This window comes from Cucumis sativus, chromosome 3 (genome assembly GCF_000004075.3).
Source record: "Cucumis sativus cultivar 9930 chromosome 3, Cucumber_9930_V3, whole genome shotgun sequence".
Taxonomy (NCBI): Eukaryota; Viridiplantae; Streptophyta; class Magnoliopsida; order Cucurbitales; family Cucurbitaceae; genus Cucumis; species Cucumis sativus.
Genome location: NC_026657.2, coordinates 17,449,488 through 17,574,303, shown reverse-complemented (window position 1 = coordinate 17,574,303; position 124,816 = coordinate 17,449,488). Strand labels below are relative to the sequence as shown.

At 30.6% G+C, this 124,816-nt stretch overlaps 4 protein-coding genes and 1 long non-coding RNA gene across 6 annotated transcripts; 3 read left to right on the top strand and 2 right to left on the bottom strand.

Annotated features, from left to right (window-relative positions):
- Positions 1 to 3,304: 3,304 nt before the first annotated feature.
- LOC116402917 lies at positions 3,305 to 25,902 on the top strand. The gene is given in 6 exon segments (XM_031883400.1): positions 3,305 to 3,566; positions 18,873 to 21,257; positions 21,260 to 22,200; positions 22,393 to 23,713; positions 23,716 to 25,559; positions 25,561 to 25,902. Coding segments are annotated over 6 exon segments (7,095 nt in total).
- Positions 25,903 to 43,461: 17,559 nt separating this feature from the next.
- Positions 43,462 to 46,211, bottom strand: GS1 (glutamine synthetase cytosolic isozyme-like). Its single transcript, NM_001280715.1, has 12 exons — positions 46,138 to 46,211; positions 45,604 to 45,643; positions 45,390 to 45,493; positions 45,238 to 45,286; positions 45,016 to 45,122; positions 44,698 to 44,785; positions 44,453 to 44,581; positions 44,284 to 44,358; positions 44,145 to 44,198; positions 43,959 to 43,996; positions 43,718 to 43,877; positions 43,462 to 43,614 (listed from the first exon to the last, which is right to left on the bottom strand). The coding sequence occupies exons 1-12, from the start codon at positions 46,209 to 46,211 to the stop codon at positions 43,462 to 43,464; spliced, it is 1,071 nt and encodes a 356-aa protein (NP_001267644.1).
- A 22,828-nt stretch (positions 46,212 to 69,039) lies between these two features.
- LOC105434884 lies at positions 69,040 to 71,470 on the top strand. Of its 2 annotated transcripts, XR_004215474.1 has the most exons (3): positions 69,049 to 69,447; positions 70,308 to 70,353; positions 70,959 to 71,470. It is a non-coding gene; the product is annotated as an uncharacterized LOC105434884 (long non-coding RNA). The 2 variants fall into 2 exon arrangements; XR_004215473.1 differs by having other exon boundaries at positions 69,040 to 70,353.
- A 9,292-nt stretch (positions 71,471 to 80,762) lies between these two features.
- Positions 80,763 to 83,257, top strand: LOC101221942 (probable inactive receptor kinase RLK902). Its single transcript, XM_004145799.3, has 2 exons — positions 80,763 to 82,226; positions 82,337 to 83,257. The coding sequence occupies exons 1-2, from the start codon at positions 80,957 to 80,959 to the stop codon at positions 82,996 to 82,998; spliced, it is 1,932 nt and encodes a 643-aa protein (XP_004145847.1). The 5' UTR covers positions 80,763 to 80,956; the 3' UTR covers positions 82,999 to 83,257.
- A 19,144-nt stretch (positions 83,258 to 102,401) lies between these two features.
- On the bottom strand, positions 102,402 to 104,921 carry LOC101222180 (transcription factor MYB20). The gene is made up of 2 exons (XM_004145800.3): positions 104,579 to 104,921; positions 102,402 to 103,165 (listed from the first exon to the last, which is right to left on the bottom strand). Exons 1-2 carry the CDS (start codon positions 104,842 to 104,844, stop codon positions 102,628 to 102,630), a joined length of 804 nt encoding a protein of 267 aa, XP_004145848.1. The 5' UTR covers positions 104,845 to 104,921; the 3' UTR covers positions 102,402 to 102,627.
- Between the last annotated feature and the right edge of the window lie 19,895 nt (positions 104,922 to 124,816).

The window sequence follows — 124,816 nt, the reverse complement described above, 5'->3', positions numbered from 1 at the left end:
AGTCATTCTGTCCTCACCTGTATCCACACCAGTCACCATAACCGACATGATATTTGGATGAGGAATCTCCTCATTCGAGCGTTCACGGGAGGACATTCGTTCGTCAATCCCAGAATTTTCTTTGATTATAATTCCTCCTTTTGGTGGCTTGGATAGTTGTTCCCATATGTTCTTTGTAACCTCAAAGGATGACATTTCCTCAGATGATTGAGTCTCCCTTGAGTGGCTACGAGTATTTGGCTGCTTGTCGATGTCACTTGGAGCTTTGGAAGTATTGCCTTTGGATGCCATGATTTCTTTAGATGTCCTTTAAAAGAGAGAGAGATGAAAGGAAGAGATTATCACAATGGGCGTGCCAAACTGTTCACACGAGATTTCAAAGAAACGTATTTCGTGAAATTGAACTTTGTTATATTGATGAATATTGTAAACACAATCTCTAGTATTTTATTCCTTTGATGCTTTCTCTTGAATAGAAGTTAAAAACTTAAAACTTCTTGATATTCGATCTTCAGAATGTTGTTGCAAGTCGATTTGAACTTCGATCTTCTGGAATCCAAGGAAAGTTTAATCTTCCAAGTCTTCAATCTTTCAGAAGATGTTGATCTCGAGGTTGATACGAACTTGCACGTCTAGAAAGCTTGTAGAAGATTGAATCTTCAATTCTTTAGAGCTTCAGTACTTTCAGAGCTTCACTTCTTCCTTCAACCAAAGACCCCTCAAATGAATGGCAAAGGTCTCTATTTATAGAGAAAATTTGTGGGTTTTAGGTGGACTTGGGCCCATTTGCTTATTGGGCTGTTGGACTTGGGCTTGGGCCCATCTACTTGTGTGAGCTTGGACTTGAATTGAGTAAATTTAAGTATCAAATTCAAATAAAAATATAATTATCAAATATTTGTTGTGATGATGTGGCATGATTTAATTAGCCGAAATTTCTTGCTCAACATTTAGTTTGATGAGATAGTGGCCACACCTTCGTCTACCTTCTACTCCTACAAGGATGCACGAAGGGGCATGTTGTAGCCAACTAATTTTATCATACATTATTATTATTATTTTCTTTTTAAAAAATATTGTTTTCTTATAATAAATTTTTTATTCTCTTAAGCATATCTAATCATTTTAAGCAAAAGAAAAAAAAACAATTTCATTTTAGAAAAAAATTTATAACATCAAATTCTTTTAGAAAAAAAAGAAATTACTTTATCAATACCCCCATGTAACTTTTTCTATTCATTTTGGAAAAAAAAGAAATTAATAAAATATTTTTTAACTCATTTTGGAAAAAAAAAGAAATTAATAAAATCTTTTTTAACTCATTATAGATTAAAAAAGAAATTAATAAAATCTTTTTAACCCATTTTAGGAAAAAAAGAAATTAGTAAATATTTTTAAACTCATTTTAGAAAAAAAAATTAACCCATTAGAAAGAAGGGAAAGTAGAAATCATACAGAAATGCTAGACTCGAAGGCCCTGAAAATGCAATGAGGTGGTCGAAAATGGTTGAAGTTAGTTGAATAGGAGGATCACTATGACTATAGCCGTTGGTAAATTTACCAAAGACGAAAATGATTTATTCGATATTATGAATGACTGGTTACGGAGGGACCGTTTCGTTAGGAAAAAAAAAAGAAATTAATTTGTTTTTAATAAAATCTTTTAACCTATTTATATTTATTTTAGAAAAAAAGAAATCATTTTATTTTTTTAAAATCTCATTTCTATTATTTACGGAAAAAATAAAATTTAATTTATTCATAATATCCAATTTTAATTTTTATTCTAATTTATGGTACACCCCGTCTATAAATAGGGACTTTTGTCATTTGGTAGAGTGGAAGAAAGTTTCTAAGAAAAAAATCTTTTAAAGAAAATTGGTCGAGAAAATTTTTGAGAGAAAATCTCTGCGAATTTGAAGAAAAGTTCTACAAAATGTGAGATTTTCTTATTCATTTCATTATGTTAGTGTTTTTATTTTATTTATTTCTACTTAGATAATTAAACCTCATGTTGAAATAAACTTAATTGTAGGTTGCATTTGGTAGGAATTTACTCCCAAAGTTTGCATTTTATCAACGAGTAATTTTCTTTGGGATTTAAATCCTTATTTTCTTCTTTAAAAGATAGAGAGATATAAAAGAATATGTCGTAAAGAAAAATTTTATTATCTCCTGGCTACTGTTTTTTTTATTGTTATTCTTTATTTTTTTTAAAAAAAAGACATTTAGTCTTTCTCTTCTCTCTAAAAAAATAGGAAACAAGAAAAAGACAGATTTTTTTTTTGTTTTTATTTATCGTTATTTTATTACTTTCTTTTTAAGTCTTAGATCTTTATTTTCTTCTTTCTAAAATATAGAGAAAAAATACGAACAATAAAAAAAATTCTGTTATAATTATTATTTAAAATAAATATTATTATTATTGTACTCAACATAATTTTGTTCCATTGTTTTGTTAAAACTTATTTTTTTTACTATACTTATGGTTGTTAATATTTTTTTATTACTTTTTCTTTGAACTATTATTATTATTTTATATATTTTTTGGAAACTCATTCTTGTTAATTTCTTTTGATTATTACTTCTTTTTATTTAAATCTTTTTTAAAAAATTACTTCCTTTTTGTTTTTTACTTCTCTTTCTTTCTTTCCTTTCTTTCTTTCTTTCCTTTTTTTTGTCAACTATTTTTATATTCTTTATCTTTCTTTTCCGTATTTTAACTTATTTTCGTTGCAAACTTAATAATTATTATCATCTAATTCCTTATTTTAACTTATTTTCTTCACAAACATAATAATTATTATCATCTATTCTGAAATTCATGATTTTTTTTTCATTTTGCATTGAATTTATCTCAACAATATTACCATGTTATTTTATATTAGTTAATTAATTTATTTTTCTTTTTTCTTACATCATATTTATCTTTACGCTTTATCCTTGGAAAACTTCGACGGTGGAATTAGAAATATCTAAGAGTTAATTATTTCTAAATTTTTGAGGTGAGGGATTAATATCTTTAGGAGTATTAACAATAAAGTAGTTAATTGTTAGACTGTTAATAAAGTAGTTAGACTGTTATTTGCTGTTGTATTAGTTAATCTGTTAGACAGTTATTAGTTACTACCAAACATCTATAAATACCAAGTTTGGTTGATGTAAATATTTTCTTATACAAAAAAATAAAGAAATTTACTGCAATCAGTAGGTTTTCTCCAGAATTATGCTTCCTCTATTATGGTATCAAAGCAATTTCCGCAAATAAGAGTTGCAGAATAAAACCCGAACTTCCTTTACCCTCATGGAGTCTATAGTAACGACGACACCTGAGAGTTCGATGTCCAGAAGCTCCAACCACTCAGTTTCGATTACCTCTTCTGATCTTGACGCCCAGCTAAATCCCTTCATACTTCATCATTCGATCAGTACAACCACCAACCTTGTTTCTACACCATTGGCAGGATCAAAGAACTACTCATCATGGAGTAGAGTAATGATGCTGGCCTTATCTGGAAAGAACAAAGTTGGGTTCATCACCGGCCTGATCAAGAAACCTTCAGAAGGTAATCTATTTTTTCGCTTGAAATGCAACATTGATGTGATAGCTTCTTGGATTATCAACTTCATTTCGAAAGAGATAGGAGCAAGCCTGTTATAATGGAAACATAAATGAGATGTGGGATGAATTGAAAGAATGATATAAACAGTCCAATGGACCTCACATATACCAGTTACGAAAGGACCTAGTAAGTACTGCACAAGGGAGTTTAGCAGTTGAAATATACTATGCAAAAATCACCACTATATGGCAGGAACTTGTGGAATATCGTCCTATGGATGAATGCACTTGTGAAGGATCAAAGAAAATGATTGATTTCTTGAATGCAGAATTTGTAATGACCTTTCTCATGGGATTAAATGAATCCTATTCGTAGATTAGAGCCCAAATTTTGTCGATTGATCATTTACCTCCCATAAATAGAGTCTTTTCTCTAATCATCCAAGAAGAAAGACAAAGATCCATTGGATCTTCACCCTCCATTGAGAGCATCACATTGATGGCTAACTCTGAAAGAAGATTTTCTTCTGATAAATCCAAGAAGAAAGACCTATATGCTCAAACTGTGGCTATAAAGGACACACTGCTGACAAATGCTACAAGTTACATGGCTACCCACCTGGACATAGACTTGCCAACAACAATAATTCTGTCCATCAAAGGCATAACAATACAATCCAAGATAGAAATGACAAATGACAGAAGCTTCTAGGAGCAATCAATCTGTCTTTTTTGCTAGTCTCAATAGTGATCAATATACATAACTTCTGGGCATGCTTCAAACTCATCTCAACACACCTCAAAATGGTGAGAATATAAAAAATGAGACTACACACATAACAGGTACTTGCCTCTCTAACTCACTCATGATCCCTCAACATGGATCATTGACTCTGGTGCATCCTCACATATTTGCCATGACAAGTTTATGTTTACAATCACTATAGCGCCCAAAATATGTTTGTTATCTTGTCCACTAAGACTCGTCTAAAGGTTGAGCATATAGGATATATTTCATATCAAATGATCTAGTATTGAAAGATGTACTTTATATTCCTGACTTCAAGTATAACCTACTGTCAATAAGTACTCTCCTCAAGTATGACAAATTTGACATATCATTTGCTGATTCTAATTGTCTTATTCAGGACAAGTGGTTTTCGAAAACGATTTGGGAAGGTTGAATTAACTAATGAGCTCTACCTACTGAGAATGAAGAATGAAAGAGTTAATTGCATTAAGCACACTACACAAATGTGTAAAGTCTCAGCCTCTATGTGGCGTAAATGGATGGGACATCCCTCTATCAGCAGAATAAAGGAGCTAGCTAAGATGATAGAAATTTCTGACTTTCCAAATATTACCATGACAACTTTCCAAAAAAATTAATATAATCATCTTTTAACTCAATTAAAAAAATGAAAGTAATAAAATCGTCTCTGGCCATGTTTGTCCTTAGCTAAACAAAAACGTCTCTCTTTCCCTACATTGAATAATATTGCTGAAAATGTATTTGATCTTATACATTGTGATATATGGGGTTCTTTTAAAACTCCAACACATGCTGGTCATTCATATTTTGCCACCACTTTAGACGATAAATCTAGATACACTTGGGTATATCTTTTGAAACATAAGAATGATATTCTACAAGTTATTCCTAGATTTTTCAAGTTAATTGAAACCTAATTTTCAAAATTCATCAAGGTCTTTCGATCTGACAATGCTCCGGAGTTGAATTTCAAGGATCTTTTTGCCAAAACTGGAACAACTCATCAATTCTCGTGTGCTTACACTCCTCAGCAAAATTCAGTAGTGGAAAATAAATCAACACCTTTTTAACGTGGCAAGAGCCTTGATGTTCGAATCAAAGGTTTCTCTTATCTTTTAGGGAGAATGTGTTCTAAATGCTGCATACTTGATCAGAACAACCTATAGTATTACTATCAAATAACACTCCATTTGCTGCTCTGTTCAAGAAAGAAGCAGATTACAACATCATTAAGACCTTTGGGTGTCTTGCCTATGCCTCTACCCCCTTAGTAAACAGATCTAAGTTTGATTCTAGAGCACAACCTTGTGCTTTTTATGGGGTTCCCATCAGGCATAAAGGATACAAATTACATGACATAGCCAAAAGAAAGTTCTTTATATCTAGGGATGTCCTATTCTTTGAAGAATTATTTCCCTTTCATTCTATCAAAGAAATGGACATTCTCATCTCCTATGACTTCCTTGAGCAATTCATCATACCATACCCCCTATTTGATTGCCTAGAAAAGGAAGATATTACTATTACAACTACTGATGCAAGACCTACGATAGAGGATACCCCTGAAGACAACTACATTGTTGATGATCAAAATCCACATGTCAGTAACTTAGAAGAAACCAGTAACACTAACCAAGCACCAATTCCCATCATGACCAGAAAATCTTTCTGACCACACCACCCACCATCTTACCTAAAAGACTTCCATTGCAACCTCACCTCCCAAAAACTCAACCTTTTCCCCTTAACCAATACCTCTCCTACAATGCCTATTCCCAACACCATAAGAACTATATGTTCAGTGTTACCTCCATCTATGAACCCACATATTATAAAGCTGTGAAACATCAACTTGGAGAAAAGTATGGCTGAGGAAATAGAAGCTATGGAAAGAACCAACACATGGACAATTGTATCCCTTCCAAAGGATCATCACATCGTTGGTAACAAATGGTGTACAAAGTAAATGCAAACCGGATGGTACCACTGATAGATACAAGGCAAGACTTGTAGCAAAGGGCTATAACTAACAAGAGGAATCGATTTTTTGGATACTTTTCACCAGTGGCGAAAATAAGCACTGTGAAGATATTCTTAGCTCTTGCCACATCCTATAATTGGTCATTAGCCAAATGGACATAAATAATGCTTCCTCAATGGAGACTTATTTGAAGAAGTGCACATGACCCTACCATTGGGTTATCAAACCTCTCAAGTACCAGACAAAGGAGAGAAATTGGCTTGTAAACTAAATAAGTCCATTTACGGTCTTAAACAAGCATCAAGGCAATGGTTCCTAAAATTTGCAGCAACAATATCCTCACATGGTTTCATCAATCCAAGGCTGATTACTCCTTATTTACTAAGGGGAATGGAAGCACCTTTGTAGCATTATTAGTATATTGTCAATGACACATTACTAATAGGACCATCTCCTTCAAGTATCAATTCAGTCAAAGATTCTCTGAAGGCACAATTCAAATTAAAGGACCTAGGGCAAGCAATATTACTTGGGTCTAGCATTATCAAGATCTCAACGAGGACTTATGTCTCTCCCAAAGCAAAATATTGTCTTCAATTCTAGAAGATACTAGTTTTCTTGATTCTATATACCAGTTGTAGCACTTATGGTCGTAGTCTGAAGCTATGTAAATCTGAAGGAGAACAACTAACTGAGGAAGACGCCACTTGCTATAGAAGATTAATTGGCAGTATGATATACTTACAAATATCCAGACCTGATATTTGCTTCTCTGTCCACTGCTTAAGCCAATTTTTGCACAAGCCTACTAAACATCACCTAGATGCTGCTCATCACCTATTGAAGTACCTCAAAGGTTCCCTAGGACAAGGTGTTCTAATAAAACCTATTGATTCGTTTAACTTAAAAGCCTTCGTTGATGCTGGTTGGGGATCGTGCCTTGACACTAGAAGATTAGTCACAGGGTTCTGTATCTTCCTAGAGAATTCCATCATCTTCTGAAAATCTAAGAAACAAGCAATCGTCTCAAGATCCTCTACAAAAAGATGAATATAGAGCCTTAGCATCAATCACCATTGAGCTAGTATGGATCACACAACTCCTTACTGATTTTAAAGTAAAAACCTTGATGTCAGCCACTGTTTTCTGTCACAATCAAGCAACCATTGCTATTGCTTCGAATCTGACATTTCTTGAACGAACAAAACACATAGAAATTGATTGCCATTTTGTTCGAGAAAAAATAGTTGAAGGGTTTCTAAAGGTTTTACCTATCAACACTAGCCTACAACTAGCTGATATGTTCACTAAGCGCTACCTTCATCTACCTTAAACAAACATATATCCAAGTTGGGAATGAAGGACATTCATCGTCCAACTTGAGGGGAAATATTAACAATAAAGTAGTTAGACTATTATTTTCTGTTGTATTAGTTAATCTGATAGACGTTATTAGTTACTACCAAGCATCTATAAATACCAAGCTTGGTTGATGTAAATATTTTCATATAGAAAAAATAAAGAAATTTACTGCAGTCAGTAAGTTTTCTCCCAAATCCTCATAAATAGGGATGTCGAGATTTTATCCCAAGAAAAAATAAATTTAATCAATGTTTTAAAAAAAAATATTTATTCGAAGACTACCCTATGATAGATTTTAAGAAATTGTAATAATTTCTCATTTTCTTAAAGGTGATGAATTTTTCTCAATATAGTCTAATTAATGGAAAGCTCATGTTGGCTTATTCCACTTATTTTATGAGATCATTGCTTCAAATATTGGAGTGATGAGCAAGGAAATAAAATTATAAAAAATTTGTAAATAAATTTTATTCAAGACTTTAAGTTTGACCATCATTTTCTAAACGGGTGAAGTGTGCTAATACCTTCCTCGTACACAAATGACTCCCGAACTCAATTCTATTTTTCACATACCATTTTTTTTAAAAATAATTATTTACTTTATTTTGGTGGACAATCACACCTTAAAAAATATTGGTGGCGACTTCTATTTTCTTTTAAAACTAACTATTTTGAGAATGTCGACTGCTCCACATCGTCTCGAGCACGTGGCGACAGTAACTAAATAACCATAAGCAAATTTTCTAGAATCAACATCATTAGTCATGTTTGCATATGTATATCCACTAAACACTACATCTCCATTCCCGAAGCACAAACATACTCTGGAAGTATATTTGAGATATTTGAAAATCCATTTCCCTACATTCCAATGTTCTCTTTCAAATTGGAGAGAAATCAAGTAACAATACCAACAACCTGAGCCATATTTTGGTCTAGTACATACCATCATATATACATCAAGCTACCAACAATTGAGGAGTATGGAACTCCCTCCATGTCTTCCTTCTCTTTCTCATTTGAAGGAATCTATTTAGAACTAAGCTTGAAGTAATTGTCAAGTGAAACACTTACTAGCTTAGCTTTGTCCATATGTAATCGTTCAAGCACATTTCACAATATATTTTTCCTATGACAACCACAAACTTTTAGTATTTCTATCACACGTAATTTTAATGCTAAGAATTTGTTTCATGGCCCCAAATCCTTCATAACAAAAGATTTATTTACTTCCTTCTTTAGTTCATGAATGTTTTTGCTATCAACACCAACAATCAAAATATCATATACATATAGTAAGAGAATAATGAAATTTTCGTCAACGACATTTTTAACGAAAACACAGTGATTAGAAAATTGTTTTCTTATAACTATGCTCCCCATGAACGAATCAAACTTCTTATAGCTAATGTATATTATGAGGAGAACTCATTCCTTGAAAGTAAACATGAATTGCCTCACTATTATCAACTATACAATTAGTGTCCTGATATGTGAAATTAACAACATATAAATCATTTGTGTGGCAGCTGCAAGCCTGCAACATATTTTCCCTCGTTCCTTTTTCAATATTTCCATGTTCTGTTCTTGTTTCTGAATCTCCTTATGATCCATTTTCTTAAATCGGAAATATTATGTTCAAACAGGATTTTCATAAAAATTTAATTCGTGAAATTTAAACTTTGTATTGGTATCAATATACTATAATTAATACAATTTCTAATATTTACTTTTTTATATACCTTCTCTTTATTGTAAAGCAAAAACTTATAACATCTAAACTCATCCGTCTTTAAGAAGTTGTGGATATAAGTCAATTTGAGCTTCAATATTTTGGAATTCATGGAAGGTTACGTTTAATCTTTGAGGTCTTCAATTTTTGTAGATGGTGGTAATCTCGAGGTCGATAAGAATTTTAATATCTTGAGAGCTTCAGAGATTGAATCTTTAATTCTTCAGACATTCAACTCTTTGTCACGAATCCCTCTTAAATGAATGACAAGACCTCTTTATAGATAATTTTCATGGGCTTGAGCCCATTTGCTTGTTGGACTTGGGTTTGGGCTTGGGCCCATTTGCTTATTGAGCTTAGGCTTTTGCTTTGACCTATTTGCTTATTGAGCTTAGGCTTTTGCTTTGACCCATCTACTTGTTTAGTTTAGCTTGAGCTCCTCATTATCTTCTTTGGTTAAATTTCTATCACGGGGCTTGAATTGTTTTAGGTATGAGTAATTTTAAGAAAGATTTAGACAAAAGACCTAAATGTCTTAGGAAATTTTTAGGGTTTTGTGACTTTTCTTACGGCGTATATATACCAATATAATATATACACAGATTATTATATTCATTAAATATTTTTTTTTATATTTCTCTACATATATGCTACTGAATAATTCATTTATGTTTTGTGATTTGTTACATATATACCACTACATATATTCAATAATACATACACATTTTTTTTATGTTCTGTGTTTTTTTCTTACTGCATTTAACATGGATTATATATCCGATCAATATTTTTTTTTAATTCTTACATATATACTACTGCATAATACATATATCTTATGTGATTTGTCACATATATACTACTTAATATATTCAGTAATACATAAATGATGTTATCTTCGATATACTCAATATACCATAGTGTATTTCGAATAAAAAATATAAATTTTTATTAACCTTAAATGAACAATATATACTATAATATACTCATAATCACTATTGTTTCAAAGATAACTTATTATTTATTACATATAAAGTGAATATTTGAAGTAAAATACACAAACCAGTTTAACAAATTGATAGCATAACATTTCATTCAGAAATATACAATGTATTGTTTCATATATACTATTCATAAAGCAATTTAACATTCAACCATTTTCTTTTCAAACAATTCCCTAGATCTTCAATTCTTTCATCAAAGTCCCTATATTGCAAACATATTCAGTTTTTCTCAACAATACATAAACCAGAGAACAACTAATATTTTAATGGCATATATTACATATACTCATCATAAATTTTTCTCATTCATGTTCTTGTAAACATAGACAACTTTCATACATAATCAATATTATTTCAAATATAACGTATTATTTACTACGTAAGATATGAATATTTAAATAAAATACATAAACAAATTAATATAAGAACTTTTTATTAATAAAATATATACCGTATTATTCAATATATACTATAATTACGTAAAATATATGAAAAAGAATGCAAACTCAAAACTCAAAGAAACAGTGGATGGAGAGAGAGATTGGAGAGGGAGAGAAATCACAAGGGGAGAAACTTTTGAAAAAAATCATACAAAAAGAACTAATTAAAGGACAATTTTTATTATTAATATTACTATAATGTAATTTAATCACTTGTCATATTTACATGGAATATCTAATAAATGAAAATATTAAACATAGTCCACTTTCTTAATAATAAATAAAGGTAAATTGGTCATTTGGACCCTATATAAAATATTAGTTAATTTAAAACATTTTTGAAAATTTTGAGAAATTTAGATCAATCTTGTAATATGGTATACAATTTTAGGTCATATTAGTTAAAGACCCTAATTTTAATTATCCAAGATAATATCAAAATATAATTTTCACAACATGCTCGGTTTTCGTTATGATGATGTATTTAATTGGCCAAAATTTCTCACTCAACACATTGTTTGTTTTTGTTTAATTTACTCCCAAAACTTCCTTTATTTTGATTTTTGTTACTACTGTGGCTGCTCCCCTCCATTTCTGTGACAAGAGCCTGAACCAAGCTAAAACTAAGCTCAATAAGCAATTTTGATTTTCCCTTCCATAATTCTCAATTTGTTCTTGACCATTCGGCTTGTCTACACACTAAAACTAACCAACCAACTAAGTGAACAAAATCAACACAAACTTTGTTGGCTTCCCAATTTGTAGCTTGAACCAAGCTGGATATCACTTTGTTGGATTTTTAATATGCAGCTGAACCATTCAAACAGAATAAGCTTGAAAAATAATGACTCCAAAATTTATTAGGAAGGAATTTAAACTCACTCCATGTTTGGCTGAAAGGGTTATTATAACCCTAAAATTAGGATTATAACTATTCTACCGATTCTCCTATTTCTCGTATGTCAGTATTCTTCACTCCCCATTTCTCTTTTGTTACTATTTTTCACTTCCCAAGGGTCATCATATATTTTACAAATTTTAATTATGCCACAAGAAAAAACATGAAAAGAATTTTGTTCGATATATAACTTCAAACATTTAGTTTAATTAAAAAATTAGATAAAAATTTTGTGTAACATTAAAAAATTAAAAATGTAACATCATTTATGAAAGTTAACATGACAATAAATATTTAACACCATCTTGACCACCAAATCAATTTCCATCCAAAATTAATCATCCTAATTTATTAAATAAACATCCTAATTAACCAGATTTGATAAAATCAATTGAAAAAAATGTACACTACTTTATGTACAATATATATGTATGACAAAAAAGAATAGCAAAAAACTCATATTATAAGAATCTCTACCTCAAACACATATTATAATAATCTACACCTCAAACACAACTATATTAACACAGACGATAATAATATGTACCTCAAACACATACTATAAAAACTCAGACTATAATAGTTTGCACCTCAAACATAGAATATAATAATTAGTTTAGAGTATAATAGTCTGTACCCCAAATACAAACTATTATAATACTCATACTATTATAAGTCATTCTTTGTCATAAACGTCTCTTTAGTGTAAGGGGAAAAAACCACGGAACGACTACCACTAGAAGAAAAACCCTCTACTATGACATTTATTTATATCACAAAATAGAGGAGGAAAAAAAAAAATGTCACGAAAGGGAAAAAAACGCGTTTTTGGCGGAAAAAGACGGAAATTTTCGGAAAATATTTTTCGCGACAGTTATTTTGATGTCATAAAATAGAATTAAAATAATAATAAAATAATATATTTAATATATTTAATATTAAAAAAAATAACTTTTTTAGGGATTTTTAACTTACTCCCTTCTCCCTTCTCCCCTTTCTTTCGTCTTTCTCCCTTTTGCCTCCCCTTTCTGCTTTCTCCCCTTTCGCCTCCCCTTTCAGATTTCTTCCCTTTCGCCTCCCAATCTCCGAACTCCTTGAACTCCCTTCTCCAGACGACGACGAGGTCCATCATTGGCACTGCCCCCTCGTGGCCATCTCCCCACTCCAACGCCGCATGTACCTCTTCTACTACACGACGAACGGGCTACGACCACTCTTTGGAGTCTACCATTGAAGCCTCCAAATCTCGCCTTTCTCAGATTCGTTCCACCTCTTATCCTCATTTCCAAAAGGCAATTGTAATTTCTTCATCCCTTATTATTACTTGAATAAAGCTTTAGGCTATTTGCTAGATTGCATTTGAATAAAGCTTTAGGCTATTTGCTAGATTACAAAGTGGTTTCTAGATACAAAATCTCATAGTCGAAATTTAAGAAGAATCGAGTTCTTGCTCCTGCCGATTATTTCAATTAAACTTGAAACTCAATTCTCAACATTGCATCTAAGATATGTTCTTCACAAATTTTTGTATTTATTCATTAATTTTTCTAGATTTCTGGCTGCCACTAAGTAAATGAATATTCTTTCTTTTGTGTTGCCCACCAATTGTTTAATGAAATGCCCATGGGAGGAAATCTTGATTATTGAATGTACATAGGAGGAAATCATTTTAGAATGTTATTATAGTGGAATCCTGGTGAACTAGATTTTATTTTAATGGTTCTAATTTTATTAGTTAACTTTCTTTTGAGGTAGGGGATAAGACCCTTTGAATAAAATTTTGATTAGTTAAAACATAATCATAATTCTTTATGATTAGTTATCATGTTTTTGCTTGGAGAATATTGACTTTTTGTTGATACTTAAATCATGTTCTTAGTGATTGTGCTAGTTCCTTCCCATTTCCCTACTCCCTCTCTCTAGTGTGTGTGTTTGCTTTGATCAATTAATGTGGTACATATCTGGTGGTATTTTATTTAGGTTTGTGATTTTGGACTTTCACGCTTGAAGTCCTTTATCAAACTCCTTTTAAAGGTAAAGTTTGTTGTAAACTCTTTTGAAAAGATCAATTTGTAAAAGGTTAGATTCACATATTTGACATAATTCTTTTCAATTGAGATCCTCTTTATGGTTCTCCCCCAACATGGATCACTTAGCGGTGTCAAGCATTGTTCCTGGTGGTTCATAACCTAATATATTTTTCCCAAAGATGCATGCCAAGTGCCAGATTTTCTGTTAGTATTATTTTATGATCCCAATAGTCTCTCTCTTGAGAAATGAGAATATTGATTTGGAAGTATAAATTCTAATTGCCCATAGTATAGATCCCAATGTATATCACTTTTATCGAGACTAGATGTTGTCTTCCTATTACCACTATTTATGAAACTGATATGACAATGAAAGTTCTAATGGACCAGTTGAGACATAGGATATAAATAATGCATCTTTATAGATCACAGAGAAAAATTATTTCATCTTATAAGTTATATTAAGTTGAAGGTAGTGGCTCTCTTATCTTAACCTTTTTTAGCAAAGGAAAAAAAGGAAAGAAAAACCCAAATCAATATCATCAACCATGAACCCTATAAAGTCATTTTACGTACACTGAAAAAGTTGCATTCAAAATGGCTTGGGTCTAAGTTGAAGATATTACAAAGAGCAATTTCTAAATTGGCAATATGGTTGTAATGCAGCCACAAGCGAGTTGGAATATGCATTTGCTGAGGTACTTTTTTTAGATTATTTTTTATTCTTGTTTTTTTATTCTTTCTAGTACTTCGGCAAAATGCTCTTTATTGTTTTTGCAATGCAAAAACTTAATTGCTAACGTTGGGGATATGATGAGCGTCCAAGTGATTGTTGAAGGATCAATGAATAGTTCGAACCCCTACTTCTCAAGCTCTTGTGACGGGACTTCGCTGTAAGTGTTCTTCTAGTAAACAACCACAACACAATTTTTAAATATTATCTATGCTGTTTTCATTTTTCCCATCAAATCATGATTCATGATTGCCACTTTTACACTTTTTCATGGAAGAATATGATGTTCTTATTATAGATGGAACTATTGTATAATGGAATGCCCAATAACAAGACCTCTACATTTATATATATGTTATCTCTCTCTCTCTTTTTGTTTTTTTTATCCCGATGATGTATTCTTAAATTTTATCTTTCATTGATAACATATGTCTTGTGTCAGAGGGGTTTCATTCTGGATATGGGCGTACACTTCATTGCTGGATTACGGATGGTAACTGCCTTTGAAACTTTTTTCCTGTGAGAAAAATATTTGAGTTCTATCCTAATGGCTATCACTTGCCCACTGATTAACCATTACTGTTTCTGCTCTTCTTTAAGTCCAAAATGTTTATAATCTCAAAATTGACAAAACCTATAAAACCAGTACAAGTCTCAAGTACATAAGATGAGGTGGTGATGAATTACAAGCGTGACTGTCGCAAAGGCTCTGATTTGTGGAAGAAAAAAAAACCACCTTTAGTCATGCATGGCATTTATGTTCCCTCCCCGATGGCACCATCCTTGATATGATATTCTTAATTTGGAAATGCTAGTTTCTTGTATTTGTAAACAACTTGTTGGATGTGAGGTGGTATCAGTTTCACCGACTACCTCCTATGTGGATAAGTCTTTACCTCCGCCAGATAACATATCCCCGCTCTGTTGTAAGTTTCAATTGCTTACTGCTAATTAATGAGTCACCAACAAGTTTGAAAACCTAGAAATTAAGAATGAGACATTTTCCCCTCCTTTAGCCAACTGGAGAATGGATGTGTAGATACCGTATTTTGTCCTATATTTATTTATTATAAAAAAAAAAGAAAAAGAAAAAGAAATTAAAAAAGAAATTAAATTTGAATTTGAATTTGAATTTGAATCTTAAATTATATATATTTAAAAAACAATAATAATAATAATAAATTCATTTAAAAATAAATAATAAAAATAAAAATAAAAGGTTTGATTTTCTTCCTATTTTTTCTCAACCATCCCTTTTTCTTCGTCATCACTCTCCCACTTTCTCCCACTCTATCACTTTCTCCCACTCTCCCACTTTCTTCCTATTTCTCTGTAATCTGCACTCCATCTCGTGATCTAAAAAAAACAATGGAGCTTGCCCTATAAAAAGGAAAGAGGAAAAAGAAAGGAGGAGGATCTTTTCTTTATTATTTGAGGATTTAGAAAGAGGTGAAGAGTGAAAGAAGATCAAAAGGAATAACGTTTGGCATTTAAGGGCAGACCTGCTGGTAAGTTTTTTTCTTTTTCCTCTTTTTATTCTTATTCTTGTTTAATGATTTTTTTTTTCTTGTTTGATATACTGCTTTTAATTATGAACTATCGTGTTCATCATTTTACCATCATTTATCATGTTAATTTTATTATTTGTATCTTTCTTAATACTGAGCATTCTACTTTTCATTCTATATTAAATTTTTTATTTTTTATTTTTAAATATTGAGCATTCTGTTGTGTGTTAATTTCATTTTAAATATTGGGTATCCATTTTGTTCTGTGTTAATTTCTTTTTAATTGTTGGGTATCCATTCTGTGTTAATTTCTTTTTAATTGTTGTGTATCCATTCTGTGTTAATTTTCTTTTATTATTGGGCATCCATTCTGTGTTAATTTTCTTTTATTACTAGGCATCCATTCTGTGTTAATTTCTTTTTAATTAATTAGCATCATATATTTGTATTTGGATACTTATTCTTCATTGACACCCATTTTACAGTTAATTACTTATATCCATATGGCATGCCTTAATAATTATGCATAATTAATCAATTAGCCTTTTGTATTTGGTAATACTCATTCTTCATTGGCATCAATTTTACAGTTTTGTTAATTACTTTATCCATGTATCATATGGCATACTCCGTTAATAATTACTGTTATCCATATATTATCCATGTTAATAATTATGCATGATATAATTAATATTTGGCAACAACCATTTTTCATTTGGCCTATTAATTAATTAGCAACTTGTATGTGACATTTTCACTCTCTCATTCTAATTATTTGCATGATGTATTAATTAATCAGTATGCATATGTGGCTATAATTATTTGATATTCATTTGGTTTTGTGATTATTTATTTGCAATATTATTTATTTGCATATTGGGCCAAACCTACTTTGGCATTCAACTGTTAATTATTATTTGATATCCATTTGGCCTCGTTTAATTATGCATTAATCAATTATTTTGCATCCTGCATTAATCAATTATTTTGCATCATTTTGATTAATTAATTATGTTGCATGTGTTGTATTAATTAATTATCTTGCATCCTACATTAATATCTTTTACATTTTGCATATATTATCAATGCATTTATTTTATCTCAGCATATTACACCTAAGTATTTTTCAAATTTCATAATGTTTTGTCATTGTTATTATTTTTTTTTTATTTAATATAATAATGTAAATTGGAGAAAAAGTATTGTTTTTTATGGATTTTATAATTTAAAATTCATAAATACATGAAATTTTTCCGTTTGAAATTTAATTAATAGATTTTTTTTTAAATTAACACATTTCATATTTTAAATGAGACTGAGTAGTATTTTCTATGAATTTATTAATTCTAGATATATGAAATTTTTCATTAAACACCTATGATAGAGATTAAAATATCAAGTGTTGGTATCTTAATATTCTTAAGGTGAATAAAAATTTTTAAAACAAAAATAAACTTAATTTTTCTAATGGCTCCTATGCCACCATAATCATCAATTCATGCTTAGGTTTTACTTTCTTCGATATGAATTGATAAACATGGGACATTTAAACAAAACCTAAATAAAAACTTTTTTTTGTGAACCTTTATAATTTAATTTAAAAGATAAAATTGGGTAACCATTTTTTTGGGTGTTGTAGGGTGCTAACACCTTCCCTACACCTACAACATCTGACTCCCGAACTTAAATCTCTGAATGTACGCAGACCATTTTTTTTTTCTTTTTTTGGGTGACCAATCACACCCTTAATATGAGTTGGTGGCGACTCCAAAATATTTATTAAAATAAAATAAACGGGGAGGTCGGCCGTCCTCGCGTAGCGATCACGTCGCGACAGCTTGGCGACTCCACTGGGGACATTGCAATGTGTAAGAGAGTCAAGCCAGCACATTTTTATCTTTTATTCTTATTATATTATAATATGTTGGTTCACTTAATTATTTGTTTTTTTTTATTGATTCATATGTAATATTCTGTACTATGTTATTGATACATTTTTTTTTTGCACACACTCACAAGCCCTCTACCCGGGCCACAACCTTATAGGACTAGAATTGAGGATGGAGTAGTGTTGACTTCGAAGGGTTTCGACTCTCGTGTAGGCACATGAAAAATCCTCGCTCAGATTAATTCTTTTGTTATTTCTTAAATAACATTAGAAAAGTTTGAGGGCCTTTTAATTTCTAAGAGTTTAGATGATACCAACACCATGTCATTTTCTTTTTGACATATTTTATCCAAAAGTCAACTATTCAAATTATTTTTATTTATTTATTTTAACAAAGTTTCACATTTTCCTAAAATTTTAAATAATACATATTTCATTTTTTAAAAAAAAAATTCAATAATAGTATTTTCTATATTATTATTATTTTGAGTTTGATATTTAAATTTTATTTATCTTAGTTCCCCTAGAAATTGGGTCATTTGGCTTCATGCATACTTTAAAGAAAGTAATGTTTACATTGTAGGTACATGAAAACCTTTATATTTTCTAAAATTAACTAAATATTAAAAAACAATTAAGCTAAAGTACATAAAATTCTTTTTCTTTTCTTTTCATGTTTTTTCTTTTTTTGATTTTTGATTTTTGATTTTTGATTTTTGAATTTTGATTTTAATTTTAATTTTTAATTTTTAATTTTTCTTTCTCTTTCTTCCCTTTCTCTTTAGTCTTCAAAGTTTTCAAAATAATCAAAGTAAAACATAGCTCACCCTACTCCAATTCATCATCCTTACAATACGATGCATAAAAGTCGAATCATGGAAGAACAAGATAAAGACATGGATAAAATGAGACAAGATATTAATAGTCTTGGGAACAAGTTTCAAAAATACTGGAATTGCTTTCAGCAAGAGGAAAAGGAAAAGTCGTCGTAGAAACAGCACAATCAAGTAATCCGGTTCAAGACACCGATGATCCCATTTATCCCCCAGGATTTACGCCACGCCACATGAACGCTACACAGTCTCAAACTGCTCAACACTATGTTGCTATGAATCCACTTTTTGATGTTCCACCTCCTGTCCCAGATATAGAACAATTGGAAGCTCAGGCTAAAATTCAAGACATGGGGCAAAATGAAAACACTCCGGCTAAGCAAAAACTAGATGTTTTGGAAGAAAGATTGCGAGCAATTGAAGGGACTGATGTTTATGGAAATATAGATGCAACACAGTTGTGTTTAGTACCGGGTTTGATCATTCCAACAAAGTTTAAAGTTCCCGAATTTGACAAATATGATGGATCATCGTGTCCAAGGAGTCATCTTATAATGTATTGTAGAAAGATGGCAGCGCATATTGGTAATGATAAATTGTTGATCCATTGCTTTCAGGACAGTTTGACTGGTCCAGCTACTCGATGGTATATTCAATTAGATAATGCACACATTCATGTTTGGAAGGATTTAGCTGATGCATTTCTAAAGCAATACAAACATAATATTGATATGGCTCCAGATCGTTTAGACTTACAACGGATGGAGAAGAAAAGTTCAGAAAGCTTTAAAGAATATGCTCAACGATGGAGAGATATAGCCGCAGAGGTTCAACCACCATTAACAGACAAAGAAATGACATTTATGTTTATGAATACTTTGCGGGCGCCGTTCTATGATCGAATGATTGGTAATGCTACAACCAATTTTTCTGACATTATTGTTATTGGTGAAAGAATTGAATATGGGATAAAACATGGGAGGTTAATAGAGACTTCAGCTGAGTATGGTGGATTAAAGAAAGGAGCAACACCTAAGAAGAAAGAAGGTGAGGTTCATGCAATTGGTTTTCCTAATTTAGGGAACCACAAATCAACTTTTGGCCAAAGAAAACATGACCAAAGTTTTCCTTCATATATAAGCAATGTTACTCATATCCCTTATAACAACTATGTACCAACCCACTCTCCCTCTGGAGCCCCAAAACTTGTTAATTCAAACTTTTCTCGACCGTTTGTACAAGGTCAGGGTAGCAAGACCAACTCAGAAACATTTCGATTTGACCCAATTCCTATGACATATACAGAGCTTTTACCTCAGCTAGTTCATAATCGACAGTTAGCTCCTATCCCAATAAATCCTATACAACCTCCTTATCCAAAATGGTATGATCCAAATGCTCGATGTGATTATCATGCCGGAGGAGTGGGACACTCAACTGAAAATTGTTTAGCTTTGAAAAGGAAGGTGCAATCTTTAATTAATGCTGGATGGTTGAGCTTCAAAAAAGCTGGTGAGAAGCCGGATGTCAACAACAATCCACTTCCTAATCATGAAAATTCAAAAGTGAATGCGATAGATTGTTTTGTTGGAAAGTGTAAAAATGAAGTTCATGAGATAAGGATGCCTATGGAAACACTTTTTGAAGGTCTTTTTGAAGCAGGATATGTTAGTTTGGAATATTTAGACCCCAATATAAGATACGAAGGATACGATGAAGGCAAACGTTGTATATTCCATCAAGGAGTTGCAGGCCACCCTATCCAACGATGTTGTACATTTAGATCTAAAGTACAACAATTTATGGATTCGAAGATACTCACAGTATACGAAGGACAAGGAAAAGATGAGATGAAAGACAATAAAATATGTACATTAATGGGTGAAGTTGCAAAAAAGGAAAATCCCTTTTTACCAAGGCCTTTGACAGTCTTTTATCAAGAAAATCGTAATAAATCAAGTTCCTGCAATCCTAAACAACTCATTGTCGAAGTACCGAGTCCTTTCAAATTTAAGGATTTGAAAGCGGTGCCATGGCGGTATGATTGCCAAGTCATTACAGGTCCTTCAGTTGATAATATTACAGGAATCAGCGGGATAACTCGAAGTGGAAGATGTTATAAACCAGATAATTTAACAGCTCCTTCAAGTAGTTTAACATTGGGGCAAGGGAGGAAAAGTGAGAAAAGAAATGTGAATGAACATGACAAAGAGCAGGATGTAGAGATGTCTGTCATAGCAAAAGATATAGAATGCAAAAAACCTGTTACAGATGAGGCAGCAAACGAATTCTTGAAAATAGTAAAACAAAGTGAGTATAAGATCATAGAGCAAATGCATAATACTCCAGCTCGAATTTCTTTATTATCTTTGTTTTTAAATTCAGAGCCTCATCGCAAAGTGCTATTAGATATTTTGAATAAGGCACATGTTGGACATGACATTTCAGTGGAAAAGTTCAGCGGAATTATTGGAAGCATTACGTCTTCAAATTCTATAGTCTTCACGGATGATGAAATTCCCCTGAAGGTTTAGGCCATATAAAAGCACTGCATATTCAAGTGAAGTACAAGGATTATGTTATAGCAAGAGTTTTAGTGGATAACGGTTCAGCTCTTAATATAATGCCTAAATCTACACTATTAAAGCTCCCAGTGGACATGTCATACATCAAATCAAGTACTATGGTAGTGAGAGCTTTTGATGGATCACGAAGAGAAGTAATTGGTGACATTGAATTACCAATCAAAATTGGCCCATGTACTTTCAATATAGTCTTTCAAGTAATGGAGATAACACCTACTTACAGCTTTTTGTTAGGTCGTCCTTGGATTCACTCTGCAGGAGTGGTGCCATCTACATTGCATCAAAAATTGAAATTTATTGTTGGGAGTAAGATGATTTGTTTAATGGGAGAGGAAGATTTTCTGATAACAAAACCGATATCAACCCCATATGTGGAGGCAACAGAAGAAGCTTTAGAGTGTTCTTTTCGCTCTTTTGAAATTGCTCATGCAACTATGATGGAAGCAACTGCAGGTGAAGTAATAAAGTCACACATGCCTAAAGTTACGACAAAAAGGATGATGAGAAGTGGAGGATATGGTTTGAATCAAAGCTTGGAAACACTTCTAAATACACCAAGCAATGAAGGGAGATTTGGTTTGGGTTATATGCCAAACGTATATGATAAAATTAGGCTTCAAAAAGAAAAGAAGAAAAGGTGTTTGGAAAAGCAAGGGATGATGGTGTTTGATCCAAGTCTAAAATTTATACCAGCATTATATGATACTTTCAAGAGTGCTGGTATAAGTTACTCATCACGTGACTCTGATTCAAAACATTGTTTGTTAACAAAGATGGAGAGTTTATCAATTGCAGCAGTGGCACAAGAAGCATCATTTGAAGATGAAACAGTTTATGCATGTCCACCTAATTTTGAGCTTAACAATTGGGATGTTGTAGACCTACCTACATTTTCTGGAGATTTTCAAGAGTAATGATTAAACTTTTATTTGTTTTAATTTTCTAGTTGGTTCTACTTAAGGCCACAGTATTTTGTTTGCTTTACAAAATGGAATGTACTTTTTTTTTTCCTCTTTCTTGTTATTTAATGAAATTTTCGCATTTTCCTTTCATTCTTTCTAATTTCTTCTTCTCTCTGCTTTCTTTCTTGCATCTTGCAAATTAAACACAAAAGTCCAAACTTTTTCATAGACAACATTCATAAGAACGAAGATGTTAGTAATTCCAGTTCTACCCTTGATACCTTAATATACACTATGGAATCTGACAAAGAGAGTGACGATGAAAATGCTGGGAGAATATCCTCAGAACTGTTAAGATTAGTAGAAGAAGAAGATAAGGTCTTAGGTCCTCACCAAGAGCTAGTTGAAGTAATCAATTTGGGTTCTCAGGAGGAATCAAAAGAGGTAAAAATTGGCACATCAATGACCAGTGAAACTCGAAAAAAAATAATCAATTTGTTACGTGAGTACTCAGATATTTTTGCTTGGAGTTATCAGGATATGCCGGGGTTAAATACGGATATTGTAGTACATCGTGTTCCTTTGAAGCCAGAATGCAATCCAGTAAGACAAAAGCTACGTAAAATGAAGCCTGATATATTGATTAAAATAAAAGAGGAAGTACAAAAACAAATTGAAGCAGGATTCCTCACAGTCTCCAAATATCCTGAATGGGTGGCAAATATTGTTCCAGTACCTAAAAAAGACGGAAAAGTGAGAATGTGTGTGGACTATAGAGATTTAAATCGAGCTAGTCCAAAAGATAACTTCCCTTTACCTCACATCGACATGTTGGTGGATAACACTGCAGGATATTCAACTTTCTCCTTCATGGATGGTTTCTCAGGATATAATCAAATCAAAATGGCTGAAGAAGATAGAGAAAAAACAACATTCATTACCCTTTGGGGAACATTTTGCTACAAAGTAATGCCTTTTGGTTTGAAAAATGCCGGGGCAACATATCAGCGAGCAATGGTTACACTTTTTCATGATATGATGCATAAGGAAATAGAGGTGTATGTTGATGATATGATTGCAAAATCCAAGGCAAATGAAGATCATACAACTATACTTCAAAAATTATTCGATCGGTTGAGAAAGTATCAATTGAAATTAAATCCATCCAAATGTACATTTGGGGCAACCTCGGGAAAACTGTTGGGATTCATTGTCAGTGAAGAAGGGATCAAAGTAGACCCAGATAAAGTGAAGGCTATCATGGACATGCCATCCCCTGAAACGGAAAAAGAAGTTCGAGCCTTTCTTGGAAGACTGAATTACATATCCAGATTTATCTCACATTTGACCCCAACTTGCGAACCAATCTTCAAGCTTTTACGTAAAAATAATCCAGGAAAATGGAATGAGGATTGTGAAGAAGCTTTCAACAAAATTAAGCAATATCTACAAAGCCCACCTGTATTGATACCTCCAGCTCCAGGACGGCGTTAATCCTATACTTGACGGTTTTAGAAGGTTCTATGGGTGGTGTTCTAGGACAACATGACTTATCAGGAAAGAAAGAGCATGCTATTTATTATTTAAGCAAAAAATTCACCGATTATGAGTCGAAATACTCAATGTTAGAGCGAACTTGTTGTGCTTTGGTATGGACCGCTCACCGTTTGAGGCAATATATGTTATATCATACGACATGGCTTATTTCAAAAATGGATCCAATAAAATACATTTTTGAGAAACCGTCATTATCTGGTAGAATTGCAAAGTGGCAAGTTTTGTTGTCAGAGTATGATATTGTTTATGTTACTAAAAAAGCAATAAAGGGAAGTGCGCTTGCTGATCATTTAGCTGCCCAACCAGTAGCAGATTACGAGCCAATGAGCGTTGATTTTCCTGATGAAAACATATTTTTAGTTGAAAATGATGCTACGGATCATGAGACTTGGATTATGCTTTTTGATGGTGCCTCAAATGAGTTGGGACATGGGATTGGAGTTGTACTAATTTCCCCAAAAGGAAAGGTATTTCCCCTAACAGCTAAGTTATGTTTTGAATGCACTCACAATATCGCTGAATATGAAGCTTGTATTATGGGACTTCAAGCAGCAATCGACATGAGTGTTAAAAAGTTGAAAGTTTTGGGTGACTCAATGCTAGTAATACATCAAGTCAAGGAAGAATGGGAAACAAGAGATGCTAAATTGGTGCCTTATAGCCAATACATTGCAAAATTATCTCAAAATTTTGAGAAAATTTCATTTGACCATGTTCATAGGGAAGACAATCGAATGGCAGATGCATTAGCCACCCTGGCAGTCATGTTTAATCTTAATCTTGAGTATGAGCTTTATCCAATCCAAATTACGAAAAGAGATGCGCCGGCATATTGCATGAATATTGAAAATGACAACAAGCCATGGTATTTTGATATCAAGCAATACATAAAGTGTAGAGAATATCCATATGGAGCTTCAAAGAATGACAAACGCACAATAAGAAGGTTGGCCATGAACTTTTTCTTAAGTGGTGAAGTTCTTTATAAAAGAAACCATGATATGGTACTCCTTCGGTGTGTTGATGTGGAAGAAGCAAAACAAATTATGATAGAAATTCATGAAGGAATATGTGGAACACATGCTAACGGACATACTATGGCCAGACAAATACCTAGATCTGGTTATTATTGGACAACGATGGAATCAGACTGCATAAAATATGCAAGAGAATGTAAAAAGTGTCAAATTTATATGGATAGGATTCATGCAGCAGCATCTCCATTGCATGTCTTGTCAGCACCATGGCCATTTTCTTTGTGGGGAATTGATGTTATTGGACCCATTGATCCTAAAGCCTCAAATGGTCATCGTTTTATTCTTGTAGCCATTGATTACTTCACTAAATGGATAGAGGCGGCATCTTACTGCAATGTTACAAGAGGAGTGGTACTCAAGTTTATCAAAAAAGAGTTGATCTGTCGTTATGGTCTACCAGAGGGTATTATTACAGATAATGCCAAGAACCTTAATAACAAAATGATGGACGAACTTTGTGAGAAATTCAAGATCAATCACAGAAATTCGACTCCATATCACCCCAAGATGAATGGGGCAGTTGAAGCAGCCAACAAAAATATTAAAAGAATTATTGAGAAGATGACAACAACATACAAAGATTGGCATGAAATACTACCGTTTGCATTGCATGGATATCGCACATCAGTTCGTACTTCAACAGGGGCAACACCATTTTCTTTGGTTTATGGTATGGAAGCTGTCCTACCTTTAGAAGTTGAGATACCTTCATTGAGAGTTCTCATGGAAGCTAAGTTAGAAGTTAGATGAAGCTGAATGGATAAGAGGTCGTTATGAGCAGTTGAATTTCATTGAAGAAAAACGTTTGACAGCATTAAGTCATGGACAACTTTACCAAAAAAGACTAATGCGAGCATACAATAAAAAGGTACACCCTCGAAGTTTTCGAGAAGGAGATTTAGTGTTAAAAAGGATACTTCCATTTCTAAAGGACCATCGAGGAAAATGGACTCCTAATTATGAAGGTCCGTTCGTGGTAAAAAAGGCATTTTCAGGAGGAGCTTTACTTTTAACCAATATGGATGGTGTTGAGTTAAAAAATCCGGTGAATTCATATTATGTTCGAAGATACTATGCGTGAGGCCTTTTCATAGAAAACTTCGTAGTGTTGAAAGAAGTCGGGGGTATTTCTAGGAAACTTACATTTAGTTCCTAGAATGTTATTTCCCTTTGTATAAACTTCCCCTTATCTCCTCTCTTTGTACTCCTATTCCAAGAATCGTTGTTATCTTTTCATTTCTTATCATATATATCAAACACTTCTTTATTTGTCAATCATTTCCTTTCTTTCATCCTTTTTAAATGCCATCAAAGTAGAGTAAACATCCATTATTCATTAGCCCATTTGTTCTATCTATTTGTTAATTAATAAAGATTCAGTACGACTTATTGTATTTGCAAACCAAGTAAAAGCCATGATTTTCTCTTGTTAAGACTTAAGGAAATGTAGGCGTTTACAAGTCCAGACACATTTCTCTATGATTGTGAGTTGTTGCAATTGGAAGTCTACATCCTAAAGGATTCATGTTTTGTGAAGTCCAAAACTAAAACAATATTATGTTTTTACAACATAGTACAATCTATCGCAGTTGGATTCATTTGTTTTGATACGAAGAGAGGCGAGTTCCACAGCTTAAAAAATTCTCGTGATATATGTCTTATTCTATCTTATGACGACAATGCTCATAAATTGTTGATGGTATTGGTAAAATGGAGTAGTGAGCTATTTATTCCTTTGAAAAGCACAATATTTAAATTAAATTTCAAATAAGTTTTAAAAGAAGGATTAGTCCACTTTATCAAATTTAGCCTTATATCTAAGATTGATGTTTTTTTTTTTTTTTTTTACAAAATTGGTTAAATCGAGCCCAGATATGAAGCTGAGGCCGAAGCCTGTCTATCAGGTCCTTTCTCATTTATCAAACCTAGTCCTAGAGCTAAGGTTGATGTTTTTTTATTATTATTATCTTATTAAAAAAAATTGGTTAAATCGAGCCCAGATATGAAGCTGAGGCCGAAGCCTGTCTATCAGGTCCTTTCTCATTTATCAAACCTAGTCCTAGAGCTACGGTTGATGTTTTTTTTTTTTTTTTTTCTTTTTCTTTTTCTCTCTCTAAAAATAAAAAAGATCGACCAAATACTTTATCTATTTCCTTTGTCCACCTTTAAATATTTACAGGATGGACAAAGGGGGGCAAACTGTAGATACCGTATTTTGTCCTATATTTATTTATTATAAAAGAAAAAAGAAAAGAAAAAGAAATTAAAAAAGAAATTAAATTTGAATTTGAATTTGAATTTGAATCTTAAATTTATATTTTAAAAAACAATAATAATAATAATAAATTCATTTAAAAATAAATAATAAAAATAAAAATAAAAGGTTTGATTTCCTTCCTATTTTTTCTCAACCATCCCTTTTTCTTCGTCATCACTCTCCCACTTTCTCCCACTCTATCACTTTCTCCCACTCTCCCACTTTCTTCCTATTTCTCTGTAATCTGCACTCCATCTCGTGATCTAAAAAAACAATGGAGCTTGCCCTATAAAAAGGAAAGAGGAAAAAGAAAGGAGGAGGATCTTTTCTTTATTATTTGAGGATTTAGAAAGAGGTGAAGAGTGAAAGAAGATCAAAAGGAATAACGTTTGACATTTAAGGGCAGACCTGCTGGTAAGTTTTTTTCTTTTTCCTCTTTTTATTCTTATTCTTGTTTAATGATTTTTTTTTCTTGTTTGATATACTGCTTTTAATTATGAACTATCGTGTTCATCATTTTACCATCATTTATCATGTTAATTTTATTATTTGTATCTTTCTTAATACTGAGCATTCTACTTTTCATTCTATATTAAATTTTTTATTTTTTATTTTTAAATATTGAGCATTCTGTTGTGTGTTAATTTCATTTTAAATATTGGGTATCCATTTTGTTCTGTGTTAATTTCTTTTTAATTGTTGGGTATCCATTCTGTGTTAATTTCTTTTTAATTGTTGTGTATCCATTCTGTGTTAATTTTCTTTTATTTTGGGCATCCATTCTGTGTTAATTTTCTTTTATTACTAGGCATCCATTCTGTGTTAATTTCTTTTTAATTAATTAGCATCATATATTTGTATTTGGATACTTATTCTTCATTGACACCCATTTTACAGTTAATTACTTATATCCATATGGCATGCCTTAATAATTATGCATAATTAATCAATTAGCCTTTTGTATTTGGTAATACTCATTCTTCATTGGCATCAATTTTACAGTCTTTGTTAATTACTTTATCCATGTATTCATATGGCATACTCCGTTAATAATTACTGTTATCCATATATTATCCATGTTAATAATTATGCATGATATAATTAATATTTGGCAACAACCATTTTTCATTTGGCCTATTAATTAATTAGCAACTTGTATGTGACATTTTCACTCCCTCATTCTAATTATTTGCATGATGTATTAATTAATCAGTATGCATATGTGGCTATAATTATTTGATATTCATTTGGTGTGATTATTTATTTGCAATATTATTTATTTGCATATTGGGCCAAACCTACTTTGGCATTCAACTGTTAATTATTATTTGATATCCATTTGGCCCTCGTTTAATTATGCATTAATCAATTATTTTGCATCCTGCATTAATCAATTATTTTGCATCATTTTGATTTAATTAATTATGTTGCATGTGTTGTATTAATTAATTATCTTGCATCCTACATTAATATCTTTTACATTTTGCATATATTATCAATGCATTTATTTTATCTCAGCATATTACTTCTAAGTATTTTTCAAATTTCATAATGTTTTGCCATTGTTATTATTCTTTTTTTTATTTAAATATAATAATGTAAATTGGAGAAAAAGTATTGTTTTTTTATGGATTTTATAATTTAAAATTCATAAATACATGAAATTTTTCCGTTTGAAATTTAATTAATAGATTGTTTTTTTAAATTAACACATTTCATATTTTAAATGAGACTGAGTAGTATTTTCTATGAATTTATTAATTCTAGATATATGAAATTTTTCATTAAACACCTATGATAGAGATTAAAATATCAAGTTTTGGTATCTTAATATTCTTAAGGTGAATAAAAATCTTTTAAAACAAAAATAAACTTAATTTTTTCTAATGGCTCCTATGCCACCCATAATCATCAATTCATGCTTAGGTTTTACTTTCTTCGATATGAATTGATAAACATGGGACATTTAAACAAAACCTAAATAAAAACTTTGTTTTGTGAACCTCTATAATTTAATTTAAAAGATAAAATTGGGTAACCATTTTTTGGGTGTTGTAGGGTGCTAACACCTTCCCTACACACAACTGACTCCCGAACTTAAATCTCTGAATGTACGCAGACCATTTTTTTTTTCTTTTTTTGGGTGACCAATCACACCCTAATATGGTTGGTGGCGACTCCAAAACTATTTATTAAAATAAAATAAACGGGGAGGTCGGCCGCTCCGCGTAGCGATCACGTCGCGACAGGATGTTCTGGTGTTTTCGTAATGGAGTTTCTACTTGATTTACATCGTAAGCAGTTTTCTTTTTTCCAGGTTAATCTTGTAAGAACTAAAGAAAACTTACCAATATTTGTTCTGCTTGCAAAGATGAAAATGTGAAGCTATCTCCACCTCGACTTGTATGTTATTTCTACATTGAGTTCCAATTGTATATATTTTAGTGCTATTGTGAATTCGGTATCCAAGATGTAGAATTCAGCTCTAGAACGTCAGGACACGAGTAGGTTGAAAAACTTTATTAGCTTTTCCTAAGTATGATTACTCACAATAACATCTTGGATACCGAATTCAGAGATGAGTCTTGAAGAAGTGATAAGATATGTTGCATCTGATGAACTTATTAAGGTAGTTTATGCTTTATTCAATCAAATTGTCTTTTCCATCTTCATTTTCTTTGGAAATTCTTGCCAATGTACTCAACTCGTAATATTCTGATGCAAAAACTACACACTTAATTATTGCATTGTGCCAAGACCATATTGGAAAAAAAATGCAGCAAAATAGAAAGGAAAAGAAATTTCAAGAGGTAACTTATGGAAGCTCATTTGGGACTTCCATGTCCATGAAATTACAACATTAGGTAGATGTCATTTATCTTGTTTGTTAATTTCCAATTTCTTTTCTTGGGGTTTGTAGGCTACTTTGGTTGATTCCTTTCTAGCAGACCTTGATGAACTCTCTGATGAACTTCTCCATGTAAATGAAGTAATAATTTTGTTGGTTGTGTGTGAGTGAAGTCTTTAATTTGTTTGATTTAGTTTAGTGGCTTTAATTTGTTTTGTTAATTTGATGGCTTTAATGGTTGTAATGTTTTGCTTATTTCTTTTAGCCTCTCACTTTTAAAAAATTGTTTGTTTCATTTCCACCACTCAAGTCAGGTAAATGGATTGAGTTAAGTTACAAGACTCTGCACGAATTTCTCATAATACTTAGTTATCCATATACAAAATTTAGGATACCTATATTATAGTGTACTTCAGGAAGCTAATGAAGCATTTAATTATTTATGTCTCTTTAGGAGTCTCACATGTAACTTAAGAATTGAGTAATTAGTCAGTTGACTTCCTTACTTGTTGATGATGCAAAAACTATACAACTTTTTCTTCTATTCCTTTCAATTTGTATTGAACAAATGGAGAATCTTACAAGGGTATTCTTTGTCACGTGCCACATAGGATAATGTTGGGCACTTCATTCTAGTAACAAGCTCTAGCCCTAAATTGTTGCAAGCCAGCAATGAATGGTACATTGATATATGTATGTTTTGACACGAACCCCTTCAGTTGCCCAATCATCTGCATTCCACAAACTGGTATATATTCTTATTCATTGCTTGTTAGGAAAAGCTATTCCTTGATTATCGTAGTTGCGCAAAACTCTGATTGAAGTGCAATTTGGCTAACTGCATTTCAGGCCTTTTTTTTGTCATGAACCTGAGTACTTGCTATAATCTTACTCTCTGTTTTAATAATCTGAGAGAATTGGTGCATAATTATTCATAGTTCATCTTTATTTGTGATGATTGTCTAATACAAACTCTTGAACTTTAAGGACTAGGAATTGTCTTAGCTTTTTTGTTGTAAGGACTAGGAATAAGGATATATTTGTGATATTGGCTTTCCATTTTTCACTCTTTGATGATTTGTTATTAATCAATTTTAGTGGTTATATATACTAAAACAAACTATTGAATTGCAATGATAGGTAATGCTCAATGTTGAAATTTTCTATAAGAGTTGTACTCTCTTGTCCTATCATGGATGCTTATATTCATGTTGTCTTTGTAGGTTCAACTGGAGTCGACAACTTCATGAGTTTTCTTTCAAAGAACATTTCCAGAGACGAACATTCTCGGTTGGTCGTTTATGCTTCTGCATAAAATCTTGTTAGATGTATTCTAATGCTATTTAAAATATTTTTTGATTAAGGGCTAGGATTCCGTACATGTGGATTGTTGAAACTTGTATGGAGATGTACAAATATTATAAATTGTATTATAGTGTATATATATTAAAGTGTTGGCTATTTTTTTCTACATGGGTGTCAATATTATAAATTCAAAATTGTCATTCTCAGCTACATTATTGTCATTCAAATGGTTCGTGTAATGGTGGAGCGGCAAGGACAACAGGAAAAAACGGTAGTAAATTGAGAAATGTGCAACATGAAATAAATGACGTAATAAATGAATTTGTGACAGTTATTACTTGTTGTAAATTGGAGAACGATGATATTTAACAAAATAAATTGTCACGATTGCCCTATATGTGACAGGAATAAAATGTCGTCAATAGATAAACAATGACAATTTTTTTTTTAAAAGAACTGTCACGATTGCAATATCTTTGACTGCAAAAAAATGTCGTCAATAGCAAAACAATGACATTTAAAAAAAAAAAAAAACTGTTGCGAATAACATATTCATGACAATTAAAAAATGTCAGAATAAATGAATTCGTGACATTTATTTAACCGTCGTTAATACACAAATGATGATAGTTATTTGTGGTCATAAAATAAAATATGACAGTTATTTGAAGTCGTTGAATGTTGATTAACGACATTTATTTCATGTCATAAAATAACCTATTGCGACAGTTTTTAAAAACTGTCGTCGAAGGACTTTCCATGACTCCCGCTTCTATGACTAAAAATAACTGTCGTGAAATTTGTTTACGACAGTAAATAACTGTCGTCGTAGACCACTTTTCTACTAGTGTACGAATAACTTCCACTAAATATGTAATGGGTACGACAATTTATTCTCTAATCGTAACTAGAGAATGCTATTGAGTTTTATGTCCTAAAATCCGTAGATAGTAAATGTAATTCGTTGATCATTATTAATAAAGTGTTATTATTATAATTCCAATAACTATTATTGATTATATTATTAGTTTTGTTTTAATAACCTTCCAATAAACTAACATCCTAAGTTGTTTAATGAGTCTTAAACAATATGTAGAGACATATAGAGATCAATGTTCAAGATCAATTTAAAGAGTCTATAGTATATATATGACGCCAATTATTTTCTGTCGCAAAAAAATATGTGACAGTTATTTATAGTCATAGTATCGCATGTCGTGGAAAATGCGTTTTATCATGACAACAAATAACTGTCATTTTTTTTTTATGACAACAAATAATTGTCACTATTTACACATTTACAACAATTACAAAAATGTCACGAATTCTTATATTATGACATTTTATTACTGTCAAGAATATGCCAATCGTGAAAGTTTTTTGTAAAATTTAATTGTTATTGATTCGATATTGACGATAGTTATGAAAATGTCACGAATTAATATATTACGACATTTTTTTCCTGTCACAGATAGACCAATCGTGACAGTTTTTATAAAATTTAATTGTCATTGTTTCGGTATTGACAACTGAAAAGAAATGTTACGAATTTGTATATTATGATATTTTTTCCTTGTTGTGTATTGCTCAATTCCTGTTTTTCTTGCCGCTGAACCATTACACTGACAACTTCAATAACAATAACAAGAATACATCACACCCATAGTCAACACTTTAATATATATAGACATAATGATACACGTTGTAGTATTCTGTACACTCATTGACTAATAACCATTTGTTTAGTTCAAATGTAGTTTCCATAGAAAAAAAATATACATTGACATTGGAAGCAAGAAGCCTAAAATCAATACATTGGAAGAAAGAGTTTGCTACCAACCATACAAAAGATGTTATATATATATCAATCAATTGTTCCAAATTGGCATCAATGCTCCAAATGGATTCTTCTAAACCTAGTAAGAAAACAAAATCTCATTTATAATATGATTAAAGAACATTACCTATGAGGAGGTTCTACTTAAAGCTATTTAAAGGTAATAAAGGAACATTACCATTGATGTAATATTGAAAAAATAATAATATTGAGATTATAGAAGAATAACTAGAGTGCCCAAACTTCTGTGATAACATTTTCAGCCCCCCTCCTCCCAACCCTACATTCTAGCCCCCTCCCAACACAATAAAAAAGCAATGAAAATGGCACACACAGAACATATATCTTCAGTTAATACCATAACACAATGTACCAAATACACAAACACAATCCAAATACATTATACCAATTAAGAATATGAACAAAACAGAGAAAGAAAGAAAGAAAATGTACAAATACACAAACACAATCCACAATTGTTAGGAGAGTTAAATAAAAGATAAAAGATAGAACAAAAGAAGAATAAACAAAGAAAATTAATGAAAAATGTACTCTAAAAAGGCAACAACGAAATAAAGAATCTATTGACTAAGAAATGAAATAAACAGTGGTGCCATAAAAATTTGAAGAGAAGAAAGTTTGAAATAGTACCATAAAAATCCTGGCATTAGTCTTCAACCCCCCTCCCCCCAACCCTTCATTCCAGCTCCCTCCTAACACAAACAAAAAGCAGTGACAATTGGGCACACAATAGTTACCTAAAGTTTGCTATAAAAGAGGCAGATTTGGTCGAAATGGTACCATAAAAAACCAGTCATTAGTCTTCAACCCCCCCTCTCCCCCAACCCTTCGTTCCAGCCCCCTCCCAACACAAACAAAAAACAGTGACAATGGAGCACACAATAGTTACCTAAAGTCTGCTAAAGCAATTATGTCAATGTTCATTATAAGAAGTTTATCCATCAAGTGTTCAAATCATCTATAAAAAGTAACAATTTCATAGTGAAATTTATATGACCATCCCACTAATTCATACTTAGCCTAAAAATATAAGGCTTCACATGGGAAACTAAATCCCCAAAATAGCAAATGCAGCATCATGGTAATCTTGCTAACCCACTACGACTCATCATCTAACAGGGCAAGTGATGATTTGAATAAAAACTTACAGGATCTCAGGAAAAATCCATGCTACCTGAAACATGGGAACAATAAGGATTGCATCAAACAGGAAAAGTCCACGATCAATAGAGAACCAAACCAAATTGTAATACTCAAATTGGGAAATGGGCTAAAGTAATTTCTACCGACTCGAGCAACATATACAAAGAAAATAAAGTTAAGGCAATTTCTAATAATGAAAAATGTAATACCTATAAATAAAAGCCTATAAGTTAAGTTTTAACTAAGGCCTTAGGTACCAAATATAGTATTCTTTCTGAAAAAGTATATCACATAAATGCCTACAAGAAATTGAACACCACAAAATAACTTACCAACTCTCCAAGTCTGGAACTATATAATGGGCTTCGCTGGAGTCTTTCAAATAGAGCCAGTGTTTTCTAACATGGAATGCTTCTCTCTCTGTACTAGTAAATTCTTTAAGAATTATATATAGCACATATAATATGCTTCTCTCTGTACGAGTAAATTCTTTAAGAATTATATATAGCACATATAACAATGACAGTTTCAAAAACATTAATTTGGCCTAATTTTAAAAACATTGATAAAAAGTAGAGATAAAAAAAGTGTATAGGCTTCAATTTCAAAACTTAAAGCAAAAAATCAAATAGATAACAAGCACGACCAAATTAATTCAAAACTCCTCCCTGATTTAACTTGAATACACATAAGCACTAAAGACTGATATAAATGGAAAAGATAAATAATAAATCAAACATTGCAAAAAGATTTTCTTCTCCACAGCCATTGAATCACAAAGGTGAAAAAGAGGATTAATAAACAAAAAAAAAAGGTAAAGACACGTAACTGAAACTACAGTTATAAGCAAGTACATAAACACCTCATTCTGTCTTGCAAGTTTAAAGTAACTCCAAATGGGAGATACCCAAAAACCAGTTTACCATTGAATATATCTCTTTTTTTCTACAAGAAAAGATTCACTTTCACTTCCTAATTAATCCATAAAATTTCATTACAGAGGACTAACATCTCTTTCCAATGTATATAACATACACTGCAGTTTATGTTTCAAGCAATGGTGTATTTCGAAAATTTCAAATTTATTCCTCTGGGAAAGATAACATGGTAAGTGGCAAAAAAAAATCTACCATACAAAATAAATCTTTGTCCAGGAATGCCCAATATCAACAATGAACCTACAACACATCTATCCAAAAATGCAAAATTACAAACAAGGTTTGGGGAGCATTGTTAAAAAGGGTATGTCATATGAAAAGTTCAAGTAGCTTTATAAAGGATGTCTATACTAAATGCATTATAAATGATGACTTAATATTATATACAATATGAAGAATATACCATAAAGTAAAAAAAATAAAAAATATAACCTCCATTGTAGCAAAATGACTATACTTTAGGAATGCATAAATCATAATCATACTTTCACTGTATGTCTTAGGGTCCCACTTTAATGATATGATTTTTGCGAGCCATTTTAATTCACCACCATTTTTTTGTCTTTCCTTTCAATATAGAAGAACATGTAGTAATTTTTGTTGCTACTATCTGTATTATAAGAAAGGAAGAGAGAACATACCTATAATTATCAATAATCACTTCCCTCTATCCTTCAATTAAAGCAAGACATAATTTCAATTCAAATCAAATCAAATAATTTTATGTTACAAAAGTTCACGCGTGAGTTTTTAGTGGAGTGTACACAGTTAACGAATATTGATTAATGTGGTTAATGAATTTAACCAATTAATCTCATATCATTGTAGCTTTTGATCTGTAGGTTCATTAGGTTTTCTTCCTAGCTAGTAAAGGGTAATGAAATTTATTTATATTTGTTGTAATTTGAAATGTTAAAATTCACTTTGAGAATTAGAATAATGTATGGTCATACATTATAATATAAAGTTTATATTTTAATCAAACTTTATTATATAAATTTAATTTTGGATATGTTTCATAATTAATTTATGAAAAATAAAATATTTAAATGAGTTCAAACATTAATTTAATGTGAATTGAATTCATATTAAAATTATTGGTTAGAAGAGAAATTGTGAAGACCAAACAGATTCATCGGTGAAAAAAGGACGTACATGGTTTGGTATATGCTATATAATCTACATTTTCCCTATTTATATTTTACTTCTAATTGAGATCACAATATGTAGATGTAATTAATTTTCAGCTACGAAAAAATAAAAGAAACTAAACATATTCTTCTTAAGAACTGATTTTATACAAAGAATGAAAGAGAGATAATTTATAAAAAAAAAGAATGAAAATTTGTACTTTAAAAGATAGTATTGTAACTAAGATAAATAACAAGATTGATAAAAAAAGTATACAATAGAGAATGCAATCAATCTCAAACATCAAGAATGTGCAACTAAAATTAAATGCAAAAACAATTAGAAGAGAGTTAAAGAAGAAAACACTATAATTTTAGAGTAGTTCAGTCAAACTCAACTTACATCCACTTTCTCTAGCACTTTTGGGTATTTTGATTGAAAATCTTCTTTTGACTTTTTTCACAGATCAAAGTCGAACTGATACTTGCTCCTTTGTTGAATTCAAGAACAAACCCGATCTTTTCCACGAGTTAGAATCCAACCGTCACAATATGTTAAAGTTTTAAATCAGGTAAAAGAAAACTCTATAAAAGAGTGTGTATACAATTTTAAGCTCACAATAATTAATTCTTACAATACAATAAGAATTATCTCAAGGACAAGATGAAAGGAATAAAAATTGAAAACTTTAAAGAGACTAACAATGGTGGCTTTTGCATTTTTTTAGGATTGTAAATTGAATAAAGTTCTTAAAAATTTGGGGACAATGAAGTATTTAAAAAATTAAACGGGAAAATATTGAAATACAAAATCATTTTGGATAATTGGATGTAAGTAAAAAGAAAATTGAATGATTGAGATTTAAATTCAACTAGTTGTTAGACACAAACACACAAAATAATGTAATAATATGTCATTTTTAAAATAATTTATTTAAAGCCCAATAAAAAAAGTTAATCGTCTTTTAAAAAGAGCTAGTCGTTAGACACAAAGATAAATAATAATATTAATTTTTTTAAAAAATTCAATTTCTTTTTAAAAGCCAATAAAAAAAGCAAAAACAAAAGTCATACGTGTTACTCCATCATTGCTCTAAGTGACTTTTTTTAATTGGTTCAAACCGATTACTTGGTTGCCACATCACCATCTGCTTGGACATTTTTTCATTGTTCCAAGCTCGGACTATTCAAAATAATAAAATTGTTAAAAAAATACAAATTTGTTATCATCAAAACATTAATTAATTAATTAATTTTAGATTAAGAGCCAAAAAGTAAAAAGTGTGTCTTAACATCTCATGACTACAAGAATGCTTTGCTATGGAGACTATCGAAGAGAAATGCTTGGGAATTGACATCGTTTTCTTCTCATGACTTCAAGACTGATTTGCGAGACTTTAATTTCAATTTGACGATAAATCTTTCAAAGCAAGGGATGATATGAACTGACAAACATCAAATTATTAGTTAGATTTTATTTAATAATTTTGATGTAATTTTAGCATTTTCAATTTTATTCATTTCAATGTCATTCATGTAGGGGTAATTTAGTCTTTCTACAATGAATCGTAGTTTTATTGGGAAGCTTCTTAAGCCTTGCTTTTAGGTTGCTTTATGCGGTTTATGGCGATTAATCAAATTTAGCCTTTATGTTTGTTTCAAGTTTAGCCAAAGAGATTCTGGAATTTGCAATTCATGTTTGAGTTGCACGTCATATCATACTATTCAAGTAAATTTGATCATCTTTATCTTGTGGAGTGTTTGAATCTTGGGAGAGAAATTTATTTTTGTCTAAGATATTTGATCTTAAGGCAGTTGTGTCTAACCCAATTTTTAGGGTTGAAATCATATTGATTCAGGGTTTTAGTGATTAAGAATTAGGGATTCTCATCCCAAAAGGATTTCTAATTCAAATTCGCTAGGGTTTTTATATCACATCCTCCATTTGTAACTCTAAATCTTCTAGACTCTCCATTCCTCATGTTAAATGAGACAGCTTCAAATGTAGTGAAATGAATCAAAATATTTATAAAACATAACAAAATTCAGATTCTATCAATGGTATAAGCTGGACAATGATAGAGTTCTATGTCAATGTAGTGATAGTTTATCAGTATTTGTCTTTGACATTTTGTTATATTTTATAAATATTTTAAGCAATAATTTCGTCATTTACAATAATTTCTCTATTCAAAATTGTAATTATTGTTTTTAAATTTTGTATTGTTCAGCTTAAAACAGTTAAGTCCTTCTTAGTAACCATTTTGTTTTTGGTTTTTTGTTTTCGAAAATTAAGCTTATTTCTTCTCAATTTCTTACAATAATTTACCTCCTCCTAAAGTAAAATGGTTGAGTTCTTAGCCAAGTTTCATTAAAAAAAACAAATTCTAAAAAACAAAAATGTGACTTGATTTTTTAAACAATTAATAAAAAGTAGATAACAAATTTTTTTAAAAAATAACGATGAAAGTAATATCTATAAATTTTATTTTTTAAATAAACCAAAAAATTATCAAACCCAAACAAGATTTTTAGATTTTTTTCAAACATAAATTAAATCTCAACAATGTCATCCAAATCTTGCAATCATTTTAGGGCCAATTTTCTAACCATTTGATTTTTAAAAATCAACCCATGGTTTGTCAACTTGTTTAGTTTTTAGCTTTTAGTTCTTAAATGTTATGTCTATTTTCACTAAATTTTTTACAATAGGTTGCATATGAAAAGGGTTGAGTTCTTGGACAAAATTTCAATTTCTAACAAAAAAAAAATAATAAATAAATTTAAATATCACTTTCTTATATTTCAAAAGGTAGACTCTTTTTTTCTTTAATAATATTTGTAAAAAAAGAGGCTAAACACTTAAATTTTTTAAATTTAAAACTAAATAGTTATCAAATAAGATGTAAGTTTGAAGGTCGAACTTTTTAAAAAAATAATGTAAATTTTGAAACATATGTCAAAAATAGGTTGAGTGCAAAACTATTGACAAAAAAATAGGTGAGTTGAGGTAAAGTCGTGTACCCGACTTTTACATCTTCTATTTTTCCTTATTTTTATATATATACTATACTGGGCCCTACATTTTTTTATTTTTTCATTATTTATATACGTGGATCCCACATATTTTACTTTTTCTAATTATTTATATATACATAACCACATATAATATAATATATATATTAAACATTCAAATTCTAAAAATATATTTCTTTATTAAATTAATTTATTTTTTCTTTTTTTCTTTATATATATATTTAAATATCACAATTTTCAATTTTCAATCTTCAATTTTTCTTATTAAATTTATTTTTCTAATTTAATTTAACTCTTTCTTAATCAAAATTATACATATTTTTTTTTCCAATTTTCAATTTTTTTAAAAAAACTCATATATTAACAAAATATGTTATTAAAAATGTATTAAACAAATAAAAGTAATAATAATAATAATTTAGAGAAGTTGAAGTTACTAAAAAAAATAACACTTGAAGTCACCAACACACATTGGTAATGGAATAAAAAAACTTCATGTTTATGGTCAAAGGAAAAAAATAAGAATTAGATCGACTACAAATTAAATTTAAAAAACTTAATGGATAATTTTCAATTGCAAATTTGTTATTATTATTATTTTGAGAGTAAACTTCAACTTCTTTCAATTATTATTATTATTTTGTTTTGTTTAATATATTTTTTAATAACATATTTTGTTAATATATGTATTTTTTAAAATAGAAAAATAAAAAAAGATGTGTATAATTTTGGTTAAGAAATAATTAAATTAAATTAGAAAAGATGAATTAACATGAAAGATTGAAGATTGAGATATTTAATATATATATACATTAATTTTTTTTATTCAATTAGTAATGTTCTTTGATTTATTATTATTATTTTGAGTAATTTCAACTTTTTTATATTATTATTACTATTTTATTTGTTTAATATATTTTTTTAATAACATATTTTGTTAATATATGAGTTTTTTAAGATTAATATACTGAAAATTGGAAAAATAAAATACGTATAATTTTGATTAAGTAATAATTAAATTAAATTAGAAAAAATGAATTTAATAAAAAAATTGAAAATATAAGATTTAGAAATTTAAATATATATTAAAGGAAAAAAGAAAAAGAAAAAATTAATTTAATAAAGAAAGATATTTTTAGAATTTGAATGTTAAATATATATATTATATTATATGTGGGTACGTATGTATATATAAATAATGAGGAAATAAAAAAACGTGGACCGAGTGTAGTATGTATATAAAAATAAGAAAAAATAGATAATGTGAGATCCACTGCATGAAAGTGGTGACACGACTTTACCCCAACTCACCTATTTTTGTCAATAGTTTTAACTTATTTTTGACATATGTTTCAAATTTTACATTATTTTAAAAAAATTCTGGAAGGTGTTGTCCATCAACTTTTAACATTTGTTTTAAAAAATATTAATTCCAATTTTGAAAATTATAAAGGCAGTACTTGATAACTTTTTTTTTTTTAAGGAAGGCTTATAAATACTTCTTATACCATAGTTTATTGGTTGTGTTATTAGCAAAGAATGTTTTGAGTCTCGAGTGGGTGTTGTCAACGACATAGATGGTATCCCAACAAAGGAGATATTCCCTAAACAAAAAATGCTGAAATTTTACCAAAATCCACTAAAGCTAAGAAAAGAGTTTTGAAGCTCTCATACCACTAACAAATTGAACATATTCCTCCATCATTAGCACAATCTAGACACATGTCAGCATCCTTGTATGGAAAGAAATAACAAACAAAAACTAATACACTGAAATAGACCAAAACAAACTTACGACATATAACATTTCTTTCACGAAAAAGTCTAATGGTAACCTACGAGTGTTTAAGACAAAGAGTTGAATAGTGAGAATTAAAGAGATATTAAGTCTGAGGTGCTGCGAACTCCTAGAGCATCCATAGGAAAGAGTTAATAACATATCAAATTTATTGATTTTATCCACCGACTCTGTGGACCAAACAAAAAGTGAAGTTCATACTTTACTACTCCTACTTCTAAAATCCTTGGACCAAACACACAATTGGAGAATTCATAGGGAGCATAGAGATACTTAGAGTACTCATTTGCACACCTAGTGGTAACTTAGATGATCAATAAGGGAGTCTTGAAGATATTTAAAGGGCCAATGTTACTTAGTAATACTCATGAAGGACCTGAGAGTCACATGGAGGACTCATGGAAGACCTTTACAAGACTCATCGAGGATCTTGGAGTGTCGATGAAAGACCTATGGTGATAGTTAATTGTCCATTATGTATTAACTCAACGGTTTTGAAAATTGAAGAGAAGTCATGAGCTCAAACATCATATACAAATTACTACTCTATATAAATAACAATAGTCATTGATCAAATATATGCCTAAAATTATGACATATTTTCTCCTGTCAAGTTATTCACAACATGACCAACTCGAGTATCGAAATATGTGGAACTTGACACTATTGACATGCTTAGTTTTTTTTAGAACAATTAAAAATTCAAACTATTTTTTTTTTAAGATAGAAATAGACGATTGATCCATTTTTTATAAGATAAAAAACGGCTAATTAAATCATGGTCTACGTTTTTAAAATCAACATTTTTGATATATGGTTTTAATGCAGAAAATAAATAATTGATTTGAAAATCCACCAAGTTTGTACGTTTTCAAATATAAGTATTACTTAGTATTAATTACATGTACATCAACGATAGAAATGGTTTATAATTTATTTTTAATGTATGCTGTTTATAACCTTAAAAGATGAATTTCTAAAAGCATTTAAATTTATTAATTTGAGAAGAGAATGGTGACCAAACATCATATTGCATCAAATCTAAGATTAAGAAAATGGTCCTTTCCTTTGCACAAATAAATAATAATTAGAACTTGATATTATGGTGGGTTAAATATTCCATCTAAAAGGTTGTAATAACAAAAGTAAGAGATAATAAATGAAGGTATTCAATTCACACTTTGGGTAAAGAGTTTGTAGTCAGATTCAACTTGTTTAAACACCTATTTATACAATAATCTCAATAAAACTAAAAAATAAATAAAAGTCAGATATTGTATTTTGACGTCATGTCCCATTATATTGACGTAGGAATGTAAATGTATGCACATGACTTGCCTTGAATTGCTTGCCATCATTCTTGTGTTCTTTTTTTCTTTTTTCTTTTGTTTTTTTTAATCATGGTTTATTATTCAAAAATGATAACTTAAATAGTAAAACTTATTCAAAAATCACATTCGAAATATACTGTATCATGAGAGAAACCTAAAATATTTTCTTTTTTGAGTCAACACTTTTCTTATAAGGGGGAAATTGAACTACACTATTTCAATTGTAATTTGTTTCTGGTAAAAAGAATCTTTTTATTTTTGTTTTTCATAAATATTCCATTAATGTCATAATGGAATTGGTGCAGCTAACACACACAGACAAAATTGAATCCATCGTCAAGTCAATGAGTTTCTTTCTATTTTTATAGGATTGTTGAATTTAATTTGGTTCAGTTTACTACTGAATTAATTTGGTCAATTTTGGCGACTTTGGTACGTTTTCCCTCAATTTCAAATGGACCAAAACTTTTTTGTTTTCATATTATCATATTCATTCTTCTCACTTTGTATTATTAATTTCATTCTCAAAGTTGGAAATTCCAATCGCTATTTTCGACTTTAACAATTGTATAGGAACTAGACTAATCAAAAAGACTTTTAGTATCTTATTATATTTCATTTGTTTTCTTTTGTACTTTGTGTCACACCTACACCAAGAAGATAGAAATTAAAATAGTCAAACGTGAGAAGAAAAGAAATAGCAATAAAATCAAAGGCTAATAGAAACCCATCTATTATTTATTCTTTTCATACAGAAATGGAGGAATGGGGGAGTGGCAAACATCTTGCTCTTGAGAAACACCTCAAATGGTAGGCTAAAAATCACAATAATACAAAAGGATGAGAATCAACTGTGAACATCATAATAAAAACAAAGAAGGATTCTATCTAATCAAACACCCACTTCCCCCCTTTAAACTTCAGTATCCCATTTGAAATTCAAAGTAATAATTTGGAAGATTATTCATTCTCTTCTCTTCCCTTCCCTTCCTCTCCTCATGGCTTCCACAAGATGGTGGTTTCAGCAACCATGGAAGTTACAACATATGGGTCCATGTTTGACGCAGGTCTCCGGTCCTCAAAGTATCCCTTTCCTTCTTTTTCAGTGTCTCGTCCTACTCTAACAGATGCACCGCGATTTGCAACACCCTGTCATGTTTATTTATACAAACATATAGATATTTAAACCTCCACATGATGATCAGAATAAGCATATATATATCAAAGATGTAGAAGAGGGAATTGGTTATACCCAAGAGAAGGTGTGGATGTCAGCTGTTTCATGTCGCCCTGTGAGACGACGCTCATTGCCTTCTCCATATGCAGCAATGTGTTCTTTGTGCCTAAGCTTCAACTTCTCAATTGCTTTCTTGATCACCTCGTAACCTCCTTCTTCCCTCATCGACTTCGTACTGAGAAATTATTACCAAAATTTTAGTTTAATGGCTCATCAAAGTATATGATTCATAAAGGATATAAAGAATGTTTTTTACCTGTAGTTTGTGTGAGCGCCTGCTCCATTCCAATCTCCCTGGTGAAGTTGAAAAAGAAAAAGAAAATCAAATTAAACACACAAATAAATGATAAACAAGAAAGAAAGGTCTGAATGATTTTTACACAAAAAGTACACTCCCTCCAAAAGAAAAGATGAAGAAAAGAGATTTTTTAGTTTTTTTTACCTGGATTGGTTTTGGATCAAAAGAAAGAACTACTCCAGCAATCTCTGTTATCCTCTGTTAATACAAAATTGAAACCATAAAAACCAACTAATGTCTTAAAAATTAGGTATTTGAAGCAATATTTTAGAACCTAGGTTACCTCTAAGATGTAACGAGCAACCCATATTTCATCCCCAGCAGAAATACCAACTGAAGGACCAACTTGAAATTCCCACTACATTGGTTCAAGACAAAGCACGCAAGTTAACACAATAACATAATCTAATCAAACACACTGCAAAGTCGGAAAAAACAAAAAAGAGCTATACCTGCCCTGGCATCACTTCTCCGTTAATACCACTGATGTTAACACCAGCATATAAACAGGCTTTGTAATGGGCATCAACGATGTCACGACCAAAGGCTTTGTCAACACCGACACCACAATAGTACGGTCCCTATTGACAATCGAAATTCATAATCATATACAAATTATAGGTTTGATTAGGGAACTAACTCCACTTTTCAACTAATAAACTAAGAACTTTGAGAAGAAAGAGTAAGTTTCTATTACCTGTGGCCCAGGGAAACCACCAATTGGCCACCCAATTGGCCATTTTACATCCTTCTGCAACAAGGTGTACTCTTGCTCAATACCATACCTGTGTTTTCAAAACAAACGAGCCAAGTCAGAATGGAGATTCCAAGTAGAGTAAAATTATAAGTATCTGCCATTATATAATATCAACATGTATTTTGATGTTCCCATTAATATTTTTCTTTAGGTGAAGGGTCACTTTCAATGTGTGTTATTAGTGGACATCAACATTTTTCATCATTTAATAGATTTTCATCTCATAATCAGAAATATGAAGTGAAATTCAATAATCACCATGGTACTTCAGCAACAACATCAGGATGGCTGAAGATCTTGGCAGCAGCATGTCTCTTGTTTGTGGGGATAGGCTCACCAGCTGGTGTGTAAGTATCACATACAACCTAACCAATCAAAATTATCAGTGTGAAGCTCAATTCATTTCAAGACAAGTGTATAACAACAGCTGACAGAAACTTGCAATCCAAACGAATTCAATTGACAACTTAAAGAACTTACAAGAATATTGTTGCCTCTCCTAAATGGGTCCCTAAAAATTGCTTGTGGGCTGTGTTTCGTCATCATTCAACAACAAGAAAAGATGTTAAGATCCAATCAGTGGTTCAACTCTATGCAGAATATTGGGAAAACAGAAGATATAAAGAACTCACTAAAGGATCACTTCACTGTCTTCTCCTGGGGCTTGGCCTGTACTAGATCCATCATAATTCCATTTGGGAAGCTTAGAAGGATCGCTTACAGGGCCAGAAAGGGTCTTCATATGCAAAAGAAACACCAACGTATATGATTAAAAGAGAAAACAAAAACCAATAAAGCTAATCGTGATCTTAAAATAGCTTCTGCTTCACAACAAAGAGAAATTACCCTTGCTTTGCTTCTGAGATCCATGCCTGATCCACCAATCCTGTTCAAATGGAACAATAAACAGACCAATGATCAAAGGCAGAACAACAATAAAAACAGAAGAAATCCCAGTAAATACGATAACTCTTCTTCAACTTCCAACGATTTGCATCATTAAAAAAGAAGAAGAAGAAGAAGAAGAAGAAACACCGCCAGAACACTTGAGCAGATGCAGAAATTTACAGAATCATCGAAGAATGGGTAAAGTTCAATAAGGAAGAACAAGAAACGCACTTAATGTACTAAAGAAGAGGGAAACCCCCCCCCCAAATGATAATCACTTAACTTCAACCCATTTCCCAAAATCTTTCATAGGAAACAAACAGCAAACAAAAAAAAAAGCAAGAAAACAGATTAAAAAGAAAAAGAAAGTCAAGCAGTGGTAAGAGCAAAGGGGGGAACTTGCAGCCTCATAGAGAGCAACCCAGAAAGAAAATCGGGGAATAGAGTGGAAAAAGAAGAAGTGGGAGGATGAAAATTTGAAAAGGAACAAACCATATGTACTCTGCAATGATCTTCTCGGTGGAGTCAGAGAGGTTGAGGTTGACGAGATCGGAGAGCAGAGACATAGTTTCTCGTAAGGAAATCGAAAGAGCAGAGCACACAAATCAATGAGTTTTCAGAGAGGGAATGATTTGATTCCCGCTCTTCTTGCCGACGTTGAAGTATTGCAGAGAAATTATGAGCAAAGGCGTGGCTTTTATAGAAACAGTTTGTAGGAAAAAAGGCATTGCCATTCCTTTGGAACTATTTTTCAAAAGTCTACTTTTCAAAAATAAATTATAATAATTTGCTTAATAAACGTTAATTTTTGTAAATGTAACAAAATACTCAAATATTGATGGTTGGTATAACATAAATGAAAATCTCACGAACCCACTAAAATATTTTCATAAATTTCAGATTTGTGTTGATATTGCAAACAATTTATTAATTCTCTCTTCTCGACTTATTCAGATTTCCTTCTAGATTTTCTCTTCTATTTTTATTTTCTTTTTCTTCCTTTCCTCTTATTTGTTTCCGCCCCTTTTTCATAATATCAAGATCATTTTTAAATATCACTTTGATATGATCTAAACAATCGCTTACCTAGTCAGCATAATCGTCTAGCATGATAAACACGATCGTTTAAATTTGAAATCATTTTCTTATCGTTTTAAAAAGAACCACATGTTTGTGTGGATATGATCTAAATATCATACTCGTATAGGTGTAGTTGAGCTAAGTTATTATTGGCCAATGATGGAATTGTTATGTATCAAAGTATAAAGTAAATTGATACAAAATTGAGAATACTAGAAACCAAAGTTTAGAAATTAAATTGTTATTATTTTAAAGGTTGGCGACGAAAAGTATTCTTTAACCTAAATCTTAATTTTTTAAAAATAAAATTAACAATAAATTTTGAATATTTTATTTTATTTCTTTGAACAATATTATTATTGTTATTTAGCAAATTCTAATGAAAATTTTAGTATGAGATACTAAGTTTAAAATTAAAATTTATTGGAACAAAAAAAACGAAATTTCGATAAACATCATAAGACTACTGTATATATATATATACACACACGTTGAGTTAAACCTTAATTTCAACGAGTTGACACATTATTTAGTTTCAAACAAGTTTAACTACTTAAACACACTATAAAATCTTGATTCGTTCTCACCTGCCCTCATACAACACACACATACATATCGTTAGGATTTGAATCCACGGTAAACTTCTTGATTATGTTATATTTTAATCTAGAAAAATACTCTTTGAGTACTTAAACTACGTAAAGGTGGGAATTTGAGACTTTTCACGCTTTGAAAAAATGAGAAGACAATTACAACCCTATTCGACAAGGGTTTGATTAATAGTTTTTAAGTTTTGAAAAACAAATTTTTGTATAAATTTATTTAATTTGAGTGGTTGTCCGTTTTGAAAAACTAATTGAATTTAGGAAGGCTACAAAAATTAGTTATTAAAAACTTTTTTTAAAGAATAATTTAGTTAAAATTCGTTTTTTTAAAAGAAAAAAATCATTGTAAGAATATATTGTTGAAGGATGTATTATTAAATTATTGACTTAGCATATTTGCATAAATTAGACCTTTGCAGTGGAATGATGGTTTTATCGTAATGGTCCCCCTACTATTCTATATTTCCACTACATATTTTCTTTATTACTCATTCAAACTTTCTTAAATACTTATTACCAATTTACAAAGCCATAAAATCATATAGTTTTCAATAAACTAATAGAAAGACTATCATCCCAAATAAAATTTAAAATTTTGTTTTATTTTGATTCATTTTCTTATATTTAAAAACAAAGCAAAACAAATAGAATAATGAATAATATATTGTTTAAGAAAGAAGATGAATTGATTGGTAATATGGAAAGTTGACAAATGAAAACATTTTGCGGATGTACACAGACGATTAATACTTAATTAGTCAATCATTAATAAAACTATTTGATCATTAATAGCTTATTTTATACTTATTTTCTTTTTATACAAAAATATGTCCTTCCTCAATTTCTTCCAAAATCTTTTCAAATTTAAAATAAAAATTTTAATTTATTTAAGCCTTTTTCTTTTTAATTATTTCGTTTTTTGTTTTCTATTTCTTTCCTCATTTTATTATCACGGTTAGTTGACACTTAAACTAAATTAGAAAAAAACAAATAAAAAAAAGGAAATAATCATATATATATATATATATAAACTTAAATGGACAATAGAGAATTAGAACAATTTTGCTATATTTTATAAATAGTTGCTATTTTTCAAAAAAAATTATTTGTTATAAAATGTAGCAAATTAAGTAAAAATATTTATAAATATAGAAAATTTTCATTTTAGATTAGTGTTAAAACGTTTTTGCAAATTGAATAGTTTTGTCATTTAAAACAATTATCCAATAATCTATCAGCGGAACTTTAATTTAATCTTAAAGATTTTATGTTAAAAGCAAAAGGAAATAGATTTATGAATAAAAATAATATTTAATAAAATGACGTTTTAAAAAAGAATAAAATAAATTAAAATATTTATATGTTATAACAAATTTTTTTAATTTTATCAATGATCATTAGTTAATTAATTTTATCAACACCGATAGAAAAATATTATTAACTATCAAATATATATTTGTTATTAATAAAAGTCAATTTTTATAAAATGAAATATTTGATTAGAAATAGAATTTGAATCCAATAAGCGTGACCTTAATTACTTAAAACTGAAACGAATTATGATCCGAAAATAAAATAAAAAAAGAAATGGAAAACGGAAAATTTAAAATGAAAAGAATCTTTGGAGTTTTTTTGGTATATTTAAAACATTTAAAAACTTTTAAATTATTTGTTTATTTTGGTCGCTCGAATAATAAAAAGAAATAAAAAATGGAAGAGAATCTGTTTTTCTGCATAAATATCTGTGTCCATGGTTAACTGCCACGTGTCCTAACTTACGATCCACGTCATCCGTCACATGGTTGGGATCCTCTTTTTTTCTTTTAGTTATATTTTCGTCATAAATTTTAGCTCATTTTCTTTATTTCTATATTTTGAAATATTACCTATTCAATTTTTGAGTTTTTGTTTGCTTAAATGTTTCGAATTAAGGCAATTTTATATTTACTGCCGATATTTGTATGTGGTTGACTAATTTTATTGATGCAAAAATGGAGATTGTTACTTTTTGGTTTACTAAGTTTATTAGAGGCTAAACTGGCATTTACAACATATCTTCAACTAGATATTCTTTCTATATATATCAAAGATTATTTTGTAGTTTTCGTGAATCTTATTTGTTCGACGTTCATTTACTCTCTTGCAATTAATATTTATTATTCCTAAAATATATTTTCAATGCAAGTCATATTTATATGGTGCTCTTATTCATTTTTTTGGTTAGTTGCCTCAATAGATCTAAGAGTGTGCGCTTAACATTGTTTAAGCTCCAATCTTCATGTGTTGATAGTAAAAAGTTATTATAGTTGTCGTTGAGACTATTGATTCGTCAAACATTTTAGAACTCAAGAGGAGTTCATTATTGATATTGTATTCAGAAAGAGCCTAAATGTAGTGAATGTGAGGGGATATCACCCTTAGAGGGGGTCTAAACATATTGGTGATCTCATACAAAACTTGAAGAAGTATATTGGGTAAATGAGGGGACCCCAAGCTTAGGGGGAGCCTAAGTTGAAACATTGAAGAGAAAGTTATACGAGAGTCATTGAAGAGGGAGTTTGTCAGATAAATACACACTACAAGAAAAATATGCATTTTTTGACACACAACACGAATGCCGAGATAAGTGATGTCGGGAGAAAAAGCTTCTCCTGATGTTGTAGAAGCTTCGTTGGAAAAGGTTGACAATTCTGATGCTACATATGGCAACGTCGGTATAAGGTAATGTAATAAAAAAATTACAAACTTTTTCCAATGCTGTTATGCATGGCACCAGGAGAAATTTGTAATTTTTTTAATATATTAAACTTCTCCTGACGCCGTTATGCATGACATCAAGAGAAGTTTATAAATTTTTTAATATATTTAACTTCTTCTGATGTCATATGCCTAATGGCGTCAGACTTGGTGTGGAAATTCTTGATGCAACCTGATTGACATTAGAAGAGATTTCAGAATTTCATTGTCGTCCACCATCTGGTCTTCGCCATTCGGTCTTTACCTACGTATATCATTTGGTCTTCACTTTCATCACTACAAGAAATCGAGAGTTTTCCCACACAGAAAAACTCGCCGATAAACATGACGTATTAGTTCGACAAATATCATAAAACATATATTTGATATACTCCAATTCGGTTCCTTTAAGTTTTGAAGTGTTTGTTAGTACTTCAAATTGACATTCAATTTTTATTGGAGCTTGGAAATTTATTTAATAGTGAAGTTCTAATCAAGGATGTTTAAACATACATTTTAAATTAGGGTAGGATGTTTGAAATTGAAAAACGAAACTTTGGAGGTTTCTAAAAAACAATAGAAAATAACTATTTACATTCCATATAAAAAAATCACTAAAAGTATTACTTTTCATTATGAAAGGTAAATATTTGTCAAAAATTTTCTATTTTAAATAACTGAACTTGTATAGGGTTGGATAAAAAAAATACACCACTACTGTAGCATCTAATAAATAAAAAAAATTTATAATTAACCAATCTCAATCAATTTAGTCTGTTTGAATCATAAATCGCTCCATAATTTTTTTCCTTATTTTGAAAAACCAAAGAAAGTGCTGTTGTATTGTTATCCCATTTTTATGATATTAAATTAGGTTGAAATACCAATTTGGTATTTGTATATTTGTTTTGAAATTTGTTCCATGTTGGCCTACTTTCCAAATATATTAAATTTACATTTATTGCTATAGTTTTATTGTTTGCAGGTAAAAACACAAAATAACATCCGTCAATATAACCTCGTCTCATCCACATGAATGAGAGAGAGAATAGAATTTAGAAAAATATATCTTTCAAAATGAAGAACAACCTTGAGAAGAGATCAAACTTGTCAAAGCATCAACGTCATTTTTCTGAATATGAATATGACAAAAATGAGATGAACAATATTAGTAGACTCCCTAACAAAAGTAATGTTTCTCAATTAAGAACCCCAACGCTAAAAAAGAAGGTTAAACCGTATTTGTCATTCAATAACAAATAATTTGAAATCACCATGTTTAGAATTGATTTAAATGAAAAGAATTAAATTAGGATTAAAATGGAAGAGTATGTATAAAGTATATGTAGCATGGTTGAACAATTTGTATATTAATTAAATTAAACAATTAGAAATATTACAATTGAATACAAAGTGATAAAGTAGTAATAGGTAATATGAAGTGAGGAGTAAAGATGGGGTTAGGTGGAGAAAAGAAAAGAATATGTAAGGGTAAAAAGAAAGAGGGAGATTGGGAGATTGGGAGATTGGGAGATTGTGGTGTTGGTGGGGAATCACTTCTTATCACGTGGTGGTTGTACGGTGGAGGACAAAATAAGTGGATGTGTATATCTATGGTTCCTCTTTTCAATTCTTAAAACAAGAACATCTAAGAAATTTTTATATTTTTGTAAGAGAATGATGTGAGATTAATTTTATGATGGTGGGTAAATAGTTGGTGAATTGTTATAATTCTTTATAAATTTTCTTTATTATTATTTCTTGATTCTCTCCCCCTCATTTGTTTTCTTGTGAATTTTGTGGCCTTACCATACCAAAGCCTTTTGGGTTTACAATATCCAATGCATCATCCTCTATCTCTTTTTAATATTAATATATTTGGTTCACCAACAACAATAAATATCAATTAAAAAAAATAAAATAACAGTGATCAACGCTGGCCTTAATTCATTCATTACTTCAATACTTGAGTGAGTCATTATACTAATTACAAATCCCTCACTAATTTCATACCCTCCTTCAAATTTAGCTCATCTATATTACCTTCCTCAATTTCATAATTTATCATACACAATATACAAATCTAACATGTATCAAATCTAAATAAAACAATCGTGTATCAATATCTAAATTATCTTGTTGTACAATATCTTATATCAAATTTAAATGATCTTGTATTAAATATAAACAAAACGATTATGTACAAAATCTGAACTATTTTGGTAAACGATTGTTTAGATTTGTAGTGAAAAAAAAGGAGAAAGAAGAAAATGATTACTCAATACTTGATAATGAAAAAAGAATAATGAGATTGTTTTTTATATATTTTTTTAAATATTTGGTACATAATAATTTTCGTGTACCAAATCTAAACAGCAGTCTATCAATATCCCAAACGATTTTTGTTCAAGATCGTGTACTAATATCTTGTAGCAAGATCTTTTATATTTGGTACATTACCTTGAACCAAATAACACTCTAAAAAAATAATACAAGATTGATGATTGATTAAAAACAAAGATGATGACTTTAAAAAAATAAAAAAATAAAAATTGCACAAGATGAAAATGAAAAAGGACATTCAAGAGCGACGAGAACAAATCTGAAATATAATTTAAAAAATCACTGACTACATGTGCTTCTTTTTTATTTTGTTACACAATCATAAATATTTTTATTTATGATATTTTATTATATTATATTTTGATATTTATAAATATTTTGATATTGTATTATATTATATTTTTGATATTTTATTATATTTATGAAAATGAGTCTAAATATAAATATATATATATAAAGAACTAAACTCATTTAAATAACAAATAATCGAAGTCGGTTTATGTGGTACTTACAAAATATTAAACTATTTTTATACTGAAAGGAATTTATTAATTATTTCAGAAAAATAAAATAAATAATTGACTATTTTTATATTAAAACTAATTAATGGTTATATATTACAAAAGAAAAAAAAAAGGGTGAATGATGTTAATTAAAAGTAGTACTTTTATTCTGAATATGATTGAGAACCAAATGTTAGAATCTGTGTGATATGAGCCATATCAATTAGGCAAAATCAAAGTGATTCTAACAGGGAGGTTCTCAAGTTGTGCATAATTAATCAATTAATTAATTAACTAAATGAATGATTAGGTAAATACAGCTTCTAATGACGCTATTGATTGACTAATTATATTTTTGAGTGATTGAATCAAAGTGTTTGATTTGTACAAGTTTCCATATTTTTCCAATTTAAAAAAAAAAAGAAAGAAAAGAAAAAAGCATGTTTGAAGATTCTCATTTTCATCTTTTGCGACATTATTTTTCTTTTTTAATTTGTAAAATGACCAAAACAACCCCCTCCTTCTCTTCGTTCTAAATAGGTGGCTATGCCATCACTTTAATTAGAGTTTTGACAAAATGTAACCCTCTTTGTTTTAAATAAGGTCCAATTACAATTTTAATTCTCCCTTCAACAACTTCAACTCTATCATTTTCAACCTTCAAATCTTCAAAAAGAAACCTAAAATACAATTAAAGTTGAGCTTAAATCGTAAGTAACAACATTCATTTTTCCTTTTTTTTTCTTCTTTCGATTGCATAGACGAATAAAATCAAGAGAAAATTATATAATACCATAAATTGTAGGATTAGGTGAGTTTGGTTCGTTTTAATTGTATCTTTTTGTACTTACAAACATAAAAACAAAAATGACTCATGAACTAACGGGATCTTCATTTTTTTTAAACTACTCAATTTTGTTTCACTTTGCTTTCTATATTTTTAATGATAATTTATATACTTTAATACATTTTAAATTTAGTTTTCCAAAATTATTTTTTATAGCATTTGGCTATACAATAGTAATGATAATTTTCATCCAACAACCATATTTTCACAATCATAGAATTTATTTTTTGGGAAATTCAACAGTAGTAAAGAATAATTTTAATATTTATTAAAAATATATAAAGGCATAATTGGAGAATTGTAAGTATAAAATTCAAAATAAAACAAATATTCAAAAGTTAGTAAGATATCAAAATGGTACTTTAACCCCCACATAACTCATAATTAAAATAAGTAAATCAAAGTTAAATATGGAGTATAATTAAAAAAACTATTATTATAAATAGGAAAAGATTGAAACTATTTATAAAAGAAGTTGTGGTCGGACACAAATGAATAAAAAGAAAAAGAGAAAAGAAATGGTTACTAATACAAAAATAGTAATAAAAAGAAATAGCTTATTAATTGAATAAGCATATAGAGGTATGAAAGTTGAAAAAAATTGCATTTATGTCTCACCCACTGTTTCCCAATGAAACTCATTAAAATTTGCAACTACCAACATTATTATATATAATATGTAATATCAAATATGGTAACCTTTTGTGGGTTTAGGAAATATTTGATTATTATTAAGCATTCATATTGATTTATATATAATTATGTTTTTGTTAATAATGTGTTGAAGTACGTGATAATTTATATTAAGAAAAAAGAAGATTATATTAATCTTGTTGACTTGTTTGTCCTCTACCAAACAAAGAGACATAAGAGTACAATGTCCTCATTATTCAAACTTAGTTTTTGCATCCATTTTACTATTATATCATTTTTATTTTCCTCAAGTTTCTTAAATCATTACCACATCTATTATGCTTCTCTTTAAACCCTTTTTCTTCTTGCATCCATTTTAGTATTTTCTTTTACAACAGTATACGTTAATTGGCTAAACTCATTAATGTGACCACATTAATCAAATATTCGTTAGCTGTGTGTACACTCTATTAAATATTTCTACTAAATACTTGAGAATAATTTTAACTGTCGTTCAATGGTTTAACCATGGGGTGAACCGATACCTACTGAATATTTCCACTACATAACAAGTATTCGGCCTAGTGTGGTGCATAACATACATTAGGCTGCCCACATTTTGTCAATATAGGATGCTTGAGAAAATGCCATTGTTATGATTTGGATTTTAAGAACATATTGTGCTTCTCCCAAATCTTTCATTTGGAATTGAACTGCTAGCCAAATTTTAATACTAGTTAGGTATCCTACATCATTTTCAATGAAAATGATATCGTCCACATAAAGTACTAAGAAAACTACTTATCATTTGTTGATTTTCTTGTACACAAGGTTCGTAAACATTTTGGTCAATGTAAGGTGAATCATATACGGCAAACCCTTTAAACTATATCTCGAACATTGATCCATGTATGTCTCTACATGTAGTTCAAGATTCATCAAACAACTTAGAATATAAAACCCAACATACACATCAAGTTATAGTCTTCAAAACTTGACTTAATTTTTAAAAATATTGGTAGGAAGTAGATTAAAACAAAAAAAATTAGTGGTAAAATTAGCGCTCATAAGCTTAATTTTCAAAAACTAAAAACATAAAATTAGTGCTCATAAGTTTATGGACTAAATTTGGCCCTTCATCATGATCGTTAATCATTGTATAAAAATAGACATTTAAAATCGGAATTTTGTTCATCAACTCATCTATATTTAGTTAATATGTACATTTTAGGTGTCCCTTATAGCCATATATCACATTAAATCATTACTTATTATTAATGATTCCAAATAACAAACAATGATGCTAATTTGAAAACTTGAGAAGAAACTAAAAATAGACTTTTAAGTAATGGAAATTGGTGGAGTGATTATTAGCAACATTTTATTATGTTTGATATTTGTAATTTTGTGCATTGTTCCTTTGGATCCATAAAGGTCACTCCAACTTGACATTATTCTTGGTTGAAAGGACAAACTTAAATCATAAAATAAAAAAGACATGTTATATAATTTGACTAAGCCCATTATTATTCTTGTGGTCCATTACTATTAATTTTGTTTTTTTTAAAGCTTAAACTATGATTAGAGCTTATTAATTACAAATAATTTATCATAATTATCAACTCAACTAAAGAAAAAAAAAAGATCCCTTTCAAAACTTGCTGTTTCTGATCCTCGCTTCACATGCGTTTGTCTTATTGAATATAACACACAATGAACTTACACACTTTTCTATTTCTTTTTAGAGTTTCTTCTCATCATTTTCAACTCCATAAGTCTTTAAAAATACCTTACCAAAACTTGCTGTTTCATGTCCTAACTTCACATACCTTGAATATAACCTCAAAACTTTCAACTATTTTATTACACAATCATTTCTTCCATTAATATATCATACTTTATTTTAAGTTTTCCACGGATCTATATTCAAAAAATAATGCATTGACAACGTTTCAACTTTAAAAAAAAGATACAAATGAACGGATATCACACCTTAACGAGAGATCTTTACGTTAAGAACAATCTTAGACACTTGAAAGTTACTCCCTATACTCACAATATACATCTTTGACAAAACATGTTGATAAAACTTGAATGTCGAATCCAAAATTCAAATTATGGTTCGAATCTTAAGGCCTAGGGCGTTACAATATTTTTAATTTCTTGTTGAGATTAAACCAACTCCGTAATATACATACGACGATTGAGGACAAATGTTTGAATGTACGACCTACGAAAAGTAGCATATGTGCCATAACTATAAAATCATAACTCATGTTGGTGGTTATAGTATTTTGTATGGTTTTCAAGCCTCATTTAAAAACATTTCATCGAAGTAGTTGAACTTGAACTTAAAAAAAAAAAAGTAGAATAGAAATGTATGGATCTCTATACATCAGTTGAAAACTTTTTGTATAATTTAGTATGCAATTATTTAATGGTTTTGGAGGGAGGGTGCTAAATTTATACAACTAACTTTCCTTTTGACAAACAAAAAATGGAGGGATGTATACTTCAACTTTCAAACTTCAACAAAAGTAGTTGCTATTAACTTGTCAACATTTGACTTACATAAAAACTTATTAATATCTTAACCAAATTAACTATATTATATTCAAATTTAACATAATTTTTTATTAAACAATATAGATAATACCGTCATCCTCATCACCAATAGTCATAACAAAACTCTCAAAATATAGTTTAACAATAAAATATAATCAATCGATGACGACGACGATGGTGATGGAAGAGATATTAAAGTTGATTTAAATTGATGTGGACCAATAAGTTGAGTATACGTCGATATTAATAATGACCCATTGATGTCCAACTTGTCATTATTCATTACATTGTTGTTGTCCATACGATATAGTTAAAGGTGCATGTCCAAATTTTGTTGAAAAGCAAGAATTCTTTTCTAATTGGGTCAACTTCTCCTTTAACAAAGCAATGTATAGGTAGGTGTTTACAAGGCTGTATTATAAATTCTATTATTTCTCATTCTATCTTTTTTTTTTTTTTTTGAAAAAAATATATTGTCCTTTTTGTTTATTTATTTCATTTGTAATCTATTAAGATTGGTTAGAAAAAAATGAATTTCAAAGAACTAATTTTTATTTATAAAAAAACTTTAAAAATGGGAGAAAAATTATCTAACACTTGAATGACTCAATTTCAAATTAAACAATTAAAAAGTTAAACCAAATATATTTTCAATTTAAAGAAACAAAACAAAGTCAATTATCTAATTTTTAGTAATAAATGTGATATAGATAGGAAAACTAAATATAACAGATGTTGCGGTCTAGAGATGGGTTTAGTGAAGCTTCATGTGTAATCAAACTAATATAGAATATTCTTACATTAATTAATACATGTGACACTAAATTATTAGAATTGAACCTAAACAAAGTCTTACTTTTTTCGATTTTTAAAATAATATATGAGATGATGAATCCAAATTTTGACAATGAAAAATATTATTGTAATTTTTGATTCCCTATAATTTTGTTGAAACAAATTATTGTTCGAAATGTCGTGTGCATTGATACATCATACTACCACTTTTTGTTTAATTTGACAAGAGTTACATAATTTCATATACACAGTTTTTTTTCTTCAAAAAAGCAACTCGTAAGAATAACTAAGATGAATATATCTTAACTTATATAAAATTTATACTACCAACTTTGAAGTCACTTAATTGTTTTTTTAAGTTCTATCGATTAGTAATGCGCTAATTTAAAGTTAATTTTTATCCAGCTTTACAAAGTAACAACAATAACAATTATCCATTACAAAATGTGTACTATATTAACGTGTTTATAAAAGTTATAGTGATCATATTTGAAAAGTAAATTAACCGAAACTAACAATAAGGAATGCGATTTAAAGGTTTATTGAAGTTGTATATCAAAGATACATAAAGACTAAATTTGAAGAGTACTGCTTAGAGTGCATATCTTAAGATGTACTCATCTTTATGTTTTTCAAATTAATCATAGAAGAAAAAAAGAGGATAGACTTAAACTATTTCAAAAAAAGAAGTAGAATTTTTTTTTCATATTAATTATAAGTTACGATTGGAGGATTTGATAGTATTGGATAAGGGGTAGAAGTTAAAGTTAAATAGTTGATAAGGTTGAAACTAAAATATAAAACAAAATAGAGGTTGGTGGGACAGTGAAGGAAGGTTATGAATAATTATGAAATGACATAGAAATTAGAATACAAACAACATAATAATGCCAGCTTTGTACGTCTTTAGTTGGTGATGAAACTAAGGCATAGCTTTCATTTCGGACTTTCTTCAAACACTTTGGATGCTGTCCTCTTCTTCTATGTTGCATATTTTATACTTAAACTACTTTATTCATTTATTATTACTATTTATTTTTAATTGAGTAATCCACTATGCACATATACGAACGGTTTGATTCAAAAAGTTATCGATTTTGGATTGGGGAGTGAAATAGTAAATTCATAAATTCTTGACTATAATGATCTTCGATATAAAGTTGATGATCTTTTAATAGCATTCTTTGTACCAAACAAAAATTGGAGTTTACAACTACGAAGTCAAACTAACTTGTAAGAAGTTATTTCAAACAAAATATGTTTGGAGTTGTTTATAGTTTGTTTTATTCTATTTAAAGTTATTATCATATTGTATACTATTGGCGTGAAGTTCAACCATTTATTTTCTTTTTATCCAAAGTGATAATAACTTTTTTCATGATTGCGACTTTACTTTAAATTGTGGATGCCAACTGGGAGTTGCATAGGGTGAAACAACTTGACCTTCTTAATTGGTTCTTGAATGATTTCCTATGATACATATTCTTTTTAACACAGACATTCTTTTTTATTTAAAAGAACAATTATAGAACATTCTAATAAATACAAATATTTATACGACCGATTAAGTACCACACACGATATAATCATTTTGTAGTACAACAATTATGAAAATAGGAGACTGAATGGACCGTGATGAGATTAGTGCACACCAAAGTGAGGTGGTCCAATCAAATTATGTTAATTAAGCTACTTATACGTTAGGTAATGTTAGCTGGTGCAATCAAATTATGCCTCATGACAATTTAATCCGAATCAAAGTTTCCCTAAGACGTATGAAATGAAACTTATTAAAATGCATTAGATTAAGCCCAAACCCAAAAATTGGACCTAAAGTTTTAACCAAAGCCTAACCCACACTGGGCCTAGCTCTCAAGGCTCCATAATTAGAGGAGGTGGCTGTTCATTTACCTAGAGATTCATTCCATTAATAAGTCTGTGTCATTCTTTAAGGATTAAAAGCCAATGCCTTCGATTAGAATCTACAATTAGAAAACTTCAACAGATTGATATTCTGTTTGCAGCCTTCAAGTTGAAGGTTCAATCCCACAAACTCAAGAAATTAAAGCTCACAAGCTGATCCAAGCCATTCTAACAGCCATTCAATCGATGAACAAGGCAAAGGTGGATGCATGCAGATGAACAAGTCAGAGGAATCAACAATCAACGACCCAAATGTTAATCCAAACCGAGATCAACAAATTAGAAATCAATCCAAACTAGTTAATAAGTGTCTTAGGTCAAATCCAATTGGAGATAATTAAGTCCAAAGATCTATCATCCAAGTGATGGTTTTGATGGAGACCAAAGTTGATCATCATATCTCAAAACCTGATCAACCAAGAAGATGAACAAGTCTAAAATTAAAGCAGCGACGCAATTGCCTCATGACGTCGGCACCAACATCGACAACCTTCTCTGATACCTCTCCACTCTAAAATGTCGTTACACAACCTTCTTATCCACCATCACGAGATCTGAATCCAGTTGCACGAGTTTTTAGAAATCTTGTTGCTGCACGCCCAAGTTGTTGTGTCCAAGCAGTCGCTGGCCTCTACGACAAGTTTCGGCCACTAGTCTTGACAGTTAATGTAATTTTTACCAAATTGGGTTTTCGTTCTCATTTAATCGTGATTTTGGGATTCAACTTTTAGAGAAGTTTGTGCCGCTGCCAGCCATTCGAAAGCTTGAAATTAGGCATTTTGGCACCACTTAGGCCAAACTGAAGTGAAGAAGGCCAAACTGAAAGTGAAGAAAGCCTATAATCCTAGGAGATCGAGTTTTTGAGAGTGAGTGGTTTATTTTCAAGTATTTTTTTTTTTTGTTATAAATCTATATATGTTATTATAGTATGTCATGAATGTGAAAGCTTGAAACATGATTACTTATATGAACTATGCATTAGAAATGTTTTTTATATGAATTTTAGTTTACATAAACTCTTATATTCCAAAAATGTGGTTGAACCTAAACTTATTAGTCATGATTTGGATGATAGATGATTTTTAAAATACTCATCGATTATTTATTATAGTTAAATGGGTTTGAAAAGTATGTGTTGATGGCCGAAGATTGAAAATGGTTTTGAAAATGTGTTTCTAACTATGTTTGGTTTTAAACTCTAAACGCGTGATGATTATGATATAATGATTGGTGATTTTCCTAAAGGCTACGTGAATGTATTTTCGTAGTGCCACCTATGGTTGTCAGGGGATTCCAAAGGGGATTCCAAGGCTGAAAGAGGCCGTGTTCAAAGATTCGAGAACCTGAGCCTAGGTAAGGACATGGATGAATGATTGTGATATGGCTTTGGGCTTAGCTTAACCCATGGTAGGTGGCTCTATTTGCACATAGGAGCGAATATGAAGATTATTTCCGTGGTAGGTGCTAAGTATGTGTGAGCTCAGTATGGCGGTGTGTTTCTTTGTGGATGTGATCACATGTGAGTTATTCTCGACCGTATCTTTAGTATGCTATCATGGTGGGATTGGATGGAGGATTGTTACTGTGGTGGCGCATACTAAGTATGCGTGAGCTCAATGTAGCCGCTTGTTTCCTTGTGCATATGGGTCATGTGTGAGTTATTCTCGACCGTGTATTTCTACCATTGTCGGATTAGATGGAGGTTGCTATCATGACAGGTGCTAAATATGTGTGAACTAGTTTTGGCTGCATGATTCATTTGATGTAAAACGAGAACATGTGCAGTGAAATAAGAAACATATTTTACTCTAATTGCAACTAAACACTTTAGTAATTAATATGCATTACAACCCTAATTGAAACAAAGATAAGATTAAAAGAAAAACTCACATTTGATGCATTTCTATCATTGTAATCTCTTCACGAACTATTCACAATCTTCTCATGAACTTGAAGCCAGAACTACCTCTAGTGTTGACCCGCAATTCTCTGGACTTAGAATCGAGTTGTGGGACTCTAATGGTGGAGGAAATAAAGGGAGATTGAACTTTTAGAAGGAACCTACCTTTTTTATTTTTGTTGAGAGTAAAATTAGTTTTTTTTTTTTGTTTATTTTGTAATTCCTAATTACAAGATAAAATCTTAACCCTTTTTAAAACTAGAGACCTTTCACATTTGCAATAAACCTCTTTACAAGTAAACTATATGCAAGATTGCATGATGTCACGCCCCAAAAATGACCCAACAAATTTTTCGCAAATTAAGGCTCCTTAGCATTGCCCAAGAGGAGCCAACCAAGTCCCAAGCAGTCCAAAGACCCAAGGAAGAGGAACAAGTTCACGCCAAGCCTATGACACGCCAATGTGCAGGAGATTGGCGCGCACGGCCCTGTCATGACATGGGCGCGCGCGGGCGCAAGGGCGGCAGGCAGACAAGCGGACGCGCACGGCAGATGGGCGCGCGCGGTGTCACTGACATATTTTTTCAAAGTGTGTTTACCTTTGGTTATATGCTCCGATTACCCCCAGTTTATCCCATCTTTACTTTGCATAACTAGTTTAGGTGTTTGCTTTCCATTCTAGGTCATAAAGCTTGGGTGTGACGTTTCGGCATTTTCCATATGCAAGCCTGCCAGAGAAGAAAATGTTCAAAATGTACTATAGGGGAGGCATACCAGTTGAATCCCCGCCCAAGCATTAGTTGTACTCTTTGCAAGCAACCCTTTTTCCTTGCAACTGACAGTCTTTAATGCTTATTGTAACGTCTATTTCAATGTATTTCTTTATTTCCCGCGTTTTATAAATAAAATTTCCCTAAAACGCGAAGGAAGGTTACGACATACATCGACGTTACCCACAACTCTTGGATTTTGATCATTGTCGGATTAGATGGAGGTTGCTATCATGACAGGTGCTAAATATGTGTGAACTAGTTTTGGCTGCATGATTCATTTGATGTAAAACGAGAACATGTGCAGTGAAATAAGAAACATATTTTACTCTAATTGCAACTAAACACTTTAGTAATTAATATGCATTACAACCCTAATTGAAACAAAGATAGGATTAAAAGAAAAACTCACATTTGATGCATTTCTATCATTGTAATCTCTTCACGAACCATTCATAATCTTCTCACGAACTTGAAGCCGGGACTACCTCTAGTGTTGACCTGCAATTCTTTGGACTTAGAATCGAGTTGTGAGACTCTAATGGTGGAGGAAATAAAAAGAGATAGAACTTTTAGAAGGAACCTACCTTTTTTTATTTTTGTTGAGAGTAAAATTAGTTTTTTTTTTTATTTTTATTTTGTAATTCCTAATTACAAAATAAAATCTTAACCCTTTTTAAAACTAGAGACCTTTCACATTTGCAATAAACCTCTTTACAAGTAAACTATGTGCAAGATTGCATGAGCTTCCCTATCTCAATACTTGACATTCGACTAACTATTAGTGGGGTAGGTGTCTCACATACTTGAAGCCACTTTCAAATCACATGTAACACTTGCATGTGATGAGCTTGTCAAATCTCAACAAGTTAGTCTAAAGGCAATATGGTAATTTGACATTTAAATCAAATTCAAAGTTTGATTTTTTAGTCAAAAGTCAACATTTTTACTTTTTACCATCTTGTCCGTCTTAACTAATTTCAACCTTCTAAGCATGAATCCACATTTATTTTTCTAAAACTCAAATCATATTTGAATATAAACCGATTAAAGTTTGACTTCTGAAAGTTAAAAGTCAACATTTTGACCTTTCACATCTTTGACCACTTTCATCAATTTCGAGATTCGTAATATGAATTTGTATAATTCATATTTTTAATATTTAAATCATATTTAAACATAAAATTCTATCTTTAACTTATGACTGACGTCTACATATATTCATTGGTTTCTCTCTATTTACCTAATTCGAACAATTTGAATTATTCCTTTTAATATTCTAAGTTGATTCCTTTTGAGCGAGTGGGGGATGAATTATTCCTTCTAATATTCTAAGTTGATTCCTTTTGGGCGAGTTGGGGAATCTAATGGACCTATAGATCATGGGATCCAAAGATCCGAAATTAACTGGCTAAACTCTTTTAGACCAAGTTAATCAACATTCGTTAACTAGTGGGTCATTCCACTAAAGTTTGGTAGTTGCACTCCCCTCACTATTGATATATTTGTGTCCATGTGATAGAACCATGATAAGTAAGTTAATCCTTCACAGGTTGTTCATAACCTCGGCTTGGTCAAAGTACCATTTTACCCCCGAGTCTATATCTTGCTTCTTAAGTCCCACTGATCCACTATTAAATAATTGGTTTAAGGTTCAACCTCTAAACCGAATCCCTCTCAGAAAAATGAGAGAGTGGGACCCCTTGTTCAAGACTTAGATTCAGTTATTAAGGGAATAATCTATCAACTAACCCTAAAGTGGGTAGGAGTGAATTTTGTCTTGTGCCTTATGTCCCCAACTTATTGGGCCAACGCTAATGAGCTGTCCTCACTTATGCAGATCTAAGGATAATCTCGTGTGAACAGGAGTCCATAGTTAGCTTAGAATTAAGATTAAGTTATAAAGGATATCTATATATGAAATAGTCAGTTTACAAAGTTAACGGTGTTATAACTGAAAAGTGACTATTTCATGGTTTTAGTCTTATGTAAACTCTTTACATAGGAAGCCCCCGCTTTCATGTCTTTACATGAATGATTTAGGATCACATCGTTTGTACAACTACAAAGTGGACTGCATCCATATTGTTTCCAAAATAAGGTACCCAATCGTTTTCATATACTGTAGACTATTTAGGCTATATATTCAAACTTGATCCACGTTTATGCATATAAAGTTCAAGTTTACTCAATAATAGCCACAAGTCCTTAGTTTATTGGCTTTAAGATTATACTATCAATAACGACTTTATTGGATAAAATATGATTACAAACTACGAGTTTTATGACATAAATTCCAGCATCCTTTGTCATGTGCAAGTTATTCTTGGCCATATATTTAGGTTACTTGCCATGGTTGGATTGAGTACATATTTTTTAGTTTGATTTGTGGTTATATGATGATAACATTTTAACTAATATTTACACATATTTTTTAGCATGTTTTACGAGTTTTTCCTTCTATGAACTTGCCACTCATTGAGTTTTAGCTAATGTTTTCAATGTCCCCCCAAGGTAGCGGTCAAGATCCAAACTTTCATTGAGCATCTCGCCATTGATTGTTGATTTGTTTTTGCCTTGTATGTCTACATATTTATGTTTTAATTTCATCATGAGGTTAGTTAGGAACAGTGACAGTTGTGTTAAGGAACCCACGTTTGAGGAAATTGTTGTTAGATGTAATCCTTGTAACTATCCTTAAGTTTGTATTTAAACTTTGTTTAGGACTCTAGATTATTTTGGATGAGTGAGTGGTGAGACACACTCGATGACGTTTGAGGTTGAAAAGCATAAAAGTGTGATTTTCTTCATTTTCCAGGTGTGGTTAGTTCATTTTTTAGGGGAGACTGCCAAAATTTGTATAGAATCTCTTGAAATGTGTTTTACTAATCTTACATTGGAAAATGAATGTTTTTAAAGAGTAGACTCACACCACGATCTAAGTTAGAGGGGAAAACCTAGAACTAGGTGTGACACAAGTTGTTGCTATACGACCATGAATATGTCATGAGAACCCCTCAAGGGGCCAAAAAGAATGATGATGGTGTGACAACATGGTGCCCTAGGCGGCATGTGTGAATTATGTAAGCTATGTGGTTTTTCAAGAACCTCTATGTGTCAAAATGAAAACCTATGCGGCTAAAGGATTGTCTATGCATTTAAGGCACCTAAAAGAACCTCCATACGACATTAAAGGGTCAATCTATGTGTTGAAGGGATGCAAAGTAGCAAGGTAGCAAGGTAGTTAAATAAAAAGGTTTTCGACATTACTTTATTAAGTGAGGGTCATGTGAGCTAAGTCGAGGGTCATTTATCCAATGATATGTTGCTAAGCTATAAGGTGTTGAAGAAAGGTCTATTAAGTGGAATTGCATATGACTAGGCATGCATGAAATTGATTTTTGTTAAGTAGAAGCAGTTAGTTTAAGAACGTGCAAAAGTTTGTCTTTAAGCCTAACTTTATACTTCAAGTGCTTCCTTTTGGCAAGTGAAAAATCAGCGAAATTAATCTTGAAAGAACCATAAATGAATGTAGTTTTTCGGTAAAAGCTTCCAAAGAGGAAAAACTTTGGGAAGGAACTCAATTGCTGAAGGAAATCATGAAAATTCAGTTTTAAAGGAATTAATTCTAAAGCTATCTTCAAAGATTTGAGATTAAGGAATCCAATACTTGGAATTTTAAGCTGATATTTTTAGGTAAGATATATTTTTAGGTAAGATAGTTAAAAATATCTTAAGCAACTTTGTAGAAGGAAGTTTCATTTTGATAAGTGGATTTTCAATTATGATTTTTTCAGATGTTGAAAGTAACATCTTGTATGACGCAAATTCGAAAAGGGAGTTCTGTTGAAGAAGAGAGGCATCGAGGAGTGGGATCTTCCTCCTAAAATAAAAAGATTGATCATTCTAAAGATAAAATTCAAAGGAAAGTCACGTTGAGAGAAGGTGATGGAGGGAGAGTTATCGCTGTGAAGGAGTTCTTCGACAAGAAGAGTTAGGCGGTCTGGTGAAGTAACATGAAGCGAAGTTAGAAAAGAAGTAAGCAGTTGTGGTTTGTCGCGAGAAAGAGAAGGCATGGAAGAAGAAGGCGAGAAAAAGAGTTTAGTTTCCCAAAAAGGAAGAAGGTGAAGAAGATTTTAACTTTCTGAGTAGAGAAGGTTTGTGTCTCGAGGGAATGTCTAATCTTGAGTTTACAGTTGGCTTATGTGTCGAGCTTGGACTTGGTTGCATGGTGCGGTAAGACGATAAGGCAATACATGTAAAGTTGTAATTCGAAACTGACGGGTAAAGAAAGTAACTAGTTTAAAGGATTAGTATAAATAGGAGTGAAGGCCTTAAGAGAAGTGTTATTATTTGGAGGTTTTGTCGAGAGAGTGCAAGGAGTTGAGTTGCTACTGAGAGAGAACTATGTGAGGAAAGGCATTCGGGGAAGAAGAGGATTAGGCATCTGCATGAGTGACCTTCTTAAACTAAATAGTCCTGCGTGAGTGACCGTCACACCCCGCCCCGAACGTGTCCTTACTCACTTTGAGTATATCTGACACATTAAATGCCTAAAGCACCCAACTTGAGGTCCTTAAGCTTGCTTAATCACTTGTTTTTTTTTTAAACATAACTTGGAGAATATGCTTTAGGGGTTATAAATACTTGACACATAAGAAGTGATAGAACTTAAAACTTTTTTTTACTTATATCAAGTGTTTTACAATTAGCTTTACAACACTTAAAAGTAAAATATATAAAAAAAAAATTTAAACTTCAAAAGCAAGATGCCTTACAGTCTCTTCTCGCCTAACAACTCCTCTCTTTTCTTATTTGGCCTTAATGCTTGAAACTTGGAAAGTAAGATTTAAAAACATAAGTCAAAAGATTTAGTGAGGTTGTAAGAAAACTCTGTTTCATAATATTCACCAAATCTCTTAAACATACATTTTACACAAACACACATTATTCAATAAATATTCCTTTCGCCAAGAAGTTGAATCATCGTCTATTCAAAGATTCATCATCCCACGTTTGGACTATTGTGATGTCCTTCTCATCAACAACATATGATAATATTTTGATTCATTCTTTGTTACTCAGGTCGAAGCGCAATACACATTGTTTATGTATTGTCTCGCCTCATTCCACTATGCACGTCTTTTATACATGGCTACCTTTAGTGTTTATGTGCATATAATAGTTAGCTCATTGATAGGAAAAAGACTAGTGGTTTGAAAACCATTTCTCAATCATTTGAATCATATAAAACATATTTGAAACATAGCATAAGTTTTTCATATAAACCTCTTTGAAAACACTTATCATCATATCCAATCAGTAAGACTTTAACAAAAACCTTTCATACTTATGAAATTCTTTGAAAGAAAAACACTCACGCAACTTAGAAACTTAGACTCTAAATGCTTTTCTTATTCTTCTTGTCGCGTAGTCACTTCAATAGCACTTTAATACTTTAACTCTTCTCTTCAATCTTTTAGAGTAACCACTTGATCATCAGACTCCATCCCCCTATTTATACTAGTCCTAAAAAGGATTAGTCATGCTCAAACTCTCAATAATTCGCTAGCTCTTACTCTTAGTGGTACACGAGTAAATTTAAGGTTTAACTTAAACATGCTTAGCTTAAACTTCTACACGTGACCCGTTAAGTAAACTTAGAAAATTTCTCAGAAGTGACTCTTCAACGCCTAGTTCCAACTCGCAAAGACTCTTAATCGCCTAATTGTACTATAATGCCGAACGTCCTATCGTGTAACCCTTCCTTGCAAACTACTCAAATACCAACTCTTATCGCTAGTTCTAGTCAAAACGTCTTCTTTTTAACATTGTCAATCTTTTATCGTTCTTAGGTCAGGTCTCACAGTGACCTTCTAAAACTAAACACTCATGCGTTAGTGACTTTCTTAAACTAAACACTCCTATGTGGATGATTTGTAAACTAAATGTTTTCTTAATAGATTCATTTTTAATATGAATTATGCATAATGAGTTTTGTATCTCCTTATGTTATTATTATTGTGGTTGTTTGAAAAGAGAAAACTATTGATTTCTATGTGTGATTATGATGAATGTGTGCAAACCATTAGCCTTATTTCTATCAAGTGAGCATTGATTATATGGTGTACATATAATGTGAAAGATTATAGATGCTAGGAGCCATGACTTTCGAACCAACTGGGGATTCAGTTGACATAGAGAAGTGCTTTGGAGTAATGGGTTGTTCTCAAGAAAGAAGAGTTAACTTGGCCACGTTCTTGCTGAAAGGAAGCACTGGTGGTTATGTGTGGAAGGGGTGCACAAAGGGTAAGTAAAGCATGCTTTCTAGCGTTGGCCAAGCTTAGTGCAAAGGCATGCTTCGACAAGTGCCACGTGACAAGGCTTACGCCTGTGAGGGATGACTTGCGACCAAGCTTGGAGTAGCCATGGTGGGTGTGTAACTGAGAAAGCGAGGTTAGCAAGCGGTCTAACACCTCTACAAGGCCATTGTGTGCCCGTGCATCCCTCTACCACCCATGCCATGCGCAGATCCATGCTTTGGTGTTAAATGGACTATTTTTTGAGTTTTTGTAATTTTTTTAGCAAAGTTTAGAAATTTTATGGATCAAGTTGATTAATTAGGGATTTATTTCTCTAATTATAGGTAAAAAAAAAAAGAGGAAAGAGCAAATCCACCAGGCTTAACGGATATAGCTTAAAACTGTGAGTGAAAAAATGAGCATGAATTATGTTTACAACCTGAATTTCTAGTTACTTTCTTCTCTGTCCATACCCACAATACCCTTTCTTCTCCTTCCCCGACTTCTTCTCCTTCTTCTCCTTCCTAAATTGCTCCACATCATTTGTCGCGCACACCGATCACTTCTTCTCTTCTTCAGACTCTTGATGGAGGCCCCACTCGTTGGTCTTTCACCTCGTCAAGGGATAGTTCTTCCTCAACTTTTGTGACAGATTCCCTTTCATGAGCTACCTTCTTCTGCTCCATGGGCTGACTCTAGCCACACGCACGACAGTCGAAGCTCGATCACACTACCTTCTTTCCCATTCAAGCTCGTGGTTATTCACACTGCTTCGTCCTCTGTCAATCTCATCGGACCTGGTAATTGATTTCGTTTTCTACTTGTTTTGAATAAACTGATTTACGTTTATCCTCTTGATTTGATTAATAAGATGATTTGAATAAAAACCTAATTGCTACTTTGCATCTCAAGAATTAAAAAGCCCTAAATATCCATTTGGTTATGGTAAAATTAGGTCACTCTTTCCACTGCTTGGTTAACCTCAACTAGAAAGAATTAGGCTCATAATCTCAAAATACTCTATGCATGCAAACACATTCTACTATGTAAGTAACTGGCCTTATTAAACCTCACAATCTCTTCCTACATTGATTGACAATATACTTTATCATCATTCTTCAATTGACCACACAAGCCGAAAAGCTTATCATGACCAAGTTTTTTTTGTGAAGCTAACACTGACTTCATTCATTGAATGAATAGCAATAACCAATATGGTAGAAAGCAAATAATCACATTAGAAGCCAAATCAAACTAAAAAAGGGAAGAGAAATTTAACTTACAGTTTGCACAATTAAAATATAAGTCTAGATTTGACAATATTATTTTTATCATTTTCCTGTAAAATATTATTAAAGATCAATAAATTTTAGAACTTCAAAATAAACCTGAAACTCAACAGTTGAGTTATCAAGTTGTGGAAATTTAGAATGAATGAGGGCACAACTATTACTTTAGACACGCAACGCATTCTGATATGCCTTCAAAGATTGCAAAAGCTTACTATAATCCCACGCTTGGATAACAAAAAAAGTTGTAAGGCATGCATTTCCTAGATTATTTGAAAAACAAAATAGTGTAGATGTGTTATATTATTATTTGCGTTTATGTTATGTACAAATCATTTGTGTGTTCAATTGTTGTTGGAGAAAAATTGAAGATTCAGAGCCTCCTACTTCGAATTCTATTATGAAGATGGGCTCCAGGTAAAATTAGAGTTGAATGTTTATTTATTTCATTTTTTTTTAACAAGTTCATGTTATGTTTGGAAGATGTGTATTATGACTTTTAAGGATAATCCTTGTGGTTTTATTTACTGGTTGTCCTTGTATGTATAGTTTTAGTCCCTTTTTGCAATTTCATGGCATTTCTAAACGACTCACTTTTGTGTTGACGTCACTTGCATATGCATATTTTATTTTATTTATACACTGATTATAGCCGTTCTTCTTTTGTTTCCATGGAAAATGTTGTTTTTTCTAACTTTGTTTTGAGAATCTCCCTTTGATTACTAGAAAAATCATGGTGATTTCTAGGTTTTGACTGAACATATTTAGAAACAAGGAAATAGAACAAGTATTGAGTAAAAATCTCTTTCATTCAGGTTTTGCACGGATGTTGTTTAGGGCTAGATTGGTATTGATTTCATTCTAGTTTTCTACTCAGAATTTACTTGGTACTTTTCTTAAACTCATGGGTTGTAGGGATTTTTATTTATACGCTTTGATGGGTTTTCTTTATATTGTTGATTGGGAGCGAGGTTTTCTTTCTCTACTGATATAATGAAGTGTAGATTTAATTTTATTTGTAGGAAACTTATGTTTAGGACATCAAAGAAAAAGTTGTTTTGTCCCATGCTCATGCTCTTTCCTTGATAACATCCGGAGAAGATTAGAGTAGTATAAAGCTACTTTTAGCATTTGGTCTATTGAAATGTACTAATTTTATGGGTCTGTTATTTGCTGGATTCATGAATCCTTAAATTGTGTCATTTAGATTATTACAATGCCCCTTTGATCATAGAAGGTTGTCAAGAAGATGGTGAAGAAGATGGTGAAGAAGATGACAATAGAGGAATTTAGATGAAGAGAGAAAGATGCAATCCTAAACTAGATGAAGGACAGTAAGGTTTTTAGATGAAGAACGAATTTGTTTATTTTATGTTTGAAATCTTTTTATGTGAATGAGATGACTTGATCTCCTAATCTCCTAATACTAGCAGCAAAATTGTAAGATTAATAGTTAGCAGGTTTTTATTTTGCTATGTTTATATTAACTGCCTTCGTTAATCAATCAACATTCTGTATTTTGCTATGTTTTATATCCCCTTATAGTTGCTCTTTTTTGTGTGTTTGATTTGCTGATCATTAGTTTCATGGCTGTTGAGTAATCAACCAGGGAATGAAATTGTTGATTTTTCATATAATTGCTTATATGTTACAACTGTTTTACCTCTAAGAACACATACACGCACACATTCAAATTCAAGATGCTAAACATCAAGGATCAGGGGATGCCAAAAGCACTGAAAAGTACTACTCAAACTCTTGATCAATGGTTGGTTAGATAGTCTTGGATTCTGCCTCTACATAACAACATTTTGAAATTGTAATTTTGATGTCGTAGATTGTCAGTCTCATACGTTGTAATTCAATGTTTCATCATTAGCGAGAATTTTCAAAAGATTTATACATTTGTTGAAAAAGTTATTTTATGAAAACCTTCGAAAAAAATCATTTGATAATAAACATTTTTTGATGAATAATTTAAATGTTATCGAAGGTACGCGTGACCTTTGAAAAAGTTAGTAAAGCCTTCGACAATTACTAATTTACTTAATATGTCCTAAATGTCAAGTATATGAAGATCAATTGACTAGTTTTACATTTCAAGTATCTAAATTCTTAAAATTTATGATCAATCAAGATTATTTCAACCTCGACAATTTTTACCTATTACATACAATTCAATACTTGATACGTTTTACTTGTCAAGTTTGTACATGCTTCTTTTAAAATAAAATTCTACGGTTAGATATTACCTATATATATTGTTATAAAGTTGAAGCAAATTACCTGATGAGTTTTCAAGCTCTAAGCTCTCTCTGATGAACAGCAGCAAGCAAAACAGAAAGCAGTTGATAGTCATAACTAACAGATAGTTGACAGAAAGAAAAGCATGGAAAAGAAGCTTAGCTAAATCATCTTCCTTTGAGAGAGTCCATTCTTGAATGGTTGTTCCTCTTAAATCTTGTTGAATAAATTCCTCTTATTGTCTTTAAAAGTGGATGTTGGCTTGGAAAGCCAAACCTCTATAATTCCATGGTATTTCTTCTTCCTCTCTTCTTCACTTGTTGAATCAAATCTGCAGAGATACCTTAGTCAAAGAGAAGAAAATGCTTTAATTCTTGCACTCCAGTTCTCACTTCTTTTCTTTATCAAAATGGATGCTCAATTGAAATGAAAATGGTAAAGTGTTAAATGCTGGACATGCCCTTCATTTTGCCAGTTGTATTACAAAACATATTTTATAAACATATACAATTGTTCCTGCGTTGAGGTCCAATAATCAAATTGAAGTATATAAGACGACAAACCACACATTATTGTCAATCATATGAACAAATAATATATACTCACAATTATTTATGTATACACTAACAACATTATATTACAACACTAACAAAAAGTTCTAACTCTATTAAAATACAAATGGTTTAACATAAAACAATCAATCGACTCATCAACGAACACAAATGTCTAATTACTAAAAAAAAAAAGGATTGTATTTAATTTGTGTAGAATTAGGCACCCTAAGTGTGTCTTAATTATAGCAATTAAATGGATAATTTAAGGTAAACAAAAACAAGTGAAGAAGAAGAGTGGAGAGGGGGGAGAGGATGGGATTAAAGATGGAAAGAGAAGTAGGGCCCAGCGGTAGCTGAACCAATAAAAATGAAGGATTTCTATGTTGACATTTTAGCCAACTGCATGATGTCTATTTCGTACAACCGATTACCCAAATCAAATTCAAGTAATTCCGTACTGTATAGGAGACGCTTCTCCGTTGTGAGGCCCAATCAGTAGCCTTTCTAATATGTTGTCTTTTTTATTACGTTTCTACACGCCACCTCTTTCCTTACTACAAACCCCTCTTTTCACTTTTTATCCCAATAATTTATTATCAAAATACCCTACTTTTTAAATCAATTTTAAGTGTTTAACTTAACCATATAAGCTATATAGAAGTATAAAATTATAAGTAAGTATGTTTATTCGACCGCAAATAATCAAGTGTAGTAGATTTCATCGTTTCCTAGAAATATTGTTAATTTGTTTCTAAGCTTTCTCCTTTTTTTTACTAACAATTTGTATATATTGTTCCTTCTTTTTCTTTTTCTTTTCCTTTTATTTTTTAAGAGAAAAGAATGTGATTGTTTTTTTATTATGATGTATTTGATCAATTTAATCAATCAAATAAAATAAAATTACAATATTGAAATTAATAAAGCATAAATGTAAAATAAATTTATTTTACAAATTTTTTTGGAGATTCAACCTTCTATTTATATTTCTAAAACAAGAAGAATGTGTGAATCAATAATAACTCATACATATATTAATTACTAACAATTTTATTATATGTTTTTTGGAATCTTATTCACCTAGCGTTTGTTTCAGGAAGATTATTTTGTTAGTTTTTTTTTTATTATTTTTTTGTAAGTTGAAAACTATAACTACAATACCTTTAGTGAAACATAATTTAATTATATGAAAAATTTAGGAAAAAAGAAAAAAAATCATATGAAAAAAAAAAGAAAAAAGAATATATATAAAGAAGAAATAATGGAGATAAAAGTGTGTATAGAAATTGAAAAAAAAAAAAAAGAAGCCATCAAATTTACGTGAAAAACTAAAAAAGAAAAAGAAAATAAAACATTGGAAGACTCGCCCAAGAAGAGGAGAAAAAGATGAAAAATATTGCTATATAGATCAACTTTTTTCTTTTTAATCGAGCCTCGCCTCATTTTATTATTTATTTATTTTTAAATAGGGCAAGACTCGCGTTGGTGTCGTGCACGATCGTTCCACACGCGCTGTCAGCCACGATCGTGACGACGACGTCTCCACAGGCGTAACAAAGGCCTGGGCGTAGGCCGCCGTCTCAATCCGCATCGGTCCATGTCCCAAGTCGATTGGTAGACTGGCTCGTCACTGTTCCACCCCCCCCCCCCCCCCCCCCCCGATAATACTCGCTTCTTTATTTTAAAAGAAAAACGTCAAAATCAACAATGTTTAGATAAAAAATTTCAAAACGACCATATTTTGGTAATAAATTTTCAAAATAGCATTATTTTGGTATTTAATCCTCCTATCTTCCTATATTTTACGTACTAGTTATGGTTTATATACAGAGAGAGATTTATGCTTAAAATATTATTCTTCTATTTTCAATGCTTGTTGAGGTTTAATCTATAATTGTACGTATATTTGATGAATCTTAAATAATAACATTCTCTTATGGGTTTTAGAGGTTTGATGACTTATTTCTATAGCTATTGTATTAAAAACAACACGATTATCTTAACTTTACTTCAAAAATAATCTTTTTTAATACAAGGTGAGGTAGTCAGATTGCAAATCTTCTAGTTATGAATAGTTAGACATGATTCTTAAGATATGTTCCTTAATTTATGAGTTTATAAAAACTAAAAGTCATATTGAATTAAGTATGCTAATAGTTTAATAGATTTTGAAGGTTGACGAGAGAATGATAAATTTTAAATATTCTTTTATTGTAAATATGACAAAAGAGTTTTGAAGTTGGAAAAATAGCAAAAAAAAAAAAAAGAAAAGAAAATTAATAATCCACAAATATAAAATAATATCCACAAATCTTATAAACTACATGTAAACATTTTCAAATATAGAAATATATATATGTATATATATAGCAACATCTAATATTTTATTAATACATAGAATTCTATAAGTATCTAGTATCTATCGGTAACATTTATAGGCAATTATAAAAGTTTATAAGTATTTTATTTTCTATAAATTTTGAAATTTTATTATATTTTATAAATATCTCTAAATTACTTGCATACTTGGTGAAAAAAAACTAACCTTTTGAATTAAAACAAACTAGATTTAAAAAAAATTGAAAACAAAGTTGGAACTAGAAAGTTCAAAATAAAATAGATATAATTAAGATGGAAAATAAACCATAATAAATATGGTTAAAATTCTATTTTTGTTACTAAATTTTGGTTCATAGACTTAAAAAAATGTTTGTTGTGGTCTTTCAACTTTTCAAAAAAATTTAGTTTGATCCCTCCATTGTAATTCCATTAACTCTTTTGCGAAAATGATGGTTTTACTTTCTATATTTGGATAATCACGTTCTAGATTTATCATGAATATATAACTAAGAAATCTTACAAAAATGTAACTAAATTAACTTAAATTAAAAATAATTTGTTTCTTTTTTTTCAAAATTTAAATCTCTCACTTCTCCCCCGACTCCTCGCTCTTTATTTATTTTTCAAATTGAAATCTTCAATCAAATTAGAAGAACATATAAATAATAATAATAATAATTAAAATTGACATATTTGTGTTTATAACACTCATGACAATCTAAACAAAGTAGAAAAATAAAATAAGTACATCACAGGTTTAAAATAAACTCTACAAAATTGTAAACAAATATTCTTCCAATGAATCACAAAATCAAAAAAGGAAGAAAGGGAAAAAAAACATCTAGATGAATTGCATCAAGCATATGAGTTGAGAAAATGAAGTACAATATGGTAAAATAGTGACGATTAAAATTTAGATGAGAGTGACTTTTTGAGTTATTCAATAAAAAAATCAATTTATTATTTAGCCTTTAACTAAAAATTAAAATCCTAAGTTACTAAAAGTGATTATCTTATTTGACATTCTAGTTATCCAAATATATATATAGAATTCCTCTCACCATTATTAGTAAGTGAACAAAATCTTCGTGACATTAACTAAAATGTGTTCTTTTTAAAAGTCGAAAGACTAAAACGAACACATTTAAAAGTTCAATAATCAAAATAGAACAAATGATAAAGTTTAGGAATCTAATAAATACCTAAATAATAACCTAGTGATTGATGGTATGAGTAGGGTATAATTAGTATCCCAAGAGTAAAGTGAGTAAATACATACAAATAGATTATATTTGAAGAAATGAAACAACCAATATTTTAACATATAGCCAACCACTTTAAAGTTAAAAACAAATGCACTACACATTTAAAATACGAAAGAAAAAAAAAAAGGGAAATTCTTGTGAATAGAAAAAAGGAAAAAAAAGGATGAAAAAATAAAAAAGAAATTGAAATTAAGAAGATTAGATCCAAATAAAGTTGCATGCATGTGGGTTTTAAATTGGAAAGCAGATTGGAAAGTATAATTTAGGATTCAAATAAAAGGTCGAGTAGAACAAAATTCAGATATCCAATATTGGAAAAGTTGTACTTAAAAAAGAGAGGAACAATAATAGAAGTTGAGAGAGAGAGAAAAAAAAAGAAGTAAAAATATAGAACTCTTTTTAGGAATTGTTTGATAATATTTTTGCAACCTTCCACTTTTGCATAAACTTTAATATTTCAAATATTCTTTAAATATTGAATGAGAAATGGGGATATGTTGATGTTAATTTTTGTTTTGCACATAATCCTTGAAGGAGAAAAATTATTGTATTTACCTTAATCCTTGAAGGAGAAAAATTATTGTATTTACCATGTGAAACGTATTATATATTATATGTGTTTATTATTTTTCATATCAACATAATTCCAAAACTAAAAAGTTTCTTTTAAAGCAAGCGTCTTAGTCATTGTCATATCTTTCTACATTATTGTCCCACTAATTACATATATTATTTATTGAGATTTTTTAAAAAGTATATCAAATCGATAAAGTATTTACATTGTGCACAACAATTTTGAAAACAGAAAAAGTCCACAGGCCCCACAATATAATGTTAAATACCAAAATTACTCCGGCCAACACGCGATAAATCGATCACACGAGTGCGATACATAATCATATAGAAACAATCGTGTACATTTTGATACACGATCTCGAGCATACTGTAAACCTCAAACCCTAAAGAAGCTTAAGTCTTTGAAAGAGTTTGGAAGGATTGATTGGAGTTTAAATTTATAAGAGATTTAAAAGTGTCATTTTAAGTATGTTTAGGTAGGTGGGAAGAAGGAAAACTGAGGAAGGATGGAGAAGTTGATGTTGAAGTTTAGTTTATGCTAAGAGTTTTTCCCATATCTCAAGACTAAATGTTTAGACTCGGTCTTGCTCGATTGAGAGAAAAGGCAGAGAGCAAATTCTAGTGCTCTCGAGGCTGTGACAGACTGAGATGAGAACAAAAGGGCTTAGAAGTAAAATCTTGGGACCATATTGATGCTGGTTTGGTTGAGATGAAGGACAAGAGCTTAACAAGTTGGAAACTCGATTAGGTAATCTCGGGATTGTGTTTGGCCAAGATTGAAAGCTCGAAGTGAAAGGTAAAGAGAACTCAGGCAATCCAAGGATGTGTTTAGCAGAGACTAGAAGCAGAAAAGAAAATTTAGGATTCTCAAGCATGATCTGGGTGCTTATTCTGTCGAGAAAATAACAGATCTTGGTGGATCTCGGGTCAATCTTGGTCGAGATTACTTAATAGATGCACAATGAACATTTTTACGAAAATTTATAAAGTGCAAGATTAGCGTTTTCAAACGCTTGGGAGTGTTTTTAAAGGCAACGTACTCTCATTTCTCTCATTTTTCAACATTTTTCAACATTTTCACTCCAAGGGCAAGGTAGAGAGAAGTTGAGTTGCTTGCAAAAGTTGAAGCCAAAGCAAGAAGGCAGTTCGACGCCAAGCTTCGGTTTGGGTGTTTTTGGGTTGTTGTTGTGATGTTTGGAATTTTCTAAGTAAGTTTTTGGTGTTTTTCTTAGTCAAGGAATCTAAATGAATTGTTTTTTTACCATTATTTCAGGACAAGAGGAGATTAAACAATTTTATAAACCAAGGATCTAGAGCTTGTATCTATGAGTGAAAAAAAATGAATTTATTAAGTGACTTTAAAGCATGTTCTTAAAGCTGATATTTAAGGAAATGTTAATGTGATGTTTGAGCTAAATGTTGAGTTATATGTTTAATGAATGATTCTAAAGCATGACTTCTATCAATGTATTTATTCAAATTTGTTTACGGTTAAATGTTTAAAGCTAAAGAGAAAACGAGCTTATTAAGACATGGTCATGACTTCCATATATGTTTAAAGGTTTGCTTTATACAAAACGATTCTTAAAAGGGTTTGAAACATATAATTTTTATGAATGTTTTCTCAAATGCGAGATGTCTTAAACAGCCCTTAGAAGGGTAGGATAAGGGGCCCCAAGGAATTTGAGGTAAGGATACTAATTTCCAGGAATAGAGCTAAGAACGCCTACCTGCCAGAAACAGGGATTGGGGATGTCCATCTTTGAGATTTGAAACGGGTATTAAGTAACCTCTACCTTCTCTTAGGAGTAGATACTTTGAATTCGAGTAGGAGAAAACAACAATTTAAGTTACTATTTCCTAAATGTTTATAAAGTTAAAGTATTCATGTTATTATTCACTGTTTACTTATTCGAAAGGGTTATCAAATATCAAAGATTTGAGTTACTATTTCTTAAATGTTCAAACTATTGATGTTGTTGTTCTAAAAGGTTTATGAATTAAGTTGCTATCTTAAAAAGGTTAATGAAATGTTATTTGAAAACCTATCACTCATGGAGATCGTTTAGGTCACACTTTTAAAAAATATTTTCCACTTTTCAGGTAGAGATTGCGTCCTTAGAGCCTGATTCGCCATCGTTTATTTGTTGAAGGAGTTTTGTCTTACTTTGTATATGTCTAGTTGTTTTGAATCTTTGTATGTTTTTGATCAATTATTTATGCTAGACTGAGGTTATTGGTTTTGTTTGAAGAAGGGGTTGTTTCATGTATTTCTTTGGGTTGGTAAAGGTATGTACAAAGCTTATGTAAGGTTTATTTATTTGAAAAGAGTTGCTACCCGTTGTGTTTAAGTTTTACGCCTTTTAACTCCCGATTGCATTTTTCATGTTAAAGGTTAAAGGTTGAGAGTTAGCTAGTGTCATTCAGAAGAGGGAGCAATATCGGTTGACTTCATGCCACATCTTGGGACTAATGAGGAGGTGCTCTAAGATGAGGTGTGCCACATACCATCTCCCGAGATGTCCCAGGATGAAAAAGTTCTTCTTTTAATTATTGTATCTCTACCCTTAGTATGGCACCGAGATGGCCTGGGATGAAAGAATTATGCTTTTATTCTATTCGATCTCGAGCATACATTACCTCGGGATACTTCGGGATGAAAGACTTCTGACTTTAGTTATTCGATCTACAACCTTAAGTGCATCAAGATGTCCCAGGATCAATAAATCTCAAAGAAGATATAAATCGCAAAATTACTCATAATTTCTTATAAAATAGTTTCAATGTTTTGTTCATTCACAACAATTTATGGGAAAAACTATAGTAAAATTAAGGACGGGTTCTTATTATTAATTAGCGTAGATGAAAAAAAGGACTCCATTTTTAGGAAGAACACACATATAACACACATATAAATAAAAAGTAGTAATAGTAATCATAACTTATGTTTTGGTGGAATCTTAAGTTAAAAGCGCAATCAAGTGGGTGTACCGATGGATATATGGATGGGATGATTGGGGAAACCTTTGGTTCATTCCGCTCCCCCAAAATCATATACTAATTTTCATCTTGGTTGATTCTTAATTTTTCTATGTTACTTGTACCATATTAAAAACTAGTTTCCATCATCTTGTTTAAAATAATATATATGTGTAATTTTAGGGGAATATTGTTCAAATATAATATATTAAAATTTGTAGACAAAAGCTTATGTTTTATTCATATATTTTAGCACATGGGCCTTATGCCACTTGAAATAAATAAATTTTACTTATGGACAAATTAGAATTTGTGTCGAAAAACATCTAACATTTGTATCTTTCTATCTTTACATATTTCATTATCAAATTGAAACAATAGAGAATATTATATGTCTAAAACCAACAACCTTTTATTAATAAAACTTAAAAGGTAAAATTATATATACAAAAAAAAAATAATTAGAAATTGTCACAATTTTAGATATTTAGTAATAAAATTATAACAATAAAAAATAATAGAAAAATTATTTCAACATATTTACAAATATAACAAAATTGTTTATAAAAAAAATGTGAGGATTTACAAAATGAAAAACATTTTTGAGCATATTTATGAACTAGTTTGGTTGATTGATCCCCTGATTTAAATCTAAAAAAAAGGGTAACTTTTTCTATATTTTAATCCATTTTGGATTTTGATGAAAATAAAGAGCAATCCACGTAGGAAAAAGCAAAATGCATTTAAAAAGAGAGAGAAGAAAAGCAATCGATAAAAGGATGTTCCACGTGGCAAGCATCCATTTGAAAACTTAACTACAAAGGTCCCTCCTCTGTTTTCAAAACATGGTAGTGTATTTCTCTTTTGTATCGCGAGCTCATTGAAGCCACATTGAATTCGCTTGTATATTAAACCTTTCCCTTCAACAATCCATCCAGCTCAACAAACAAACCCACTTCATTTTATTCTTCTTCCATTAGAGCCATTTCACAAGCTTTTCACAATACCCATGTGGCTTTGTTAGCTTTCCTCCCCGCCTCAATTTCTGGACAAAACAACCAAATTATGGAGTTTCCGCAACGGTTTTTAGCGGCGGTGCTTCTGGGTTTTTCCTTTCTCGCTTTTGTCCGGACGGATCTGGCCTCTGATAGGGCGGCGCTCGTCGCTTTTCGGGCGGCCATGGGCGGCCGCCCCCGATTAGAGTGGAATCTCTCCGATGTATCTCCCTGTTCTTGGGCTGGTGTTAACTGTGACAGGAATGGGGTTTTTGAGCTTCGGCTTCCCGCCATGGGGCTTTCCGGTGAGCTTCCGATGGGCCTTGGGAATTTGACGCAGTTACAAACTCTTTCTCTAAGGTTTAATGCTCTGTCTGGACGGATTCCGGCGGATTTTGCGAATCTTCGTGGGTTGAGGAATCTTTACTTGCAGGGGAACTTGTTTTCTGGCGAGATTCCGCCGTTTCTGTTCGATTTGCGGAATTTGGTTCGGTTGAACATGGCGGACAACAACTTTACAGGTGAAATTTCATATGGGTTCAACAATTTGTCCCGTTTGGCTACTCTGTATTTACAGAACAATCAGTTTACTGGAGTTGTTCCTGAGTTAAATCTCACTCTTGAGCAATTTAATGTGTCGTTTAACCAATTGAATGGTTCGATTCCAACGAAGCTCTCTAGTTTTCCGGCGAGTTCTTTCGAGGGGAATTTGCTCTGTGGGGCGCCATTGTTACTCTGTAACTCAACAACGACCGAGCCCAGTCCAAAGTCGAAGCTCTCTGGTGGGGTGATTGCTGGAATTGTGATTGGTGGCTTGTTTGTTTTGGCGTTGATTTTGGTCGTTTTGATTCTTGTGTGTCAAAGAAAGAGTAAGGAGAAATCGGAGTCGAAAGAGGTGGTTCGGACGGGAGGTGAGGTTGAGGTGCCGGGAGAGAAGACTACGACAGTGGAAGGGAGTAGCGAAAGAATAAACATAGATCATTTGATTGCACCAAAATCCTCGACAAAGGGCGGCGAAAGAGATAAGAAATTGGTTTTCTTTGGGAATGTGGGAAATGTGTTTGATTTGGAGGACTTGTTGAGGGCATCGGCGGAAGTCCTTGGGAAGGGGACGTTTGGGACCGCTTATAAGGCGACACTGGAGACGGGGATGGTGGTGGCCGTGAAGCGGTTGAAGGAGATGACGGCAGCGGAGAAGGAATTCAGGGAGAAGATGGAAGAGGCAGGGAGGATGAAGCATGAGAATTTGGTCCCTTTTAGAGCTTATTATTACAGCAGAGAGGAAAAGCTTTTGGTTTATGATTACATGCCAATGGGAAGCTTGTCTGCACTTTTACATGGTGAGTTCTTGTACAAGTCCTTTATGTATACTAAAATTCGATGACATGAAAAATCTGGTCAATAAAATTAAATTTTAATCTAAATAATTGGATGTTTGAATTTGCAATAGGTAGTAGAGAGTCGGGAAGGACTCCTTTGAATTGGGAAGCAAGGTGTGGCATAGCCCTGGGAGTCGGCCGAGGGATTCATTATCTTCATTCTCAAGGCCCTACGATCTCTCACGGCAACATTAAGTCCTCAAACATTCTCCTCACACGATCATACGAAGCATGCGTATCCGACTATGGGCTTGCACAACTAGCCATGTCCCCCTCGACTCCAAGTCGTGTTGCTGGGTATCGAGCCCCAGAGGTTACCGATTCTCGAAAGGTATCACAAAAAGCAGATGTTTATAGCTTTGGAGTGTTGTTATTGGAGATGCTAACAGGAAAATCTCCTACACATTCTATTTTCAACGAGGAAGCTGTGGATCTTCCTAGATGGGTTCAATCTGTGGTTCAAGAGGAATGGACAGCTGAAGTGTTTGATGAACAACTACTTAGGTACCAAAATGTTGAAGAGGAAATGGTTCAACTCTTGGAACTTGCATTGCAATGCACAGTCCCGTATCCCGATAATCGTCCTGGCATGGATGAGATCGTTCGACGCATTGATGAACTTTGTCGATCAACCTCGCAAAAACAGAGCGAGGGGATTGAGAACAATGGAAATAATGGTATTTCCTCACAGTTTCATTCACTAAGCTCACCCCATCCACCATCTGCAGCGTAGGGATGAAGTAAGATTGAAGAATAGCAAATCTAGATATATATACATATATATTTTCTCTTTTCATTATCATTATTGGGTTTATTTCTTTTTGATTTTTCATATAATTCCTCTTTCATTTTTCTCTTCTATTATACTTGTAAGTCTTATACATGTAACTTTTTCACTTAATTTTTCTCTTTACATGGAAAGCTTTGTAAGAGTTATTCTTCCGTAGCAATTCAATACCTTTACCAACATAGAAAAAGGAAGATTTTCATCACATTTATGAAGAATAAATGGCCCAAAATAATTATTTGATTGTTATTTTGAATTATATGTTACGAAAACATTATATAACACTTTATTAGAGTTTTTCTTAAAAAAGAAGAAAAAAAATTAATGAATTAAATTCACGTTCAATATATATAATAAATTTTATGAACTAAAACAAAAATCCTGTTTAATCACATGTGCAATTAGTCTAAACCTAAATAAATATAATCGGTACACATTATAATTTAAACGTATAATTCAAGAAAACGTCATAGAACACTAAAAAAAAAAGTTCTAAAATTCTCAATTAGAGAACTTTTGGCTGATTTATTTTAGAAAAACAACAATCAAAAGTTCAATTTTTAAAAAAGTTTTCTTCTTAAGTGCGGGATTGAAGGATTCGAACCTCCCAACTCAAGAATAAGAGTCCATTTCGGCAATCAAAACTTTAGTTATATCAAACTAAATGATAATGGTTAAAATTAATCTTACTTTTGAGTTTAATAATATACAAGGTGAGAATGAATTATGATTTAATCATTTAACCTCTAAATCAAAAATACATAACTTATGTGAGTTGACTTCCGTAACATTTTTAAAATAAAAAGTAAAAGTGAGATAATCAAATTTAGGAGAGTTGTTTGATAACTCGAGAATTTGGGAGAGTTGGGTTGGTGGGAAAAAAAGAACCAACCCCCTATTTGGTTCACTCATAGAAAAGAGGTTTACTACTCCATTATTAGCATCAACTGACGTTTTTTACCAAAATATTTACATTTCTCGGAGCAACTTATTCGTATCAACTAAGCGTCCTATAATTATTATCACCAACTCAATTCTTTATTTCTATGGCTAACAAAATATGTGTGAGGGAATTCAAAAGTATATGAATAAGATTATTGTATTTGAAGTAGAATGTTCCAAACATTTTGAATAGTTGAACTCCCTTTCTTCCTTGGATCAAAATTTTTAGAACATTTTTAAGTATAACGTTTAATTTATATCTTAAGAAAATTGTTACCGACCCTTAAAAATAAATTTTAAGTAGTCTAGAAACTTCCATTTATGTAGGAAGAAAAAACTTTTTATAATTTATTATAGTCAATTTTGATTCTTTCGATTTTTTTTTAAAGTAATGTAAAAAAAAGTATTGACAAAAATAGAATAGCAAAATCGTTGATGAGAACCATGATTTCTATCCGTCGTCATCCACAATTTCTTTATTGTTTTTCTTTTGTCTTTATACATATATATATAAATAGTTAATTTTGTCTTTATATATATATAAATAGTTAATTTTGTCTTTATTTATATATAAATAGTTAATTTTCATAAATATAACACATTGTCAAAATATCTATGTGTAACAAAATATTTATTTAAAATATTTATATTTCTTTTTATTGTCTTTCTTTTCTTTCTCTTTTATGAACTTTTTTTTCTTTTTGTATTTTCTCTTCAATTTTTTTTCAAACTATTATTTGATTTGAGATTGTCTATTGTCTCTCAAATATAAAAGATTTTATGTACAAAAAAATCTTTTAAAAAATCATTGAGATTTCGCTACCAAAATTTAAACGATCAATAAAAATTAAATAATGGTGTAGCAAAAAATTATGAAAAAATCTTTTAGATTTGACTACCCATATTTAAACAATTATGTACTAAAAAATCTTGAAAAACTAAATCTAAACGATAAAATTTAGACGATTGTATGGGAAAGAATAGCCAAATCGTTTCTCAAATATATTAGGTATGTTTGGATGCCAATTAATCATGACATTTTTGGTATTTTTCATTGTCGGCGTGTGAGCTTTTTCCATTTTTTAAATTGTTCTATACTGTGAAATAGTTTGCTGCTTTGTTATATTTTAGAAAAACGTCCATATATAAATATGTATTTTAAAAAATATAACAAAACGACAAAATGTTTATACCTAGAACAATTTTGAAAACAAAAAAAACTGATAAGCCCACAATGAAAAATACAAAAAACGCCTCACAATTAATTGGTATCCAACGTGCCTAATATATTTGGGAACGCACACATAATATATTTGAGAAACGATCATTTATATTTGACTACTATTTCTTACTATCATTTAGATTTTATCGTACCTAAATCTAAATGATTTTTAAAAAATATTTTTTATACATCATCGTTTAGATATGGCAAACTATCGTTTAGATTTTGCACACGATCGTTTAAATTTGAGTAGCCAAATCTTAATTTTTTTTTCAAAATTTTTTGGTACACGATCATTTGGCTTTGGTACATAATAGTTTAGATTTTGCTATTTTTAGTACATGATCGTTTACATTATATTTGACAATTAAATATTTCAATGATTTTTTTTCACGATCTTTTATATCTAGTACACGATCTTAAACAACAAAATAATAGTTTGAAAAAAAGTTGCAAAAGAGAGAAAAAAATGATGGAAAGAAAAGAAAAACAACCAAATAACAATTTGAAAAAAATTAAAAAAATTCAGAAGGAAAGAAAAAGACAATGGAAAAAAAAGAAAAGTTGGAGAAAAAAGAATATGAAAAAGAAGGTCAAAAGAAAATGTTTAAAAAATTGCAGAAGACTAAAGGACGATGGAAAGAAAAAACGTTGGAGAAGAAGAGAAAAGAATGATGGAAAGAAAAAAAATAATAGAGAAGAAAAATAAAAAAATTGCACTAGAGAAGAGAAGAAATACGATGATAAAAAAGAATAAATTTGAATTTTTTTTTTTAAAATGTCAATTTCATTGGCTTTTTCATTTTATTACGGACGTTGTAAATATTTTAATGGTTTATTGTATTTATGAAAAAAATTCATGCATAAAATATATTTCATAATTAAATTATTATATATTAAATATTCAAATATCTAAATTTCATTCCTAAATATATTTTCTTTATTAAATTAGGGTTAACTTTTCAATTTTAATTTGATTATTTCCTTATTAACAAACTCCTTTATTTTTTCTTTTTTTCTTTAAATGTACGTATGTATATATATTAAATATTTCAATCTACAACATCCTATTTTTTTTTATATTAAATTTACATTCCCATTTCCAAATTTAATTTGATTATTTCTTTATAAACATTTAGATTCCAATAGTTGAATCTTTTTCGTGAATAATTTGTTTTTTAACAAAGTCGTGTACAACTTTCATTACATAGGTTAACGTGTAGTAATGAAAATCGTGTACTTCATTCAGAAAACCATAAGTACTACTATTTGAAAATTTTCTTTTTATATTACCCTATTTTTGTCAATATTAAAAAAAGAATCATTTTAAAAAATAGTCGAATATAGTTCGACAAAAAAGTTAATTAAAGCTATTTTGTTTTAAGAAAGAAAATGTAGTACACAGATATTTTTGTTTTAAAAAGTGATCTTCCAAAGAGGTATTTGTGAAGTGGAAGAATTGAGAATTGACATCAGGAGACATGTGAGTTGAATATTGAGATCAAAAGGGTATTGGAAAGAAAGCGTTAGAAAAATATAAAATATTTTAGTTTGTTGAAACTTCATGCATATATATGCTTTTTATTCTGCTCCATTAGGTAAAATATCAATTTTGTAAAGCACAATTAGTTAGTTAAAGAGGGGGTTAATCAAAACCCTCCAGTTTTTGCTTTCATTGCAATTAAGAATAAATTTTCTATAGTTTTTTGTTTATATATACATTAAATAAAAAATTAATTGGAGGACATGATCTCTTGCCTTTGAATTTTCTACCTAATCCCAATCATTTTTTTTTTTTTAAATCTTAGAGGGGATATCATTTTCATACAGGTACCTAAGCCAAAGGGAATCAAATTATTTTGTTTTCCTTCCATCATATATTTTAAAAGTTTAAGTTCTAAGTTTAGTAGTTATAATTCAACTTTAAATTTGTGTTTAAGAAGTGGTTGAACCTTAAAACTTATTTAGAAACTTATTCAGAGATCTCTTCAATTTTAATTTTGTTTAATATCTTATTGAATATTGAAAATGTATATTCAAACCATCAATTTTAGGTCTAATTGATCTTTGACATGTTAAAAAAATGTTAGGAGCTAACCCAACTATTAACAAACTAAATTTAGTTTTATTCTTAATACGGTCTAATAGTCTTACAAAATCTAGGTTATCAAGACAAAACTAATAATAAAACCAATAACGCTTATTGAAATTATAATAATAACACTTTATTATTCACGATCAATGAATTAAATTTACTACCTACGAGATTTAGAACATAAAACTCAGCACTATTCACAAAAAGAAGGTATTGATTACACTGAATTTTTTTTTTCTCCTATAGTTAGACAAACTTCCATAAGAATGTTGCTTTCCATTGTGGTTCAAAACAACCTATAGCTAGACCAACTCGATGTGAAAACAACAATTTTAGACGAGTTTCTAACAAAAAAGATCTACGAGTAACAACCCTTAGGCTACATCAATCAAGGTGAGAAAGACTTAGTTTGTCAACTACATAAATCAATTTATGGTTTGAAATCAACTCCTAAGTCCTGGTACTAGAGATTCGATGAGTTTTTCTAAAAATTGGATTCAAAAGAAGCAACTTTGATAGTTGTGTCTGTTAATTCAAATCCTTTTAAAGATAAGGTCTACTTACTACTGTATGTGGATGATATGCTCCTTGCAGACAACTCTACAGATGAAATAATCAAAGGTAAAGCTATTCTAAAGAAGAAATTTGATATAAAAAATTTATGAGAATCCAAGAACATACGTGAGGTTGAAATAGTAAAAAACAGGAATAAGAATAAGAATGAACTATCTCATAGCCAACATAGTTATTATGAGAAAATTCTAAAAAAATCAACAAAGAAGGAGCAATACCAGCTGCCACATCAATTGCTCATCATTTCAAATTATCTTCCGCCAACTCTTATAAAGAAGATGAAGTAGAACACATTGCCTATATGTCTAAAGTTCTTCATTTCCAAAGCAATGGGAAGCTTGATATATCTAATAGTCTCTGCATGGCCAAACATAACCTATATGAAGTCAGTCTTGTTAACATAACCTATATGAAGTCAGTCTTGTTAGTAGATATATGGCTAAACCAAGGAGAAGACACTAGATAGCAATTATTTGAAATTTAAGGTAGCTAAAGGAAACCACTAAGGGCAAACTCCTATAAAAAAAATGGAGAATTCAATTGGACCTAAACGAATAGATTATGACTAAAAGGCCTATTATAAGACTTAGTGTAAAGCCTCGGTCGCACATGACCAATGCGACGAAAGCTTTGGGACAATAATAATGCGCAAAGAGACCCTTGTTATTAAAGTGCAAGTTTACGAATGAGTTACGCGATGAGGACCCTTACACGGAGAATGTGTGTGACGATCAAACGAACATGTTAACCTACTTAATTCACCTAGAGACGGAGATGTGATGCATATATTAGTAGGTCGATGATTGATGGGACCTGACTGCACAATCTAAGTTTAGGATAAAGGTTGACTGAGGCACGTGGCGTTCAGGATTAAGCCATTTTTCATTATCGGTTAGAGAAATCATTTTGGTATGGAGAGAATCACCTGAAAAAATCTATAAATAGAGAGTCCGAGTCATTTGAGATTACCTTTACCCTGATTTTGCTCAGAGAGAAAATTGGAAAGTCTCAAGGATTCGAGATGAGGAACAAGCTCATTTCGATCAAGATTTTGAACGAGCCAGGAGACTTTGGCCTGGGAAGCTAAACTACGTAACTAGTCGACCGTAACAGTTAGTGGTTGTCTTACTAAAAGTTTTCAATAAATAAAAGAGTTTCCAAAATCTTATTTAATACTTTACTATCTTCTTTCGAATCCACGAACCATATAATTTTCTACATGTTTTCCACCCACCAACGTGAGTAAGTTAAACAATGAAAAGAAATGTTGTGACAATGTACTCTTTGAACATTGTATCACTTTATGTTTAAATGTTGAGACTTAACGTTATGTTTCTAAGTAAGTTGACCTTGTACCCTCGATGATAAGATGCCTTACCCTTGGTATGTGATCTAAGGTAAGATGCTCTATTCTTTATGTGTGATTTGAAATAGAATGTCCTATTCATGAAGTGTGAGCTTGAATAGGTTGCCTCAAACTTATCGTATGATTTGATATGAGATGACCCTTGCTTGTTGTGTGATCTGACATTGGAAGATGCATAATACGTAGAGAAAATATATGAAATTTGCTACACCCGTTGAGTTTACTCTGCATAGCTGCAACTTAGCAAAAAAATATGGTAAACGCTCGAGTCGAGGAAAGAGGTACAAGGGTGTGAATAAACTATGTAGAGCAGTTATGCGAAACGAATATCTGGTATGCGAAAGACATACGTTACGATAAACTGTGAAATGTTAAGTCACTATGCTAAAATGTCGATTTCTTATATATGATTTTATGACCTTATGGAAACATTGACTTGTTTTAGGTAATTGTTAAAAGACCCCCACTCACTAGGCGTTTTCATCTAACCTTTCAAATGTTTGTTTCATTTCCTGCTCCCAGGTAATGAAGGACATCCAACGTTGAACTTGCAGTTGTGATTGCCTTTTGTGCCTTGTACTCACATCATTTTGATAGTGGCCATTGTTATTCCACATAACATGTAGGAGTTAGGCGAGTAAAGTCGAGTCGTGCTGAGTCTGTATTTTGTCCCTTTTCAAGGACTTGAGAACTAATCTTCCATGTTTAAAATTTTAAATTATAAAGTTGTTATGCTTCCTTGGTGTTTGGCTCGTCATCTCACAAGAGAGATGTGTTGAATGTTTAAGCGCCATGTCCTCCATTTGGTCGCGTGGGTAAGAGTGTGACACTTACTATCATTCAAGATATTGTCACAATTTTATGTGATAACCAAAGTACCATTCATCTTTCTAAAAATTCACAAAGTGTGAAAATTCACAAATTCAGAATTTCACGATAGAATAAGGTGTATAGATGCAAAATACCATTTTTGTGAGAAATCAGATACATGAAGGAAAAATAAAAGTTGAAAAAGTTCATACCGATGACAATGCACTGATATTTTAACGAAGCCCACAAATGCAGCTCAAATTCCTAAAATGTATGGAGTTGATAGGCTTCGATTTACCTGAAAAATGATAAGTAAATGATAGATCGGGAGCAAAACTTTTTCACAGATGCTTTCAAGGTCTTGATTGTTGAAATTTGAGGTGCTCCCTGCTCTATAAAAGGAAATTTATAAATAAAAGTTCTAATTAATATTTTGTAATTAACTCACTTCGTCTATCAATAATTCAAAGTGAAGTAAAAAAAAAAAAAAAGAGAAAAAGAGATAGAACGAGTGTGAAAGTGAGAGTTATCTTCAACTTTGTCACTCTTTAAGAAACTCCCAATAAATCTTGCTCAATTATACAGTGGATGTATTGCTTCCTTATATGGTGATCAAATGTAGGCCTTTGTTGCTAAACCATTTAAACCTTTAGTTTTCAATTTCTTCTTCCTCATGCAATCTTCTTTGAGCTTCCATCGTGTTCTTCATTTGCCAACGTCCTTTTAAACCTTTTTCTTCTCTTTGAAACTCATCTGCAAGAAAGATAATGAAACAGAGAAGTTTAAAACTCCTTTTTCATTTGTGTTTTCTATGCTATAGTGCTCTATGTGCTGTTTCTCTTCTAGGCACACACGTGGAGATCTTTTAGGCTGAGTGTAAATCACCTCATAATTTTAAAGAAAAAATGTTGAATAGGTCACAGGCTTGCTAAATCTCAAAACTCTATTACAGATGCTTTATAAAGTACATGCATGAACTAGATAGACATAATTCTGAAACTTTAGGTGAAGTTGTAATTTAGTATAATGTACATAAATCTTTCAAGTTTTTTTGCGGGAAAAACTGTCAAAGAACATATGAACAATTACAACATAGCCTCCTCATTATGAATAATTGAGAAAATACAATCAATTACAAAAATATAATTCCAGATCAAAGAGCAACATTTACAGAGAGAATGTCATGGTAATGAAATCGTAAGTCACTTTGCTCGCCTCTCGAAGAACTTGACAAAAGCAAGAGGTATTAACAACCTTTCCAACAAAATTAACGTTCTCAATAAACATGTAAGTACTAAAGAAAGATATATATATCCACATCATTATTGATGAGATTTATAGTCTCCAGCACATCATATCCAACCACTAACTGGATTGAAACCTATTTCATTCTCGTTTTAATTGCTTTCAACCAATTTCAACAACCTTTGCTTCCAAAAGACTAACTCCCTCTTTCTTTAGGTGAATTTAAAGCCAGTTAAGAGCACACAACCTTATAGGACTAAGAGATTGCATGAGTTCATCTAAGATTTAATTAGCTAAAGAAATATAGGACTAACTACCTTAGACTTCTAAAGAATCTTGTAAAACAATATTGAATAAATGATGTTCTCGGTTCATAGGATAATGATGTAGTTATGATCCAGCCAGATACCAATGACAACTTATCTATGTGTTAGAGCCTGACCTACAATCCTTGTTTCTTGTTAACGATTTTCTTTTGATATTCCCAACTAAACCCCATGCAACCGCACCTATAGGTTTGAATTGGTTATCCCTTGGTTTGTATTGAAAAACCATTTCTTAGAAGATTTGAATTGTTTGTTACTCATGAGAACCAATAATTGGAATGTTACATTTTTACTGCTGGTCACACTCAACACTTGCAAATTGATCTAAAAAACCAACGTAACCAATAAAAAATAAAACTGGCTAATACTTTTAAGCCCCTATATAATTCTAATAACAAGATTAGTAAACTACGTGGAATTTTAAGAACTACCCATCAAAATAAATCAATATGAGAAATTGATTTCAAAAAAATACAAATTGAACTCAATTTCAAGCATTATAATATAAAAAATTAATAGCATAATTAACTAGGAGATGGATAGAGAAATATATACGGGTAGTTTTATAATAGTTCGACACTGACCAACCAACATCCACTTATCAAGGTCTTGGGTATATTACTCAAACTTGTCTTTTCCCATAAGTCATACTCGGATAGCTACAACATTCCTTTTACGGGTGCAAGAACAATATAAACCCGATCCTTTTCATGATTGAGGATCAAACTGGTACAACACTATTGTTAAGGGTTTAAGAATAACCTCTCACAATAGTTTGGAAGAACTAAAAGCACATTAAACATACTCACTAAAAGAATGAACTTCAAGTTTAGATATTCAACAAAAAAAAAAAAACCTCGTAATACAATATCTCTCTCTTAGAATAAGATGAAAAGAAAAGTTAAGAGCTTTGAGAGAATGAAAATAAACTTTAAGGATTATAAATTGTACAATTTAATTGTTGTTTTAATTTTGGAGAAGATGAAGAGTATAAAAAGAGATGGAGGTACGTAGGTGGAAAATGAATTCAATTTGGGGTATAGAATGTTTAATTTTTGAAACTTAAACTGATACTACGAGAAATTGAAGATGTGTCGATGCAAAAAATGGCGTTGGAACAACAGACGTTGTAAGAAAAGCTTTTTGTCGACGTAGTTGAAACGGTGTCGGCATTGGTCATTAATGCAGACATAAGAAGAAGACATCGCGAAAGATGGAAAAAATAGCGATGCCACGTATCACAACGTTGTGAAAACCTTTTTATTTTAAAAATATTATTTAGTTTCCCACGACGCCAAGCACGTTCACATCGCCGTTTTCCTACTAACGATGACGTCGTAAAGGACGACATCGATGAAGCCCTAAAATATTATTAAAATGGCAGATCTCTCGTGACATCTACTGAAGTTGCATCATCATTGGTCTATTTACGACGATGCACGTTGACCACGTTGACAAGGAGCTAAACTTTGAGTCATTATGACAAATCCTTTTACCGATGTTTTAGTCATTGACATCACCAAAAGTTTGACGATTTCATTGATTTTGGAAAGGTAATGCCAACGGCATAAGTGACGAAGTCAGTATTAGATTAGCTTCTAATCACACAACCACTTATTGAGTCGTTAGAAGTGGGTTCTTGTGACGTTTTTGTGGTGCGTCTCGAGAACCTTTGTTATTTTAGTTTTGTGTTCTACGAACAGAGAATGAAAATGAAAAGAAAAAGCAAAAGAGGAAGACGAAAGAGAGAGAGAGGGAGATCGAGCCACCTTATTCGTCGTTCGTCGTTCGTCGTCGTCGTGGACGTCCGCGTCGCCCACCAACTCCCTATCTTCATTGCCTTAGTTCGTCGTCTCTACTAGTAAAAATGATGCATTTTGTATGTATATTGGATGTTAGATATTGTATGAGTATTAATGTGTATATATTGTATGTTTAGTGTTTAGGGATTGTGCATTATTATATGTATATGTATATTGTAAATTGTATGTATGTTTATGGTATATGTATGGGTGTTATGTATGTGTAAATTGTATGTGCATTATGTATATGTATATTGATATTGAAATTGTTATTGTATGTATGTTTATGGTAGATTGTAAATTAAAATTGTATATTGTATTTATGTTATAAATTGTAAATTGTATATCGTATATATTTGTATTATAAATTATAAATTGAAATTGTTCTATGAATAAGTTAAATTGATAATAATTAGTGAAATTGTAATTTTGATTGTTGTAGAGAGATTTAAATGTATTGAAATTTTTATTTATTTAGAATTATCTTAGCCCTTAGTTTATGATAATTGCTTCAAAGTGTTTTGTTACTACTAAAGTTGGTTAGTTGGAAGCGCTAGATAGATTTTTTAGTTTAAACTTATATGTACTGAAAGTTTAGATATTGGATACTTGTGAGGTATGACTTATTCATGGAAGAAATTTGGCATTTGAGAGTAGGAAATATAAGACTAATTAGACATATTTATGTTCTAGGTCTTTATCGATGGACAAAAGTTGGATGAAACTTAGGAATAAGTTATCAGTTGAGTATAAAGAATTTTTTTTCAATTTTTAGCAGTTGCCAAATATCACGTTGATGAGTACAGAAAAATAAGGTGTCCATGCAAGAGATGTATGAACTCCAATTGGGACTCATTACAGGGTGTGAAGAGACATTTATTAACGAATGAAATATGCTCCATCCTACACAGATTGGGTGTATCATGGAAAGCCAGTGAAGGTATAGAAAAATTTGATGAAAGAACTAGTAGTGACCCTTTCCATGAAGGAACTAGCAGTGACCAATTCCAGGAATAAAATATTAGTAATCTATTCCTTGAAGACATTGAAATGTTGGATATGTTGCACGATTTACAAGTGATGATTGAATAGAAACAAGAAACAGTAGAGGAAGGTTTGGAGAATGACATGTCGTTAAATAGTTGTGTCAAAGAGGAGACAACAAATATATTTCAGGAGTTAATAAACAAAGCATGTTGTGAGCTATACTCTGGCTGTTTAGTATTTTCATCCTTTAACTTTTTGCTTACGATGATGCATGTGAAAGTTTTCAATTGTTGGATCAACAAGTCCTTCGACATGATGTTGGAGATAATAAGACATGTGTTTCCAATGCGTGGTACCAATGTTCCCAGCTCATTCTACGAGGCCAAACACAAATTATGTGACTTGAGGTTTGGATATGCGACTATTCATGCCTTTAAGTACAACTATTTATTGTACTGGAAGGAGTTTCCCGATTTGCAACACTGTCTAATTTGTGGTGAGTCTCAGCATAAGGTTCGTCCTATTATAGAAAAAAAAATTATGCACTCTCAATTGATACCGAGATGAGAGAGATTGTTTCTATTGGAAGAGGGCTCGTTTGAAATGAGATGAGATAAAGATAAATAAGTTGAAGTAGAGGATGTGTTGAGAAATCCAGCTGATGCAGAGGGATGAAAGCATTTTGATTTTGAATTTCCTTAGTTCACTTCAGATCCATGGAACATTCGTTTGGGATTAGCTTCTTATGGTTTCAATTGGGCATATGAGTATCGCCTATAGTATGTGGCATATGATGTTAATTCCTTATAACTTGCCACCTTGAAAATTCATGAAAGAGTCCAACTTCTTCATGTCATTGCTAATACTTGGTCCAAGATCTTCTGGTAGAAAAATGGATGTTTACCTGCAATCATTGATTGAGGAACTAAAAGAGTTATGGAATCTTAGTGTTCGTACGTATGGTTCTCTTACCTCTCAGTTGTTTCAGTTTTATGCAGCTTTGTTGTAGACGATTAATGATTTTCCAGCTTATGGTGACTTATTTAGATGGAATACGAAAGGGTATCATGCATGTCTCATATGCATGAGAGATAAATCGTCATTTGGGATAAGAGCAAAGATATCTTACATGAAACACGAACATTATCTTCCAGATAATCATGTTTGGCATAGAAGTAAGCTACATGATGGAAGTGTAGAGCGTAGGTCTCGTCCAGCTGTACTTAATGGGCATGATATCTTAGAACAACTGGATTTTCTTGAGTTTCTAGTGATGAGTAAACATCCATCACTGAAAGATAAGAAAAGAAAGTGAGCTCTGAATTGGGCGAAGAGAAGTATCTTTTCCGAACTTTCTTACTGGCCAAGTGTACTATTACGTCATAAATAGGATGTAATGCATATTGAAAAGAACGTTTATGACAACTTGGTTAGTACATTGTTGAATATAGAAGGAAAAACGAAGGATACTACAAATGCTCAATTGGACCTTTAGGATTTGAAAATAAGAAAGGATTTACACCTGATAGAAGTTGGTAACAGATTGGTGAAATTGTATGCAAGTTATACGTTCACTAGCAGCGAACGAGTTGCATTTTGTAAGTACCCGAAATCAATTAAGTTTTAAGATGGATTCGTTAATTTCTAATATTTCATGATGTGTGAATGATAGAAACGGGAAGATATTGGTCTTAAGACCTATGACGGTCACGTTTTGCTTCATCACTTTTTACCTATTGGTGTTTGGGCATACTTATCGAAGAATGTGCACATTGCTATTACTGAATTGTGTAGTTTCTTTTGCGACTTGTGCGCAAGGACACTAAGAGTAAGTAATTTGGATCGATTGCAAGCAGATATCATTATCATACTTTGAAAGTTGAAAAGAATATTTCCATCGACCTTTTTTCAGTGTAATGGCACTACAAGAAAGAAGTCTTTCACTGACACACATAGGCATCGACGAAAGACCATAAAACGTTAGCCAATCCTTTACCGACATACTTTTAGATGTCAGCATGAACTTCAGAAAAACAGCGTTGGGAAAACTTTTCTCAACGTTGCGAAAGGGCTATGTCGACGATAGTCAAACGGCGACGCATAGCGTACAGACACGAGACCAACGCCAGTAAAAATGTAACATCGATGTGCCTTAGTCATGTCGACGTAGGTAATACCGACGTCGCATCGGGAAAAGACCTTCCTTGATGTTTTAGTCATGCGTTGGGGAAGGTTTTCTATGCCGACGTATAGTCTACGTCAGCAAAAACTTATGTTTTATTTTTTATTTTATTTTATTGTTGTTATTAATATTGATATTGTTCTCGGTTCTCCATTGGGCTCGAAACATAATGTGCAATAATTTCTAAAATTTAAGAAATTACATTAATTAGAAGAAGTGAAATATAATATATAAATATTCAAAATGTTTATGAGCAATTAGAATTAAAAAAAAAAAACCTACACCTAGTAGATGGTAGTCGTAAATGCCACATAAATAATGCAAAACCTACATTTGAAATAAAAATATAATTAGAATATCGAAGATGCACAATCAAACAAATTTAAGTGTTAAAGTGTACGTACTCCAAGTGTTCACGGGCCTCTATGTTGGCGACTCATATCCTTGATCATCTTCTTCATTTGCTCCATTTCCCGTGCATAATTTTTTTTTATTTTACAAACTGTCCCGTTTATTTATCTATCACAGTCTGTTATTTGTTGATCAAGGTTTGCCACTATTTGGTCTCGCTCCTCGCCTCTCAGTCTTTGTTGTTCAATCAGGCAGTTATCATTTTCAAGGTCGCCCTTAAGTTGGCTAACCTTCGCAATGTGTGCTTGGTGGTTGTAAGAGGAGGAAGTAGCTGAGAAAAGAGAACTCTTCTTGAACTTGAGTAGTCTGGTTGTCTACCAAAAATATTATCGCATATCTCATCATCCAAGAGTGGTTGAGAACCCTCTGGGACAGGTTGTGACTGAAGTTGTAACATTTGGTTCTACACGACAATACAAGCTGAGGTTAGGAGATATCATCAGAAATTAAATAGAAACTCATAATTAACAAGTTAGGGTGAACTTAAATGTGCATCCTTTGTCGCCTGTGAAACGAACTCACCAGAGTTCCTAGATTGAGCGCCGGGAGAGGAGCTTCCAACACACATAATATTCAGCTTTTAATCATATGTACATATGTGGTTAAGCTTGTAATGTGTGTTGATGTCTCAATTAATTCCAAACTCTTTCCTTCGTTAACAAAGGTTTTTAATAATTCATAAAATCATAAATCATATGAACATAAAGTCAATACTCAAACTTGATCAATGTGAATCACAAAAATTGCAGGGGATGTGCATATTGCACGTGTTGCAGTAATGTCAACAAGTTTTGATCATATCTTTTTGAGCAATTGGATGAGTTGCCCAAAGATGAATGCAGGTGGAAATATATCTAAGCGTATTTCTTTCCTTTTTTTTTCTTTTTTATATTCGTTTTTTTTCTTTCTCTTCTTTGTCTATTCGTGAAAAATACTAAGATGTGCAATCTAAGCTATCCATATTATTTGTGCATCCCACAAAAAATAATCATCCAATTATAGTCGTTGTCACATAGCAACTCTTTCCTTTACATTTTTTTTCTATGTGATTAAAGTGAGATGTTAGAAAAACGGTGGAACTTAAGATGTACCTTGCAAGTATTGTTTGAAAAACGGTGGAGTAGCATAATGGATCAATATTTGCCTCAATAATATGATTCAAAATTAACTTATGAGAGATAAATATTTGAATGAGTTTAAATATTATTTAATATGAATTGGATTCATATTAAAATTATTGGTTATGTGAGATTTTATATTTGAATATGATTCAAATTTGAATTAAATTAAATATAAGATATTTAATTTGACAATTATTTAATTGGAGAATTAATTAATAATTTAGTTTAATATTATTTAATTAAATTTAAGTTAACTAAATTAATTAAAACTATAAGATATGTAAGAGATATTCATTAAATATGATTTAAACGAAATATTAATTAAATATGATTTAACTAAATTAATTATTTAATTTTATATTTCTATTAATTTATTTTTAAAAAAATTAATATAATCTCATGATTCTTTACTACTCCCTAAAGGAGAGGGAGTTATAAATATGAAGAAAACAAATTTTTTAGCATAAGCTTTTGCCTATCTGTGATTCTACTTCTACGATTCTTCTTAGAGATTCTCTAAAACACTTTTTCCCATTCTAATTGGTTCCCACAAACCAATCTCATCCTAGAGGATAGAAAGGTCTCCGACAGGTGGTGTTTCGAATTCGGTAATTTGTAGATTCAGAGATGTCAACGAGATTAAGTTGCTCTATTATGTAATTCTCTAATCTAATTTGTTTAAGCATGCCTAACCTTAGTTTAAATTATAAGAAAATTTGTTTGTGTACGGTATTTTAGGTTCCTAATTAAGAGGAAAAGATCTTTGTAAAATCTTCCGTTGTCAAGGGCTTTTATCCCTTTACCTTTGTCATCTCTTTTATCCTATACCCGGATTCGTTAGTAAGGTCCAATCAATCGTGGACCTATGGACATGAAGGCCGTCATGTCTCTGTTTATTGGTGGAGGAGGTTAATCTTGTCCAACTGTCCACCGCTTAACTTTCTTCATGTAGAGGTCTTTCTTCGCATAATCCCTTCATGTAGTATCTATATTGCAAGGCCTTTATTGCATTGGCGGTACGTGACCATGACCTTATAGTTTAGCCAGTTAATCACGGATCGTTGGATCCCACAATCCATAGGTTCATTAGGTTCCCTTGCTAGCTCATATAAAATAAACTTATAACAGCATGATGGAGTGATTCAAATTGTTCAATTTAGATAAGGAGAGAGAAACTGATAAGCATATGTGATATAGTCGTTGATTATCAGTTTAGAAACAGAGCTTTATACTTAAACGTGAATTAAATATAAAAAAAGTGAATGCGGGTTCAAATTCAGAAACTCAAAAAGATGAAAGTTATCAAAGTTGTAAAAAGTCAAAGCTTTTAATTTTGAAAAGTTAAACTTTGACATACAATATATTCAAATGTGATTTGTATTTCGAGAAAATGAATGTGGGTTCAAACTCGAGAGGTCAAAATTAGTCAAAACGAACAAAATGATAAAAGGTACAAAATGTAGACTTTTGATTTGAAAAGTCAAAGTTTGACTATGACCAAAAAAACCATTTTGCCCTTTTAGTAAAGATATTAAAATTTTTTTTGGATAATCTCACTAACTCTAATGAACTAAATGGATTTTGCCATTTGAATAAAACAAAAGGCCCACTAAACAAAGTGGACTTTGAGGTGTTGGGCAGAGTTCAACATGCAAATGTTGCATGACATTTTACTATAATAATGGGCTACCAAATTCATTTAGAAAACTTTTGGTCCTTGGAGTATTTGGGCTAGAATTTTGCACTATTATTCACCAAATAATTTTTGTTTTTCCTCTCCCGAAACTCTTAACTTCCAAGTTTAGTTCCTCCACATTTCCATCTCTTTCTCATTTCTTCATCCATGTGGTCCTACAATTCGATTTTAAATCCAAAATATAGTAGGTCAACACTAGCGGTGGTCCGGTTCGTGTTGGGTGGAGATTTAAGTGGTTATAGGAGTTTCAAACGTATGTTTCACTGACCCTAATTCAATTCCACTAAGGAATTTTCATGTTAAATTTTGGCAATTTAGATAAAATTTGATCGAATTTGGTTGTGCATGTCTAATTTTTCTATCAATTACACTTTTAAACTTTTACTTTCATGGGTTGGCCCCTATAGTTTGAGTGTTGCAATAGAGCCACTTGTGTTGATTGATGTTGTATCAGAAATTGGTTAGTTTCTCAATTAAATCATCTATAAAAAATAACATAAAATAAAATTATAAAAAAAACGTGTGCTCTGTTTAATCCATTTTCTATCAAATTAGGAAGAGGAAGAACCAGTTGGAGATAGATTTTGGCCATTCAAAATCCACTCTCACTCCAGCTAGAGGGAGAAGGACTGATTCCTTACAATACACAGAAGCAAGTCTGTGCGTCAGTCTCAAATGTATGTTTGGAGGGAAGGTGATTCGGGAGGTAGCATGGGAAAGTGGATCAGATGTGAGAGCTGGAATGAAGATGAAGGTGTATTTGGTAAAGAGCAGGTGGACGATTAGGACATGAGTATAGTTTAAGGGAAGACACAGAAGTGATGGAGGAGAAATGTGATCATAAGATGAATATATATATGTGTATGTGGTAGAAAGCAGCATCCATCCAATTGGTTTTTATCCATTGCCAGCCCAAGTTTCCCTCCACATGAGTGGTAGTGGATTTTGGCGGGCCAAAACCTACCCGACTGCTTCTCCTTCTTCCAACAAAAAACAATTAGAAAGACTAATTTATTTTAATTATTTTTTATAGGAATGTGAATTGACAAACTTTCCATTTTCTAATTCAACATCAATCAACACACAAGTCGGTCTAGTCCATTCTAACGACCAACACAAGTGGGTCTAGTCCATTCTAACACTCAACAATAAAAGGTCATTTGATTCTAAGTTTAAGTGTATAATTGTGACAAACCTCGTAGTTTGATAGTGGTTTACACTATTGTTAAAGTACAAATAATATTTTTTAAAGTAATAAGAGTGGTTTAACTATTTTAGCAAATTACACTCGAACACACATTTAACGTGGTAGGAGTTTAATTCTATTTTTTTTAAAAAAAAATAAGATTTAGATTCTACCCTAGTCTCTTACCATTTTTTTTTGTTAAGAAGAAAGTCAATATTTGCATGTAAAACGTTTTTTTAATATGCAACGTAGCTACCTAATTAAAATATTATTTATTGTAATCATTTCATTTTTGAAGATCAACAAAACTTAGAAAATTTACATTAAATGTAAGAATCAAAAACCCCTTTTTTTTTTGTCACTAATGCACTCGTATATCAGTTGAACCATGTTAAATATGTAAAGTACGAACTTATCTAAAATATAAAATAGATAGGAATATGTTATGAAGATATTTTTATTTCAAGATGTAGAGAATAATCCAATAAAGTGGTCAGATACAATATATTTTTCAAATAATACTGGCAAGATACATCTTAAGTTCCACCGTTTTTCTAACGTCTCACTTTAATCACAAAAAAAAAAAAAAAAAATGCAAAAGAAAGTTGATATGTGACAAGCTATGATTGGATAATTATTTTTGGTGAGATGCACAAATAACATGTATAGTTTAGATTGCATATCTGAGTGTCCGTTTGGATTGAATTAAGAACAAAATATTTTTCAATAATACACTTTCTTTTAAACACTTTTTTGAAAATGAGTTTAAAATTTAAACACTTAATGTTTGGTTAGACTTTTTTATAAGTGTTCATAGATTATTTTATAAATAATTTTTTTTTTAAATGCATTATTTTAATTTGCCAAACACTACCATTCTTTTTCAAAATAGTTTTTTGGCAAAATTAAACACATTAGAATCTGATCCAAACACACCCTTTTGTTTTTCACGAATAGACAAGGAAGAGGAAGACTAGACAACATGCTTAAAGTATTTTTCACATATTTTCTTATTCTCTTAAGAAAAAAAAAAACGAATAACAGAGGAAAAAAAGAAAAGAAATAGGCTTATATATATTTTGGTCTGCATCCATTTTTGGACAACTCATCCAATTGTTTAAAAAGATGTGATCAAAATCTGTTGACTGCACCAATCCAATATGCATATCCACTACATTTTTTGTAATTCACATCGATCAAGTTTGAGTATTGACTTTATGTTCATATGATTTTATGAATTACTAAAACCTTTGTTAACAAAGGAAAGAGTATGGAATTAATTGAGACATCAACGCATATTACAAGCTCAACCACACATTATTAAAAGTTGGCCATCACATGTTGTAATCTTTGTCCAATACCATTTTTAGAAATATTCATATTGACATAGAGAAATATATTAATCAGAAATCCCTTTTCTTTTGACGATAACAATTTTGAATATATCCAAATTAATTGGCCATCATCTCAAAATCACTTCATTTTTTTTTTCTTTTTTCTTTTTCCATATTTTATTCTCACTCTATAACCAAACATTTTACAAAAAAAAAGAAGAAAAAAAAAAAAAAAAACAACAACACAACCATTTTGACAAGAATTTTACTGCACAAATCAAATTAATCCACAAGGCCAAGATTCTTGGAAAATTGGCACTTGATCACCATCCTCATGATCACCAACCAAGAAATCCCAACTACTAAAATCATCATCTTCCCAAAATCCGATATCATTGTCATTGTTATTATTTGTATCATTGCTACATATCCACTCGAAATCTGGGAACTCGAGATCGTCAAACTTGATTATATTTGAATTTGAAGACAAGGAAGGCGAAGTCGATGAAGACGATGTGGAAGAAACACAAGAATTTAGAGGTGGTGTTTTAGGCTCGATTACAGTGGTCGAAGTTATTACTTCTCCTGGATCCTTAGTTTCAGGGATATTGTTGACTGGTGAGCTTGGTGACATCTCCGTGTCGAGATGAGAGCTGGGAAGGTTGGATTGGTGTGAATCTGTTGAGATGGATATATGTTTATGAGTTTGAGGGTCAATGCCCATTTTCCTTAACTTCTTCTTGATGTGAGTATTCCAATGGTTCTTAATCTCGTTGTCAGTTCTACCCGGAAGATGTGAAGCAATCTTTGACCATCTATAGATCAATATTAAAAAAAAATGATGAGTTTTTAATTATTCAAAAGAGACCCAAATTAAAAGTTACCAATAAAATAATATGATATTATGGATATATTTATATAATATAATTTTGAAAGGTGATAATCTTATGGATATGTAACATATGTTAGATGTGAAAAGAAGTAGTTGATTAATGTGAAAAAGAGAATTATAATAAAAAAAGAATCTGGGAAACTTTATAAAAAGATTGCATATCATATAGTGATGTGAGAGAGATAAAAGAGGCATATGCATATATAGTGGAAAACTCCATCATTGAAATTTCATATTTCCTAATTTTTTTATATTCAAATCTAAATATTTTGTATTTTATTTCATTTTAAACATTAACAATTTTAGTTTCTACAGACATTAACTATTTTTTAATTCAAAAAATTTGAGAATCAGAAAACTAAAAATTAATAGAATATAAACAGTTTTTTTATCCATAAGAAAAATTGCACACAAAAACATTTTTTAAAAAAACAACTATTTTTTTGCATATTATAAATATGACAAAATTAATCATATCAGACCGTAATCTTAAGATTATGAAAGGGCTATCAAACGGTAATCACAGGTTTATCGACTTTTAAATTGTTATTTTTGAAATTTAGAAATTTATCATAAATTTTTTTATCTCTTTTTTAAAATCTATAAACATTTATTTAAAATTAACTTTTGTTATCTACCTTTATTAATATATTTTGAGAAATCAAATCAAAACTTGAAAATTAAATAACTGGTTTTTTTAAAGAAAACAAAAATTTCTCTTCTACTTTTCCTAACAAAGAAGAATTAATTGTTTTAAAATAATAAGGTTAGCAAACGACTGTTAAAATAATATCTGAAAAAGAAAATAAAATGTATTTAGTTTACCTTCTTACTCAAAACCTCCCAAATATAAAAGAAATATAATTTGTTTCCAAAAACAAAAGCCAAAAAGAAAAAAAGAAGAAGAAGAAAAACTAATTACCTCTCTTTTAAAAAATCAACTAAAATATTGCCGAAAAATCAAGAGATTATCTTGGGAAATCAACGAAGAAAGTGGAAAAAATGAGAAGAATTTGATTTTTATTTGGCATTTCAGATAAAGTAAAATTTTGGAAATTTGTTTGGTTTTAAAAACACTCCTAAAATATAAAATATAAAATATAATATAGGTAGTAGAAAGCCATAAATAGTAGTTAGAATTTATGTAGGCATAATAATTTTCGAAAACGAAAAAGAGAAAAAGAGAAAAAGAGAATGGTTAGTTAATTAAATAGTAAGATTTGATGGGAAGAAGAGTAAAAGAGTAAAAATGAGATGAGGAGATGGGAAGAGAAAGAAAAATTAAGTTGATGATGAAGAAGAAGAAGAAGATAGGGAGAAAGAGAGAGGAAGGGACCTGTTTCCAAGTTGAGCATGGAGATCGATGACCATTTTCTCTTCAAAATCAGAGAGAAGGCCTCTTTTAAGATCAGGCCTTAAGTAATTAGTCCATCTAAGTCTACAACTTTTACCACATCTGAGGAGACCTGCAAGTTTAGGAACAGCTCTCCAACAACATGACTGACCATTTGTTACTATGAAGTTTATTAGCTTCTTGTCTTCTTCACTTGTCCATGGCCCTTTCTTCAACCCTACTTTCTCACAACATGGCTGTCTTCCCATCTTTTCTACCTCTTTCCTTTCTAATTTTTTCTATATATATATATTCTTTCTTTACACACACTCTTTTGGAAGATAAACGATCGTGAATGGAATAATAATATGCCCACCACTACCTACATTTATATATCATTACGCACACACACTCTTTCTCTCTCCCCCTCCCTCTAAACCCCTTTTTTCTTAAGAAAATATTATTTTTATTGTTTTGTTTTCTGTGTTTTTTATTTTACGTGTAATGGTAGGGTTTGTTTTAGAAAACTGAAAAGGAATCAAAATTTATAAGAGATCAAGTTTTTACAATTACCATTGATCAAATACTATAAACAATGTTCTGAAAATGAGATTCTATACATTCATATTCAAGGTATGTTTTCAATGGATCTATTATCATTATTTTAGTTTATTGAATATATATTTGGGAGACTTTATTGTTTGTTTTTGTGCATATTAGTAAATGTATGTAAGTAATAATAATTATGTATATATATATATATATATATCCTTTGTTTTTTTTCCCAAAGTTTAAAGAAATCAATCATTTGGGTGTTTGACTTTTATGGAACCAAAAATCCTATGTAGCAATTTTTTTCACCATTATTTTACTTTGTGACAACATCTTTTCTTTCTTTATTTTTTTTAATTTTCAAAAAAAAAAAAAAAAACAAACAAACACATGTTTAATTAAAAACACAGCTTAATTCATGGAAATTAAAGGCACAGCAATTAGTTTTTGTTCTTATGAATCAAAGTACTGTAAGAACTGAATGGTAAAAGTAATTAATATGAGCAAATTGCCCAAAATTAAATGTCCTTAAAATCAATGTTTGTTGGATCAACTTGTTAAATAAAAGAAATCAAATGACAAATAATAGTGAAGGAAAACGTTAAGACTAAATAGGAATATTGAGCTTTTCTTGTGTGCCTAGACTATTCCATTTTGTTTTCTTGTTTTGATTTTACACATTAAACATATATATATACTTTAATATTTCTAGTATAGTGTTTAGAGGAATGGTCAGCTATATAGTTAAGATGTATAGTCAGGAGTTAAAAGAAAATTATTAAAAATAAAAGAATTAATAAAATATTTATCTTTTATATAAAAGTCTAAGTATTTTAAGTTGTTTGAATGAAGTATAAATAGTTGGTCAATTTTTCTATTATTTTAGAAAATTATAATTATAATTAAAATTAATCATTCTTAATTATCTTTACGGCTAATTTAAACCATACAATAGTGTGGGTTTAAAATCATTGACATTTGGTAACATACATTAATTACCCAATTAATGAAAAATTATAAAAAAAATGGGAAAGTTATATTTTGATAGTAGAATTAATGAGTTTTCGTGATTTAGTTCTTTTCCAGTAAATAGTTTGCTCTTTTTATATATTCTTAAAAGAAAACTATATTATTTAATTTGTCCAAGTTATTTGCCACACTCATGCTTACTGGCTTAAAAGTTGGTCTTTCAACGTGTGTAACAGAGGTCACCAAATCTTTCAAATTTATCCTACTAATTACGTTCACGAATTTAGTATAGGTTTAAAATCCCAAGCCTTCTTTATAATAGTGAGTCTAGTGGTAAAATTGCTTTTTGGCTCTTTTAGATCTAGATTCAAGTCTTAATTTTTACATGGACACAAAATTGATAGATTCATCATTGTTATCTACCATATATTATTTTAAAACCAAAATTAAAAGTTGAGACAATGAAGTTTAGGGATAGGTTGAAATCTTTGAAAAAGAAACGACTTCATAAGAATAATTATAAAATGTTAGAAAATAAAATTGTAATTGAATGGAGAAAGTATGATTAGAGGAAGAAAAATGAAATGATGAAATGATAATTTGATAATATGAAGAGAGAATTAATTAGGTATATATGTGTTGGAGGAAGATGATGAGAGTTTTGATGAAAATAAAAGTGATCCCACTAATGAATGTTTTGTGTAAAAGTGAGTTTTATGAGAGAGAAAGAGGAGCATGCTTTGCTTTAGGTTGTCTTCTTCACAAATTGCCACCACCTCTTCCACTCCCATTTAATTTCCTTAATTATAATGCAAACCCTAGCTCAAAAATTTTCAATTTTGGTACCTTCTTCTTTTTCTTTCTAATAAATTTACTTTCTTATTAAATCATCAAAGTATAGTTCAACTACGAATAGTAAATTCATGGAAAGTCGAATTTGTTGAAAATTAGAAAAGTTTGTTTGACCAATTAGAATGTTTTAGCAAAAAATCAAAGCTTGGGAGGATGAATAATTGTGGTTTTAGACCAACAAAGTAAAAAAACAGTTTGAAAACATGTATTTGTTTAATTAATTCATCTATCTGTCTTTGAAAACAAATGAGAAGACAAATTCATCATAGATAATCATTTTAAGAAGATTTAAGGTGCGAAGTAGGGTTGTTAGTTTGAAAAGTTGTTTAGTTGCATAAGTTTATCACCCTTTCACCTAGAACTTTTTATCTCTTACTCCTTCAAATAAAGACCATCCATTTCACTTGGAAACCTAGAGTCTCTTAAGTGTGGGAATTCTTGTCAATATGGAGTAAACAATTCACCAAAATCTAGAGAATACTCAAGATCAACAATAGAGAGAAAATTTTACAATAGTAAAATTAGAACATTTGTGTTTTTCGACATAATAATTAAACAGACAAATGACTCAAATATTTTTCAAAATGACAAGTAGGCAGTGTACACGGGTTGTTTTTAGGTTGAATGGAAGTGTTTTTTTAACCAACCTAAAAGTTTAAGCTGGTCAAATACCTTACCCCACCATTGCTATACAAGGGGCCAACCCAACCCAACCCAACGACCCAAATATTTTTTAGTTTGATTAGGTGGTCACCAAGTCTACTTGACTTGTGGTTAAGGAAGACAGTTCACTACACAAGATCGATTTACAACTATCGTTGGTGCGATTTGTGGTCACTAGTGAACAATAGAATCGAAAGATGGTAGATAAAATGTTGGAGAACGAAGAACAATGATGGAGAGTTAAGGATATAAATCAAAAGACAATACCTCGGTGAAATGGAAATAAAAATGTGTTGGTGCAAGTATTGGAAGATGTGGTGAAGTAGCTACTTGAAAGCAACGATTAAGCATTTCGAAATTTAGACATCTAGATCAGATGACACTTGGAACTTGATCGCCTGGTGTGGACGACTAGACCGAGCATCTAGACAAGTGGATGCCTAATTGATGGATATATGCCTAGACTCGTCACCTACATTGAACGTCTGAACTGAACACCTAACTATAATACAAAATCGTGTTAGACAAATGCTAAGTGTCAGATCACACTTTCTTTAAGACGTTTCATGGCAATTTGAAGTGCAAAAAATTTGGTATTGCCACGTTGTCTCCAAGATAAAGCAACCAAAAGACTTGATTGGAGTTGCATTAAAATTGATTGAAACCAACACACTCTGAATGAATTTTTCTTGAAAATGAAAGAAAAGAGAAAAGTTTTGAGAAAGATTTGTAAGATATGAGTTTTGAGAAAGATCTGTAAGATATGAGTTTTTCGATGTTCTAAAATGAGAAAAAGTGGAGAACTATACGTTGAAGTGAGTTTTGTAACGCTTCAACGATCATAATAGTATCAATGCCCGAGATTTGTAACACCTCAACGATTTGTAATGCTTTAATGGTCATGTTAAACTATAACACCTTAATGCCTCACCGTGTTGCTCAATGCTTCAAAGACTTAACACATTGCTCAAAGCCACAAAGACTTAACATATTGCTCAGCACCTCAAAGTTGCGTTCCGCTACAAAATCTAAATGCATTAATGTGTTACAAGCTCACCGCATCACTCTCCAACTCAAAAATAATTTTAATAACAATAAATAAACATTTAATATAAATAATATTATTATTTTATTTGTCACCAACAACCTCACCGTGTTGCTCAACGTCTCAAAGACGAACAACGGTGATGGCAATTAAATGGAGATACCAACAAATTCATATTTGTCTATCTCCTCACCCCCTCTAAAAATAATGATCAAATTTATCATGTCATAGCTTATGAGCTTGTTTTAGTCCATATAGAGATTTATCTAACTTAAAACTATGCTCTCTTGACCATGAACTATGAAACCGTCAAATTGTTCTATATAAATCTTTTATTTTCTAATTCAAAAGTGGTCCTTACATCAATTTTTTATAATTTATCTATTGTTCCATAAGTTTTGAGTTTCTTCCTTAGAACTCATTTGCATCCTATTATTTTGCAGATAGGTGGTAGGTCTACTAAATGTCATAAGTTGTTTGAAGAGAATCCATTTTGTAGTTAGTAACTTCTTGCTGTAAGTTGGTATCTACTAAAGAAAGAGCTTCTATTAGATCTTTAGGATCTTCTTCTACATTGTAGGTTTTGAAATCATCTCCAAAGTTTCTAATGGTTTGAATTCTCTTGCTTCTTCTAGGCTCATAATCTACTTCGTTTGAAGTTTGATTTCTAACTAAAAGCTTACTACTAGAACTCGAGTCCCCACTTGTTAGGTTATTATAGCTCAAGCTCTCACTATTTCTTAATTTAAAAGGAAATTTATCCTTAAAGAAATCAGAATCATTTGACTCCATAATCACTTGATTTACTAAGTCATAGAACCTATAGACTTTCATATTTATTGCATATTCTATAAAGGCACACTCATAGGCTCTACCGGCAAACTTGACTTCTTATTCTTAAAGACTTTCCAAAAGTGAAGTTGTATTCTTAGACTCTTGGATTCTACTAAGAACGTCTATATTTAACACAGTTTGCATAACTTCACACCCCACCAACATGGTTAGGGGTGTAAATGAGTTGGATTGAAGACATTCTTAACCCAACCCATATTTTTGAATTGGTTAGGTTGACAACTCGAATAATCCAAATTAAGTTCACAACTCAATCCGTAAAATATAGGTTGGGTTGTCGGGTTGTATTATTTTTTTTTCATTCCTAATGTTTGTAAATTTTAATGAAGATGTTGTTATACTATCAGATTTTTGTACCATAAAATAATCTCCATCAATTTAAACTTTACCCTTCAACCTCCTACATGATTGTTTAGCTTTCTATACGATCGTTCAACCACTTACACGATCATTTAGCTTTCTATACAATCGTTTACCATCTTACGCGATCGTTTAGCTTTCTATACAATATTGTTTACGCTCTTACGTCATTATTTACCCTCTTACGTCATTGTTTTAGCTTTCTACCTTCAAACGATTGTTTACTTCTTACACGATTGGCTAACGTTCCATACGATCGTTTAACTTTTTACATGATCGTATAACAAAATACTACAACAAAACTTAATAAAATCATAATGATAATGATTTTGAACAAATCAATCAAATTAGAGAGAGATTGGGATACGACTGAACTAAACGTTAATTACTAACTTTACTTTTATTAGATAAATATATATATATATATATTATTAATTCGGGTTGGATTGGGTTGAACAAAAATTTTTAACCTCCAACTCGAGACCTAACCTAATCCGAAAAAACTCAACCCAACCCAACTCACATTTTAAACTAACTTAACCAAAGCCATATAATATAGGTTGGATAGTCCAAGTTATTGAATTATTTTGGTTATTCTTACACCCCTAAATATGGTGCAACTTCTGAATAAAGAAGAATAGCAACTACTAATTCAGATAGAGTTTTCTTCTTCCTTTCGGCTTTACCGTTTCTTTCAGGAGAGTAAAGAGTTGTCTTTTAATGGATCAATGTTGTTAAAGGCAACATAGTCATATTCAGTTCCCTTACCATTATGAAATCTTTTTATTTTTCTATTAAACTGATTTTCTATATCAGTTACAAACAACTTTAAAAGGTCAAAGACATCACTTTTATTTTTCAGCAAATAAATAGAAGTATAATCATAACAATAATCAACAAAAATTATAAAATATATTTGATTGTTTCTAGTTAAGACACCGTCAAATTTGCATAAATCTGAATGTATTAAGTTTAGTGGCCTAGAATTCCTAACTGCATATTTGTGGGAAGACTTAGTTATTTTAGCTTGGCTACAAATTGCACATTTATCAAAATCATTCCTTAATAACTTAGGTACCATATTCAACCTACACATGTTGCTAATTGTTTTTGTTTATTAACATGATATAGTCTAGCATGCCAAGTATTAAATAAAGATAACATGTAGCAAAATATTATATTTTAATTTGTTTTTATATTAAACTTAATTAAATGTTCCATTAGTTGCAGAACCCTTCCCCAAAAAGACATTATTTTTAGTAAGAGTAGATAAATCTACTCCTATAGAGTGAGTGAAGCTCGCTTTGTTGAGAAGATAGTCTGAGACCAAATTATTCCTTATGTTTAAAGTGTGCAAAACTTTCTTCGTAAGACTTGTCTTGCCATAGGTAAACTTCAGCTCAACTTTACATATTCCAAAAACTTTAGTCGTTGTATAGTGATCCCCCAGAAGTATTTTTCTATCTTTAGTTTCATTATAGTTCTTAAAGAGGCTAAGGTCATGATAGACATGACGTGTAGCGATAGTGTCTAGCCACCAACTTTCAGAATCCCCAATCACATTGATTTCTATATTCATGGCATTAAGTTCTTCCTTTTCTAAGTTCGCCTGTAAAATGGGACGAGTCTTACAATTTTTACCTAAGTGACTAGGTTTATTACAATTGTAGCAGAGAATTGTACCGTACTTCTTGACTAGGCTTTCTGATTCTTTTGGCGTGCTTCTGGTTGTTGGGACTTCGATTATGGACCTTCATTTTGTTTCCCTTTAGCTTCAATCTAGGTTTTAAAACGATAGTGGAAGTCCTTCTTAGAACGACGTTCATCTCGTCCTTCTAGTCAAGTTTTTAGGCTTCCTCCTCAACCCTCACGACGGTAATAAGGCTTTCCAGGGAGAACTATTTTGTCTTATGCTTAAGGGTTTTTTTAATTCCTTCTACATGGGAGGTAATTTATCAATAATAACAGAAACTTGGAATTATTCATCTAAAGTTATACCTTCGTTGATTATTTCATGAGCAATTTTCTGCAGTTCATGGGATTGTGCTTCTACAGATCTTTCATATGTCATCTAATATCACAAGTATCGACTTATTACATACTTCTTTGAACCAACTTCTTTGCTGTCATAATTCTTTAGTAGAGCATCACAAACTTCTTTTGTCGTGGACATTGTACTGTAGTAGACATACAAATCCTCAATCAAACCATTTAAAATAAGATTCTTATAAATGAAATCATTTTCCTCCCACGCCTCAAAATTCTTAAATTTCTCCTTCGTTGGAATGGTCTTTGGGACTTCTGTTTTTTAGTGGTGCATGTGGTGAAAGCTTTCTTAATATTTAAGAAATACAACATATTTTATTTCCACAGCTTGAAGTGTGCTCCTTCGAACAATAATGGATGATTGAGATAAGAAGAGAGAAAATCACCTTGAGCTGAACCGACCATCACATAGAAGAAAGGTACACCTTTAAATTGTTAGTGCAAGTACTGGAAGATACGGTGAAGTAGCTATTGGTCGCAACAATTAGGTGTCTAAAAATATAATGCACATGGGCCACATTAATAATAATATTATATTTAAAATAAAGGGATAGTTGCAAATTTAGCAATTAAATTCAAATTAATTAAATATATAACACAATTTTAAAAAATTTGCAAATATAGAAAAATTTGTCAAATTCTATCAATGATATAAGTCTATCACTGATAGATCATGTTGCAAATATTGGTCTATCACTGATATATACCTTATGAAGTCTATCAGCGATACAAGTCTATCACTGATAGTTTTGCTATATTTACAATTGTTTTAAAATGTTGCTATATTCTTAATTATTATTGCTAGAATAGTCGTCCATTCCAATTTCCCTAAAATAAATCTAACATTCTCCCACTTGGCCCATTGACATTATTATTTACCATAAACGTTCATAGACTTAATGCGCAAAATTGAATTTCATAACATATCATGTCAAGTCAAAGAAACTACTAAAGAATCATGACAGTCATATATCATTGCATTAACATACTCCCTTCCATGTACCATTGAAATAATTCTTCTATTAACATGATCTATAATAAAGATAATCAATAACGATCCAACAATAAGTGTCTTTATTAAGGACGATTTTCTGTTTGATGTACATAATTCATTTATGTATATATTAATCATAAGAACCGAACCATGAGATAAAATCAGAAATAATAAATAAATGAGCTCAAAGTGTCAAATAACATAATCTTGAGTTCATTAATGATATCTACTAATGCACGTAGGATTAACTTGATCATTGAATGTCCTTGGTGACAATCCTTTAGTTAGTAGATCTGCAACCATAAGTTTAGTGTTAATGTGTTTGATTGACACTTTTTGTTTCTGAATTTCTTATTTAACAACAAAATATTTGTATTTTATATATTTATCACCTTTAGAATACTTGTTGATTTTTTAGAAGAAAATTGCGGCAAAATTATAATCATAATAAATTCTCAATGGCTTGGTAACACCGTCGACAATTTCAAGTCCTAAGATAAAGTTCTGCAGCCATAAAACATGAATTGTAGCCTCAAAGCATGCTACAAATTCAGTCTCAATAGTGGATGCAACAACAATACACTCCTTTGCACTTTTTCATGAAATTACTCCTTCAACTAATAGGAATAAATAGCCAAAAATAGATTTTTGTGTATCCACACACTTGGCAAAATCTGAATTTGAATATCCAATCACCTCAAGATGATCAGATCTCTTGTAAGTAAGCATATATAACAATAATTATAGTTAAACTTACTCCCACTAATCCTTAGGTATATATATCAATTAACAATGTTTTCTTTAAAACCAAAAGATGTGATGATATCATTGCACTTAAGATATCATTGTTTGGAAACTTGTTTAAGTCCATATATTGACCTCTTTAATTTACACACCATATATTTCTTTCCTTCAACCATAAGATCTTCCGGTTAATCAATGAACAATTCTTCATCTAAATTCGCATTTAGAAAGATAGTTTTCACATCCATTTGATGAAGTTCTAAATCGTAATGAGCTATTAAGACCATAATAATTAATGGGTCATTTTTCAAGACTAGAGAAAATGTCTCTTTGTAGTCAATATCATCTTTCTGAGTATAACCTTTGGCAACAAGTCTAGCCTTATGTCATTTGATATTGTTATTTGAGTCACATTTGGTCTTAAAGACCCATTTACACTCGACTCTTTTACTTCCTTTAGGCAATTCTACAAGACCTAGACTTTATTATCATTCATTGATTTTAACTCTTCTTTCATGGCATCTAACCATTTGTCAGAATTATCTTCTTAAATGGCTTGTGAAGACGAAACATAATTATTATTAACTTAAATCAAATTTGGACTCATGCAAATAAACCACATAGTCATCAGAAATAACTTTTCTTTTCTTTGTCTTACAGATCTTAACTCTATTTCTTGTGCTCCCTCAGTTACAGACTCATTTGTTATAACATCATTATGTGGTGTTTGGACATTAATTTGTTCTTCTTGTAGATTGTTAATAGAGTCAACAACTACATGAACAACAACTTGAGAAGAAGTTATAGAAGAAGAAATTCCCACCCTAACTTCTTGAATTTCGACTTTACGTGGTTCCAAACTTTCACTAATTACGTAATTCTAAATGAACCTTACATTTCCCGTTTCAAGTATTCTCATTAATGGTTAGGACAATAAAATCTATACTCTTTTGATTTTTTTGGATAACCAATGAAGAAACCATATGTTGTTATGAATCCAGTTTCCTTTACGTGTGGATTATCAATTCTTACTTAAGCTTGAAAACCCCAAACATGCAAGTGTCTTAAATTAGGTTTCCTTACTATCCACAATTCAAAAGATGTCTTTAGAATTGACTTACTAGGAATGTTGTTTAATAAATATTGAGTAGTTCTTAATGCATACATCCACAAGGACACATGTTAAAGACTAACATGCTTCTAACTATATTCATTAATGTACGACTGCACCATTTCCAACAACATTTTGTTGTGGTGTTCCTGGTATTGTGTATTGAACATATATATCATGACTTTCTAAGAATTCAACAAATGAGTCAAAACAATGTGTTTTCCATCATATTTTCCATAAAATTTATAAAATCTTTGGTATTTTCAATATTATAATTGTGAACTTAATATTGTTTGCTATAGTAATTTGCATAAACATTAGGCTCAAGCTATTTTGATCTTTTTCAAATTTTATAGAAAAATATATCATCTTCATTGCTAGCAAAAGTAAGTGCAACAGATTTCTCACTTAAGTGTGTCAAATCAAGATCCAAAACTCTAAAATGGAATTAGATTTGTTCGCACCAATCAAAGAAAATTGAATCCATTATTAAACTTGATTATAGATTCAACATGCAAATGAATAGAAATGGGAGAAAATGCTACAATTACAAAATAGATATGCTTATACGTTATTGCATTGAGTAATAAACTTAAACATACAACATTGATTCAATAATATTAAATAATCATTAATTTATACATTGAAATTCTTCTTTGGAAGGCACAACAATGTACAATATTTATACTTAATTTATGCTAGATTTAATTTTATATAATTGGTAATTTAAATGCTCAAATTAGATACATTAGTTATCTTTGGATATACTAAAAATATATAAACAAACACCTCAATTAACCACAATAAGATTCAAAATTATAAAACTACTAATCAACCTTTGGACAATTTTAATTTTTTATAATAATGAAAATCAATATATTTATGTTTCATAATATCATATCATTTATTAGCATCATATAAATATATGAGTAATTAAGTTAACTTTAATTTGGTGACTAACAAATTATTCATAATATACATATCATAATAAAATAATCACACAAATAATTTATCTCCTTAATTTGCAATCAATGAAATATTTATAAGACTTACTAATTTGGTCCTTTTGGTGTCAAACAAATTATTCATAACATAGATATATTACAATAAAACAATCATAAACATTGATAATTAAATTAACATAACTTCAATTTGATATTTATAGAATACTTACTAATTTGATCACTTTGGTGACTACAAAATATTTATACTATAGACATCAAATAATCACAAACAAATACATGCTTTAAATTATTTGTGATTTAAACATAACACAAACGAGCAATAAAACATAGTCGATTGTATCAAATTTTATGGAATTTAAAAATATGCATAATTTACTAAATCATAACAAAAATAATAACGTTAATGGACTAATTAAGAGCATGGTTAAATCTGGGATCTTTAAATCCAAAAAAGAAAAAAATAATTGAATCTTGAAAAACCCTAAATGTGATTATGTTGTGATTATCTAGATGATATCTTTATCTTCTTTTTCTTTCTTTATTTATTTTTTCATAATAAGAAGATAAAAAAAATTCCATGGTAAGAAGATAAACAAAATTCTTTTTTGTAACAAGAAAATAAAAAGTATTTTTTTTAATGATGAGAATATAAAATTTTTTCTTTAATTTCTAAAATTTATTTGTTTTCCCGGATTAAATTTCATTTGATATCTATAAAAGTACTACTTTGGTCGGCCACTTTTGTGACTAACAAATTATTCATAACATATAGATATCAAATAATAATTTATTTTAATCCCAAAATTTACAAAATATTAATATTGCAAATAATTTTATCAAAACTCTCATTAACGACATAATTTTAATCACAAGGATAAGTGGATACTTTAAATCATTATCATTATATATCTATAACGGATAAAATATAATTTATGCATATTTTATGTAATCAACATACTGCCATTTTTTTATGATGACTTTTCTATGATGATGACTTTGTAATGAGTTGGAATGATTTTTGAAAATATTAAAATAATAGGTTTGAGGGAAATGGTATAAAATAACAAAATTATTTAAAAAAAAATAGTCCATAACGACTATCAGATGGCTATTAGACGACTATCAAAGGGTTATCGAGTTTTAAATTTGTTACTTTTGCAATTTAGAAATGTAATGACATGTACTCTATTATCATAAATTGTTTTGTTATTTTTGCAAACACCTAAATTTAACCAACTACAAAAATTTTGAAATCCACCTGAATTCTTCATTATAAAAAACAATTATAAACTAATGAATAAACACAATCACATCAGAAGACTTAATCCATCAAAAATCAACCTAAGAAAATTTGATCAAACATGAGTTTTTGGTTATTTCTTAAATACCTTCCCATTCATTTATTTAATTACTATTATTATTTTGTTAATCTTTTCTAATCCACCTATCACACAAAATTCGAACAAAATTACTTTTAAGCAAAACATAAATTTATATCTTACACAACCATGGAAAATCATATGATCTCAATCAAGGGTCTATATCACATGTAACTTTTATTTTCATGATCATTATACAATAAAATCATAACATTGTATAAAATAATAAATGTCTAAGATAGTTGAGCTACATGATTTTTACAAATTAAACATAGTGAGAGGATCACATGCCTTGTTCCATGAATGGTCTTTTAAGAGATTGTGTTTCTCTCACTTGACCCCTTAACTTAATTAATTAAATTTTCTGATGGAAAATAATGAATTACTTGAACGAGACAGGACTAATTCCTAAGGTTATATTTATGAATACCACCTATTATGATATTAAATTAGGACATTATCTTTTTACCTATTAAGTCTAATAAAATAATAGGCCCAAAGAGATAAAATGACATATAATGCACACGAGCAACATTAATAATAGTATTATATTTAAATAAATCTAACCCTAATACCAAGTCTTTAATTAACTACTAAAAAAGTGACTATCTTTTACCACTTTTCCTATTCACATCGATGGACCAAACATTTTCCACATGTTAAAAAGTTTCAATTTTACTTAAAGTTCCATCTTAAATCACTAAATTGATCCAAAGTTAATAGTTGATAATTGGTTTATAAATTAAGTTGATAATGTGATAGGGTGATGAAGTTTAACTTAGTGTCAAATCATTGAGATAACTTGACACGATTGATAAAAGTAAATTTAGTTGAAGATTATGAAAATGTATCTTAATTACATCTTTCAACATGGAATATTACATTTTTTTATTTGAAATTTCATAGTTTTTTTATTTTAATGGTAATTGTGTTGAAAATGATGACTTTAAATATATATTTTGTTTAGAAAAAATTATTCCATTGAAATTAATTAGAAAAAACAAAAGAAACTTCGAGAAACCCAAGTCTCGTGTGAAATTAAACGGAGAATTGTCTCCTCACGTGAACTTAAATTCTGAATACTATAGAAAACAATCAACCATGATATACTTAAATCATCCTTTACTTAATCCTTAAGTCATTGATTTTTATTTTATTATTGAAAGAAAGTCATGGATCAAAGTATTAAAAAATTATGATCAGGTGAAACTCTAAATGATATGCAATTTCAAACGATTAATCCAACTCTTAACACATAATTATATTGTATTATCTTTATAAAAAATACGATTATGTTGAACTTTATCATTTGTACCATGTGATAAAATCAATAAAAGTCTCACTCAATTAATGTGTAGATATCAATTAGTAAATTGTATACTATTATTTGTGATGTTGCATGCATAATATATACTTTTCATACCATATTAATTAAGAATAGCATATTTGACAAATTAGCCAACTACAGTTTAGCTTAGTATAAAATTTCAAAGTGTATTTAAAATAATTATTATATTGACGGTTTTGATGTGGAACCTTAAACTTTTTTTTTTCATATGAGATTAAGCCTCTCTTAGTTAAATACCTTAATTTTGTTTGGAAAAATTATTGAAAATGAGAAAACAACTAAAAATATTTACATAATATAACAAAATATCATATTTTATCAACCATAAACTCTGATAGATCAATATCTATTAAATGCTATTGATAGAATCTAAAAGTTTGCTATATTTTGTAAAATGTGATCCAAATTGTTTTTGTAGACATATTCGAGTGAGGATATCGTACATAAAGAGCTTGAATAAGATCGGTTCACAAGATATATAATCTTTTTTTGTAACATTGTTCTTTGAAGAGATTAATATTTCAGAACGATAATCATTTGTAATTCAATCTAAATCTAGCTTCAATGAGTTATATTGTCTCCTTTCTATAAGTGGTCATCCTTTCGATTTTTGTGGATGAGAGTAGTCCAAATCGCTAACTCAACATGCATACTACTTTGAGGATGAAACCAAATCGGGATATGAAAACATTACTACACAAGATTAAATTAACTTATATTATTGTTATTAGAGAAAAGTAGATGAGTACGTGTTTCCTTGAGTGTTGACTCTGACTCTCGAATAATGAAGTCTGATATGTATCGTTAAAGCATAAAAAAATTATTAATTAAATTGTATTTAATAATTTGGACATAATTTTAGTATTTTTCACTTTTATCCCTTTTTAATGACATTTAAAGTAATGTTAATTTAGTCTTTTTTATGATGCATTAGGGTTTTTATTGGGAGGCTATTTAATCTTTGCTATTAGACTGTTTTAAGAAGTTTTTTACAATTGAAGTTTGAAGTCTTTTCTATCAATAGAAATTCTCTCATAGATGATAGAGTCTCAACACCACCTTTTTTGTAATTGTGGATTCAGGGTTACATGCCAAGAACATTAAGGTAAATAAGCTATATTTGACCACCTCAATGTGATGTAGCTTGATTAACTAGCTTATGATTAAGACGTGCTCCTCTCAAAGTCATTAAATGTCACATGTGGTTTCCTATCGAAATCCAAATGACTAAGTCTAGCCAAATAAGATATGTCTAGAAGTGTGTTTACCTATAAAACTTATAGAGCTTCGCATTTAAGGACAACAACCTCTTGGGCGTCGAGTGTCTACACTTATTTGTCTTTCGAGATACAAATTATGGAAGTTATCTCATTAAGGTGGAGTTTGTCTCCAAACTCCCTCTTGCGTGTGCTCGCTATATCCTTGCTACTTGTCCTGCCGGGTAGTTAGTGATAAAAATAGCTCAGCTAATTAACGCGATAAAAGTGTATATCTATATCAGTCTGACATTGAAAAGGTACAATGTTGCTTAAGAAACAACATTACACAAGATTGAAATAAAATTTCGCATGCTCTAACCCATTCAAGTTGAGAGATAACATATCTTTTATAGGGTTTTAAAATTCATATCTTAACCCTAGTTGGATAAAGACAAACCTCACTTACTAGACATTTTTTGTCTAACCTTTAAATATTTTGTTTTATTTGTCCCCTGCAAGTAGCAAAAGACATTTAGCGTTTGAATTATCGTCTTGATCGCCTGTCGTGCCATACACAAGTGACATCATCTCGTTTGTAACCACTGTCAGCTCGCATGGCATGTAGAGCTAGGTGAGAAGATCAAATTGTTATTTTTGGGACTTGTATATTTTACTTTGTGAAAACTCTTTTGTACCTATCAAAATGTAATCTTCTGTTTAATTATCAAGGAAGTGTTTGTTATTCCAAAATGATATTATCTCGCATTAAGGTTGATTATCGTGTTTATTTTGCTTACTAGGACGTTCAACATATAATCTCATGAAGAGATTTGTGTTGAGTGTCTAGGCGATTAAGTCTCCACATGGTCGAATTAACTAATCTTGTGGCCGGGCATGACAAAACTTCTTTAAAACGATAGTAAATATCATACTTAACTTTTATTTAACACAATCAACCTCTCGACACCTTATGCCACACATGTTCACATCTTTGGATATATATATTGATGTTAAAATGAAATATCTTTTCTCTAAGTAAATACAAATAATGCATTCATCTGAAGCTACCTCTCAGTGTTTTAATGCCATCAGCATTCCCATTTCTAGATATACATGGTAAGGTTCAAACTAAACATTTAACTGTATTTCTAAAGCTTACTCTTTACTTGTTAAATTTCATTTAAGTCACTTGCTCCCTCAAGTAGTTGATTACCGATACGTAACTCAATCTCTTGATTGGATTAGACATTGAGTGTAGCAACGATTAAACAAGATGCACGTATTACATACTTGTACTCGTTAGGAAACTTCTTATCTTTTTATTTTATTTTTAAAACTTCTAATAACTCATCATTTGAAAAGTAAAGAGATGAAAAATGGATTAGATGTTTATATTTATATGAAAAATTATTGGTCTTTCGACCTTTGAGTCCCAAATACAAATATAAACAAAATCAAAATATAAGTGGAAAGGAAGACAGATGCATCGAGCCGCGTGATGCAATCTTTTGGACCATTTAGCTCCATTACAATATCTTCTATAGGATATTAGGTGAATGAAATAAATGAATTCCGTTATTATTTTGAGAGAAGAATTAAGTTCTAATCTAAAACTCTAATGAAAATAGAGAGGAAAGAGGATGGATTTGCCGAAGTGGCATAGTTTCAACCTAGAAAGATTTCTCTAATCTAAGGTCTGTGTATAACATTGAGCTCTTGGTGGGCTATTTACAAAGTGTTGAATATGAATATTCCAAGCATCTCCATTTGATTTTGTCTAACATCGAATATTAAATTCCATGCACTGCTGCACCGTTTCTTCGCATTATAGATTTATTGGATCTGGCACTATCTGAACTCTGACGGCTACCAACCTTGTTAATTGGTAATTGGACGATTACGAACCACACTTGTCATTTTGTGGTTTCATCGCTTTGTTTTTGCATCCATTGGTTCTTTGGTTTGTCGCTTCACATGTTGATCAGGTGCAACTATTGGGCACCGCTTATCTTCTTATTTCTTCCATGCACCGCTTATCTCCACTTTCTCTCCTTTTATCATAATTCTAAATTCAAAACATTAAAACTCTTAATAAATATGCATATTGTAATATTTTGCAAAATTATATTCGTATACCAACAATTTTCATATAAATTTATCATAATTTAGTTTGTTGTGCTAAATAAAAGGGTAACGTCTTCAGTTACATGGAGAACATGAATGAGTTAATATTACATCTAAATGAGAGGAATCTTGAAAATATGAAAGTAAGGTTAAGAATGCATTTTTCTCCCGATCTTCAAAGTCAAGTGTGCTTAGCTTGAAACAATTTTATGTTGAATGACCTTCTTAAAAAATTTTCTAAGATGTATGTGAGTGAGGACAAAACATGCTAAAAAATTCTTGTTGGTTTATAATACAACTACGATTAGTTGTATTTTTCTAATAAAATTTTCTCTAAAGTTGTATCGATTTGGAGAGTTTTGATTTTCTTCTTTCTTCTTCATTGTTTTACGTTTTAGTTTATGATTTTTCTATTCTAATTATGCAAGGTAATGCTATAATTTTTCATTTTTGTCTTAAGTTGATTTTGTAATAAATAATTTACGATTATTTTACATGCAAATAAGCCTTTGATTTTATAATTAATTTCCAAATATTTTTATAGTTATTTTTCATTCGGTGAAAAAGTTTTTGCTCTCACATCAATATTTACATATATATTTTACAACCATGTACCTAAATGCTATCTTCCTTGGTAACAGTGTATGATCCAATTTTATTAACTAATTATAACAATTTTCATACATATGGGTATGGATATTTTTATAAAATAAGGACCTGTATATTTGTACTAAGTAGAGTGAAAGAGAAACAGACAAGAAAACGTCGAAAGAGATGGAGAAAAACAAAGGGTATTATAAAATGATTTCCTTTTGCCCATAAAACGTGGGTATTGCAAATGGTGATAAGGTTTATATTCACATTATTCAAATAAGCAGAAAGTTAGAGAGACAAGAAGCAGTGGACATATAATATAATACAACACGACCTAACTCCTAAATTACATAAAACTCTTTTAACTTATACAAAATATTTACCAACCATCCACTTTGTCTTTTGTATAAAAATACCTTCCATTTTTCACAACTATCAACAGCACAGCTTGTTCAATTCTTAAATCAAATACATTTTTCATACAAATCATTAATAAATACTACTTTCCATCAAAGTTCAAAATTATTCTCAGGGTTTGTCTATCCATGAACGCTATAAATAAATTGTTTCAAAACTATTCATCAACTTTCAAAAGTTGTTTCAAATCTATTCATTAACTTTCAAAAGTTGTATTGTATTTATTACACTTGACTTTAAAACGAGCAAATTGATAACTAGTCTAACAAAATGAGCACACGTAAAGATTTTTCTATTTGTTTAATCATAGAAATCTTTATAACCAATGACCATAAATAAATTTATCTGAAAGAAAATTATTTTAAATTACAAAACTTGAAAGTAATTAACAAAACTTTATTTTCTATTTGTGATAGAACATGGACTTAGATAACAAAATTACATAATAAATGTTTGGGTTTATTATAGTCTATAGGATGAGTAGAAACTAAAATTTTAATATATTTATAAAGATACCTAATTTAAATAGTGGAAATGGAAAAAACAGAGAAGACAAGTGCATCTTCATTTTCTACTACTAATTTGAAAATGCACATCTGTATTCTTTGTTTTCCTTTCTATTTTTCTTCAAAACTATTATACAAATCTTAATGAGATTTGCATATAGTTCTCAACATATATATATGTCCTTTGTGTAATAAACTGATCGAATAACTTATTAACACACATTTAACTACTGATGTTGAATATTAATTAAATGTTTATGTTCTAATTAAGGTCCTTTGGTAGTTTTAATTTATTCTTTCTTCCTGTTATAGTCTATATAGCCAAATTGGGAGAAACGGAAAATAAAATAGGTTTAGGGTAAGGAAAAGGGTTTTTATTAGTCTTTCAAAAGCTATGGGTACTAATGTTACTGTTACTTTTGTAACCATTTTTTTTTTTCACATACTAAGAAAAGGAATGTGAGTGGATATTTAAATATTGTTTTAAAAGAAAATAAAAACCATGAGCAAAGAAATTGAGTAGAAGTAAGTAGGTGAAAAACAAAATGAAAATGTAATTTAATGAAGATTTGATTGTTTTGTTTAGTTGTTGGAAAATATGAAAAATATGAATAGTATATTAGTTTAAAAAAGGTTTGATTTGGAAAGAAGGAAAAAAAGGAGTAAAATGTTATTGATTGGGGTAAGGGGTAAGGGGTAAGGGCGGTTGTAAAAGATGATGGGGCGGTCCACCTCTCCATGCACGCGCACCTACCCCCCACATTCTCCCCATTTCCTCCCCCGACCTTTTCTTTTTTCCTTTTTCCTTTTTTCTTTTATATTTTCTTTCTTTCTTTTTTATGTTTTCATTTTTTAAAAAATAAATTAACTCTTCTATCTATTACATCTAAACTCATTCTTAATTCTAAATAATTATTCACTTCTTTTATTTTTTGTATTTCTAAAATTAATAACTAACATACATTACTACTCCATCCTCATTTTTAAATTTCCACAAACTAATGGTTTTTTTAGGTCTAACTTTATTTAAACTCAAAATTAGTATGTAATTTAAAACTTGAATTTTATAGAGTGGAGTCTTTGTTTGGTGTGATTAATACTTTGATGAAAGTAATCAAATTTCGTTTTAGAAAATAAGATCAATTCCACATTTTTTTCAGATTTTATGATGAGAAATATTATAAATTTTGAAAACAACGTTTGATTGTATCCCTAATTTGAATTTTAAGTTTAAAAAAAAATTATATTAAACACAAATAAAAATATTTAAAAATAGAATATGTGATGTTACAAACACCAATTCAATTTCTTAATATAATAAGTATTATGTAATGTATATATATGATAAAGTATATAATATTATAAAATAATAATTGTATAATTTTTTTAAATTAATAATAGTCAAGTAAATCTTTGTAGATGATATTAGTTTTATTATTTGTAAATATATATAGTAACCAACATATATAAACATTTTTTAAGAAAATTAGAATTCACAGTCACCAAACATATATCTAAAAA

Coding starts and splice junctions, on each gene's coding strand:
- GS1 (NM_001280715.1), bottom strand. CDS start 46,211: ATGTCTCTGCTCTCCGATCTCGTCAACCTCAACCTCTCTGACTCCACC. Junction 44,786..45,015: donor GTTGTTGCTGAAGTACCATG/GTGATTATTGAA, acceptor TTGAAAACACAG/GTATGGTATTGAGCAAGAGT. Junction 44,199..44,283: donor TTGCTCGTTACATCTTAGAG/GTAACCTAGGTT, acceptor TTGTATTAACAG/AGGATAACAGAGATTGCTGG.
- LOC101221942 (XM_004145799.3), top strand. CDS start 80,957: ATGGAGTTTCCGCAACGGTTTTTAGCGGCGGTGCTTCTGGGTTTTTCC. Junction 82,227..82,336: donor CTTGTCTGCACTTTTACATG/GTGAGTTCTTGT, acceptor AATTTGCAATAG/GTAGTAGAGAGTCGGGAAGG.
- LOC101222180 (XM_004145800.3), bottom strand. CDS start 104,844: ATGGGAAGACAGCCATGTTGTGAGAAAGTAGGGTTGAAGAAAGGGCCA. Junction 103,166..104,578: donor CATGCTCAACTTGGAAACAG/GTCCCTTCCTCT, acceptor ATTGATCTATAG/ATGGTCAAAGATTGCTTCAC.